At 48.9% G+C, this 144,179-nt stretch overlaps 1 protein-coding gene across 1 annotated transcript; it reads left to right on the top strand.

Moving 5' to 3' along the window:
- The first annotated feature begins 49,051 nt into the window (after positions 1–49,051).
- Positions 49,052–131,276, top strand: DDRGK1 (DDRGK domain containing 1). Its single transcript, XM_075572641.1, has 9 exons — positions 49,052–49,176; positions 54,565–54,720; positions 72,429–72,541; positions 75,494–75,595; positions 106,130–106,252; positions 120,006–120,044; positions 127,663–127,719; positions 128,344–128,392; positions 130,369–131,276. The coding sequence occupies exons 1-9, from the start codon at positions 49,089–49,091 to the stop codon at positions 130,539–130,541; spliced, it is 900 nt and encodes a 299-aa protein (XP_075428756.1). The 5' UTR covers positions 49,052–49,088; the 3' UTR covers positions 130,542–131,276.
- The last annotated feature ends 12,903 nt before the right edge of the window (positions 131,277–144,179 follow it).

The raw sequence follows: 144,179 nt of genomic DNA, 5'->3' as shown, positions 1-144,179 counted from the left end.
TCCCTCCCTACCCAGCCACTGCTCTGATACATTCATCTCCCTCCCTACCCAGCCACTGCTCTGATACATTCATCTCCCTCCCTACCCAGCCACTGCTCTGATACATTCATCTCCCTCCCCACCCAGCCACTGCTCTGATACATTCATCTCCCTCCCTACCCAGCCACTGCTCTGATACATTCATCTCCCTCCCCACCCAGCCACTGCTCTGATACATTCATCTCCCTCCCTACCCAGCCACTGCTCTGATACATTCATCCCCCTCCCTACCCAGCCACTGCTAGGATACATTCATCTCCCTCCCTACCCAGCCACTGCTAGGATACATTCATCTCCCTCCCCACCCAGCCACTGCTCTGATACATTCATCTCCCCACCCTACCCAGCCACTGCTCTGATACATTCATCTCCCTCCCTACCCAGCCACTGCTCTGATACATTCATCTCCCTCCCTACCCAGCCACTGCTCTGATACATTCATCTCCCTCCCTACCCAGCCACTGCTCTGATACATTCATCTCCCTCCCTACCCAGCCACTGCTCTGATACATTCATCTCCCTCCCTACCCAGCCACTGCTCTGATACATTCATCTCCCTCCCCACCCAGCCACTGCTCTGATACATTCATCCCCCTCCCTACCCAGCCACTGCTAGGATACATTCATCTCCCTCCCTACCCAGCCACTGCTCTGATACATTCATCTCCCTCCCCACCCAGCCACTGCTCTGATACATTCATCTCCCTCCCAAGCAACTGCTCTGATACATTCATCTCCCTCCCCACCCAGCCACTGCTCTGATACATTCATCTCCCTCCCTACCCAGCCACTGCTAGGATACATTCATCTCCCTCCCTACCCAGCCACTGCTCTGATACATTCATCTCCCTCCCCACCCAGCCACTGCTCTGATACATTCATCCCCCTCCCTACCCAGCCACTGCTAGGATACATTCATCTCCCTCCCTACCCAGCCACTGCTCTGATACATTCATCTCCCTCCCTACCCAGCCACTGCTCTGATACATTCATCTCCCTCCCTACCCAGCCACTGCTCTGATACATTCATCTCCCTCCCCACCCAGCCACTGCTCTGATACATTCATCTCCCTCCCCACCCAGCCACTGCTAGGATACATTCATCTCCCTCCCTACCCAGCCACTGCTATGATACATTCATCCCCTCCCTACCCAGCCACTGCTCTGATACATTCATCTCCCTCCCTACCCAGCCACTGCTCTGATACATTCATCTCCCTCCCTACCCAGCCACTGCTCTCATACATTCATCCCCTCCCTACCCAGCCACTGCTCTGATGCATTCATCTCCCTCCCTACCCAGCCACTGCTCTGATACATTCATCTCCCTCCCCACCCAGCCACTGCTAGGATACATTCATCTCCCTCCCCACCCAGCCACTGCTAGGATACATTCATCTCCCTCCCCACCCAGCCATTGCTCTGATACATTCATCTCCCTCCCCACCCAGCCACTGCTCTGATACATTCATCTCCCTCCCTACCCAGCCACTGCTCTGATACATTCATCTCCCTCCCTACCCAGCCACTGCTAGGATACATTCATCTCCCTCCCCACCCAGCCACTGCTCTGATACATTCATCTCCCTCCCTACCCAGCCACTGCTAGGATACATTCATCTCCCTCCCTACCCAGCCACTGCTCTGATACATTCATCTCCCTCCCTACCCAGCCACTGCTAGGATACATTCATCTCCCTCCCTACCCAGCCACTGCTCTGATACATTCATCTCCCTCCCTACCCAGCCACTGCTAGGATACATTCATCTCCCTCCCCACCCAGCCACTGCTCTGATACATTCATCTCCCTCCCTACCCAGCCACTGCTCTGATACATTCATCCCCCTCCCTACCCAGCCACTGCTCTGATACATTCATCTCCCTCCCTACCCAGCCACTGCTAGGATACATTCATCTCCCTCCCTACCCAGCCACTGCTCTGATACATTCATCTCCCTCCCTACCCAGCCACTGCTCTGATACATTCATCTCCCTCCCTACCCAGCCACTGCTCTGATACATTCATCTCCCTCCCTACCCAGCCACTGCTCTGATACATTCATCTCCCTCCCTACCCAGCCACTGCTCTGATACATTCATCTCCCTCCCTACCCAGCCACTGCTAGGATACATTCATCTCCCTCCCTACCCAGCCACTGCTAGGATACATTCATCTCCCTCCCTACCCAGCCACTGCTCTGATACATTCATCCCCCTCCCTACCCAGCCACTGCTCTGATACATTCATCTCCCTCCCCACCCAGCCACTGCTAGGATTCATTCATCCCCCTCCCTACCCAGCCACTGCTCTGATACATTCATCTCCCTCCCCACCCAGCCACTGCTCTGATACATTCATCTCCCTCCCTACCCAGCCACTGCTCTGATACATTCATCTCCCTCCCTACCCAGCCACTGCTCTGATACATCCCCCTCCCTACCCAGCCACTGCTCTGATACATTCATCTCCCTCCCTATCCAGCCACTGCTCTGATGTATTCATCTCCCTCCCTACCCAGCCACTGCTATGATGTATTCATCTCCCTCCCTACCCAGCCACTGCTCTGATACATTCATCTCCCTCCCCACACAGCCACTGCTCTGATACATTCATCTCCTCCCTACCCAGCCACTGCTCTGATACATTCATCTCCCTCCCTACCCAGCCACTGCTAGGATACATTCATCTCCCTCCCTACCCAGCCACTGCTCTGATACATTCATCCCCCTCCCTACCCAGCCACTGCTCTGATACATTCATCTCCCTCCCTACCCAGCCACTGCTCTGATACATTAATCTCCCTCCCCACCCAGCCACTGCTCTGATACATTCATCTCCCTCCCCACCCAGCCACTGCTCTGATACATTCATCTCCCTCCCTACCCAGCCACTGCTAGGATACATTCATCTCCCTCCCTACCCAGCCACTGCTAGGATACATTCATCTCCCTCCCTACCCAGCCACTGCTCTGATACATTCATCTCCCTCCCCACCCAGCCACTGCTCTAATACATTCATCTCCCTCCCTACCCAGCCACTGCTAGGATACATTCATCTCCCTCCCTACCCAGCCACTGCTCTGATACATTAATCTCCCTCCCCACCCAGCCACTGCTGTGATACATTCATCTCCCTCCCTACCCAGCCACTGCTGTGATACATTCATCTCCCTCCCCACCCAGCCACTGCTAGGATACATTCATCTCCCTCCCTACCCAGCCACTGCTAGGATACATTCATCTCGCTCCCTACCCAGCCACTGCTCTGATACATTCATCTCCCTCCCCACCCAGCCACTGCTCTGATACATTCATCTCCCTCCCTACCCAGCCACTGCTAGGATACATTCATCTCCCTCCCTACCCAGCCACTGCTCTGATACATTAATCTCCCTCCCCACCCAGCCACTGCTGTGATACATTCATCTCCCTCCCTACCCAGCCACTGCTCTGATACATTCATCTCCCTCCCCACCCAGCCACTGCTCTGATACATTCATCTCCCTCCCTACCCAGCCACTGCTAGGATACATTCATCTCCCTCCCTACCCAGCCACTGCTAGGATACATTCATCTCCCTCCCTACCCAGCCACTGCTCTAATACATTCATCTCCCTCCCCACCCAGCTACTGCTCTGATACATTCATCTCCCTCCCTATCCAGCCACTGCTAGGATACATTCATCTCCCTCCCCACCCAGCCACTGCTCTGATACATTCATCTCCCTCCCTACCCAGCCACTGCTCTGATACATTCATCTCCCTCCCCACCCAGCCACTGCTCTGATACATTCATCTCCCTCCCCACCCAGCCACTGCTCTGATACATTCATCTCCCTCCCCACCCAGCCACTGCTCTGATGCATTCATCTCCCTCCCCACCCAGCCACTGCTCTGATACATTCATCTCCCTCCCTACCCAGCCACTGCTCTGATGCATTCATCTCCCTCCCCACCCAGCCACTGCTCTGATACATTCATCTCCCTCCCTACCCAGCCACTGCTCTGATACATTCATCCCCCTCCCTACCCAGCCACTGCTCTGATACATTCATCTCCCTCCCTACCCAGCCACTGCTCTGATACATTCATCTCCCTCCCTACCCAGCCACTGCTCTGATACATTCATCTCCCTCCCTACCCAGCCACTGCTCTGATACATTCATCTCCCTCCCTACCCAGCCACTGCTCTGATACATTCATCTCCCTCCCCACCCAGCCACTGCTCTGATACATTCATCTCCCTCCCCACCCAGCCACTGCTCTGATACATTCATCTCCCTCCCCACCCAGCCACTGCTCTGATACATTCATCTCCCTCCCTACCCAGCCACTGCTAGGATACATTCATCTCCCTCCCCACCCAGCCACTGCTAGGATACATTCATCTCCCTCCCTACCCAGCCACTGCTCTGATACATTCATCTCCCTCCCCACCCAGCCACTGCTCTGATACATTCATCCCCCTCCCTACCCAGCCACTGCTAGGATACATTCATCTCCCTCCCTACCCAGCCACTGCTCTGATACATTCATCTCCCTCCCCACCCAGCCACTGCTAGGATACATTCATCTCCCTCCCTACCCAGCCACTGCTCTGATACATTCATCTCCCTCCCCACCCAGCCACTGCTCTGATACATTCATCTCCCTCCCCACCCAGCCACTGCTCTGATACATTCATCTCCCTCCCCACCCAGCCACTGCTCTGATACATTCATCTCCCTCCCTACCCAGCCACTGCTCTGATACATTCATCTCCCTCCCTACCCAGCCACTGCTCTGATACATTCATCTCCCCTCCCTACCCAGCAACTGCTCTGATACATTCATCTCCCTCCCCACCCAGCCACTGCTCTGATACATTCATCTCCCTCCCTACCCAGCCACTGCTAGGATACATTCATCCCCTCCCTACCCAGCCACTGCTAGGATACATTCATCTCCCCTCCCTACCCAGCCATTGCTCTGATACATTCATCTCCCTCCCTACCCAGCCACTGCTCTGATGCATTCATCTCCCTCCCTACCCAGCCACTGCTAGGATACATTCATCTCCCTCCCCACCCAGCCACTGCTCTGATACATTCATCTCCCTCCCCACCCAGCCACTGCTCTGATACATTCATCCCCCTCCCTACCCAGCCACTGCTAGGATACATTCATCTCCCTCCCTACCCAGCCACTGCTCTGATACATTCATCTCCCTCCCCACCCAGCCACTGCTCTGATACATTCATCTCCCTCCCTACCCAGCCACTGCTATGATACATTCATCTCCCTCCCTACCCAGCCACTGCTCTCATACATTCATCCCCTCCCTACCCAGCCACTGCTCTGATGCATTCATCTCCCTCCCCACCCAGCCACTGCTAGGATACATTCATCTCCCTCCCTACCCAGCCACTGCTAGGATACATTCATCTCCCTCCCTACCCAGCCACTGCTAGGATACATTCATCTCCCTCCCTACCCAGCCACTGCTCTGATACATTCATCTCCCTCCCCACCCAGCCACTGCTCTAATACATTCATCTCCCTCCCTACCCAGCCACTGCTAGGATACATTCATCTCCCTCCCTACCCAGCCACTGCTCTGATACATTAATCTCCCTCCCCACCCAGCCACTGCTGTGATACATTCATCTCCCTCCCTACCCAGCCACTGCTGTGATACATTCATCTCCCTCCCCACCCAGCCACTGCTAGGATACATTCATCTCCCTCCCTACCCAGCCACTGCTAGGATACATTCATCTCGCTCCCTACCCAGCCACTGCTCTGATACATTCATCTCCCTCCCCACCCAGCCACTGCTCTGATACATTCATCTCCCTCCCTACCCAGCCACTGCTAGGATACATTCATCTCCCTCCCTACCCAGCCACTGCTCTGATACATTAATCTCCCTCCCCACCCAGCCACTGCTGTGATACATTCATCTCCCTCCCTACCCAGCCACTGCTCTGATACATTCATCTCCCTCCCCACCCAGCCACTGCTCTGATACATTCATCTCCCTCCCTACCCAGCCACTGCTAGGATACATTCATCTCCCTCCCTACCCAGCCACTGCTAGGATACATTCATCTCCCTCCCTACCCAGCCACTGCTCTAATACATTCATCTCCCTCCCCACCCAGCCACTGCTCTGATACATTCATCTCCCTCCCTATCCAGCCACTGCTAGGATACATTCATCTCCCTCCCCACCCAGCCACTGCTCTGATACATTCATCTCCCTCCCTACCCAGCCACTGCTCTGATACATTCATCTCCCTCCCCACCCAGCCACTGCTCTGATACATTCATCTCCCTCCCCACCCAGCCACTGCTCTGATACATTCATCTCCCTCCCCACCCAGCCACTGCTCTGATGCATTCATCTCCCTCCCCACCCAGCCACTGCTCTGATACATTCATCTCCCTCCCTACCCAGCCACTGCTCTGATGCATTCATCTCCCTCCCCACCCAGCCACTGCTCTGATACATTCATCTCCCTCCCTACCCAGCCACTGCTCTGATACATTCATCCCCCTCCCTACCCAGCCACTGCTCTGATACATTCATCTCCCTCCCTACCCAGCCACTGCTCTGATACATTCATCTCCCTCCCTACCCAGCCACTGCTCTGATACATTCATCTCCCTCCCTACCCAGCCACTGCTCTGATACATTCATCTCCCTCCCTACCCAGCCACTGCTCTGATACATTCATCTCCCTCCCCACCCAGCCACTGCTCTGATACATTCATCTCCCTCCCCACCCAGCCACTGCTCTGATACATTCATCTCCCTCCCCACCCAGCCACTGCTCTGATACATTCATCTCCCTCCCTACCCAGCCACTGCTAGGATACATTCATCTCCCTCCCCACCCAGCCACTGCTAGGATACATTCATCTCCCTCCCTACCCAGCCACTGCTCTGATACATTCATCTCCCTCCCCACCCAGCCACTGCTCTGATACATTCATCCCCCTCCCTACCCAGCCACTGCTAGGATACATTCATCTCCCTCCCTACCCAGCCACTGCTCTGATACATTCATCTCCCTCCCCACCCAGCCACTGCTAGGATACATTCATCTCCCTCCCTACCCAGCCACTGCTCTGATACATTCATCTCCCTCCCCACCCAGCCACTGCTCTGATACATTCATCTCCCTCCCCACCCAGCCACTGCTCTGATACATTCATCTCCCTCCCCACCCAGCCACTGCTCTGATACATTCATCTCCCTCCCTACCCAGCCACTGCTCTGATACATTCATCTCCCTCCCTACCCAGCCACTGCTCTGATACATTCATCTCCCCTCCCTACCCAGCAACTGCTCTGATACATTCATCTCCCTCCCCACCCAGCCACTGCTCTGATACATTCATCTCCCTCCCTACCCAGCCACTGCTAGGATACATTCATCCCCTCCCTACCCAGCCACTGCTAGGATACATTCATCTCCCCTCCCTACCCAGCCATTGCTCTGATACATTCATCTCCCTCCCTACCCAGCCATTGCTCTGATGCATTCATCTCCCTCCCTACCCAGCCACTGCTAGGATACATTCATCTCCCTCCCCACCCAGCCACTGCTATGATACATTCATCTCCCTCCCTACCCAGCCACTGCTCTCATACATTCATCCCCTCCCTACCCAGCCACTGCTCTGATGCATTCATCTCCCTCCCTACCCAGCCACTGCTCTGATACATTCATCTCCCTCCCCACCCAGCCACTGCTCTGATGCATTCATCTCCCTCCCTACCCAGCCACTGCTCTCATACATTCATCCCCTCCCTACCCAGCCACTGCTCTGATGCATTCATCTCCCTCCCTACCCAGCCACTGCTCTGATGCATTCATCTCCCTCCCTACCCAGCCACTGCTCTGATGCATTCATCTCCCTCCCTACCCAGCCACTGCTCTGATACATTCATCTCCCTCCCCACCCAGCCACTGCTCTGATACATTCATCTCCCTCCCTACCCAGCCACTGCTAGGATACATTCATCTCCCTCCCTACCCAGCCACTGCTCTGATACATTCATCTCCCTCCCTACCCAGCCACTGCTCTGATACATTCATCTCCCTCCCTACCCAGCCACTGCTCTGATACATTCATCTCCCTCCCCACCCAGCCACTGCTCTGATACATTCATCCCCCTCCCTACCCAGCCACAGCTAGGATACATTCATCTCCCTCCCTACCCAGCCACTGCTAGGATACATTCATCTCCCTCCCCACCCAGCCACTGCTCTGATACATTCATCTCCCTCCCCACCCAGCCACTGCTCTGATACATTCATCTCCCTCCCTACCCAGCCACTGCTAGGATACATTCATCTCCCTCCCTACCCAGCCACTGCTAGGATACATTCATCTCCCTCCCCACCCAGCCACTGCTCTGATACATTCATCTCCCTCCCTACCCAGCCACTGCTCTGATACATTCATCTCCCTCCCTACCCAGCCACTGCTCTGATACATTCATCTCCCTCCCTACCCAGCCACTGCTCTGATACATTCATCTCCCTCCCCACCCAGCCACTGCTCTGATACATTCATCTCCCTCCCCACCCAGCCACTGCTAGGATACATTCATCTCCCTCCCTACCCAGCCACTGCTCTGATACATTCATCTCCCTCCCTACCCAGCCACTGCTAGGATACATTCATCTCCCTCCCTACCCAGCCACTGCTAGGATACATTCATCTCCCTCCCCACCCAGCCACTGCTAGGATACATTCATCCCCTCCCTACCCAGCCACTGCTAGGATACATTCATCTCCCTCCCTACCAAGCCACTGCTCTGATACATTAATCTCCCTCCCTACCCAGCCACTGCTAGGATACATTCATCCCCTCCCTACCCAGCCACTGCTCTGATACATTCATCTCCCTCCCTACCCAGCCACTGCTCTGATACATTCATCCCCTCCCTACCCAGCCACTGCTAGGATACATTCATCCAATCCCTACCCAGCCACTGCTCTGATACATTCATCTCCCTCCCTACCCAGCCACTGCTAGGATACATTCATCTCCCTCCCTACCCAGCCACTGCTCTGATACATTAATCTCCCTCCCCACCCAGCCACTGCTGTGATACATTCATCTCCCTCCCTACCCAGCCACTGCTCTGATACATTCATCTCCCTCCCCACCCAGCCACTGCTCTGATACATTCATCTCCCTCCCTACCCAGCCACTGCTAGGATACATTCATCTCCCTCCCTACCCAGCCACTGCTAGGATACATTCATCTCCCTCCCTACCCAGCCACTGCTCTAATACATTCATCTCCCTCCCCACCCAGCCACTGCTAGGATACATTCATCTCCCTCCCTACCCAGCCACTGCTAGGATACATTCATCTCGCTCCCTACCCAGCCACTGCTCTGATACATTCATCTCCCTCCCCACCCAGCCACTGCTCTGATACATTCATCTCCCTCCCCACCCAGCCACTGCTCTGATACATTCATCTCCCTCCCCACCCAGCCACTGCTCTGATGCATTCATCTCCCTCCCCACCCAGCCACTGCTCTGATACATTCATCTCCCTCCCTACCCAGCCACTGCTCTGATGCATTCATCTCCCTCCCCACCCAGCCACTGCTCTGATACATTCATCTCCCTCCCTACCCAGCCACTGCTCTGATACATTCATCCCCCTCCCTACCCAGCCACTGCTCTGATACATTCATCTCCCTCCCTACCCAGCCACTGCTCTGATACATTCATCTCCCTCCCTACCCAGCCACTGCTCTGATACATTCATCTCCCTCCCTACCCAGCCACTGCTCTGATACATTCATCTCCCTCCCTACCCAGCCACTGCTCTGATACATTCATCTCCCTCCCCACCCAGCCACTGCTCTGATACATTCATCTCCCTCCCCACCCAGCCACTGCTCTGATACATTCATCTCCCTCCCCACCCAGCCACTGCTCTGATACATTCATCTCCCTCCCTACCCAGCCACTGCTAGGATACATTCATCTCCCTCCCCACCCAGCCACTGCTAGGATACATTCATCTCCCTCCCTACCCAGCCACTGCTCTGATACATTCATCTCCCTCCCCACCCAGCCACTGCTCTGATACATTCATCCCCCTCCCTACCCAGCCACTGCTAGGATACATTCATCTCCCTCCCTACCCAGCCACTGCTCTGATACATTCATCTCCCTCCCCACCCAGCCACTGCTAGGATACATTCATCTCCCTCCCTACCCAGCCACTGCTCTGATACATTCATCTCCCTCCCCACCCAGCCACTGCTCTGATACATTCATCTCCCTCCCCACCCAGCCACTGCTCTGATACATTCATCTCCCTCCCCACCCAGCCACTGCTCTGATACATTCATCTCCATCCCTACCCAGCCACTGCTCTGATACATTCATCTCCCTCCCTACCCAGCCACTGCTCTGATACATTCATCTCCCCTCCCTACCCAGCAACTGCTCTGATACATTCATCTCCCTCCCCACCCAGCCACTGCTCTGATACATTCATCTCCCTCCCTACCCAGCCACTGCTAGGATACATTCATCCCCTCCCTACCCAGCCACTGCTAGGATACATTCATCTCCCCTCCCTACCCAGCCATTGCTCTGATACATTCATCTCCCTCCCTACCCAGCCACTGCTCTGATGCATTCATCTCCCTCCCTACCCAGCCACTGCTAGGATACATTCATCTCCCTCCCCACCCAGCCACTGCTCTGATACATTCATCTCCCTCCCCACCCAGCCACTGCTCTGATACATTCATCCCCCTCCCTACCCAGCCACTGCTAGGATACATTCATCTCCCTCCCTACCCAGCCACTGCTCTGATACATTCATCTCCCTCCCCACCCAGCCACTGCTCTGATACATTCATCTCCCTCCCTACCCAGCCACTGCTATGATACATTCATCTCCCTCCCTACCCAGCCACTGCTCTCATACATTCATCCCCTCCCTACCCAGCCACTGCTCTGATGCATTCATCTCCCTCCCCACCCAGCCACTGCTAGGATACATTCATCTCCCTCCCTACCCAGCCACTGCTAGGATACATTCATCTCCCTCCCTACCCAGCCACTGCTAGGATACATTCATCTCCCTCCCTACCCAGCCACTGCTCTGATACATTCATCTCCCTCCCCACCCAGCCACTGCTCTAATACATTCATCTCCCTCCCTACCCAGCCACTGCTAGGATACATTCATCTCCCTCCCTACCCAGCCACTGCTCTGATACATTAATCTCCCTCCCCACCCAGCCACTGCTGTGATACATTCATCTCCCTCCCTACCCAGCCACTGCTGTGATACATTCATCTCCCTCCCCACCCAGCCACTGCTAGGATACATTCATCTCCCTCCCTACCCAGCCACTGCTAGGATACATTCATCTCGCTCCCTACCCAGCCACTGCTCTGATACATTCATCTCCCTCCCCACCCAGCCACTGCTCTGATACATTCATCTCCCTCCCTACCCAGCCACTGCTAGGATACATTCATCTCCCTCCCTACCCAGCCACTGCTCTGATACATTCATCTCCCTCCCCACCCAGCCACTGCTGTGATACATTCATCTCCCTCCCTACCCAGCCACTGCTCTGATACATTCATCTCCCTCCCCACCCAGCCACTGCTCTGATACATTCATCTCCCTCCCTACCCAGCCACTGCTAGGATACATTCATCTCCCTCCCTACCCAGCCACTGCTAGGATACATTCATCTCCCTCCCTACCCAGCCACTGCTCTAATACATTCATCTCCCTCCCCACCCAGCCACTGCTCTGATACATTCATCTCCCTCCCTATCCAGCCACTGCTAGGATACATTCATCTCCCTCCCCACCCAGCCACTGCTCTGATACATTCATCTCCCTCCCTACCCAGCCACTGCTCTGATACATTCATCTCCCTCCCCACCCAGCCACTGCTCTGATACATTCATCTCCCTCCCCACCCAGCCACTGCTCTGATACATTCATCTCCCTCCCCACCCAGCCACTGCTCTGATGCATTCATCTCCCTCCCCACCCAGCCACTGCTCTGATACATTCATCTCCCTCCCTACCCAGCCACTGCTCTGATGCATTCATCTCCCTCCCCACCCAGCCACTGCTCTGATACATTCATCTCCCTCCCTACCCAGCCACTGCTCTGATACATTCATCCCCCTCCCTACCCAGCCACTGCTCTGATACATTCATCTCCCTCCCTACCCAGCCACTGCTCTGATACATTCATCTCCCTCCCTACCCAGCCACTGCTCGGATACATTCATCTCCCTCCCTACCCAGCCACTCCTCTGATACATTCATCTCCCTCCCTACCCAGCCACTGCTCTGATACATTCATCTCCCTCCCCACCCAGCCACTGCTCTGATACATTCATCTCCCTCCCCACCCAGCCACTGCTCTGATACATTCATCTCCCTCCCCACCCAGCCACTGCTCTGATACATTCATCTCCCTCCCTACCCAGCCACTGCTAGGATACATTCATCTCCCTCCCCACCCAGCCACTGCTAGGATACATTCATCTCCCTCCCTACCCAGCCACTGCTCTGATACATTCATCTCCCTCCCCACCCAGCCACTGCTCTGATACATTCATCCCCCTCCCTACCCAGCCACTGCTAGGATACATTCATCTCCCTCCCTACCCAGCCACTGCTCTGATACATTCATCTCCCTCCCCACCCAGCCACTGCTAGGATACATTCATCTCCCTCCCTACCCAGCCACTGCTCTGATACATTCATCTCCCTCCCCACCCAGCCACTGCTCTGATACATTCATCTCCCTCCCCACCCAGCCACTGCTCTGATACATTCATCTCCCTCCCCACCCAGCCACTGCTCTGATACATTCATCTCCCTCCCTACCCAGCCACTGCTCTGATACATTCATCTCCCTCCCTACCCAGCCACTGCTCTGATACATTCATCTCCCCTCCCTACCCAGCAACTGCTCTGATACATTCATCTCCCTCCCCACCCAGCCACTGCTCTGATACATTCATCTCCCTCCCTACCCAGCCACTGCTAGGATACATTCATCCCCTCCCTACCCAGCCACTGCTAGGATACATTCATCACCCCTCCCTACCCAGCCATTGCTCTGATACATTCATCTCCCTCCCTACCCAGCCACTGCTCTGATGCATTCATCTCCCTCCCTACCCAGCCACTGCTAGGATACATTCATCTCCCTCCCCACCCAGCCACTGCTATGATACATTCATCTCCCTCCCTACCCAGCCACTGCTCTCATACATTCATCCCCTCCCTACCCAGCCACTGCTCTGATGCATTCATCTCCCTCCCTACCCAGCCACTGCTCTGATACATTCATCTCCCTCCCCACCCAGCCACTGCTCTGATGCATTCATCTCCCTCCCTACCCAGCCACTGCTCTCATACATTCATCCCCTCCCTACCCAGCCACTGCTCTGATGCATTCATCTCCCTCCCTACCCAGCCACTGCTCTGATGCATTCATCTCCCTCCCTACCCAGCCACTGCTCTGATGCATTCATCTCCCTCCCTACCCAGCCACTGCTCTGATACATTCATCTCCCTCCCCACCCAGCCACTGCTCTGATACATTCATCTCCCTCCCTACCCAGCCACTGCTAGGATACATTCATCTCCCTCCCTACCCAGCCACTGCTCTGATACATTCATCTCCCTCCCTACCCAGCCACTGCTCTGATACATTCATCTCCCTCCCTACCCAGCCACTGCTCTGATACATTCATCTCCCTCCCCACCCAGCCACTGCTCTGATACATTCATCCCCCTCCCTACCCAGCCACAGCTAGGATACATTCATCTCCCTCCCTACCCAGCCACTGCTAGGATACATTCATCTCCCTCCCCACCCAGCCACTGCTCTGATACATTCATCTCCCTCCCCACCCAGCCACTGCTCTGATACATTCATCTCCCTCCCTACCCAGCCACTGCTAGGATACATTCATCTCCCTCCCTACCCAGCCACTGCTAGGATACATTCATCTCCCTCCCCACCCAGCCACTGCTCTGATACATTCATCTCCCTCCCTACCCAGCCACTGCTCTGATACATTCATCTCCCTCCCTACCCAGCCACTGCTCTGATACATTCATCTCCCTCCCTACCCAGCCACTGCTCTGATACATTCATCTCCCTCCCCACCCAGCCACTGCTCTGATACATTCATCTCCCTCCCCACCCAGCCACTGCTAGGATACATTCATCTCCCTCCCTACCCAGCCACTGCTCTGATACATTCATCTCCCTCCCTACCCAGCCACTGCTAGGATACATTCATCTCCCTCCCTACCCAGCCACTGCTAGGATACATTCATCTCCCTCCCCACCCAGCCACTGCTAGGATACATTCATCCCCTCCCTACCCAGCCACTGCTAGGATACATTCATCTCCCTCCCTACCCAGCCACTGCTCTGATACATTAATCTCCCTCCCTACCCAGCCACTGCTAGGATACATTCATCCCCTCCCTACCCAGCCACTGCTCTGATACATTCATCTCCCTCCCTACCCAGCCACTGCTCTGATACATTCATCCCCTCCCTACCCAGCCACTGCTAGGATACATTCATCCAATCCCTACCCAGCCACTGCTCTGATACATTCATCTCCCTCCCTACCCAGCCACTGCTCTGATACATTCATCTCCCTCCCCACCCAGCCACTGCTCTGATACATTCATCTCCCTCCCTACCCAGCCACTGCTCTGATACATTCATCTCCCTCCCTACCCAGCCACTGCTCTGATACATTCATCCCCTCCCTACCCAGCCACTGCTAGGATACATTCATCTCCCTCCCCACCCAGCCACTGCTCTGATACATTCATCTCCCTCCCCACCCAGCCACTGCTCTGATACATTCATCTCCCTCCCTACCCAGCCACTGCTAGGATACATTCATCCCCCTCCCTACCCAGCCACTGCTCTGATACATTCATCTCCCTCCCTACCCAGCCACTGCTCTGATACATTCATCTCCCTCCCTACCCAGCCACTGCTAGGATACATTCATCTCCCTCCCTACCCAGCCACTGCTAGGATACATTCATCTCCCTCCCTACCCAGCCACTGCTCTGATACATTCATCCCCCTCCCTACCCAGCCACTGCTCTGATACATTCATCTCCCTCCCCACCCAGCCACTGCTAGGATACATTCATCCCCCTCCCTACCCAGCCACTGCTCTGATACATTCATCTCCCTCCCCACCCAGCCACTGCTCTGATACATTCATCTCCCTCCCTACCCAGCCACTGCTCTGATACATTCATCTCCCTCCCTACCCAGCCACTGCTCTGATACATCCCCCTCCCTACCCAGCCACTGCTCTGATACATTCATCTCCCTCCCTACCCAGCCACTGCTCTGATGTATTCATCTCCCTCCATACCCAGCCACTGCTCTGATGTATTCATCTCCCTCCCTACCCAGCCACTGCTCTGATACATTCATCTCCCTCCCCACCCAGCCACTGCTCTGATACATTCATCTCCTCCCTACCCAGCCACTGCTCTGATACATTCATCTCCCTCCCTACCCAGCCACTGCTAGGATACATTCATCTCCCTCCCTACCCAGCCACTGCTCTGATACATTCATCCCCCTCCCTACCCAGCCACTGCTCTGATACATTCATCTCCCTCCCTACCCAGCCACTGCTCTGATACATTAATCTCCCTCCCCACCCAGCCACTGCTCTGATACATTCATCTCCCTCCCCACCCAGCCACTGCTCTGATACATTCATCTCCCTCCCTACCCAGCCACTGCTAGGATACATTCATCTCCCTCCCTACCCAGCCACTGCTAGGATACATTCATCTCCCTCCCCACCCAGCCACTGCTCTGATACATTCATCTCCCTCCCTACCCAGCCACTGCTAGGATACATTCATCTCCCTCCCTACCCAGCCACTGCTCTGATACATTCATCTCCCTCCCCACCCAGCCACTGCTGTGATACATTCATCTCCCTCCCTACCCAGCCACTGCTGTGATACATTCATCTCCCTCCCCACCCAGCCACTGCTAGGATACATTCATCTCCCTCCCTACCCAGCCACTGCTAGGATACATTCATCTCGCTCCCTACCCAGCCACTGCTCTGATACATTCATCTCCCTCCCCACCCAGCCACTGCTCTGATACATTCATCTCCCTCCCTACCCAGCCACTGCTAGGATACATTCATCTCCCTCCCTACCCAGCCACTGCTCTGATACATTAATCTCCCTCCCCACCCAGCCACTGCTGTGATACATTCATCTCCCTCCCTACCCAGCCACTGCTCTGATACATTCATCTCCCTCCCCACCCAGCCACTGCTCTGATACATTCATCTCCCTCCCAACCCAGCCACTGCTAGGATACATTCATCTCCCTCCCTACCCAGCCACTGCTAGGATACATTCATCTCCCTCCCTACCCAGCCACTGCTCTGATACATTCATCTCCCTCCCCACCCAGCCACTGCTCTGATACATTCATCTCCCTCCCTATCCAGCCACTGCTAGGATACATTCATCTCCCTCCCCACCCAGCCACTGCTCTGATACATTCATCTCCCTCCCTACCCAGCCACTGCTCTGATACATTCATCTCCCTCCCCACCCAGCCACTGCTCTGATACATTCATCTCCCTCCCCACCCAGCCACTGCTCTGATACATTCATCTCCCTCCCCACCCAGCCACTGCTCTGATGCATTCATCTCCCTCCCCACCCAGCCACTGCTCTGATACATTCATCTCCCTCCCTACCCAGCCACTGCTCTGATGCATTCATCCCCCTCCCCACCCAGCCACTGCTCTGATACATTCATCTCCCTCCCTACCCAGCCACTGCTCTGATACATTCATCCCCCTCCCTACCCAGCCACTGCTCTGATACATTCATCTCCCTCCCTACCCAGCCACTGCTCTGATACATTCATCTCCCTCCCTACCCAGCCACTGCTCTGATACATTCATCTCCCTCCCTACCCAGCCACTGCTCTGATACATTCATCTCCCTCCCTACCCAGCCACTGCTCTGATACATTCATCTCCCTCCCCACCCAGCCACTGCTCTGATACATTCATCTCCCTCCCCACCCAGCCACTGCTCTGATACATTCATCTCCCTCCCCACCCAGCCACTGCTCTGATACATTCATCTCCCTCCCTACCCAGCCACTGCTAGGATACATTCATCTCCCTCCCCACCCAGCCACTGCTAGGATACATTTATCTCCCTCCCTACCCAGCCACTGCTCTGATACATTCATCTCCCTCCCCACCCAGCCACTGCTCTGATACATTCATCCCCCTCCCTACCCAGCCACTGCTAGGATACATTCATCTCCCTCCCTACCCAGCCACTGCTCTGATACATTCTTCTCCCTCCCCACCCAGCCACTGCTAGGATACATTCATCTCCCTCCCTACCCAGCCACTGCTCTGATACATTCATCTCCCTCCCCACCCAGCCACTGCTCTGATACATTCATCTCCCTCCCCACCCAGCCACTGCTCTGATACATTCATCTCCCTCCCCACCCAGCCACTGCTCTGATACATTCATCTCCCTCCCTACCCAGCCACTGCTCTGATACATTCATCTCCCTCCCTACCCAGCCACTGCTCTGATACATTCATCTCCCCTCCCTACCCAGCAACTGCTCTGATACATTCATCTCCCTCCCCACCCAGCCACTGCTCTGATACATTCATCTCCCTCCCTACCCAGCCACTGCTAGGATACATTCATCCCCTCCCTACCCAGCCACTGCTAGGATACATTCATCTCCCCTCCCTACCCAGCCATTGCTCTGATACATTCATCTCCCTCCCTACCCAGCCACTGCTCTGATGCATTCATCTCCCTCCCTACCCAGCCACTGCTAGGATACATTCATCTCCCTCCCCACCCAGCCACTGCTATGATACATTCATCTCCCTCCCTACCCAGCCACTGCTCTCATACATTCATCCCCTCCCTACCCAGCCACTGCTCTGATGCATTCATCTCCCTCCCTACCCAGCCACTGCTCTGATACATTCATCTCCCTCCCCACCCAGCCACTGCTCTGATGCATTCATCTCCCTCCCTACCCAGCCACTGCTCTCATACATTCATCCCCTCCCTACCCAGCCACTGCTCTGATGCATTCATCTCCCTCCCTACCCTGCCACTGCTCTGATACATTCATCTCCCTCCCTACCCAGCCACTGCTCTGATACATTCATCTCCCTCCCCACCCAGCCACTGCTCTGATACATTCATCTCCCTCCCTACCCAGCCACTGCTAGGATACATTCATCTCCCTCCCTACCCAGCCACTGCTCTGATACATTCATCTCCCTCCCTACCCAGCCACTGCTCTGATACATTCATCTCCCTCCCTACCCAGCCACTGCTCTGATACATTCATCTCCCTCCCCACCCAGCCACTGCTCTGTTACATTCATCCCCCTCCCTACCCAGCCACTGCTAGGATACATTCATCTCCCTCCCTACCCAGCCACTGCTAGGATACATTCATCTCCCTCCCCACCCAGCCACTGCTCTGATACATTCATCTCCCTCCCCACCCAGCCACTGCTCTGATACATTCATCTCCCTCCCTACCCAGCCACTGCTAGGATACATTCATCTCCCTCCCTACCCAGCCACTGCTAGGATACATTCATCTCCCTCCCCACCCAGCCACTGCTCTGATACATTCATCTCCCTCCCTACCCAGCCACTGCTCTGATACATTCATCTCCCTCCCTACCCAGCCACTGCTCTGATACATTCATCTCCCTCCCTACCCAGCCACTGCTCTGATACATTCATCTCCCTCCCCACCCAGCCACTGCTCTGATACATTCATCTCCCTCCCCACCCAGCCACTGCTAGGATACATTCATCTCCCTCCCTACCCAGCCACTGCTAGGATACATTCATCTCCCTCCCCACCCAGCCACTGCTAGGATACATTCATCTCCCTCCCTACCCAGCCACTGCTCTGATACATTCATCTCCCTCCCTACCCAGCCACTGCTAGGATACATTCATCTCCCTCCCTACCCAGCCACTGCTCTGATACATTCATCTCCCTCCCCACCCAGCCACTGCTCTGATACATTCATCTCCCTCCCTACCCAGCCACTGCTCTGATACATTCATCTCCCTCCCCACCCAGCCACTGCTCTGATACATTCATCTCCCTCCCCACCCAGCCACTGCTAGGATACATTCATCTCCCTCCCTACCCAGCCACTGCTATGATACATTCATCCCCTCCCTACCCAGCCACTGCTCTGATACATTCATCTCCCTCCCTACCCAGCCACTGCTCTGATACATTCATCTCCCTCCCTACCCAGCCACTGCTCTCATACATTCATCCCCTCCCTACCCAGCCACTGCTCTGATGCATTCATCTCCCTCCCTACCCAGCCACTGCTCTGATACATTCATCTCCCTCCCTACCCAGCCACTGCTAGGATACATTCATCTCCCTCCCTACCCAGCCACTGCTCTGATACATTCATCTCCCTCCCTACCCAGCCACTGCTCTGATACATTCATCTCCCTCCCTACCCAGCCACTGCTCTGATACATTCATCTCCCTCCCCACCCAGCCACTGCTCTGTTACATTCATCCCCCTCCCTACCCAGCCACTGCTAGGATACATTCATCTCCCTCCCTACCCAGCCACTGCTAGGATACATTCATCTCCCTCCCCACCCAGCCACTGCTCTGATACATTCATCTCCCTCCCCACCCAGCCACTGCTCTGATACATTCATCTCCCTCCCTACCCAGCCACTGCTAGGATACATTCATCTCCCTCCCTACCCAGCCACTGCTAGGATACATTCATCTCCCTCCCCACCCAGCCACTGCTCTGATACATTCATCTCCCTCCCTACCCAGCCACTGCTCTGATACATTCATCTCCCTCCCTACCCAGCCACTGCTCTGATACATTCATCTCCCTCCCTACCCAGCCACTGCTCTGATACATTCATCTCCCTCCCCACCCAGCCACTGCTCTGATACATTCATCTCCCTCCCCACCCAGCCACTGCTAGGATACATTCATCTCCCTCCCTACCCAGCCACTGCTAGGATACATTCATCTCCCTCCCCACCCAGCCACTGCTCGGATACATTCATCTCCCTCCCTACCCAGCCACTGCTCTGATACATTCATCTCCCTCCCTACCCAGCCACTGCTAGGATACATTCATCTCCCTCCCTACCCAGCCACTGCTCTGATACATTCATCTCCCTCCCCACCCAGCCACTGCTCTGATACATTCATCTCCCTCCCTACCCAGCCACTGCTCTGATACATTCATCTCCCTCCCCACCCAGCCACTGCTCTGATACATTCATCTCCCTCCCCACCCAGCCACTGCTAGGATACATTCATCTCCCTCCCTACCCAGCCACTGCTATGATACATTCATCCCCTCCCTACCCAGCCACTGCTCTGATACATTCATCTCCCTCCCTACCCAGCCACTGCTCTGATACATTCATCTCCCTCCCTACCCAGCCACTGCTCTCATACATTCATCCCCTCCCTACCCAGCCACTGCTCTGATGCATTCATCTCCCTCCCTACCCAGCCACTGCTCTGATACATTCATCTCCCTCCCCACCCAGCCACTGCTAGGATACATTCATCTCCCTCCCCACCCAGCCACTGCTAGGATACATTCATCTCCCTCCCCACCCAGCCATTGCTCTGATACATTCATCTCCCTCCCCACCCAGCCACTGCTCTGATACATTCATCTCCCTCCCCACCCAGCCACTGCTAGGATACATTCATCTCCCTCCCTACCCAGCCACTGCTAGGATACATTCATCTCCCTCCCCACCCAGCCACTGCTAGGATACATTCATCTCCCTCCCTACCCAGCCACTGCTCTGATACATTCATCTCCCTCCCTACCCAGCCACTGCTAGGATACATTCATCTCCCTCCCCACCCAGCCACTGCTAGGATACATTCATCCCCTCCCTACCCAGCCACTGCTAGGATACATTCATCTCCCTCCCTACCCAGCCACTGCTCTGATACATTAATCTCCCTCCCTACCCAGCCACTGCTCTGATACATTCATCCCCTCCCTACCCAGCCACTGCTAGGATACATTCATCCCCTCCCTACCCAGCCACTGCTCTGATACATTCATCTCCCTCCCTACCCAGCCACTGCTCTGATACATTCATCTCCCTCCCCACCCAGCCACTGCTCTGATACATTCATCTCCCTCCCTATCCAGCCACTGCTCTGATACATTCATCTCCCTCCCTACCCAGCCACTGCTCTGATACATTCATCCCCTCCCTACCCAGCCACTGCTAGGATACATTCATCTCCCTCCCCACCCAGCCACTGCTCTGATACATTCATCTCCCTCCCCACCCAGCCACTGCTCTGATACATTCATCTCCCTCCCTACCCAGCCACTGCTAGGATACATTCATCCCCCTCCCTACCCAGCCACTGCTCTGATACATTCATCTCCCTCCCCACCCAGCCACTGCTCTGATACATTCATCTCCCTCCCTACCCAGCCACTGCTCTGATACATTCATCTCCCTCCCTACCCAGCCACTGCTCTGATACATTCATCTCCCTCCCTACCCAGCCACTGCTCTGATACATTCATCTCCCTCCCCACCCAGCCACTGCTCTGATACATTCATCTCCCTCCCCACCCAGCCACTGCTCTGATACATTCATCTCCCTCCCTACCCAGCCACTGCTAGGATACATTCATCTCCCTCCCCACCCAGCCACTGCTCTGATACATTAATCTCCCTCCCCACCCAGCCACTGCTCTGATACATTCATCTCCCTCCCTACCCAGCCACTGCTAGGATACATTCATCTCCCTCCCCACCCAGCCACTGCTCTGATACATTCATCTCCCTCCCCACCCAGCCACTGCTCTGATACATTCATCCCCCTCCCTACCCAGCCACTGCTAGGATACATTCATCTCCCTCCCTACCCAGCCACTGCTCTGATACATTCATCTCCCTCCCCACCCAGCCACTGCTCTGATACATTCATCTCCCTCCCTACCCAGCCACTGCTCTGATACATTCATCTCCCTCCCCACCCAGCCACTGCTCTGATACATTCATCTCCCTCCCCACCCAGCCACTGCTAGGATACATTCATCTCCCTCCCTACCCAGCCACTGCTATGATACATTCATCCCCTCCCTACCCAGCCACTGCTCTGATACATTCATCTCCCTCCCTACCCAGCCACTGCTCTGATACATTCATCTCCCTCCCTACCCAGCCACTGCTCTCATACATTCATCCCCTCCCTACCCAGCCACTGCTCTGATGCATTCATCTCCCTCCCTACCCAGCCACTGCTCTGATACATTCATCTCCCTCCCCACCCAGCCACTGCTAGGATACATTCATCTCCCTCCCCACCCAGCCACTGCTAGGATACATTCATCTCCCTCCCCACCCAGCCATTGCTCTGATACATTCATCTCCCTCCCCACCCAGCCACTGCTCTGATACATTCATCTCCCTCCCTACCCAGCCACTGCTCTGATACATTCATCTCCCTCCCTACCCAGCCACTGCTAGGATACATTCATCTCCCTCCCCACCCAGCCACTGCTCTGATACATTCATCTCCCTCCCTACCCAGCCACTGCTAGGATACATTCATCTCCCTCCCTACCCAGCCACTGCTCTGATACATTCATCTCCCTCCCTACCCAGCCACTGCTAGGATACATTCATCTCCCTCCCTACCCAGCCACTGCTCTAATACATTCATCTCCCTCCCTACCCAGCCACTGCTCTGATACATTCATCTCCCTCCCCACCCAGCCACTGCTAGGATACATTCATCTCCCTCCCTACCCAGCCACTGCTATGATACATTCATCCCCTCCCTACCCAGCCACTGCTCTGATACATTCATCTCCCTCCCTACCCAGCCACTGCTCTGATACATTCATCTCCCTCCCTACCCAGCCACTGCTCTGATACATTCATCTCCCTCCCTACCCAGCCACTGCTAGGATACATTCATCCCCCTCCCTACCCAGCCACTGCTCTGATACATTCATCTCCCTCCCCACCCAGCCACTGCTCTGATACATTCATCTCCCTCCCTACCCAGCCACTGCTCTGATACATTCATCTCCCTCCCTACCCAGCCACTGCTCTGATACATTCATCTCCCTCCCTACCCAGCCACTGCTCTGATACATTCATCTCCCTCCCCACCCAGCCACTGCTCTGATACATTCATCTCCCTCCCCACCCAGCCACTGCTCTGATACATTCATCTCCCTCCCTACCCAGCCACTGCTAGGATACATTCATCTCCCTCCCCACCCAGCCACTGCTCTGATACATTAATCTCCCTCCCCACCCAGCCACTGCTCTGATACATTCATCTCCCTCCCTACCCAGCCACAGCTAGGATACATTCATCTCCCTCCCCACCCAGCCACTGCTCTGATACATTCATCTCCCTCCCCACCCAGCCACTGCTCTGATACATTCATCCCCCTCCCTACCCAGCCACTGCTAGGATACATTCATCTCCCTCCCTACCCAGCCACTGCTCTGATACATTCATCTCCCTCCCCACCCAGCCACTGCTCTGATACATTCATCTCCCTCCCTACCCAGCCACTGCTCTGATACATTCATCTCCCTCCCCACCCAGCCACTGCTCTGATACATTCATCTCCCTCCCCACCCAGCCACTGCTAGGATACATTCATCTCCCTCCCTACCCAGCCACTGCTATGATACATTCATCCCCTCCCTACCCAGCCACTGCTCTGATACATTCATCTCCCTCCCTACCCAGCCACTGCTCTGATACATTCATCTCCCTCCCTACCCAGCCACTGCTCTCATACATTCATCCCCTCCCTACCCAGCCACTGCTCTGATGCATTCATCTCCCTCCCTACCCAGCCACTGCTCTGATACATTCATCTCCCTCCCCACCCAGCCACTGCTAGGATACATTCATCTCCCTCCCCACCCAGCCACTGCTAGGATACATTCATCTCCCTCCCCACCCAGCCATTGCTCTGATACATTCATCTCCCTCCCCACCCAGCCACTGCTCTGATACATTCATCTCCCTCCCTACCCAGCCACTGCTCTGATACATTCATCTCCCTCCCTACCCAGCCACTGCTAGGATACATTCATCTCCCTCCCCACCCAGCCACTGCTCTGATACATTCATCTCCCTCCCTACCCAGCCACTGCTAGGATACATTCATCTCCCTCCCTACCCAGCCACTGCTCTGATACATTCATCTCCCTCCCTACCCAGCCACTGCTAGGATACATTCATCTCCCTCCCTACCCAGCCACTGTTCTAATACATTCATCTCCCTCCCTACCCAGCCACTGCTCTGATACATTCATCTCCCTCCCCACCCAGCCACTGCTAGGATACATTCATCTCCCTCCCTACCCAGCCACTGCTCTGATACATCCCCCTCCCTACCCAGCCACTGCTCTGATACATTCATCTCCCTCCCTACCCAGCCACTGCTCTGATGTATTCATCTCCCTCCCTACCCAGCCACTGCTCTGATGTATTCATCTCCCTCCCTACCCAGCCACTGCTCTGATACATTCATCTCCCTCCCCACCCAGCCACTGCTCTGATACATTCATCTCCTCCCTACCCAGCCACTGCTCTGATACATTCATCTCCCTCCCTACCCAGCCACTGCTAGGATACATTCATCTCCCTCCCTACCCAGCCACTGCTCTGATACATTCATCCCCCTCCCTACCCAGCCACTGCTCTGATACATTCATCTCCCTCCCTACCCAGCCACTGCTCTGATACATTAATCTCCCTCCCCACCCAGCCACTGCTCTGATACATTCATCTCCCTCCCCACCCAGCCACTGCTCTGATACATTCATCTCCCTCCCTACCCAGCCACTGCTAGGATACATTCATCTCCCTCCCTACCCAGCCACTGCTAGGATACATTCATCTCCCTCCCTACCCAGCCACTGCTCTGATACATTCATCTCCCTCCCCACCCAGCCACTGCTCTGATACATTCATCTCCCTCCCTACCCAGCCACTGCTAGGATACATTCATCTCCCTCCCTACCCAGCCACTGCTCTGATACATTCATCTCCCTCCCCACCCAGCCACTGCTGTGATACATTCATCTCCCTCCCTACCCAGCCACTGCTGTGATACATTCATCTCCCTCCCCACCCAGCCACTGCTAGGATACATTCATCTCCCTCCCTACCCAGCCACTGCTAGGATACATTCATCTCGCTCCCTACCCAGCCACTGCTCTGATACATTCATCTCCCTCCCCACCCAGCCACTGCTCTGATACATTCATCTCCCTCCCTAACAAGCCACTGCTAGGATACATTCATCTCCCTCCCCACCCAGCCACTGCTCTGATACATTCATCTCCCTCCCTAACAAGCCACTGCTAGGATACATTCATCTCCCTCCCTACCCAGCCACTGCTCTGATACATTAATCTCCCTCCCCACCCAGCCACTGCTGTGATACATTCATCTCCCTCCCTACCCAGCCACTGCTCTGATACATTAATCTCCCTCCCCACCCAGCCACTGCTGTGATACATTCATCTCCCTCCCTACCCAGCCACTGCTCTGATACATTCATCTCCCTCCCAACCCAGCCACTGCTAGGATACATTCATCTCCCTCCCTACCCAGCCACTGCTAGGATACATTCATCTCCCTCCCTACCCAGCCACTGCTCTGATACATTCATCTCCCTCCCCACCCAGCCACTGCTCTGATACATTCATCTCCCTCCCTATCCAGCCACTGCAAGGATACATTCATCTCCCTCCCCACCCAGCCACTGCTCTGATACATTCATCTCCCTCCCTACCCAGCCACTGCTCTGATACATTCATCTCCCTCCCCACCCAGCCACTGCTCTGATACATTCATCTCCCTCCCCACCCAGCCACTGCTAGGATACATTCATCTCCCTCCCCACCCAGCCATTGCTCTGATACATTCATCTCCCTCCCCACCCAGCCACTGCTCTAATACATTCATCTCCCTCCCTACCCAGCCACTGCTCTGATACATTCATCTCCCTCCCTACCCAGCCACTGCTAGGATACATTCATCTCCCTCCCCACCCAGCCACTGCTCTGATACATTCATCTCCCTCCCTACCCAGCCACTGCTAGGATACATTCATCTCCCTCCCTACCCAGCCACTGCTCTGATACATTCATCTCCCTCCCTACCCAGCCACTGCTAGGATACATTCATCTCCCTCCCTACCCAGCCACTGCTCTAATACATTCATCTCCCTCCCTACCCAGCCACTGCTCTGATACATTCATCTCCCTCCCCACCCAGCCACTGCTAGGATACATTCATCTCCCTCCCTACCCAGCCACTGCTATGATACATTCATCCCCTCCCTACCCAGCCACTGCTCTGATACATTCATCTCCCTCCCTACCCAGCCACTGCTCTGATACATTCATCTCCCTCCCTACCCAGCCACTGCTCTGATACATTCATCTCCCTCCCTACCCAGCCACTGCTAGGATACATTCATCCCCCTCCCTACCCAGCCACTGCTCTGATACATTCATCTCCCTCCCCACCCAGCCACTGCTCTGATACATTCATCTCCCTCCCTACCCAGCCACTGCTCTGATACATTCATCTCCCTCCCTACCCAGCCACTGCTCTGATACATTCATCTCCCTCCCTACCCAGCCACTGCTCTGATACATTCATCTCCCTCCCCACCCAGCCACTGCTCTGATACATTCATCTCCCTCCCCACCCAGCCACTGCTCTGATACATTCATCTCCCTCCCTACCCAGCCACTGCTAGGATACATTCATCTCCCTCCCCACCCAGCCACTGCTCTGATACATTAATCTCCCTCCCCACCCAGCCACTGCTCTGATACATTCATCTCCCTCCCTACCCAGCCACTGCTAGGATACATTCATCTCCCTCCCCACCCAGCCACTGCTCTGATACATTCATCTCCCTCCCCACCCAGCCACTGCTCTGATACATTCATCCCCCTCCCTACCCAGCCACTGCTAGGATACATTCATCTCCCTCCCTACCCAGCCACTGCTCTGATACATTCATCTCCCTCCCCACCCAGCCACTGCTCTGATACATTCATCTCCCTCCCTACCCAGCCACTGCTCTGATACATTCATCTCCCTCCCCACCCAGCCACTGCTCTGATACATTCATCTCCCTCCCCACCCAGCCACTGCTAGGATACATTCATCTCCCTCCCTACCCAGCCACTGCTATGATACATTCATCCCCTCCCTACCCAGCCACTGCTCTGATACATTCATCTCCCTCCCTACCCAGCCACTGCTCTGATACATTCATCTCCCTCCCTACCCAGCCACTGCTCTCATACATTCATCCCCTCCCTACCCAGCCACTGCTCTGATGCATTCATCTCCCTCCCAACCCAGCCACTGCTCTGATACATTCATCTCCCTCCCCACCCAGCCACTGCTAGGATACATTCATCTCCCTCCCCACCCAGCCACTGCTAGGATACATTCATCTCCCTCCCCACCCAGCCATTGCTCTGATACATTCATCTCCCTCCCCACCCAGCCACTGCTCTGATACATTCATCTCCCTCCCTACCCAGCCACTGCTCTGATACATTCATCTCCCTCCCTACCCAGCCACTGCTAGGATACATTCATCTCCCTCCCCACCCAGCCACTGCTCTGATACATTCATCTCCCTCCCTACCCAGCCACTGCTAGGATACATTCATCTCCCTCCCTAACCAGCCACTGCTCTGATACATTCATCTCCCTCCCTACCCAGCCACTGCTAGGATACATTCATCTCCCTCCCTACCCAGCCACTGCTCTAATACATTCATCTCCCTCCCTACCCAGCCACTGCTCTGATACATTCATCTCCCTCCCCACCCAGCCACTGCTAGGATACATTCATCTCCCTCCCTACCCAGCCACTGCTCTGATACATCCCCCTCCCTACCCAGCCACTGCTCTGATACATTCATCTCCCTCCCTACCCAGCCACTGCTCTGATGTATTCATCTCCCTCCCTACCCAGCCACTGCTCTGATGTATTCATCTCCCTCCCTACCCAGCCACTGCTCTGATACATTCATCTCCCTCCCCACCCAGCCACTGCTCTGATACATTCATCTCCTCCCTACCCAGCCACTGCTCTGATACATTCATCTCCCTCCCTACCCAGCCACTGCTAGGATACATTCATCTCCCTCCCTACCCAGCCACTGCTCTGATACATTCATCCCCCTCCCTACCCAGCCACTGCTCTGATACATTCATCTCCCTCCCTACCCAGCCACTGCTCTGATACATTAATCTCCCTCCCCACCCAGCCACTGCTCTGATACATTCATCTCCCTCCCCACCCAGCCACTGCTCTGATACATTCATCTCCCTCCCTACCCAGCCACTGCTAGGATACATTCATCTCCCTCCCTACCCAGCCACTGCTAGGATACATTCATCTCCCTCCCTACCCAGCCACTGCTCTGATACATTCATCTCCCTCCCCACCCAGCCACTGCTCTGATACATTCATCTCCCTCCCTACCCAGCCACTGCTAGGATACATTCATCTCCCTCCCTACCCAGCCACTGCTCTGATACATTCATCTCCCTCCCCACCCAGCCACTGCTATGATACATTCATCTCCCTCCCTACCCAGCCACTGCTGTGATACATTCATCTCCCTCCCCACCCAGCCACTGCTAGGATACATTCATCTCCCTCCCTACCCAGCCACTGCTAGGATACATTCATCTCGCTCCCTACCCAGCCACTGCTCTGATACATTCATCTCCCTCCCCACCCAGCCACTGCTCTGATACATTCATCTCCCTCCCTAACAAGCCACTGCTAGGATACATTCATCTCCCTCCCTACCCAGCCACTGCTCTGATACATTAATCTCCCTCCCCACCCAGCCACTGCTGTGATACATTCATCTCCCTCCCTACCCAGCCACTGCTCTGATACATTAATCTCCCTCCCCACCCAGCCACTGCTGTGATACATTCATCTCCCTCCCTACCCAGCCACTGCTCTGATACATTCATCTCCCTCCCAACCCAGCCACTGCTAGGATACATTCATCTCCCTCCCTACCCAGCCACTGCTAGGATACATTCATCTCCCTCCCTACCCAGCCACTGCTCTGATACATTCATCTCCCTCCCCACCCAGCCACTGCTCTGATACATTCATCTCCCTCCCTATCCAGCCACTGCTAGGATACATTCATCTCCCTCCCCACCCAGCCACTGCTCTGATACATTCATCTCCCTCCCTACCCAGCCACTGCTCTGATACATTCATCTCCCTCCCCACCCAGCCACTGCTCTGATACATTCATCTCCCTCCCCACCCAGCCACTGCTCTGATACATTCATCTCCCTCCCCACCCAGCCACTGCTCTGATGCATTCATCTCCCTCCCCACCCAGCCACTGCTCTGATACATTCATCTCCCTCCCTACCCAGCCACTGCTCTGATGCATTCATCCCCCTCCCCACCCAGCCACTGCTCTGATACATTCATCTCCCTCCCTACCCAGCCACTGCTCTGATACATTCATCCCCCTCCCTACCCAGCCACTGCTCTGATACATTCATCTCCCTCCCTACCCAGCCACTGCTCTGATACATTCATCTCCCTCCCTACCCAGCCACTGCTCTGATACATTCATCTCCCTCCCTACCCAGCCACTGCTCTGATACATTCATCTCCCTCCCTACCCAGCCACTGCTCTGATACATTCATCTCCCTCCCCACCCAGCCACTGCTCTGATACATTCATCTCCCTCCCCACCCAGCCACTGCTCTGATACATTCATCTCCCTCCCCACCCAGCCACTGCTCTGATACATTCATCTCCCTCCCTACCCAGCCACTGCTAGGATACATTCATCTCCCTCCCCACCCAGCCACTGCTAGGATACATTCATCTCCCTCCCTACCCAGCCACTGCTCTGATACATTCATCTCCCTCCCCACCCAGCCACTGCTCTGATACATTCATCCCCCTCCCTACCCAGCCACTGCTAGGATACATTCATCTCCCTCCCTACCCAGCCACTGCTCTGATACATTCATCTCCCTCCCCACCCAGCCACTGCTAGGATACATTCATCTCCCTCCCTACCCAGCCACTGCTCTGATACATTCATCTCCCTCCCCACCCAGCCACTGCTCTGATACATTCATCTCCCTCCCCACCCAGCCACTGCTCTGATACATTCATCTCCCTCCCCACCCAGCCACTGCTCTGATACATTCATCTCCCTCCCTACCCAGCCACTGCTCTGATACATTCATCTCCCTCCCTACCCAGCCACTGCTCTGATACATTCATCTCCCCTCCCTACCCAGCAACTGCTCTGATACATTCATCTCCCTCCCCACCCAGCCACTGCTCTGATACATTCATCTCCCTCCCTACCCAGCCACTGCTAGGATACATTCATCCCCTCCCTACCCAGCCACTGCTAGGATACATTCATCTCCCCTCCCTACCCAGCCATTGCTCTGATACATTCATCTCCCTCCCTACCCAGCCACTGCTCTGATGCATTCATCTCCCTCCCTACCCAGCCACTGCTAGGATACATTCATCTCCCTCCCCACCCAGCCACTGCTATGATACATTCATCTCCCTCCCTACCCAGCCACTGCTCTCATACATTCATCCCCTCCCTACCCAGCCACTGCTCTGATGCATTCATCTCCCTCCCTACCCAGCCACTGCTCTGATACATTCATCTCCCTCCCCACCCAGCCACTGCTCTGATGCATTCATCTCCCTCCCTACCCAGCCACTGCTCTCATACATTCATCCCCTCCCTACCCAGCCACTGCTCTGATGCATTCATCTCCCTCCCTACCCAGCCACTGCTCTGATACATTCATCTCCCTCCCTACCCAGCCACTGCTCTGATACATTCATCTCCGTCCCCACCCAGCCACTGCTCTGATACATTCATCTCCCTCCCTACCCAGCCACTGCTAGGATACATTCATCTCCCTCCCTACCCAGCCACTGCTCTGATACATTCATCTCCCTCCCTACCCAGCCACTGCTCTGATACATTCATCTCCCTCCCTACCCAGCCACTGCTCTGATACATTCATCTCCCTCCCCACCCAGCCACTGCTCTGATACATTCATCCCCCTCCCTACCCAGCCACTGCTAGGATACATTCATCTCCCTCCCTACCCAGCCACTGCTAGGATACATTCATCTCCCTCCCCACCCAGCCACTGCTCTGATACATTCATCTCCCTCCCCACCCAGCCACTGCTCTGATACATTCATCTCCCTCCCTACCCAGCCACTGCTAGGATACATTCATCTCCCTCCCTACCCAGCCACTGCTAGGATACATTCATCTCCCTCCCCACCCAGCCACTGCTCTGATACATTCATCTCCCTCCCTACCCAGCCACTGCTCTGATACATTCATCTCCCTCCCTACCCAGCCACTGCTCTGATACATTCATCTCCCTCCCTACCCAGCCACTGCTCTGATACATTCATCTCCCTCCCCACCCAGCCACTGCTCTGATACATTCATCTCCCTCCCCACCCAGCCACTGCTAGGATACATTCATCTCCCTCCCTACCCAGCCACTGCTCTGATACATTCATCTCCCTCCCTACCCAGCCACTGCTAGGATACATTCATCTCCCTCCCTACCCAGCCACTGCTAGGATACATTCATCTCCCTCCCCACCCAGCCACTGCTAGGATACATTCATCTCCCTCCCTACCCAGCCACTGCTCTGATACATTCATCTCCCTCCCTACCCAGCCACTGCTAGGATACATTCATCTCCCTCCCCACCCAGCCACTGCTAGGATACATTCAACCCTCCCTACCCAGCCACTGCTAGGATACATTCATCTCCCTCCCTACCCAGCCACTGCTCTGATACATTAATCTCCCTCCCTACCCAGCCACTGCTAGGATACATTCATCCCCTCCCTACCCAGCCACTGCTCTGATACATTCATCTCCCTCCCTACCCAGCCACTGCTCTGATACATTCATCCCCTCCCTACCCAGCCACTGCTAGGATACATTCATCCCCTCCGTACCCAGCCACTGCTCTGATACATTCATCTCCCTCCCTACCCAGCCACTGCTCTGATACATTCATCTCCCTCCCCACCCAGCCACTGCTCTGATACATTCATCTCCCTCCCTACCCAGCCACTGCTCTGATACATTCATCTCCCTCCCTACCCAGCCACTGCTCTGATACATTCATCCCCTCCCTACCCAGCCACTGCTAGGATACATTCATCTCCCTCCCCACCCAGCCACTGCTCTGATACATTCATCTCCCTCCCCACCCAGCCACTGCTCTGATACATTCATCTCCCTCCCTACCCAGCCACTGCTAGGATACATTCATCCCCCTCCCTACCCAGCCACTGCTCTGATACATTCATCTCCCTCCCCACCCAGCCACTGCTTTGATACATTCATCTCCCTCCCTACCCAGCCACTGCTCTGATACATTCATCTCCCTCCCTACACAACCACTGCTCTGATACATTCATCTCCCTCCCTACCCAGCCACTGCTCTGATACATTCATCTCCCTCCCCACCCAGCCACTGCTCTGATACATTCATCTCCCTCCCCACCCAGCCACTGCTCTGATACATTCATCTCCCTCCCTACCCAGCCACTGCTAGGATACATTCATCTCCCTCCCCACCCAGCCACTGCTCTGATACATTAATCTCCCTCCCCACCCAGCCACTGCTCTGATACATTCATCTCCCTCCCTACCCAGCCACTGCTAGGATACATTCATCTCCCTCCCCACCCAGCCACTGCTCTGATACATTCATCTCCCTCCCCACCCAGCCACTGCTCTGATACATTCATCCCCCTCCCTACCCAGCCACTGCTAGGATACATTCATCTCCCTCCCTACCCAGCCACTGCTCTGATACATTCATCTCCCTCCCCACCCAGCCACTGCTCTGATACATTCATCTCCCTCCCTACCCAGCCACTGCTCTGATACATTCATCTCCCTCCCCACCCAGCCACTGCTCTGATACATTCATCTCCCTCCCCACCCAGCCACTGCTAGGATACATTCATCTCCCTCCCTACCCAGCCACTGCTATGATACATTCATCCCCTCCCTACCCAGCCACTGCTCTGATACATTCATCTCCCTCCCTACCCAGCCACTGCTCTGATACATTCATCTCCCTCCCTACCCAGCCACTGCTCTCATACATTCATCCCCTCCCTACCCAGCCACTGCTCTGATGCATTCATCTCCCTCCCTACCCAGCTACTGCTCTGATACATTCATCTCCCTCCCCACCCAGCCACTGCTAGGATACATTCATCTCCCTCCCCACCCAGCCACTGCTAGGATACATTCATCTCCCTCCCCACCCAGCCACTGCTAGGATACATTCATCTCCCTCCCCACCCAGCCACTGCTCTGATACATTCATCTCCCTCCCTACCCAGCCACTGCTCTGATACATTCATCTCCCTCCCTACCCAGCCACTGCTAGGATACATTCATCTCCCTCCCCACCCAGCCACTGCTCTGATACATTCATCTCCCTCCCTACCCAGCCACTGCTAGGATACATTCATCTCCCTCCCTACCCAGCCACTGCTCTGATACATTCATCTCCCTCCCTACCCAGCCACTGCTAGGATACATTCATCTCCCTCCCTACCCAGCCACTGCTCTAATACATTCATCTCCCTCCCTACCCAGCCACTGCTCTGATACATTCATCTCCCTCCCCACCGAGCCACTGCTAGGATACATTCATCTCCCTCCCTACCCAGCCACTGCTATGATACATTCATCCCCTCCCTACCCAGCCACTGCTCTGATACATTCATCTCCCTCCCTACCCAGCCACTGCTCTGATACATTCATCTCCCTCCCTACCCAGCCACTGCTCTGATACATTCATCTCCCTCCCTACCCAGCCACTGCTAGGATACATTCATCCCCCTCCCTACCCAGCCACTGCTCTGATACATTCATCTCCCTCCCCACCCAGCCACTGCTCTGATACATTCATCTCCCTCCCTACCCAGCCACTGCTCTGATACATTCATCTCCCTCCCTACCCAGCCACTGCTCTGATACATTCATCTCCCTCCCTACCCAGCCACTGCTCTGATACATTCATCTCCCTCCCCACCCAGCCACTGTTCTGATACATTCATCTCCCTCCCCACCCAGCCACTGCTCTGATACATTCATCTCCCTCCCTACCCAGCCACTGCTAGGATACATTCATCTCCCTCCCCACCCAGCCACTGCTCTGATACATTAATCTCCCTCCCCACCCAGCCACTGCTCTGATACATTCATCTCCCTCCCTACCCAGCCACTGCTAGGATACATTCATCTCCCTCCCCACCCAGCCACTGCTCTGATACATTCATCTCCCTCCCCACCCAGCCACTGCTCTGATACATTCATCCCCCTCCCTACCCAGCCACTGCTAGGATACATTCATCTCCCTCCCTACCCAGCCACTGCTCTGATACATTCATCTCCCTCCCCACCCAGCCACTGCTCTGATACATTCATCTCCCTCCCCACCCAGCCACTGCTCTGATACATTCATCTCCCTCCCCACCCAGCCACTGCTAGGATACATTCATCTCCCTCCCTACCCAGCCACTGCTATGATACATTCATCCCCTCCCTACCCAGCCACTGCTCTGATACATTCATCTCCCTCCCTACCCAGCCACTGCTCTGATACATTCATCTCCCTCCCTACCCAGCCACTGCTCTCATACATTCATCCCCTCCCTACCCAGCCACTGCTCTGATGCATTCATCTCCCTCCCTACCCAGCCACTGCTCTGATACATTCATCTCCCTCCCCACCCAGCCACTGCTAGGATACATTCATCTCCCTCCCCACCCAGCCACTGCTAGGATACATTCATCTCCCTCCCCACCCAGCCATTGCTCTGATACATTCATCTCCCTCCCCACCCAGCCACTGCTCTGATACATTCATCTCCCTCCCTACCCAGCCACTGCTCTGATACATTCATCTCCCTCCCTACCCAGCCACTGCTAGGATACATTCATCTCCCTCCCCACCCAGCCACTGCTCTGATACATTCATCTCCCTCCCTACCCAGCCACTGCTAGGATACATTCATCTCCCTCCCTACCCAGCCACTGCTCTGATACATTCATCTCCCTCCCTACCCAGCCACTGCTAGGATACATTCATCTCCCTCCCTACCCAGCCACTGCTCTAATACATTCATCTCCCTCCCTACCCAGCCACTGCTCTGATACATTCATCTCCCTCCCCACCCAGCCACTGCTAGGATACATTCATCTCCCTCCCTACCCAGCCACTGCTATGATACATTCATCCCCTCCCTACCCAGCCACTGCTCTGATACATTCATCTCCCTCCCTACCCAGCCACTGCTCTGATACATTCATCTCCCTCCCTACCCAGCCACTGCTCTCATACATTCATCCCCTCCCTACCCAGACACTGCTCTGATGCATTCATCTCCCTCCCTACCCAGCCACTGCTCTGATACATTCATCTCCCTCCCCACCCAGCCACTGCTAGGATACATTCATCTCCCTCCCCACCCAGCCACTGCTAGGATACATTCATCTCCCTCCCCACCCAGCCATTGCTCTGATACATTCATCTCCCTCCCCACCCAGCCACTGCTCTGATACATTCATCTCCCTCCCTACCCAGCCACTGCTCTGATACATTCATCTCCCTCCCCACCCAGCCACTGCTCTGATACATTCATCTCCCTCCCTACCCAGCCACTGCTAGGATACATTCATCTCCCTCCCCACCCAGCCACTGCTCTGATACATTAATCTCCCTCCCCACCCAGCCACTGCTCTGATACATTCATCTCCCTCCCTACCCAGCCACTGCTAGGATACATTCATCTCCCTCCCCACCCAGCCACTGCTCTGATACATTCATCTCCCTCCCCACCCAGCCACTGCTCTGATACATTCATCCCCCTCCCTACCCAGCCACTGCTAGGATACATTCATCTCCCTCCCTACCCAGCCACTGCTCTGATACATTCATCTCCCTCCCCACCCAGCCACTGCTCTGATACATTCATCTCCCTCCCTACCCAGCCACTGCTCTGATACATTCATCTCCCTCCCCACCCAGCCACTGCTCTGATACATTCATCTCCCTCCCCACCCAGCCACTGCTAGGATACATTCATCTCCCTCCCTACCCTGCCACTGCTATGATACATTCATCCCCTCCCTACCCAGCCACTGCTCTGATACATTCATCTCCCTCCCTACCCAGCCACTGCTCTGATACATTCATCTCCCTCCCTACCCAGCCACTGCTCTCATACATTCATCCCCTCCCTACCCAGCCACTGCTCTGATGCATTCATCTCCCTCCCTACCCAGCCACTGCTCTGATACATTCATCTCCCTCCCCACCCAGCCACTGCTAGGATACATTCATCTCCCTCCCCACCCAGCCACTGCTAGGATACATTCATCTCCCTCCCCACCCAGCCATTGCTCTGATACATTCATCTCCCTCCCCACCCAGCCACTGCTCTGATACATTCATCTCCCTCCCTACCCAGCCACTGCTCTGATACATTCATCTCCCTCCCTACCCAGCCACTGCTCTGATACATTCATCTCCCTCCCTACCCAGCCACTGCTAGGATACATTCATCTCCCTCCCCACCCAGCCACTGCTCTGATACATTCATCTCCCTCCCTACCCAGCCACTGCTAGGATACATTCATCTCCCTCCCTACCCAGCCACTGCTCTGATACATTCATCTCCCTCCCTACTCAGCCACTGCTAGGATACATTCATCTCCCTCCCTACCCAGCCACTGCTCTAATACATTCATCTCCCTCCCTACCCAGCCACTGCTCTGATACATTCATCTCCCTCCCCACCCAGCCACTGCTAGGATACATTCATCTCCCTCCCTACCCAGCCACTGCTATGATACATTCATCCCCTCCCTACCCAGCCACTGCTCTGATACATTCATCTCCCTCCCTACCCAGCCACTGCTCTGATACATTCATCTCCCTCCCTACCCAGCCACTGCTCTCATACATTCATCCCCTCCCTACCCAGACACTGCTCTGATGCATTCATCTCCCTCCCTACCCAGCCACTGCTCTGATACATTCATCTCCCTCCCCACCCAGCCACTGCTAGGATACATTCATCTCCCTCCCCACCCAGCCACTGCTAGGATACATTCATCTCCCTCCCCACCCAGCCATTGCTCTGATACATTCATCTCCCTCCCCAACCAGCCACTGCTCTGATACATTCATCTCCCTCCCTACCCAGCCACTGCTCTGATACATTCATCTCCCTCCCTACCCAGCCACTGCTAGGATACATTCATCTCCCTCCCCACCCAGCCACTGCTCTGATACATTCATCTCCCTCCCTACCCAGCCACTGCTAGGATACATTCATCTCCCTCCCTACCCAGCCACTGCTCTGATACATTCATCTCCCTCCCTACCCAGCCACTGCTAGGATACATTCATCTCCCTCCCTACCCAGCCACTGCTCTAATACATTCATCTCCCTCCCTACCCAGCCACTGCTCTGATACATTCATCTCCCTCCCCACCCAGCCACTGCTCTGATACATTCATCTCCCTCCCTACCCAGCCACTGCTCTGATACATTCATCTCCCTCCCCACCCAGCCACTGCTCTGATACATTCATCTCCCTCCCCACCCAGCCACTGCTCTGATACATTCATCTCCCTCCCCACCCAGCCACTGCTCTGATGCATTCATCTCCCTCCCCACCCAGCCACTGCTCTGATACATTCATCTCCCTCCCTACCCAGCCACTGCTCTGATGCATTCATCCCCCTCCCCACCCAGCCACTGCTCTGATACATTCATCTCCCTCCCTACCCAGCCACTGCTCTGATACATTCATCCCCCTCCCTACCCAGCCACTGCTCTGATACATTCATCTCCCTCCCTACCCAGCCACTGCTCTGATACATTCATCTCCCTCCCTACCCAGCCACTGCTCTGATACATTCATCTCCCTCCCTACCCAGCCACTGCTCTGATACATTCATCTCCCTCCCTACCCAGCCACTGCTCTGATACATTCATCTCCCTCCCCACCCAGCCACTGCTCTGATACATTCATCTCCCTCCCCACCCAGCCACTGCTCTGATACATTCATCTCCCTTCCCACCCAGCCACTGCTCTGATACATTCATCTCCCTCCCTACCCAGCCACTGCTAGGATACATTCATCTCCCTCCCCACCCAGCCACTGCTAGGATACATTCATCTCCCTCCCTACCCAGCCACTGCTCTGATACATTCATCTCCCTCCCTACCCAGCCACTGCTCTGATACATTCATCCCCCTCCCTACCCAGCCACTGCTAGGATACATTCATCTCCCTCCCTACCCAGCCACTGCTCTGATAAATTCATCTCCCTCCCCACCCAGCCACTGCTAGGATACATTCATCTCCCTCCCTACCCAGCCACTGCTCTGATAAATTCATCTCCCTCCCCACCCAGCCACTGCTAGGATACATTCATCTCCCTCCCTACCCAGCCACTGCTCTGATACATTCATCTCCCTCCCCACCCAGCCACTGCTCTGATACATTCATCTCCCTCCCCACCCAGCCACTGCTCTGATACATTCATCTCCCTCCCCACCCAGCCACTGCTCTGATACATTCATCTCCCTCCCTACCCAGCCACTGCTCTGATACATTCATCTCCCTCCCTACCCAGCCACTGCTCTGATACATTCATCTCCCCTCCCTACCCAGCAACTGCTCTGATACATTCATCTCCCTCCCCACCCAGCCACTGCTCTGATACATTCATCTCCCTCCCTACCCAGCCACTGCTAGGATACATTCATCCCCTCCCTACCCAGCCACTGCTAGGATACATTCATCTCCCCTCCCTACCCAGCCATTGCTCTGATACATTCATCTCCCTCCCTACCCAGCCACTGCTCTGATGCATTCATCTCCCTCCCTACCCAGCCACTGCTAGGATACATTCATCTCCCTCCCCACCCAGCCACTGCTATGATACATTCATCTCCCTCCCTACCCAGCCACTGCTCTCATACATTCATCCCCTCCCTACCCAGCCACTGCTCTGATGCATTCATCTCCCTCCCTACCCAGCCACTGCTCTGATACATTCATCTCCCTCCCCACCCAGCCACTGCTCTGATGCATTCATCTCCCTCCCTACCCAGCCACTGCTCTCATACATTCATCCCCTCCCTACCCAGCCACTGCTCTGATGCATTCATCTCCCTCCCTACCCAGCCACTGCTCTGATACATTCATCTCCCTCCCTACCCAGCCACTGCTCTGATACATTCATCTCCCTCCCCACCCAGCCACTGCTCTGATACATTCATCTCCCTCCCTACCCAGCCACTGCTAGGATACATTCATCTCCCTCCCTACCCAGCCACTGCTCTGATACATTCATCTCCCTCCCTACCCAGCCACTGCTCTGATACATTCATCTCCCTCCCTACCCAGCCACTGCTAGGATACATTCATCTCCCTCCCCACCCAGCCACTGCTCTGATACATTCATCCCCCTCCCTACCCAGCCACTGCTAGGATACATTCATCTCCCTCCCTACCCAGCCACTGCTAGGATACATTCATCTCCCTCCCCACCCAGCCACTGCTCTGATACAATCATCTCCCTCCCCACCCAGCCACTGCTCTGATACATTCATCTCCCTCCCTACCCAGCCACTGCTAGGATACATTCATCTCCCTCCCTACCCAGCCACTGCTAGGATACATTCATCTCCCTCCCCACCCAGCCACTGCTCTGATACATTCATCTCCCTCCCTACCCAGCCACTGCTCTGATACATTCATCTCCCTCCCTACCCAGCCACTGCTCTGATACATTCATCTCCCTCCCTACCCAGCCACTGCTCTGATACATTCATCTCCCTCCCCACCCAGCCACTGCTCTGATACATTCATCTCCCTCCCCACCCAGCCACTGCTAGGATACATTCATCTCCCTCCCTACCCAGCCACTGCTCTGATACATTCATCTCCCTCCCTACCCAGCCACTGCTAGGATACATTCATCTCCCTCCCCACCCAGCCACTGCTAGGATACATTCATCTCCCTCCCTACCCAGCCACTGCTCTGATACATTCATCTCCCTCCCTACCCAGCCACTGCTAGGATACATTCATCTCCCTCCCCACCCAGCCACTGCTAGGATACATTCATCCCCTCCCTACCCAGCCACTGCTAGGATACATTCATCTCCCTCCCTACCCAGCCACTGCTCTGATACATTAATCTCCCTCCCTACCCAGCCACTGCTAGGATACATTCATCCCCTCCCTACCCAGCCACTGCTCTGATACATTCATCTCCCTCCCTACCCAGCCACTGCTCTGATACATTCATCCCCTCCCTACCCAGCCACTGCTAGGATACATTCATCCCCTCCCTACCCAGCCACTGCTCTGATACATTCATCTCCCTCCCTACCCAGCCACTGCTCTGATACATTCATCTCCCTCCCCACCCAGCCACTGCTCTGATACATTCATCTCCCTCCCTACCCAGCCACTGCTCTGATACATTCATCTCCCTCCCTACCCAGCCACTGCTCTGATACATTCATCCCCTCCCTACCCAGCCACTGCTAGGATACATTCATCTCCCTCCCCACCCAGCCACTGCTCTGATACATTCATCTCCCTCCCCACCCAGCCACTGCTCTGATACATTCATCTCCCTCCCTACCCAGCCACTGCTAGGATACATTCATCCCCCTCCCTACCCAGCCACTGCTCTGATACATTCATCTCCCTCCCCACCCAGCCACTGCTCTGATACATTCATCTCCCTCCCTACCCAGCCAATGCTCTGATACATTCATCTCCCTCCCTACCCAGCCACTGCTCTGATACATTCATCTCCCTCCCTACCCAGCCACTGCTCTGATACATTCATCTCCCTCCCCACCCAGCCACTGCTCTGATACATTCATCTCCCTCCCCACCCAGCCACTGCTCTGATACATTCATCTCCCTCCCTACCCAGCCACTGCTAGGATACATTCATCTCCCTCCCCACCCAGCCACTGCTCTGATACATTAATCTCCCTCCCCACCCAGCCACTGCTCTGATACATTCATCTCCCTCCCTACCCAGCCACTGCTAGGATACATTCATCTCCCTCCCCACCCAGCCACTGCTCTGATATATTCATCTCCCTCCCCACCCAGCCACTGCTCTGATACATTCATCCCCCTCCCTACCCAGCCACTGCTAGGATACATTCATCTCCCTCCCTACCCAGCCACTGCTCTGATACATTCATCTCCCTCCCCACCCAGCCACTGCTCTGATACATTCATCTCCCTCCCTACCCAGCCACTGCTCTGATACATTCATCTCCCTCCCCACCCAGCCACTGCTCTGATACATTCATCTCCCTCCCCACCCAGCCACTGCTAGGATACATTCATCTCCCTCCCTACCCAGCCACTGCTATGATACATTCATCCCCTCCCTACCCAGCCACTGCTCTGATACATTCATCTCCCTCCCTACCCAGCCACTGCTCTGATACATTCATCTCCCTCCCTACCCAGCCACTGCTCTCATACATTCATCCCCTCCCTACCCAGCCACTGCTCTGATGCATTCATCTCCCTCCCTACCCAGCCACTGCTCTGATACATTCATCTCCCTCCCCACCCAGCCACTGCTAGGATACATTCATCTCCCTCCCCACCCAGCCACTGCTAGGATACATTCATCTCCCTCCCCACCCAGCCATTGCTCTGATACATTCATCTCCCTCCCCACCCAGCCACTGCTCTGATACATTCATCTCCCTCCCTACCCAGCCACTGCTCTGATACATTCATCTCCCTCCCTACCCAGCCACTGCTAGGATACATTCATCTCCCTCCCCACCCAGCCACTGCTCTGATACATTCATCTCCCTCCCTACCTAGCCACTGCTAGGATACATTCATCTCCCTCCCTACCCAGCCACTGCTCTGATACATTCATCTCCCTCCCTACCCAGCCACTGCTAGGATACATTCATCTCCCTCCCTACCCAGCCACTGCTCTAATACATTCATCTCCCTCCCTACCCAGCCACTGCTCTGATACATTCATCTCCCTCCCCACCCAGCCACTGCTCTGATACATTCATCTCCCTCCCTACCCAGCCACTGCTCTGATACATTCATCCCCCTCCCTACCCAGCCACTGCTCTGATACATTCATCTCCCTCCCTACCCAGCCACTGCTAGGATACATTCATCTCCCTCCCTACCCAGCCACTGCTCTGATACATTCATCTCCCTCCCTACCCAGCCACTGCTCTGATACATTCATCTCCCTCCCTACCCAGCCACTGCTCTGATACATTCATCTCCCTCCCTACCCAGCCACTGCTCTGATACATTCATCTCCCTCCCTACCCAGCCACTGCTCTGATACATTCATCTCCCTCCCTACCCAGCCACTGCTAGGATACATTCATCTCCCTCCCTACCCAGCCACTGCTAGGATACATTCATCTCCCTCCCTACCCAGCCACTGCTCTGATACATTCATCCCCCTCCCTACCCAGCCACTGCTCTGATACATTCATCTCCCTCCCCACCCAGCCACTGCTAGGATACATTCATCCCTCTCCCTACCCAGCCACTGCTCTGATACATTCATCTCCCTCCCCACCCAGCCACTGCTCTGATACATTCATCTCCCTCCCTACCCAGCCACTGCTCTGATACATTCATCTCCCTCCCTACCCAGCCACTGCTCTGATACATTCATCTCCCTCCCTACGCAGCCACTGCTCTGATGTATTCATCTCCCTCCCTACCCAGCCACTGCTCTGATGTATTCATCTCCCTCCCTACCCAGCCACTGCTCTGATACATTCATCTCCCTCCCCACCCAGCCACTGCTCTGATACATTCATCTCCTCCCTACCCAGCCACTGCTCTGATACATTCATCTCCCTCCCTACCCAGCCACTGCTAGGATACATTCATCTCCCTCCCTACCCAGCCACTGCTCTGATACATTCATCCCCCTCCCTACCCAGCCACTGCTCTGATACATTCATCTCCCTCCCTACCCAGCCACTGCTCTGATACATTAATCTCCCTCCCCACCCAGCCACTGCTCTGATACATTCATCTCCCTCCCCACCCAGCCACTGCTCTGATACATTCATCTCCCTCCCTACCCAGCCACTGCTAGGATACATTCATCTCCCTCCCTACCCAGCCACTGCTAGGATACATTCATCTCCCTCCCTACCCAGCCACTGCTCTGATACATTCATCTCCCTCCCCACCCAGCCACTGCTCTGATACATTCATCTCCCTCCCTACCCAGCCACTGCTAGGATACATTCATCTCCCTCCCTACCCAGCCACTGCTCTGATACATTCATCTCCCTCCCCACCCAGCCACTGCTGTGATACATTCATCTCCCTCCCTACCCAGCCACTGCTGTGATACATTCATCTCCCTCCCCACCCAGCCACTGCTAGGATACATTCATCTCCCTCCCTACCCAGCCACTGCTAGGATACATTCATCTCGCTCCCTACCCAGCCACTGCTCTGATACATTCATCTCCCTCCCCACCCAGCCACTGCTCTGATACATTCATCTCCCTCCCTACCCAGCCACTGCTAGGATACATTCATCTCCCTCCCTACCCAGCCACTGCTCTGATACATTAATCTCCCTCCCCACCCAGCCACTGCTGTGATACATTCATCTCCCTCCCTACCCAGCCACTGCTCTGATACATTCATCTCCCTCCCCACCCAGCCACTGCTCTGATACATTCATCTCCCTCCCTACCCAGCCACTGCTAGGATACATTCATCTCCCTCCCTACCCAGCCACTGCTAGGATACATTCATCTCCCTCCCTACCCAGCCACTGCTCTGATACATTCATCTCCCTCCCCACCCAGCCACTGCTCTGATACATTCATCTCCCTCCCTACCCAGCCACTGCTCTGATACATTCATCTCCCTCCCCACCCAGCCACTGCTCTGATACATTCATCTCCCTCCCCACCCAGCCACTGCTCTGATACATTCATCTCCCTCCCCACCCAGCCACTGCTCTGATGCATTCATCTCCCTCCCCACCCAGCCACTGCTCTGATACATTCATCTCCCTCCCTACCCAGCCACTGCTCTGATGCATTCATCTCCCTCCCCACCCAGCCACTGCTCTGATACATTCATCTCCCTCCCTATCCAGCCACTGCTCTGATACATTCATCCCCCTCCCTACCCAGCCACTGCTCTGATACATTCATCTCCCTCCCTACCCAGCCACTGCTCTGATACATTCATCTCCCTCCCTACCCAGCCACTGCTCTGATACATTCATCTCCCTCCCTACCCAGCCACTGCTCTGATACATTCATCTCCCTCCCTACCCAGCCACTGCTCTGATACATTCATCTCCCTCCCCACCCAGCCACTGCTCTGATACATTCATCTCCCTCCCCACCCAGCCACTGCTCTGATACATTCATCTCCCTCCCCACCCAGCCACTGCTCTGATACATTCATCTCCCTCCCTACCCAGCCACTGCTAGGATACATTCATCTCCCTCCCCACCCAGCCACTGCTAGGATACATTCATCTCCCTCCCTACCCAGCCACTGCTCTGATACATTCATCTCCCTCCCCACCCAGCCACTGCTCTGATACATTCATCCCCCTCCCTACCCAGCCACTGCTAGGATACATTCATCTCCCTCCCTACCCAGCCACTGCTCTGATACATTCATCTCCCTCCCCACCCAGCCACTGCTAGGATACATTCATCTCCCTCCCTACCCAGCCACTGCTCTGATACATTCATCTCCCTCCCCACCCAGCCACTGCTCTGATACATTCATCTCCCTCCCCACCCAGCCACTGCTCTGATACATTCATCTCCCTCCCCACCCAGCCACTGCTCTGATACATTCATCTCCCTCCCTACCCAGCCACTGCTCTGATACATTCATCTCCCTCCCTACCCAGCCACTGCTCTGATACATTCATCTCCCCTCCCTACCCAGCCACTGCTCTGATACATTCATCTCCCTCCCCACCCAGCCACTGCTCTGATACATTCATCTCCCTCCCTACCCAGCCACTGCTCTGATACATTCATCTCCCTCCCCACCCAGCCACTGCTCTGATACATTCATCTCCCTCCCCACCCAGCCACTGCTAGGATACATTCATCTCCCTCCCTACCCAGCCACTGCTAGGATACATTCATCCCCTCCCTACCCAGCCACTGCTAGGATACATTCATCTCCCCTCCCTACCCAGCCACTGCTCTGATACATTCATCTCCCTCCCTACCCAGCCACTGCTCTGATGCATTCATCTCCCTCCCTACCCAGCCACTGCTAGGATACATTCATCTCCCTCCCCACCCAGCCACTGCTATGATACATTCATCTCCCTCCCTACCCAGCCACTGCTCTCATACATTCATCCCCTCCCTACCCAGCCACTGCTCTGATGCATTCATCTCCCTCCCTACCCAGCCACTGCTCTGATACATTCATCTCCCTCCCTACCCAGCCACTGCTCTGATACATTCATCTCCCTCCCCACCCAGCCACTGCTCTGATACATTCATCTCCCTCCCTACCCAGCCACTGCTAGGATACATTCATCTCCCTCCCTACCCAGCCACTGCTCTGATACATTCATCTCCCTCCCTACCCAGCCACTGCTCTGATACATTCATCTCCCTCCCTACCCAGCCACTGCTCTGATACATTCATCTCCCTCCCCACCCAGCCACTGCTCTGATACATTCATCCCCCTCCCTACCCAGCCACTGCTAGGATACATTCATCTCCCTCCCTACCCAGCCACTGCTAGGATACATTCATCTCCCTCCCCACCCAGCCACTGCTCTGATACATTCATCTCCCTCCCCACCCAGCCACTGCTCTGATACATTCATCTCCCTCCCTACCCAGCCACTGCTAGGATACATTCATCTCCCTCCCTACCCAGCCACTGCTAGGATACATTCATCTCCCTCCCCACCCAGCCACTGCTCTGATACATTCATCTCCCTCCCTACCCAGCCACTGCTCTGATACATTCATCTCCCTCCCTACCCAGCCACTGCTCTGATACATTCATCTCCCTCCCTACCCAGCCACTGCTCTGATACATTCATCTCCCTCCCCACCCAGCCACTGCTCTGATACATTCATCTCCCTCCCCACGCAGCCACTGCTAGGATACATTCATCTCCCTCCCTACCCAGCCACTGCTCTGATACATTCATCTCCCTCCCTACCCAGCCACTGCTAGGATACATTCATCTCCCTCCCCACCCAGCCACTGCTCTGATACATTCATCTCCCTCCCTACCCAGCCACTGCTCTGATACATTCATCTCCCTCCCTACCCAGCCACTGCTCTGATACATTCATCTCCCTCCCTACCCAGCCACTGCTCTGATACATTCATCTCCCTCCCCACCCAGCCACTGCTCTGATACATTCATCTCCCTCCCCACGCAGCCACTGCTAGGATACATTCATCTCCCTCCCTACCCAGCCACTGCTCTGATACATTCATCTCCCTCCCTACCCAGCCACTGCTAGGATACATTCATCTCCCTCCCTACCCAGCCACTGCTAGGATACATTCATCTCCCTCCCCACCCAGCCACTGCTAGGATACATTCATCTCCCTCCCTACCCAGCCACTGCTCTGATACATTCATCTCCCTCCCTACCCAGCCACTGCTAGGATACATTCATCTCCCTCCCCACCCAGCCACTGCTAGGATACATTCATCCCCTCCCTACCCAGCCACTGCTAGGATACATTCATCTCCCTCCCTACCCAGCCACTGCTCTGATACATTAATCTCCCTCCCTACCCAGCCACTGCTAGGATACATTCATCCCCTCCCTACCCAGCCACTGCTCTGATACATTCATCTCCCTCCCTACCCAGCCACTGCTCTGATACATTCATCCCCTCCCTACCCAGCCACTGCTAGGATACATTCATCCCCTCCCTACCCAGCCACTGCTCTGATACATTCATCTCCCTCCCTACCCAGCCACTGCTCTGATACATTCATCTCCCTCCCCACCCAGCCACTGCTAGGATACATTCATCTCCCTCCCTACCCAGCCACTGTTAGGATACATTCATCCCCCTCCCTACCCAGCCACTGCTCTGATACATTCATCTCCCTCCCTACCCAGCCACTGCTAGGATACATTCATCTCCCTCCCTACCCAGCCACTGCTCTGATACATTCATCTCCCTCCCCACCCAGCCACTGCTCTGATACATTCATCTCCCTCCCTACCCAGCCACTGCTAGGATACATTCATCCCCCTCCCTACCCAGCCACTGCTCTGATACATTCATCTCCCTCCCCACCCAGCCACTGCTCTGATACATTCATCTCCCTCCCTACCCAGCCACTGCTCTGATACATTCATCTCCCTCCCTACCCAGCCACTGCTCTGATACATTCATCTCCCTCCCCACCCAGCCACTGCTCTGATACATTCATCTCCCTCCCCACCCAGCCACTGCTCTGATACATTCATCTCCCTCCCTACCCAGCCACTGCTAGGATACATTCATCTCCCTCCCCACCCAGCCACTGCTCTGATACATTCATCTCCCTCCCCACCCAGCCACTGCTAGGATACATTCATCTCCCCTCCCTACCCAGCCACTGCTAGGATACATTCATCTCCCCTCCCTACTCAGCCACTGCTCTGATACATTCATCTCCCTCCCTACCCAGCCACTGCTCTGATACATTCATCTCCCTCCCTACCCAGCCACTGCTAGGATACATTCATCCCCCTCCCTACCCAGCCACTGCTAGGATACATTCATCTCCCTCCCCACCCAGCCACTGCTCTGATACATTCATCTCCCTCCCTACCCAGCCACTGCTCTGATACATTCATCTCCCTCCCCACCCAGCCACTGCTCTGATACATTCATCCCCCTCCCCACCCAGCCACTGCTAGGATACATTCATCTCCCTCCCTACCCAGCCACTGCTAGGATACATTCATCTCCCTCCCCACCCAGCCACTGCTCTGATACATTCATCTCCCTCCCCACCCAGCCACTGCTAGGATACATTCATCTCCCTCCCTACCCAGCCACTGCTCTGATACATTCATCTCCCTCCCTACCCAGCCACTGCTCTGATACATTCATCTCCCTCCCTACCCAGCCACTGCTCTGATACATTCATCCCCTCCCTACCCAGCCATTGCTAGGATAAATTCATATCCCTCCCTACCCAGCCACTGCTAGGATACATTCATCTCCCTCCCTACCCAGCCACTGCTCTGATACATTCATCCCCCTCCCTACCCAGCCACTGCTAGGATACATTCATCTCCCTTCCTACCCAGCCACTGCTAGGATATATTCATCTCCCTCCCTACCCAGCCACTTATATGAAACAGAGCTCTTTAAAACACAAAACTAATAGGAAGAACCATAGCACCAGTAAGAGGGAGGGGGGATTTATTTCAGAACTAATTTCAGTCCTAAAACCAACAGATAAAATGAGATTTTAAACCTCGGGCAAATTATCCTATGAAATATTTTTTTCTTCTGTGTCAAAAGCCAAGAAAATTAGAAATATTAAGTGGTTACACCCCCCATCTTTCACCCCCCTCCCCACCTTCTGTGTTTGGTTGCTTCCTACCCTGGTCCTGTGAGCTCACAGAGGGGGGCGTGTCCGGGGATTGTGACGTGTACAATGGAACCCGTTCTGTACATTGTAGCTGCCGCGCTACTGGCCGTTCTGCTTCTGTTCGCTGCTAGGATCAGGGGCCGGGCGGAGCAAGGTGAGCCGGGTCTTAATACCCCCTCATATCCAAGGAGGGGGGAGCACGCATATTAATGGGCAGGGGGCACTCTAACACTGAAACCTATGAGAGCAGGGGCTGGCAACTCCAGTCCTCAAGCTCCACCAACAGGTCAGGTTTTCAGGACATCCCTGCTTCAGCACAGGTGGTGCAGTTTTTCGATTGAGCCACCTGTACTGAAGCAGGGATATCCTTCAAACCTGACCTGTTGGTGGCCCTTGAGGACTGGAGCTGGCCGCCCCTGCTGTAGCAGCTACATCCCAGGGTTGTCGAAACCAATGCAGAAAACAATCAAGAAAAGCAACACAAGTCGCACCTTTCCTTCACACACAGGCCTTGGCTAAGATGCAATATATAACCTTTCCCTAACTCCTCCCACTCCATCAATCCCGCCTCTCGTCGCAGGCAGACGCAGAAGTCTCCGGAAATGGCGCAAGCAAAATGAATACGTAGGCGCTGCCTGTCGCAGGTATCGGCGCAAGTTTCCGAAAAAAAATAACGATTTTTTGCTGGGATTTGAAACATAAAGCCCCAATGTCTCCTGCATCTTCCCCTGCATGCCTTTTTAGTGTCAATCAATAGGGTACTTAAGAGTTAATGACCCCCAGAAATGCCTATGTCTCAGGAGTTGTGTTACCATCTGCTGATAATATTCAGACGTGTTCAAATTTCCCAGCCCTGCTGCAGATCTCATGGGGTTGAGTGATCACCACGGTTGCCGTGTACCCCATGCTTGAGAACGAGAGGTAACTCTCAATGTATTACTTCCTGGTAACACATTTTTTTTGTATAAATAAAATGAATCCTGTGGCAGTGATAGGGATTCATTGGTTAAAAGCGGCAATAGTTTTTGATGGGGAAAATGTGTTGGAATCCTCACCCGACGACAAACAGGAGTTTATATGTAAAGTTACAATAAATAAGTCATTTGTAAATAAAGACGTGGTAGAAAAATACCTTTTTATCCCCGTCCAGCCTCAATCCGAGTACACAATAACAATAATAGCCCTGATGTGAGCCTTCGGCTGCGATTATAGTGACGTGACGGTATGTGTGTGATTTCACGCGCTGCGCGAACAACCTGCAGCAGCCGTATCAGGCCGGCCATTGTGCGCGTGGACGCGATGCAGAGTGACCGCGGCAGATTTTTCAAGCTACAAGTGAATTCGTTTTTTTTCCGCGCGGCGGCCGCAGCACGTGAGCGGTTCAGCCAATGAGGGCGAACCAGCCTGGTGACACGTCCGCCACGCCTCCCCAATATAAACATGCTGCTGTTCCTTTTGGGGGAAGAAAGATTAAAGGGTTATTCCCCCTAAGGTCAGCGTGAACGACTCGCAGTGGCATGTTTAATGGGGCAGTCTGTCCTGGGAATAAAGGGTACTAATGTCAGTGACGTTAAGTGATTGCCCCTTGCTAATTTCTTTTTTTTAACCTGAATCTGATACATATAAGTATATTTTATAGTTGGTTTAAAGTAAGCAGGTTGGCTAAGAATAGGAGAGACTAAAAGCCTCGGCCAGGCTCTTCGCTTGCGTGCTGAGGCGCGCTGAGGCTCAGGGAAAGCGGGTGCTTTCCCTGGCCTTGCGGTTGCTTGCCCTGCGCGCCGTCAGGGGGCGGGGGCGGGCCAGTGACGTCGCGGAGCTGGTTCACCCTCATTGGGCAAACCGCTCACGTGACCGGCCATGCGCGCCGGCAAGCGCGTGAATGTAAAAATCTGCTAAGATCTACGCTTGCGGAAGCGCAGGTGAGCCCCTACTAAAGCCGCTCTAATTGCGGCTGTAGCGGCTCAGTGCCAAGCATGAGCGAGCGTCAGCACGCTTCAGCAAGCAAGCGCTTACCATGGACGAGGCCGTAGCTTTCCTCTGGCCAGGCCCTTTGACAGCATTCCCGGAGCCCAGGACTGCGGGGTGCGGGCAGTCTGTTGGGCAGGTGGGGTGATGTGGGCAGGGGGTAGGGTGAGCAGTGGATTACCACGTAGCGGTAGATGCGGTCAGCCTGGTGGGCAGGTGGTAGATGCTGGTAGGCAGGGGGTAGATACGGGCAGCTTTTGTGGGCAGGGGGTACATGCTGGTAGGCAGGGGGTAGATGCGGGCAGCCTTGTGGTCGGGGTAGATGCTGGTAGGCAGGGGGTAGATGCGGGCAGCTTTGTGGGCAGGGGGTAGATGCTGGTAGGCAGGGGGTAGATGCGGGCAGCCTTGTGGGCAGGGGGTAGATGCGGCAGCCTTGTGGGCATAGATGCGAGCAGCCTGGTGGGCAGGGGATAGATGCTGGTGGGCAGGAGGTAGATGCAGGCAGCCAGGCGGACAGGGTAGATTTGGGCAGGGGGGTAGATGCGAGCAGTATGGTGGGCAGGGGGTAGATGCTGGTGGGTAGATTTGGGCATTGGGGTAGATGTGGGCAGGGGATAGATGCTGGTGGGCAGGAGGTAGATGCAGGCAGCCTGGCGGACAGGGGGTAGATTTGGGCAGGGGGGTAGATGCGAGCAGTATGGTTGGCAGGGGGTAGATGCTGGTGGGCAGGTGAGTAGATTTGGCCATTGGGGTAGATGTGGGCAGGGAGGTAGATGCTGGTAGGCAGGGGGTAGATGCGGGCAGCCTGGTGGGCCATAGGGTAGATGCTGGCGGGCAGGAGAGTAGATTTGGGCAGGGGGGTAGATGTGGACAGCCTGGTGGGGGGGGGGGGGGTAGATGCGGGCAGCCTGGTGGGCAGGGAGGTAGATGCTGGTAGGTAGAAGGTAGATGTGGGCAGGGGTGTAGATGCAGGCAGCATGGTGGGCAGGGGGTAGATGCTGGTGGGCAGGGGGGTAGATGCGGGCAGCCTGGTGGGCAGGGGGGTAGATGCAGGCATGGCGGTAGATGCGGGCAGCCTGGTGGGTAGGGGGTAGATGCTGGTGGGCAGGGGGTAGATGCTGGTGGGCAGGGGGGTAGATGCGGGCAGCCTGGTGGGTAGGGGGTAGATGCTGGTGGGCAGGGGGGTAGATGCAGGCAGGGGGGTAGATGCGGGCAGCCTGGTGGGCAGGGGGGTAGATGCAGGCATGGCGGTAGATGCGGGCAGCCTGGTGGGCAGGGGGGTAGATGCAGGCAGGGGGTAGATGTGGGCAGCCTGGTGGGCAGGGGGGTAGATGCAGGCATGGCGGTAGATGCGGGCAGCCTGGTGGGCAGGGGGGTAGATGCAGGCAGGGGGTAGATGTGGGCAGCCTGGTGGGCAGGGGGGTAGATGCGGGCAGGTATAAGACTGTTTCCTAACTGCTTTTATGTACAAGTACATTGTTGAAGTTGATGTCCCCTGTTGTTGCTTTGTCTGGCTGAGGCCGCCCTCCCTATAAACGCAGCCTTAATTGCAGCGCAATTACTGTCGTTTTCAGAGATAAAGAGTAATACCAATAATTGTTAGAAAATATTACAATTACATAGATCCAAAGGAAATAGAAACATGTATTTTTTCACAGGAAGCAAATACTTAAGCATTGCATTTTAAGTCTGATTTAATCTTTGCAGGAAGCTAATTATATGGTGGGCAGGGAGGTAGATGCTGGTAGGTAGAGGGTAGATGTGGGCAGGGGTGTAGATGCAGGCAGCATGGTGGGCAGGGGGTAGATGCTGGTGGGCAGGGGGGTAGATGCGGGCAGCCTGGTGGGCAGGGGGGTAGATGCAGGCATGGCGGTAGATGCGGGCAGCCTGGTGGGTAGGGGGTAGATGCTGGTGGGCAGGGGGTAGATGCTGGTGGGCAGGGGGGTAGATGCGGGCAGCCTGGTGGGTAGGGGGTAGATGCTGGTGGGCAGGGGGGTAGATGCGGGCAGCCTGGTGGGCAGGGGGGGTAGATGCAGGCATGGCGGTAGATGCGGGCAGCCTGGTGGGCAGGGGGGGTAGATGCAGGCATGGCGGTAGATGCGGGCAGCCTGGTGGGCAGGGGGGTAGATGCAGGCAGGGGGTAGATGTGGGCAGCCTGGTGGGCAGGGGGGTAGATGCAGGCATGGCGGTAGATGCGGGCAGCCTGGTGGGCAGGGGGGTAGATGCAGGCAGGGGGTAGATGTGGGCAGCCTGGTGGGCAGGGGGGTAGATGCGGGCAGGTATAAGACTGTTTCCTAACTGCTTTTATGTACAAGTACATTGTTGAAGTTGATGTCCCCTGTTGTTGCTTTGTCTGGCTGAGGCCGCCCTCCCTATAAACGCAGCCTTAATTGAAGCGCAATTACTGTCGTTTTCAGAGATAAAGTGTAATACCAATAATTGTTAGAAAATATTACAATTACATAGATCCAAAGGAAATAGAAACATGTATTTTTTCACAGGAAGCAAATACTTAAGCATTGCATTTTAAGTCTGATTTAATCTTTGCAGGAAGCTAATTATATTGATATTTTTGTAATTTATGTTACTGCTGCGATCTTTTAAAAAAAAAGTCGTTAAAGCAAAAAGTACGTGCTGATCGCCATCTTTTATTGCGATACTTTGAGACTTTGTCTTGCCCTTTCCAGCGCTATTTTTATTTTTTTAAATCTTCTCTGGTCAGGCAGACACATGCGTTTGAAATAGGACGTGTAAAATGGAGCTCTCGCCAAAACCCAGTGCAGTGTAACGATGAGGAAAGAGGACATTAGCAATTAGGATTTTTAACACGGAATATATATATAATCACACACACACCGAGACTAACATTTATACGAGCTATGGCTTCTGCGGTGATTGCTGCTTTAATGATGCAGTTCAAGCTGTTTCCCCCCCCCCCCCCCATTTGAATATGTGCATCAATACAATCTACACACTGACAAGTGATTAGCTAAGTTGCTGATCGATCCGTGCTCCTGTAATCGATCGCTGAAGATTCGGCTCGGGGGTTCACTAAATGCATCTTGCTTGGGTCCTCTTCTGCTGCACTGACAGCCAAAGTTCTGTGAGGGAGATCATGTGACCAGGCAGGCACTAGATTCAATTGGTTCACTGCTAGAGAGGGAGAGAGGGCAGGGTTCAAAAATGTGATGCTGTTTCAGAAGGGGAAGGGGATGTGACTTTATAAATGGTTGCTTCTGGAACACAAATGCTTGCTACATTAGAATACAGGAAAACAATCTTTCAAATTGTTTTATTTTTTATTTTTAGTAAATGGTCCAAGTATTTTCTCATAGTGCAGAACTGATTTATTAAAAAAAAAAACCACATGTAGGATATTGCTTGAATTGCAGCTTTGAAACCAACGCTGTTTGTGTTTCAAAGTATTGTGGGAGCAAAAAATGGCAGCAGATTGATTTCATTGTGCCCTTCATCTTGCAAATATCGCCCCGTCGCTGCCGGAGGAACCGGCGGCTCAGTGCAGGAGCGGGTCACCCGCTGACCGGCCGTTTGCCTAACTTTTTCTCTTTCATTCTAGCGGACCGAGATCACCAGCAGGATGTGGCCGTGGCGGCCGCGGCACGGCTCCGGGTCCAGCCGGAGGAGCGCGGCGAGGGGATGCCGAGGCGCCGGCGGAACGTCAACAGAATGATGGCTCAGAGGAGGGCGCAGCACATGGAGGAGGAGATCGAAGGTACAATGCTGGCGGGGTCACCGCAGTGTTATTCCGTCCCGCGCACCAGGGGGCGGCCGACTCCAGTCCTCAAGGGCCACCAGCAGGTCAGGGTTTCAGGAAATCCCTGCTTCAGCGCAGGTGGCTCAATCAGTTTCTGCTTCAGCGCAGGTGGCTCAATCAGAGGCTCAGTCGAAGACTGAGCCTCTGATTGAGCCACCTGTGCTGAAGCAGGGATATTGTGACAACCTCACCTGTTGGTGAGGTTGTCAGAATATCCCTGCTTCAGCACAGGTGGCTCAGAGGACTGGAGTTGGCCATTCCTACCTTTAGACCATGGGCTTCAAGCCATCTGGAAATGTAAATTTGAACCTAACATGACCTGCAGCACTTTCTGTTCTGGGGACCCCCGACCAGGTGTTTGGGGAGTGAATGGCCAAGGGTCACCCAAGAGGAAGCCCATATAAGGGGTTCCGTTGTCTGCTGACCTCCTGAGCAAGCCTGACCCCGGCAGGGCCCCGAGGGCTCCGGGATGCTGGCATTACTGAGTTTGTAATCGTTTAAAAAAGTTAGAGGGGGTTCCCCCCCCCCCAAACAGGGTGCGTCAAGATAAGATTTCTGCCAATTAAAAGACAAAAGATGATGGAAATCGCCTGACGTCCACAATTAAATGAATAGTTGCGGCGAGAGCTGTGTGGCTTTCTCGATATATAGATATATATCTATATATATATAGATATATATAGATATATATATATATATCTATATATATAGATATATATAGATATATATATATATATATATATCTCGCACACAATTGATGATGTCAGAGGTCAACTACATAAATAAACGATGTGGTCTCGAGGAATATAGTGACTGTGGTTATCAAATATGGGCCGAATGAGCAGCTTGGTGGCAAGAGCCTTAGAAATGAGGCTGTGTCCGGTTTCAATGTCTGTGTCCTCTCTCTTTGACCTTGGGCAGGTCCCCTTTATCTCCCTGTGTCTGAGACCCCTCAGTTAGATTGTTAGCTCTCCGCAGCAGACATTGAGCGCAATGTTATTGTTCTCACGGACGCTCCGATCAGCTCCCAGGAAACCCGGCGCGCTCCGCGCACCGCTGCCGCAGGTGGCTTTTAAAAACGTATATTTATTGTTAATCCTGTTTTAATATTATTCATTTTAACCCCGTCACTGCCAGCAAAGCGTGGCGGAGCCCTCTGGCAGGAGAGCAGTTTTATTCGCCATCTGCACTGCGTCACTTGCTGGCTTAGGCAAAAGTAAACCAAGGAATGTGGCATAGGTTAGATGGCACACGTTTTAAATTTTTTAAAATTATTTCTTCCAAAGATGTATGTATCAGAATAAAAATGGGAGAGAGGGCAGGTATGTTTAACAAGATGTAGATAAGAACATGCCTTTTATATTGCACATCATGTAACAGACAAAGAGTTCCTTTAATCTTCATGAAAATCTACCCACGGAGACAGTCACATGGAACTTTACGAGGTACAATTGGTGCACTGTTAGAGAGAGGGCAGGGCTGAAAAAGGGGTGTGTCAGAGCCTGTTTCAGAAGAGGAAGGGGATGTGACTTTGTAAATGGTTGCTATAGAAACAAAAAAAGGGTGTTTGTGCCGAGCACGCGCATTTTAAGTGAAACTTCTTTGTCTTTTGTCACACATTGTATTTGTGATGGTGATATTTTTCATTAAAAATCAAAACACCAGTTCAGTGACATAACACGAAGTGTGACTTAGAACGCACGTGCTCGGCACTAATATATTTATAGTAACTGTGAATTTCGCGCGTGTGACACTGCGCGCTTGTGTGTGTGACTCTACTTGTGTGTGTTTGTGACTGTGTCAGTGTGTGTGTCAGTACCAGGATCTCGGATGACCCGGCTCTCTCGCTCTCTCCCTGCTCGGTGTTCCCGGCTCCTCTCCTCTCGGTCAGTGACGAGCATGCGCAGAGGTCCGTGGTGCGCATGCGCAGAGGTCCGTGGTGCGCATGCGCAGAGGTCCGTGGTGCGCATGCGCAGGCGCAGAGGTCCGTGGTGCGCATGCGCAGAGGACCGCGGTGCGCATGCGTGCTGGAAGAGGAAGGAGCGCCAATGTACTTGGTGGACAAGGGCAGTACTGCGCATACGTGGTGGGGCCTGCAAGCTGCTCTTCTGCGTATGCGCGCGCCCATTAGCAGCGTGACGTCACTTTTGTTACGGTTTTTCGTTGCAAGGCAATGCATTTTTTCCCATGAAAACCCTGAACGTGCCAGCAAAGAAGTTGCACTTCATAAAGCTTGTTACATTAAAATACATAAAAATGTAATTTAGAGTGTTTTTTTTTTTTTTTTAATGCTACAAGTATTTTCTCATAGTACAGAACTGATATATTAAAAAAACAAAACACACACAAACGTACTGTAGCATATTGCTTGAACTGCAGCTTTACAGTAGGAGTATGTTTTTCCCATTAACATTAGGTCCCAAATGTGCTGGAGTACAGTAAGAAATCCCATTGTGATTCTTAAGAAATTCCAAGGGGGATTGTTTTAAAATCCAGAACAAACCTCAGTTTCTGTGTCACAGACCTCTCACCAATCTGATGTCAGTCTCACTGATTGTTAGCATCAACAGCCTCCTAGATTTCCGTGGTGTCACAGCTATATCTCGGCACCTTTCTATTTAAATCCCCCTTTTTTTGTTGTTGTTGCATTGGACCCCCCCTGATTAGCACTGGTTTCCATCCAAGGAGGTTGGTGTCTGTGGGACCTAACAGTAAAAGAATCAGGCGTGGGGGTGTGTGTGGAATACACACCGCTCAGCTACACGCATGCTTCTTCCGTGCTGTCAAAGAGAGCAAGAGAACCCTGTAAATTACAAAAATATATATATATATATATATATATATATATATATATATATATATATATATATATATATATATATAATCACAATTGTAATTTTTATCGTGAGTGCAAGCATGATCTCATTACACGGTGTAGAGCTGCAAAGAATGGTCAAAAAGAAGCAGAACAAACTCTAGAGGGAAGATAAAGTGGCCGTGCCTGGCTGTTTCTTGAGCCCTTTATTCATTATTTAGTTGCTGCATCCTGATAATGTGTCCTGCACGGCCCAAGGCATTTTATAATAATAATCAGTGTTCGACAAACCTATACATTTGCACGCCCCGGGCGAGTGGATTTAACATCGTGGCGAGCTCCTATTGGCCCAAGCAGCACACGTGTGGTACTAGGTGGCGAGTAGATTTTTTTGTTCGGCGAGTAGATTTTTTGGTGATTTGTCGACCACTGATAATAATATCTCTCTTTCATATAGCGCTTTTGTCCCAATGGGACTCAAAGTGCTTCACAATGACAGTGTAGTGCGCGGTACGCAGCACGTAGCATTGTTACAGGTGCCTGAGGCACAGGGAGTTTAAGTGACTTGCCCAAGGTTACAAGGAGCTGACACCGGGAATTGATGCTCAGTGCCAGTCTGGGTCTTTACTCACTGAGCCACACGCATACACACACACACACACACACACACACACACACACACACACACACACACACACACACACACACACACACACACACACACACACACACGCAGTCCAGAATAAAAAAATCATAGTAAATATGTAGCTATTTACAGCAGTAAAAATTTTTTTAACACAGTTGTGTATACACACCGACGTGTATACTTTACACGCGCACGCGCACACATGCATGTATACACACTAAAAAATCAAACCTTCAGACTGAGTACAACAACAAAGAGAATCCCTTCCACCTCGCAGGATTTATTACAAAGTAGAAAGAAAGAGAGAGGGCCCCCCTGCGGGACTGAGCATGGCGCAGGTTGTAAAGATCTCCTCACAAGTCATGCGCTCGCTCGCACTTTCTGTAGCGCCCCTCGCTCGTGTCCCATCGCTGTGCATGTCACTCAAGAATTCAGGGTTTCCTAGTCCCGTGCGGCAAATAAAACGTTTATTTTTGTTTATTTACGTACAACCTGTGGTGCTTACATAAAAATAATTTATTAAATAATAATTTGATATCCTCTTTAAAACGAGCCATGGTATTTTACCTTTGAGGTAATTTAGTACATTTTAAGGGCTAAGTAATGGTTTTCTGGCAAATACAAATATACACTGTATGATTTTCCAAGCTTTGCCAATAAAACTCTAAAGGCACTCTGCATCTTGGGATTTTGAACTTATTTGTATTGGACAATAATTTCCTGTGGTAGTAATTATCCGCACGCGCGCACTGTCTATCTCAGATGAGCCTTCGATAGTGATCTGGCTGGAAGCAGTAACAATTATTATTAATTGTATGTCTTTGCCTTCCTTGGCTTCTGATATTCATCTTGTCATTAGAACACTCAAAATAACTGGTGTCTGCAAGAATATTTTATCTATATCTGTTGTTTCCAGAATTCTCATGTTTTGAACGGAGCTGTGTGAGAGTGTGAGAGTGTGAGAGTGTGAGAGTGTGAGAGTGTGAGAGTGTGAGAGTGTGAGAGTGTGAGAGTGTGAGAGTGTGAGAGTGTGAGAGTGTGAGAGTGTGAGAGTGTGAGTGAGTGTGTGAGAGAGAGAGTGTGTGAGAGAGAGTGTGTGAGAGAGAGAGTGTGTGAGAGAGAGTGTGTGAGAGAGAGTGTGTGAGAGAGTGTGTGAGAGAGTGTGTGTGTGTCTCGACACATCCAAATCAGTGGGTCTTTCCACGAGGAAATTAGGAGTGATTTGTTCTACAAAAGGAAATATAAGTCCCAGAGACGGAGGGAGCAATTTATTAAGCCCCTATGCCCCTGAGGCATATCTGGCTTATGGTCCCTGGGGAAGAAGGAAGATTTATTTGGTGGTGTAGCCTACTTGTTTCTGTATACAAAATCGTAATTGGTTCCATTGGCTGAAATTAATTGGATCAGAAGGAATATTTTCACAACGTCTGTTGCACACATACAGGCGTAGTTCTAGATCACACATCACCCTTCTAGTAAATCAGCGTGTACCGTGCACATACGTATGAATACACGCATCCATTCATGAGTGTGTGGGCAGTGTTTTTGAAGAATTGATTCACCTTCTAGCCGAGTGATTTATCTGCTGGGACTAGCCGTATGCAGCCTCGTAGGGGTTCCAGTAGTGAGTAGAAGACATGATTCATTAATTCATAACGAGCTGTGGAAAATAGAAACATTTAAGATGTGCAGTAAGTTGTAAGTTGGGCACAGGTCTTCGCTTCCTACATGTACGGTAGATCTGCCATAGCGTAACATCTTGGGGAGAGAAAAAACAGAGGGTGTAGCTGTGACAAGCGGCAAAAGTGAATTCGCCTTCCAGAGAAGATCCGCTTTTGCTAATGTGGGCGATCTCTGTATTTTTTAAGTCCTTGTTCAATTCTGCGTGTTTAGAAAGATGAGCTCATCCTTCCCTGTTTTGTAATAGTGAGATTATGTGCTAAATGTGTGCTTTTCAGTATTATGCGCTTTTTGGAGCCGTGACTTTCTTTTTCCCCTGGTGCATAACTCCTTCCTATACAGCGTACGATAATAGCAGTCATAGGACCGGCCTCCTTTAAAAAAAAGAAAAAGAAATGGCACCCCAAAGCCAACATCATGTAAAGTGGCGTTGAGTCCGTCTGACTTCCATTGGAGGTGTGTGTGTGTGTGTCTCACTCACACCCAAACACACTATGTTCGCATTCTAGGAATCCTGGATTTTCCTTTGGGACCACTGGTCATTAGTCAGCTGGTTATGGATTTTGTTGACTGGCGTCTTCTCTTCTTCTGTTCTGGGTGAGAGAAGTAGAGCAGAGACGCCGTGCTAGAGGCTGCTCTTCCCATTGCTCCTTTCCAGCCGTTAGTTAGGGAATCAGCCGGCCTCTGTCAGTGGTACTTGTGGTGCTGTTTTGGACCATTAGGCATTGGATATACTGGGCGCGCATGACATTGCGTGCCTGTCGGTCAAGCAATCTGTGATTTACTTACAATATGGTGCAGCGCCTCCACCTGGGAGGGATCCCAACAGAGTGGGAGTAGCCCCTCACAGGACACAATCACAATGAATACAGACACTTGTAAAAGGAATTGGCATTTTCTGTACATAGATAACTCTTACCACTCTATTCTCTATAGTGTCTAAAAGTACAACTGCCCATGCACCCTGCAAGGCGTTCACCACCATCATGTGCCCCACACCGTGTCCACAGTACAACCCTTCCCACCCTTGTGCTGTGGTCAGCGCTGCCACTATGTATGTGAACTTTGTTGGTGCACTTATTAACGATACCTGCCCAGTGCTCCCAGCACCTGGGCCCGCAGATGTCTTCACAAAGGATCCGCCGATCCATGATCTCCTCAGCGACGTCCTGGACTCCGCTGCAGCGATTGTCCCTTAAGGGTGGTCCTACCCTGATGACGGTTCCTCTATCTGACTAGGCCTGGTCCCAGATCTCAGTCTCTGTGTCGCTTTCTTCTCTCTTCTCTTTTCTCTCTTTTTTCTCTTCCCTATCCTAGGGCCAGTCCCTAAAGCAGCCACAAGCTTAATCAATGTCTCAGGGCCTAGGGGGTTCTGGCCTAGTACAGAGGCTACTTGTCTCTCTGCACCTCCTTCCCCTATCCTCTCCTGGCACCTACTGCCTAACGTGGTCCCTGTCTGTAGCATCTATATCCTGTAGTGGGGATTCTAGCCACCCTATTGGCTCTCTTCTGGCATGTGACCGCCGCCGAGACTAATATTCGCCCGTAAATGTATGCACTTCCTGCTGGAAGCACTTCCTGCTGGTAGCCACTATTCGCACATTTGAAACCTGCTCTAATGACTCCTATTGGCATATTTCCCAGGTATCTCATGGGTGCCCATCATTTTTGTGTAGAGGTTTCTCTCCACGTGTTGAGGGGATATATATTTATTTGAGTGGTGTGCAGAAGTATTCACCCCCTACCGATAAGGTCGTTGAATTACAAATAATATATGTGCATTTTTTTTTTTAAACTATTTTTATTCTAAGCTGCAAAGCTGTAGTTGTGAAACTGAACACTGTTATATGAGGAGGAGGGTAAATGTCCGCAAAGGAAAGACCAGTGAAAGGTTATGCAGTGTTGGGCTTGCGCCAGACATAACGCTTGGAATTTAGACCAAAAAGTTACATTTTTGTGTGTGCGAAAAAGCATATAGATGGTGTTGTAGATGTGGAAAAAGGGTTTTGTGGTCAGACGAGACAAAAATGTAACTTTTTGGTCTAAATTCCAAACGTTGCGTCTGGCGCAAGCTGAACACTGCACATCACGCAGTCGCCACCATCCCGGCTGTCAAGCATGGCGGTGGCAGCATCATGTAATGGGGATGCTCCTCTTCAGCAGGGACTGGGAAGCTGGTCAGGATAGAGGGGAGAATGGATGGTGCAGAGTACAGGCGAATCCTTGCGGAAAAACCTGTTTGAGTTCAGCCAAGACTCTGACACAGGGGAGGAAATTCACACGTCAGCAGGACAATGACCCGAAGCACAAAGCCACACTGGAGCGAAAGAACAAGAAGAGAATGGATGTTCTCGAGCGGCCCCGTCAAAGTCCTGACTTGAATCCAGTCAAACATTTGTGGCGAGAGTGGAAGCTTACCGTCCATCGATGATCCTTAACAAACTTACCAGAGCTGGATCGATTTCCCCGTGAAGAATGGGCTAAAATGTCCCCATCCTACCGCGCAAAGCTAGGAGAGACCGGTCCAAAAAGACTCATAGGAGTAATGTCTGCAAAAGGTGTTTCTACCAAGTACTGACCTAAGGGGCTGAATACTTCTGCATCCAGTAAATCTCGCTGTTGGTTTCCTTTACTGACATTTAACCTCCTCCTCATATAACAGTGTTCAGCTTAATCACTACAGCTTTGTAGCTTCAATTAAAAATAGTTCTTAAAAAGTGTGTGTGTTTTACTGTCCTGTTACTAAAAGGGAAACTGAGCACCGTGGCAAGCCGAGGGCCCTACGTGTTTAAGAGTGTGTGTGTGTGTGTGTGTGTGTGTGTGTGTGTGTGTGTGTGTGTGTGTGTGTGTGTGTGTGTGTGTGTGTGTGTGTATGTGTATATATATATATATATATATATATATATATTCTCAAGCAGGGCGCCATTTCACGTCGTGTCTCAGACCGAACTAAATGCGGCCACTAAAATAACACTTCAGTTGTAAGTACCATAATAACAAAAAAATGAGAAAAGAAAATATAGGACCCTTTCAGTGTGAGATGGGTAGGCAGATTATTGGAGATAAGGAAAAAGCTGAGGTATTAAACAAATTCTTTGCCTCTGTGTTTACCCGGGAAGAATCAAGTTCAATACTAGTGCCGCAGGAGGAAGCCACAACCTCCATATTAATGAACAATTGGTTAACTGAGGAAGAAGTTCATAAGCGACTTGAAAAAATTAAAGTAAATAAGGCAAAACCATTATATTTAATATTCAAGGACTCAATTTCCACAGGCTCAGTACCACAAGATTGGCGTAAAGCAGATGTGGTGCCTATATTTAAAGAGGGAGCTAGATCACAACCGGGAAATTACAGACCTGTAAGCCTGACTTCAATAGTAGGGAAACTACTTGAAGGTTTAATACGGGATAATATTCAGGAATACCTAATGGAAAACAAAATTATCAGTAATAGTCAGCATGGATTTATGAAGGATAGATTTTGCCAAACTAACCTTATTTGTTTCTTTGAGGAGGTAAGTAGGAATTTAGACCAGGGTAATGCAGTTGACGTGGTCTACTTAGATTTTGCAAAGGCTTTTGATACAGTTTCACACAAGTGGTTGGTGTACAAAATAAAGAAAGTTGGACTCAGTAATAATATATGCACCTGGATTGAAAACTGGTTAAAGGACAGACAACAGAGGGTTGTCATAAATAGAACTTTTTCAGGTTGGGCTAAAGTCGTGAGTGGAGTACCTCAGGGATCGGTACTGGGACCCCTGCTTTTTAACTTGTTTATTAATGACCTTGAGGTTGGGATCGAGAGCAAAGTCTCCATCTTTGCTGATGATACTAAATTGTGTAAGGTAATAGAATCAGAGCAGGATGTAATTTCTCTTCAGAAGGACTTGGAGAGACTGGAAACGTGGGCGGGTAAATGGCAGATGAGGTTTAATACAGATAAATGTAAGGTTATGCATTTGGGATACAAGAATAAAAAGGTGACTTGCAAATTAAATGGAGATATATTGGGGGAATCCTTGATGGAGAAGGATTTAGGAGTGCTTGTAGACAGCAGGCTTAGCAATAGTGCCCAATGTCATGCAGTAGCTGCAAAGGCAAACAAGATCTTATCTTGCATCAAACGGGCAATGGATGGAAGGGAAGTAAACATAATTATGCCCCTTTACAAAGCATTAGTAAGACCACACCTTGAATATGGAATACAATTTTGGGCACCAATCCAAAGAAAAGACATTATGGAACTAGAGAGAGTGCAGAGAAGAGCCACCAAATTAATAAAGGGGATGGACATTCTAACTTATGAGGAGAGGCTAGTTAAATTAGATTTATTTACATTAGAAAAGAGGCGTCTAAGAGGGGATATGATAACTATATACAAATATATTCAGGGACAATACAAGGAGCTTTCAAAAGAACTATTCATCCCACGGGCAGTACAAAGGACTTGGGGCCATCCCTTAAGGTTGGAGGAAAGGAAATTTCACCAGCAACAAAGGAAAGGGTTCTTTACAGTAAGGGCAGTTAAAATGTGGAATTCATTACCCATAGAGACTGTGATGGCAGATACAAAAGATTTGTTCAAAAAAAGGTCGGACATCTTTTTAGATGGGAAAGGTATACAGGGATATACCAAATAAGTATACATGGGAAGGATGTTGATCCAGGGATTAATCCGATTGCCAATTCTTGGAGTCAGGAAGGAATTAATTTTTCCCCTTAATGGGGTTTTTTGTTTGCCTTCCTCGGGATAAAAAAGTAAGTATAGATATAGGATAAAGTATCTTTTGTCTAAATTTAGCATAGGTTGAACTTGATGGACCTATGTCTTTTTTCAACCTCATCTACTAAGTAACTATGTAACTATGTAAGTGCAACGTTAAATTTAGCAGTACTTAGATTTTCAATGTATTATAGTTTTATGGGAACCTTAAAGCAGCAATACTGGGTATTTTTCTTTATGGCTTTCGAAGCCGGTAGGTCCTCCCAAGCTATATAGTGCTGTGCTATGTACTGACTCCCCCCTCTCTCGTTCCCAAGAAACTTACCGGGGGGGGGGGGGGGGTTAGCTGTGTTCTCCTTGGGACTTGTGCTGGCTATTTGATTTCCCTATAGGGAGCAGGAACACCAGTATCTGAGAACCACATGGTCCCTGGAGCTAAACATAGCGCTGCGTATCTTCTAAGCAGGGCCGCCAACAGAAATCATGGGGCCCCGGACAAATGAAAGGAGCATTTCCCACCCCCCCCCCCCCCCCCCTCGCGTCTATTTAGCAGGGTTCCAAAGTTACTGGAGACCCCAAAAACGTACCCGGGATTCAGGTTAGATTCCCGACTACATTGAAGCGCAGTGCTCCGGTCAAACCCCTACCATGAAAAGCGTTCTTGCAGCTTGCCCCTAGGTCCTGCTTCAGCACAGGCCAGGATAGGTAAAATGAGGCACAGGGAGGAAAAGGGTAACTGAAACAGTCAAGGGGTTCCTAATATAAACAGGAGGGGCTGCCCAGTTCTTACCCAGGTCACCCTCGCTTGGGGATAAGGGGTTGAGGGTTTACTCCAGCCCAAAAATAAAACCGAGAGGGTTTTATTAAGATAAGGCTGAGCAGGTTTTTATTAAAATGAGAAGTTTATTTATTGACTGTCGGAGATATGACTAGTGGGAGAACAACGTTACAGGTTTCACTCTAACACCCCAAATAAACTTAGCACATGTTAATAAAGAAGAATAGAAAAGTATAGGTTATTAAAGCGCGTATGTTTTAAAATGTTGTAAAGTGTGCCCATGAAACAAAGCAGGGTCTTCCCTCTCCTGGGTTTGACTGGGTGGGTGGGTGACTGAGTGACTGCCAGGGTGGGTGGGTGCGTGACTGCCTGGGTGGGTGAGTGGCTGGGTGGGTGACTGAGTGAATGCCAGGGTGGATCTTCAAATCCACCGCTGGGGGCAATAACTTTGGCTTCATGTGTACATTTATTCTCTTTGTATCCAGGCAAAAGTGATGCAATTCTGAGTCAAAACAATTGCACCAAAAAATATCAAGAGACAGGGGGTGCCCAATGCTACATCCAATTGACAAAACATATATGATGAAAAGTATAAAGTAAAATACTTCAATAATAATATTAAATACTTGGTTATTTAGTTAACCCTTTGGCCAAAGGCGTCATAAGCCTGCATACCAACGTCAAGGTATAACCAAATTAATGGTCCTACACTACACTACACTGTGAACCCTTCCTTTTACCTCTGTAAGAGGGGAAGAACCATTATAGGTCTTGTTCCTGCATCATTGTACTTTATACTTTTCATCATACAGGCAGTCCTCGGTTATCCAACACAATGCGTTACTCAAAATGGCGTTGGATAGCGAAACATCTTAAAGCGAAACACCTTTTCCCATAGGAACACTGTTTAAATGAAAGATTCCGTTCCTGAAGGCATTTTTAACACTAAAATACACCAAATATTTTACTCAGGCAATAAGATATGCAGCACACACATACATTATATAGTGTATACACTGTATTATATATATAATATAGCATAATATCTCATGTAATTTAATAATATAATATATTATATAGTATAATATAATATTATATGATATATTATATACACACAAACAACTTTGCAAAGCATCGAAAGAGCTTGGATAAGCCGTTTTGGCGTTGTAAAAATGAACATAGGTATGCATTGCATAGCGTTGGATAAGCCATTCGTTGTAAAGCGAAACGTTGTAAAACGAGGGCTGCCTTTATATGTTTTGTCAATTGGATGTAGCATTGGGCACCCCCCTGTCTCTTGTTGTATACCATTGCCACGCTCAGTAGCTCTCTGGTTGACATAAATATATGTTCATCATGTGGTGGGTGTGGGAGTTTGAGCTAACAAAAAATATCATAAGAGAAAACTGATCTCAATAGTTTTTTTTCTTTGATACACGTGGTGCAGTTTTTTGCTCCACTTTGGCCTTAATACAAAAACCCCGTGGTGGCGGGGGGGGGCAAAGTGCTGAACTCCAGTCCTCAAGCTCCCACAACAGCTCAAGTTGTCAGCATATCCTGCTTCGACATAGGTGGCTCAATCAGTCCCTGCTTCAGCACAGGTGGCTCAATCAGAGGCTCAGTCAAAGACTGAGCCTCTGATTGAGCCACCTGTGCTGAAGCTGGGATATCCTGAAAACCTGACCTGTTGGCGGAGGGGCTTGAGGCCTGGAGTTGAGCCCCCTGCCGCAGGGTATTCATCTTGGGGTGTGAATGATTCCTGTTGTGCAATGACATGTGGACTTCTTTTGTTATCGGGGATTCTAGGTTTTCTTTTGTCGACTGATACAATTTTCCAAATGTAACACATTCAGCAATTACTTCCTTATTGCTATATTCCATTTCTGCTCTGACGAGTATAGTTTGTTATAAGAAACTCTTTAAAACATCATGGATCTGCTCGAATGAAGTTTCTATTGCCAGATATTTGGTTTATCCACCTGTAAACCAGGCCGCTACTTGTTTTCCTGGGCCCTACCAGTGTAAGTCCTGTTGGGTGCAGGCAGTGGATTGGTTAATTCCTTCAGAAAGGCCTTGTGTGCTATTGCAGCTTTAGATACATTTGATGTATCCAAGGGTGGGCCTAGCAATAGCCAGAAAGTGTCAGCCTGAGGGGTGGATACTGGTTGTGTCATATGCTTGATGTGATGGCCTGTCAGAATCCAGACCTGTTCTGTTATGGGTCAGGGTTACAAACACAATCCAAGGGTATAAATACTGGCACTTTCCCAAAAGTGGGCGTGTCACTTTTCTCCCTCTGTGGAGTGAGTACCAGCTACCCTGGGTCTCACTAGGAGGCCTAAGGAGGAGCACCATGCAGAAGGCCTGGTATGGGACTCAAGCCCCATCAGTAATACCTTCATTAGGGGAAGCCAGGAAAGATATGCACTGCTGTAAGATCCTGAACATACAATAAATACCATGGAAACATCTATCCGAGTGATTCACTGTCTTGGGCTAAAGAAACGTGTCAGTCTGGGCCATCCTACTATCCAGAGGATCCAAGCTGACTGGAGGCGCTGCAACCAATGAACAAAGGTACCCTGTGAACCTGTCCTGATGATTCCACACACCACCGCGGAAGTGCTCAGCCCTCCTGTTACCTCACAGGTACGCACCACACCAGAGCAAAAACAGTTTTCACGAGATGATGGTGATGGCAGACGATAAAGCATTGTATAAACTCTTGAGTTTGCTGTTCTGCATACAGTAAATAAAAATACTACTTGTGGTACATTTGCATGTCTCGGACAGCTCTGCAACCCTGTTCTTCCCCATTATCGGTTAGCAAACAGTGCTGCCACGGCAGCCAGGGCTTCTGGGTAATAACATGCAAATGAGCAGTGGGTCTCGCTTTACTTCTCATCCATTTTAACATGAGCTTATGCCTGGCGTATTGCACCAGGTTTCAGTACAGCCTGTTTATCATATGGAACTTACCAGTTGCTCTCTTTGGACTATACCCGCAGCGTGACCGTGAGGTAATGCACATGTACCATGTAGGAACGTCCCCACATTTCATTTTTTCTGTTGGGGCCTCATGTCCGTGCAGAAGAGCTGTATTTAATAACATGTTTATCTTTACAAATGAGTCCTGTGTTCATTTGCCAATACGTCCCCTAGAAGCCTTTGTGAGTTTAGTCTCCTAAAATGTGAGTATCTTGTCCCCACGCACTCCCTTTTCTAGATATTTTTTGTGTGTGTTAAAATCATGATTAATCTTCTGTGGTTACCATGATCACCTTAAGGCCTCGGACATGGTGAAAAGAAGAGCGCTGAGCCGCGCTGACGCTGGTGCTCTCCTGCTCAAGCAGGAGCTTTTTTGTGTCCCTGCATGAGCGTCGGCGTGTGCGCTTGTGTATGCCGTGCGGCTTCCCTCAGCGGAAAACCTGTCTGTCTCCTGCAATTACACACGCCTCCGCACGCATGCGGCCTACGGCACTATGTCCCAGGACTTAGCCTGCACCGGGCTCTGAGGAGAGCTCCATTTTAGCCTTTTCGGACACTTGGTATTTGAAATGCTTTTTTCCTGAGCATAGTATTGGATTTAAAAAAAGAAAAGCAGCATTGGAAAGGATGAGAAGAAATCTCTTAAAGTAAGAAAATGCAAATCCCCGTTTTCTCCTCTCTCCGTGCAATATACTGTACGGACCAGTTTTTTTGTTTTTATAATGTCAGTGGCTGCAGTGAACCTCCAAACATGTGAATAGCAGACACGGCGTGGGAGGGGGAGGCGAATGTTTTCTCAGTTCTACCACAAATGTGTGTCGGTTACTAGGCCCCCGTGCTTAACTCTTTCACTTCCAAAACGTATAAAGCAATACCGAAATATTGCTACTTTCTTACAATTGTCTAATGGCTGTGTTTCTCAAGCAGGGTGCCCGGTCACCCTGAGGTGCCTCGGACAAACACACTAAAAGCACACACACTGTAATTTATCACACCGTATGCTGCAATGTTGTATGAATTTGTTGCTGATTGAAATATTTTACATTTAATATAACAGAAACTGAACTTTGTCATTATATTTATAGTCCATTATGGCAAATGGAAAAAATACCACTTGTTAGCACGTTCACATGTCTCAAACCCTGCCTTTCCCCTTTATCTCTTGGCATATAGTGCTTCCACTGCAGCCAGGGATTCTGGGTAATGACATGCAAATGAGCCCCTTTTGCTTGTCCATTTTAACATGGACCCCTATAAGTTCATGCCAGCCGTGATATGGTGATAACTAAATTCCGATAACCCTAATTGTGAGTGTAAAATGAGATTGTAATTAGATACCTGTTTTCAGTTTCCATCCAGTTTTATTTGATCTTCAAATAATGGGACCTTTAATAAAATGGTGGTGTACCCCAGTAACTGGATCATCTCAAAAAGGGAGCCCTCTGCAAAAAAAAAAAAAAAAAGTGAAGAGAAACACTGGTCTAATGCAATGGGTGTCAGCTGTCTTTTCGAACTATGGAACAATTATTCTACGATGGTAGAAGTTTCCTCCGACTGTTGCTACTTTGGGTTCTGAGGGCAAATGTATGGTGACCATATTTTGTCCCGGCAAAAACTGTGACAAATGTCAAGCAGTTGGCACGCATGCGCGATGGGCACTTGCCGGCTGCTCTAGCGCATGTGCCACCGGCAGTTGCCGACCGCATGATCGGCATTTGCGGTCGCTCGGGTGCATGCGCGATCGGCACTTTTTTGGGGTGCTGTCCTGATGATTTTTTTTTTTTTTTTAATCCATTTGGTCACACGTGCGCGACCAACGGGATTAAAGAACTGGGACAGAGCCTTAAAACCGAGACTGTCCCGGCTAAACCAGGACATCTGGTCACCCTAGGCAAATATCCAAAATCGGACAAATTTGCAAGTGGTCCCAAGATTCCACAATTTGGGAGCGGGACCAGGCAGGAGGTAATTATGGCATTTTTGATCCGACTTCTTATACCGTCTAAAACTAAAATGAACTGGTAGTGAGGTGTATTTTAAAATATAGTGTTAAACAGTTGATGTTTTTATGGTAACCAAACAATTTAGAATATTTCTTTACAATCTGTATCTAGTGTCACAATAAAAAAAACTGTTTATGTGAATCTTAGACTCTGCCGGAAAATTGTACGTTTTCAATGTCATCCTGTTTTGTGAGTAACACCATCATTAGCCAGACAGATAAAAGGAATAAGTATCTGATGAGATTAGAATTACCCCGGCCCAGTGACAGAAAACTGACAAGCAAGAGTTAAACTTGGAGGCGAAATCTCTCTTGGGTAACCAATTACACTGATAATTTGTGTAAAGCAGCAATCCTGTCTGAAAACTATTTTAAGTATTATTATTAGTAGAAGTATTATTATTTTTAGTATTATTATTTGTAATATTAGGATTATTTATAATAATAATAATCCTATTAATATTATTATTAAGTATATTATTACGATTATAATCCTGATATTATTATTATTATTATTATTATTATCATCCTCATCTTAGAGCCAGTCCCCTGGAGTTGATCAGTGGTCTCCTGACTGCCGGAGACCCTAAGTTTCAAAGAGATTTGTACTTTATGCGCTAGTTTTGACACGCAAAGTACAATAATGGCGGGGGACTATAAACATGGCTGCCAGTGTCGCCAATGGAAGCTTTTCTATTGGCTCGCAACTCTTGGACCATGGAGTCCTCTGATGTCGGGGGAGCACTGAGAGACTCTGCGGGTCCCACCCAAGGTTAGGTAGACTGGGTAAGAAAATGTGGGAGGTTTCTTCATTTACTGTAACATTGACTTGCATTGGGCGGCAGGAATTAAATATGGGGGAGCCGGTCATTCTGTACCTGGCACGTTTTATATCCCTTTTAAAACCAGAGACAGAACATAAAACACAGACAAAGCTCAGTTTTTAGCACATCCATTTTATATCCCCTCTGCACACTTACACACAATCCCACACGCTGATGCACACACACTATCACACTCATACATGCAAACACACACCTTAAATACAGACCCCATGATGTATGCATCGTTTTATTTATAGAACGCCAATCATGTACGCAGTGCTTTACAACATTACAATACAAGGTACATGGCAAACTGGGGACAGGCGTGATGGGTAAATAGCTGCATACTCCAAAGGAAGACCCTGCCCCGAAGAACTCACAATCTAAGTGGTAAACATCCTCACACATGTACACAGATACCTGCACACATGTACACGGATACCTACACACGTACACAGATACCTGCATACCTACACATATGTACACGGATACGTGCATACTCACACACATGTACACAGATATCTTCACACACACACGTACACAGATATCTGCACGTACACAGATACCTGCACACACACGCACACAGATACCTGCACACTCGCGCGCACACACGTACACAGATACCTGCACACTTGTGCGCACATGTACACAGATACCTGCACACATGTACACAGATACCTGCATACCTACACATATGTACAAAGATACCTGCATACCTACACACATGTACACGGATACGTGCATATTCACACACATGTACACAGATACCTGCACACACACGTACATAGATACCTGAACACTCGCACACGTATACAGATACCTACACGCACACAGATACCTGCACACTCGCACACGTACACAGATACCTGCACACTCGCACACGTACACACATACCTGCACACTCGCACACGCACACAGATACCTGCACACTCGCACACGTACACAGATACCTGCATGCACACAGATACCTGCACACTCGCGCGCACACGTACACAGATACCTGCACACACACACACATTCTTAATGCCAAATTGTAATTCTTTTGTTTTTTATTTGATGCTGTATGGGTGCTGCATCTTTGAAAGTTTAAGGCCTTATTACACACACACACACTCACACTCACACTTACACACTTACACACTCTTCCCTCGTCCTCTGACTCCCTAAATATGTGATCGGAAAAAGTGGATCTATCTGTTTTTCAGCGGCAGAAGATGATGACGACGACGAGTCGGCCGAGGCGCAGGCGTCAGGGAAAATCGGAGCGAAGAAGCAGAAGAAACTGGAAGAGAAACAGGCGCGGAAAGCCCAGCGGGAGGTAGGAGTGCTCGCGGGACCCGTGCGCAGCGCCGTGTATACCTACTGTCTGACTTTGCTGCGCTTATTATATTCTTAGCATTCCCTGTATTGTCTTTGTGTAGCGCTGAGTACACGGTCGGCACTATATAAATACATACATAGTGATAACTTGCACACAGACACCAGAATGATGTACCCCCCCCCCCCCGACGTGTGCTAAAGTACAATGTGTCCTGTGTTGTAACTACTCTTCCGTCCTTATCAGCTCCGCGTACACCGTAGAAAATGGCGAGCATCATTACAAAACATGTTTGTCTGTTTATTAATCCTTTTTTATAAAGCAAATACAAAATCCATGAGAACAGCTGCTAGTTTTGTCACTTTGGGGAAGCCGTTTATTGTACAAATTCAAGGCGTGACAGACGCAGATGACTAGAAGATACATTGACGTTAAATGATCTTGCTAGCAGACTGGATCCATCTAACCCAGGGGGGCTGAAGTCGGGTCCTCAAGCCCCCCCCCCCCCCCCCCCTCAACGGGTCAAGGTTTTCAGGATATCCTAGCTTCAGCACAGGTGGCTCAATCCGTCCTTGCTTCAGCACAGGTGGCTCGATCAGAGGCTCACTGAACCTCTGCTCGAGCCGCCTTTGCTGAAGCAGGGATATCCTGAAAACCTGACCTGTTGGGGAGGCTTGAGGGCTGGACTTGAGCAGCCCTGCTCTAACCTTACCTAACACCAGTGATCCATTACTGCTAAAGAAGCATAAACCCTTTATTCTATACTGATAGGGTGACCAGATGTCCCGGTTTAGCTGGGACAGTCCCGGTTTTTGGGGTGCTGTCCCCGGTTTTTCAGTCCGTTGGTCGCGCAAGCGCGATCGGCACTTGCCGACTGCGCATGCGTAACATTTGTTTCTGGTTTTGCCGGGACCAATCTAGTCACCCTATCTATACAGCGCTTCTGCACATCGGGCCTCGCTGGAATCCATGAGGCTTTCCGTGCGATAGGGCCAGATCAGCTCTGTTGCAGTATTATAGAATAAGGGCTTTAGTCTCAGATACTTTATACTAATTGGCAGCTCTCACCTCAGGTTTGTTATTTAACGTTTTCTTCACCCTAGTGTCCAATACGGTGTCTTTTTTTTTCACCTCGATTTTGTTTTTTCTCTGCCTCTTATATTTTACGCCTAAAAAATGAGCCTTAATGTATGTGGCTTTTAATCCCCTCTAACTTGCTGCCATTTAGTAGACCTCAAAGAACATTATTAGGATAATAAAAAAATTTCATATGGTCTGTTAGTCTGCATGGAAACAGCTGTGTGCTGCCTGGTGATGTGGGGAAAGTGGAACCACACAGCAGGAGTTACCATGTGAACACTCTACTGCAGGCTTCGGGCCTTTCAAAATAAAATATCAAAGAAAATTAAAACCGCTAGTAAAATAAATAAAAGTACGGTCGTTATTCTGGCTTAAAGGACATCACACGGAGTTCGCTTTCACAATAGGGTATATCGGGGGGAAATGCACTGTTATTTGCGCCATTCAGACACCGGTAGAGCTATAAATGAGGTGACACGTGACAGCTGGAAAGCAGAGACTCAAAACTCAGAACATGGCGGCACACGGGGAAAACCACAAAGTCCATTACTTGATGTGATTTTAGATGCGATTGTCCTACTGATACCAAGTCCTTTCTCGTTCTATTAACTACACCGTTATTACCTCACATAAAAACATTCAGATTACAGTTTGTTTTTTTCTTTTCATTGTGGTTTAGCCTTTTAAATGTTTAACATGGAGACTACAAAGCTTTTGTAATGCCTTTTCACAGCTCTACCCCTCCTCCCCCCGCTCCCCCACATATCGTTCAGCTGTATCTGATTTACAAAGCTACCAAACGTCCTCGTTTACACGGGACAGCCCCACTTTGCACAGGTCTGAACAAAAGCAGACATTTTAGCTCCGTCTGTATCTCTAATACACGGCTGGCTTACATAGGGTCCTGCCGCATATTTAAATATGAGGTTAAAGTATATGGGACTCGAGTATTACTAACCGATATTCAAAAGGTATATAAAAAAAAAGAGTCCGATTGTAATCAGAAAAATCGCAGCTTTTCCCACGTCCACACAGGGTGTAATACAATACAAATACTGTATATAGAAAAGTGAATACTCAAACAATTCAATATCCTTTCAAAGGTCAGACCCTTGACAGGGGGCGATTTTTACCCGAAACGATGGGTCTCTATGCCTAGGTGTCAGCCATGTTTATATAAACCATTTCCTATTAACTATTTCTTTGAATGGTGTGTTGTGTGTGTGTGTGTGTGTTATACAGCTGTACAGTCCCCCATCCCTAAACCTCACCTTCCTTATCTCTGTTTTAACACCCTTCCAGTGCCTTCCCCGCCCCACCTCATATACATCTCTCTGTTCTTTATTCTTCCTTTTTTTTTCAATCCCTGTCTAAGTCACAGAAACCTTTGTATATCAGTATCGCTGACCTGAGGAAGAGAGGAAAACTCTCGAAAGCGTGTCCTTTGACATAAATTGTTAGTCCAAATAAAAAAGGTATCGCTTAATACTGTAGAACTCATTTATTCTGCACTATCGCAACTGGACTGACACGGCTATTTCCGAGATATATATACACATACACATATACACACATATACACACACTTAATATATCACTGACATACGGACCATGAAGTAGAGAAGGTAGCAGAGGTGTAAATACGGCTCTTTTGATTTGTGTTCTAGAAAGACTTAAGGGATATGTGTTTGCAGATGGAGCCGTGAAATCCTGACCAAAATTGGGCTAAACCTGTGTGCTTTACGGCTGGGTTTCACTCTCGTCGCAGGATTTGGTGGCTCTCTGGGATTAAACAATAATATAAATGTGCCGTTTTGCAGTGTGTTTCAGTACAACAAGATGGAATACCATTTCTCATTTGTTTCTCCGACAGGCCGAAGAGGCGGAGAGAGGGGAGCGGAAAAAGTTGGAAGTAAAACGAGAGGAAGAAAGGCGTAAAGAAGAGGAGCAAGTTCGTCTTGAAGAGGAAAGAAAGGTAGAACCGCCTTTTGCTTTTGGTTGTGGTATTGTTGCAGCATAGCATGTGTCTTATGCGAACACACCCAGGTAAACCTCTATCTGGCTGTCACTTAAAGTGCCACGGTCTTGGTGTTACACACAGCCACGGCCTGTGGCGAAAACTTCTCTAGTGAGCGGGATCAGTATTGGCTCTAATACGTACAGAAGCGAGACCAAGTAATACATAAGTAGAGCTTGTTGAGTTTCCAAAATCAAAAAGTATCTACAAGTTCTCAAATACTGTACATCCATTGAAGCCTTTGTCAGTATCAATCTGGTATCGTGAGTATCTTCACGCGGGCCTTTCCGAATGCCGACCGGGCTATGGGTTGGCCACCCCTGCTCTAAACTATCTGTTGTTCCAGTAAAAGTTTTTATACAAACAGAATACTACATTGATCATGTCTGCGGAACAGGTCCCCAACCTTTTCTCTCTTCCCACCACCGTTTCCTGACCGTCCAGTTCTCCATGGAGGCCCACCGCCTTCTCCATAACAGCCGTACCTGATGTTTGCTTTCTTGTGCTTTGCCTGTGCTTGTGTATGTATGATGAATAGTCCAGGTTTGTGTGGCTTTAACCCCTTGGATGCCAGGGGGGGGGGGGGCTCCTGTTCTAGAGGTTTCCTGTGGAAGAGTTTGAGAGAGCGTTTCTAATTGATGTGATGTATGGTTTTGAGGGGTCTGTAATTCACACTCTCCTCCTACACTCAGCAGAAGACGGCTGTAAACACAGAGTAAAGGTCATACGGGCAGCAGTGAGTCACTGGTACTCAGGCAGCAGAGGCCCCGCTTTCATCTCTCCATCATGTGTAGGCTGTAATGTAAGAGCAGGAGAGACACGAGGAGAGGTGTCTGTGAGAGGGTCTGAAACCGTCTCGGGCAGTTAACATGCAGTGTGCCGAGGGAGAGGTGCAGTGAGGAGCGGGTAGGCTGGGTTACCATAACCAGTTCATCTGGATTGTAAGGACAGAATGAGCCAGTCCTGTCTTCTTTTCTAGATCTTATAATTAGTGCAATATCGCTGCAGGAAAATCAGTTGGCAGAGAGACCTAATGAGGGCTGGCTATGTAGACAGTATATGAACTGTATAGTGAATATAATATACACACTATACAGGATGTGTATTGCGCTTCTATCTATAGTATGACACAAAATAATTATGGTGAGTAGAAAAGGGACAAAAAGCCTCCAGTGTACAGCAAATATGCCACGTGTGAGCACATTCACATCTCAAGACAGGGCTGCAACTCTGTCTTTCCCCATTATCTCTTAGCATACAGCGCTTCCACTGCAGCCAGGGATTCTGGGTAATGAGCACTCGGTATGCTCACTGATAAGACCCAAAAGGTGGAAACAGCTGTCTGTGAGTAGGGTTACTGGCTGTGCACTTCTTTAACCCAGGCTGTGCTGAAAAGCTGTTTAATACAGCAGGCATACAGTATGTTTATAGGGATCCATGTTATAATGGGTAAGAAGCAACAAGTGACACTGTGCTCATTTGCCTGTCATTACCCAGAATCCCTGGCTGCAGTGCAAACGCTGTCTGCTAAGAGATAATGTGGATAGGACAGGTGTGCAGACCAGCCTGAGACTTGTGAATGTGCTCACAAGTGCAATGTTTATTTGCTGTATCAAATACAAACATAACATATGTGTATGTGTCGCCCTCCCTGCTCGGCTTGTAGGGAGATGGCATGGGAGTGCTGTGTGTGGCTCCTCAGCAGGGATTACTTTGCCGCTGGGTGCAGGCGGCTGGGCGATGAGATAGCCGGGATGGGAAATAACAGGCACCAGGAACGTGTGTAGTACAACATCCGTCTTCTGTTCATGTCCCCAGGCACAGGACACATCATTCACATCCAAAAACGTTGCACTGCATTAGTCTTTCTTCACAAACCTTGTACTCCTGTAAGTGCCCACTCTTAACACTCAGTGGGAGGTTTGTATACTTTGTTGCTCTACTGTTATGGGACCTAGCCCCTCCCCACCCCCCCATTGTTTCGGGATACCCATCTGTAATACCCTATTTAAGCTGGTCCCATTACGGGAATCCTGGTTGGTCCTCTGTAATGGACAAACGATACTGGCCTGTATGGGAACTTCCACTTCCATACAGACTGAAGCAAAATACTAGTGCGTATCTGCGGGTAGAACCGATCCGCTGACACCCATGGGTGCCCTCTTTCCTGAGGCCCTCTGTGCCGTTCCTCTTTCCCACTTTTTGGGACATGCTGGACTGCCATAGCAGTCTTCATGGATCCGAGCTTAAAGGGCACTGTCCCTATCTATAACACAACAAATAAAGGTGTGGTCTGGTGTTTTTATTACTTTATGAATACATCCCTCTACCTTCTCCCCGAGGCTCTTCTCCTCTTGTCTTCCTGGAACCTAACCTTTCTAGAATCTTCGTCCTATACTAAATACTCTCCCGTAATGTCAGCATCCCTATGGGAAACACTAACCTGCTAGTAACCCCTTAGAAGGGGAATTACACATATATGTATGTATGTGTGTGTATGTGTGTATATATATATATATATATATATATATATATATATATATATATATATATATATATATATATATATATATATATATATATATGTGTATATATATATATATATATGTATGTATGTGTATATATGTATGTATGTATATATATATATATAGATATCTATATATATATATATATATATAGATATCTATATATATATATATATATGTAGAGGTATCAGTACCGTGTTAGCCGAGCTTCAATAATCAAAAAATAAATAGATGATACCGTTCTGTGGCTAACGAAATGCTTTTATTTGTGCGAGCTTTCGAGATACACTGATCTCTTCTTCCGGCGATGTTACAATGAATGAAGCAAGCAAAAGGTATACTTAACAACAGTGTCTCTTGGAATGTTATCTGTGCTGGAAGGAACAGCACAGATAACATTCCAATAGACACTGTTTACAGTATAGCTTTTGCTTGCTTCATTCATTGTAACATCGCCGGAAGAAGAGATCAGTGTATCTCGAAAGCTCGCACAATTAAAAGCATTTCGTTAGCCACAGAACGGTATCATCTATTTATTTTTTGTATATTTTTTATATATATATATATATATATATAGCTACTTTAGCAGCATTTACGTTTGTATGGGGAAATAGTGCCCTTTGTTCAGTGTGACTATGTTCATGAATATTAAGTGGGATTTGATGCTGATATTCTGTCGCCTGGTTGCAGGTTTAAATTTAGAAAGGGTGGGGGCGGGGGGAGGGGAGGAGAGGAGAGAAACAGCCTTGAATTCTGAAACTGTTATTTAAGTGACAAAGACGCGAGTCCTTTCAATCTATTGCAGCTGCAATGCACACTTCTAAAAAGTGTACATAAAGGCGTGTGTATACTGTATACTGTATATTATTATTTTTCATTAATACAATGAGTAGAAGGTTAGTTTTGCAGCCCAGATCTGCGGCCCCAGATGTGCGACCCCTGATGCCCGCCACACGTCCTCAGCTGAAGCCGTTGTGCATTTTCACGCTGCATATCCTTTTGTGGCACTATTTTAGTAGCGCGACGCCCTTATTTTAACAGAAGAAGAATAAAAAGCCACCGTCTGTCCTCCCACTCAGAAACCCGGGCTGCTGCTTCTGACCTTTTGTTATAATCATCATTTTCTTTCCTGTGAGATGAGTGAAATCGTAGCGTTGTGTGTGTGACGTTTTCACGTTAAGTGCTCTGTAACGGGACATGAATCCCGCCTGATGCAGCTGATACACTGTGTGAAAATGTCTGGGACATGCTGTGGGAATGGCTTATAAATATGTAGCACCCTGCTAAAGTTAGGGCTGCTAGGCGGCTTTAAAAAAAAATACTGGACACAATGGTGACAGGTGCGACGCGCTGAAGACACACACTCACACCCCTTTCACCTCTCTATGTTCCATGCTGTTTCCTCCTCTCCTTGGCCCCACCCCCAAGCTCCTGAAACTTCCCCCTGATTGGCTGCATTACCCAGCAGCAGTCAATTAGGATGGAGAAAGCTGCCGAGCCACCTAACAGCCCTGCTCTCTCCCTGCTCAGGGAAATCCTATGCCCCCCTCCTAAGCCGGTCTGGTCACTATGTTCAGAGGGGTAATACAGGGATACACATCCATGTCCAGTATTACCTAAAAAAAAAAAATTACTGGACAGTGTGTCCATATACAAGACAGTCCGGTTCAATACTGGACACCTAGCAACCCTAGCTAAAGTTAGAAATCCCTGCATGTCAGTCCTGGTAGCTGCAGGCAGTGTAGGGGTTAATCCCCCACAAAGCCTCGGTATCTTCTACACTGTTTCTAGAATGTTTCACTTTAAATCTGCAGTTCAAGCTGTCCTTTAAAAAAAAAAAAAAATTTGCATTCAATATGTGCATTAATACAATCTACACACTGATAAGTGATTAGCTAAGTTGCTGATCGATCCGGTCTCATGTGATCGATCGGCGACGATTCAGCTCGGGGGTTCACTAAATGCATCTTGTGTCCTCTTCTGCTGCACTGACAGTCAAAGTTCTGTGGGGAAGATCATGTGACCAGGCAGGCACTAAATTCAATTGGTTCACTGCTGGAGAGAGGAGAGGGCTCAAAAAGGTGATGCTGTTTAAGAAGGGGAAGGGGATGTGACGTTGTGAATGGTCGCTATAGGAAGAAAAATGCTTGTTACATTAGAATACATAAAAATGGCTTTAAAATTGTTTTTCATTTAAATGCTACGAGTACTTTCTCATAGTAAAGAACTGATTTATTAAAAAAAAACAACACATGTAGGATATTGCTTGAACTGCAGCTTTTAATGTCAGAGTTAGCCACGCGTTATTTCTAGCAGCTGCTAGAAAGGGTCACCTGACATGGTGTGACCATGTTGCAACAGTTAATCTGCCCAGTTACTGGGATGGGTTGTTGTCCGCACATGCGGAGTATAAAAGGTTGGGATCAGCCATTTTGTGGTTAGACCTCAAAAACGTCAGGGGAGACCCCAATTAACATCAAGAAGATCCTTTTCCGTCTAGGAGGACTTTGGGAGGTCTCCAGGCTCTCATTGCCTGTAATGCAAGCAACAGGGTTTTAAGCTTCAAGCTAAACACACGTATGTAGGGGCCAGGTACAAGCACAACACTGTGTGTTCCTAAACACACGTATGTAGGGGCCAGGTACAAGGACGACACTGTGTATTCCTAAACACACGTATGTAGGGGCCAGGTACAAGCACAACACTGTATTCCTAAACACACGTATGTAGGGGCCAGGTACAAGCACAGCACTGTGTTCCTAAACACACGTATGTAGGGGCCAGGTACAAGCACCACACTGTGTATTCCTAAACACACGTATGTAGGGGCCAGGTACAAGCACAACACTGTGTTCCTAAACACACGTATGTATGGGCCAGGTACAAGCACAACACTGTGTTCCTAAACACACGTATGTAGGGGCCAGGTACAAGGACGACACTGTGTATTCCTAAACACACGTATGTAGGGGCCAGGTACAAGCACCACACTGTGTGTTCCTAAACACACGTATGTAGGGGCCAGGTACAAGGACGACACTGTGTATTCCTAAACACACGTATGTAGGGGCCAGGTACAAGGACGACACTGTGTATTCCAAAACACACGTATGTAGGGGCCAGGTACAAGGACGACACTGTGTATTCCTAAACACACGTATGTAGGGGCCAGGTACAAGGACGACACTGTGTATTCCTAAACACACGTATGTAGGGGCCAGGTACAAGCACAACACTGTATTCCTAAACACACGTATGTAGGGGCCAGGTACAAGCACAAAACTGTGTGTTCCTAAACACACGTATGTAGGGGCCAGGTACAAGGACGACACTGTGTATTCCTAAACACACGTATGTAGGGGACAGGTACAAGCACAACACTGTGTGTTCCTAAACACACGTATGTAGGGGCCAGGTACAAGGACGACACTGTGTATTTCTAAACACACGTATGTAGGGGACAGGTACAAGCACAGCACTGTGTTCCTAAACACACGTATGTAGGAGCCAGTTACAAGCACCACACTGTGTATTCCTAAACACACGTATGTAGGGGCCAGGTACAAGCACAACACTGTGTTCCTAAACACACGTATGTAGGAGCCAGTTACAAGCATCACACTGTGTGTTCCTAAACACACGTATGTAGGGGCCAGGTACAAGCACAACACTGTGTGTTCCTAAACACACGTATGTAGGGGCCAGGTACAAGCACCACACTGTGTGTTCCTAAACACACATATGTAGGGGCCAGGTACAAGCACCACACTGTGTGTTCCTAAACACACGTATGTAGGAGCCAGGTACAAGCACAACACTGTGTGTTCCTAAACACACGTATGTAGGGGCCAGGTACAAGCACAACACTGTGTGTTCCTAAACACACGTATGTAGGGGCCAGGTACAAGGACGACACTGTGTATTCCTAAACACACGTATGTAGGGGACAGGTACAAGCACAGCACTGTGTGTTCCTAAACACACGTATGTAGGGGCCAGGTACAAGGGCTACAATGTGTGTTCCTTAACACACGTATGTAGGGGCCAGGTACAAGCACAACACTGTGTATTCCTAAACACACGTATGTAGGAGCCAGGTACAAGGACGACACTCTGTGTTCCTAAACACACGTATGTAGGGGACAGGTACACGGACAACACTGTGTTCCTAAACACACGTATGTAGGGGCCAGGTACAAGCACAACACTGTGTGTTCCTAAACACGTATGTAGGGGCCAGGTACAAGCACAACACTGTGTGTTCCTAAACACATGTATGTAGGGGCCAGGTACAAGCACCACACTGTGTGTTCCTAAACACACGTATGTAGGGGCCAGGTACAAGCACAACACTGTGTATTCCTAAACACACGTATGTAGGGGCCAGGTACAAGGACGACACTGTGTATTCCTAAACACACGTATGTAGGGGACAGGTACAAGCACAGCACTGTGTTCCTAAACACACGTATGTAGGGGCCAGGTACAAGGGCTACAATGTGTGTTCCTAAACACACGTATGTAGGGGCCAGGTACAAGCACAACACTGTGTGTTCCTAAACACACGTATGTAGGGGCCAGGTACAAGCACCACACTGTGTGTTCCTAAACACACGTATGTAGGGGCCAGGTACAAGCACCAGGATTCAGAACAATACATGTTTTAGCGCTGTGTGACAGTCTATGGACTGCCATTTCCATCCCACAATCCCCTGTGTGTCCGTCTCGATGTGTTTTATTCCAGTCAAGTGATATCATCACACACAGGTAAAAGGGACACTAACCGCTTTAAAGCAGCAGTTCCCTGTCTGTTTTTTTTTTCTTTTTATAGGTTGAGAACAAGGGGTCCCCTGGGTTTAAAACTATTTTTAGCTTCAGGCACCCCCTGGTTTCTGCGATACTTATCGTTAAAGGTATTCAGTCCCACTCAGGGGAAACAAAATGGCGGCCTAAATCTCCCACGTCAGGTGGCCCAATAGCAATCCACCACGTCGCCCACTAAAGCTTCTTATCGGGTGGCCATTTCCAACCAAGCACGAAACCAGGAAGTCATGAGAGTACCTTTACCGGTAAGTATGTGGAGCACTGAGGGGGCTTAGCTCTGGGTACCCCTGGTGTTCCCACCCCCAAAAATGGCGGGATTGCTGCTTTAGCTTTTGTACCTACAATCACTTAACCTTGTAACACCTTCCTCAACATGTTACATTCTGTTCTCCTATAACAGTCCCTGCTCATCTCCTCCATAGTAATCCCTCTCCTGGCTTCCCAGTAAATTCTGTCTCGCAAAAGTTCTCCTCCTCACCTTGAAGGCTCTGACCTCCGGGAGCCACGAGCGCTCCCCACTCCCCCAGAGACACTTTCCAGGAGCGGCTCAGTGAGTAAAGGCACTGACTGAGTTTCAAGCAGGGCAATCTGGTTCAGATCCCCGTGTCGGCTCCTTGTGACCTTGGGCAGGTCACTTTATCTCTATAACAAAGGTCCATGCAATAGGTACAATGCTGCTTACTGCTCCCTGTACTGTAATTGTGAGAAAAGCGCTATATGAAATAAAGTTATTATTGTGGCCAAGCGCTGCCATCCACCGCACTTACACCTTCTCCCGCTGTCTCTTAGTTTGCCAACATGCCACTTAGATTGTAAGCTCTCTGGCACAGGGATATCTTTCCCTGTTATGTGATTTGTACTCCCTTATTAGCATTTGAATACCCTGTATTATATCTATTTTATGAAGCACTGCATACATTGTTGGCACTACACAAATAAAATGATATGTGCATATAAACATACAGAATAAGTTTAGGCCACAAATCCTGGCAAGCCCGATATAGTATTGCAGAATGTTCCACATACAGCAACCCGCTTATAAACCAACTGCAGCGGAGTCACAAAAATGATAGAGGAGTCGTTAAACCGTTTTATTAAATCACCATGATGTTCATTTTTATGTGTTTCACTAAAGAAAAGAACATTGTGCATGAGTTAACTAGATCATCTCATGTATGTGTACACACCCTTTAATAAATGTGCATGTGTATATACCGTATACATAAATGCGTGCTTGTATAATATATACGTAGCCAGGCCACCTATGGCTACTATTCTGCCATTGTGCTGGCAGTAAGCCCTGGTACAATCAGGTTGCCAGTAGTTGATATGGGGTTTTCCCCTTCTAGGAGCTGCACTTGTGTGACAGCGGGAGGGGGTGACAGGCTGAGCATGACCAATCATGAGCCAGATCTGGTGCCCTCCTCTTGGCTGTATTTAAGGGCAGTGCCACCCCAAATTCGGGAGTTCCTTCACCCACTTGAGGAAGGCAGGTCAGCCAGTGGAGAGGCTGAGATTGGGCCTTCTCCAGTCCTCTTCCCTCTGGGGGAGAGTGAGTGTAGACCATACCTCTGCCTCTGCTAGGGAGGTGGGGAAGAACTAGGACGGCTGCGGGTGACCTTGGCCTGTAGAGACGGTCTAGGGGCCATCTTCAGTGGTAGCTAAGAATTGCTGCATCGGGCAGAAGCCTGCTTGTTACTATGCTGTACAGAAGAGATAATAAACCGTTCCTGTTTGCATATACCTAGTGCCTGGTGCGTGACCTTACTGGGGGGAGAGGTAATTGTTCCACCTTCAGTTCCTGAAGCCTATGGGCGATGGAGGCGCTGCACTGCTAAAGAGATATGTAGGGTATGAACCCCAGATGACCAGTCCTGTGTCCCCACTACCACCGGCGGATGACTCAGCACTCCTGTTACCAGCAAGTTTCATGCACCACACGATCCTTAATGGCCAAATCTCCCACTAGGTGAGGGGACCACTGTTACATATACATTGTGTGTGTGTGTGTGTGTGTGTGTGTGTGTGTGTGTGTGTGTGTGTGTATATATATATATGTGTATGTGTGTGTGTGTGTGTGTGTGTGTGTGTATGTATGTATGTATGTATATATATATATATATACACATACATACATACAGTTAGGTCTGTAAATAATTGGACACTGATACAAGTTTTGTTATTTCGGCTGTATACCAAAATAAATTCAAGTTACAGTTAAATAATGAATATGGGCTTAAAGTGCAGTCTATCCGCTTTAATTTGAGGGTATTCACATACAAATTGGAGAAAGGGTTTAGGAATTACATTTCTTTAATATGTAGCCCTCTCTTTTTCAAGGGACCAAAAGTAATTGGACATTTGACTCAAAAGCTGTTTCATGGACAGGTGTGGGCTACTCCTTCGTTATTTCATCATCAATTAAGCAGGTAAAAGGTCTGATGTTGATTCCAGGTGTGGCATTCGCATTTGGAAGCTGTTGCTGTGAACCCACAACATGCGGTCAAAGTAGCTCTCAATGCAAGTGAAACAGGGCATTCTTAGGCTGGGAAAAAAAAGAAAATCCATCAGAGAGTTAGCAGGAACATTAGAAGTGGCCAAATCAACAGTTTGGTACATTCTGGGGAAAAAAAGAACGCACTGGTGAGCTCTGCAACACAAAAAGGCCTGGACGTCCACGGAAGACAACAGTGGTGGATGATCGTAGGATCCTTTCCATGGTAAAGAAAAACCCCTTCACAACAGCCTGCCAAGTGAAGAACACTCTCCAGGAGGTAGGCATATCATTATCTAAGTCTACCATAAAGAGAAGACTTCACAAGAGCAAATAGAGAGGGATCACCATAAGGTGCAAACCATTCATAAGCCTCAAGAATAGAAAGGCCAGATTAGACTTTGCCAAACAATATCTAAAAAAGCCAGCCCAGTTCTGGAACAGCATTCTTTGGACAGATGAAACTAAGATCAACCTGTACCAGAATGATGGGAATAAAAAGTATGGAGAAGGCTTGGAACGGCTCATGATCCGAAGCATACCACATCATCTGTAAAACTCGGGGGTGGCAGTGTGATGGCATGGGCATGCATGGCTTACAATGGCACTGGGTCACTAGTGTTTATTGCTGATGTGACAGAAGACAGAAGCAGCCGGATGAATTCTGAAGTGTATAGGGATATATTCTCTGCTCAGATTCAGCCAAATTCAGCGAAGTTGATTGGACAGTGCTTCATTTTACAGATGGACAATGACCCAAAACATACTGCGAAAGCAACCCTGGAGTTTTTTTTAAGGCAAAGTGGAATATTCTGCAATGGCCGAGTCAATCACCTGACCTCCACCCGATCGAGCATGCATTTCACTTGCTGAAGACAAAACTTAAGGCAGAAAGACCCACGAACAAACAACTGAAGGCAGCTGCATTAAAGGCCTGGCAAAGCACCACAAAGGAGGAAACCCAGCGTTTGGTGATGTCCATGCGTTCCAGACTTAAAGCTGTCATTGCCTGCAAAGGATTCTCAACAAAGTATTAAAAATGAACATTTTATTTATGATTGTGTTAATTTGTCCAATTACATTTGAGCCCCTGAAATAAGGGGACTGTGTATGAAAATGGTTGCAATTCCTAAACGTTTCATACAATATTTTTGTTTAACCCATTAAATTAAAGCTGAAAGTCGGCACTTCTATTGCATCTCGGCTATTTAATTTCAAATTTATTGTGGTGGTGTACACAGCCAAAATTATGAAAATTGTGTCAGTGTCCAATTATTTACGGACCTAACTGTGTGTGTATATATATATATATATATATATATATATATATATATATATATATATATATATATATGAGCATGAGCATACAGCTATATTTATATATATGTATATATATATATATAGATATATAGATATATAGATGTATGTATATAATTGTCAAAAGGAGTGCTACTGAGCGTGGCTACAAAAAACAAAACACAAAGGGAGCCCAGAGCTACTTCACACACGTACAACATATATATTATGCATATTTAAATAAATGTATATGCGTGGGTGTGTGTATGTGTATGTGTGTATATATATATATATATATATATATATATATATATATATATATATATATATAATTACACAAAATGCAGACACCGCAATCAACACTGAAATGAATAACATCTATAGCCAAATAAGTACCTGTAAAAAAAATACCCAGGTTTGGCGGTGCTATGGGAAAATAATATTAATCACACACAGAAAACCGAACCCACACACACACTCCCTCTCCATATATATATCATAATGTCGATGAGGAGAGGGAGTGTGTGTGTGTGTGTGTGTGTGTGTGTGTGTGTGTGTGTGTATATATACACACACACACACACTCCCTCTCCTCCTTATCGACATTATGATTTCACAAAGAACTTACCCCTGCTCTACACCATGAGAACCTCCGGCAACATTTTCTGATTATGAGCGTGCCAGAACTATATGCAGCCAACCAGGCTCACTTACCATTTCTCATATAGTGTTGTGCTTTGTATTTGTGTTGCCAGTATATGACTTTTCCCATGCTTTATGGTACATGCAGTGGTATAGTTCATTTATGATACATACAGTACAGTAAGATCATTGCTCAGGTTCACTGCAATTTGCAATATGTTTAGATGACCGGCGGGTCTTGAGCTAATTGGGCACTTTTGTTCCCAAAAAGTTCTCAGCTACATTGTGCCTGATTTACATGGTTCTTTATTGTGTATCTGTATATTGTGTCCTTATTTAATTCAGGAGGTGTAGGAGTAGTGTGTTAATTGGTTGCATTATTTGTTTACAGTGTGTGTGTGTGTGTGTGTGTGTGTGTGTGTGTGTGTGTGTGTGTGTGTGTGTGTGTGTGTGTGTGTGTGTGTGTGTCCTATGTAGATGTATTCTCATGAAACATTATTTTTGATATTTTCTATTACATGTTTGCTTTATCATTATTAATATCTGAGTGCTTTTTGGGGGCTCTGTTTTCTTTGTGTGATTAATATATATATGTGTATATATACATATATATACATAAACGTGTGTACACACGCACACAAATATTTTTATCCTGGACTGCGAGTGCATTGCGCGCCCGTCTGTCGGAGAAAGGGAGGGGTCCATCTGCATTTCTTCTGGATTGAGCTGAAGCTGCTCTGCTCTGCACGTGTTCACTTCAGCACAGCACCCTCTCGGGGAATTCCCTTTCACCCTTGGAGTTTTTCTGGTGAGGAAATGGTTTACCAACCGACACCTTATCACCGAGCGAGAACTTCCTCCCCTGTTGCAAAACAGAGTCCTTCTACATGAGCGCAAGAGCGGTCTGGTTTACCCTGCGTGGCTGCGCCTTCCTGTGCCGACGACAGGCAGGATTCCAGCTCGTCAGTTTTCCCACCGCTGCTCTTTTAATGAGGCGTCTTTTTACATTTTTATTTATTTATTATTATTTTTCACATTAATACTAATTGATACACTTCTCATTGCCGCTGTACGTTAAAAAAAAGGGGGTAGGGGGGGAAATCGCAAGTTTTGCATGTTAAATAGAAGAAGTGTCGCCTTTGTACCATGTGGCTCTGATGAGGTAAATGCGCCAACATGGCGGATTTAATCAACGCAAGATGGAAAGAAAATGGCGTGCAACATCCGTATATTTTATAGCGCGCCATTTAAGTGCTTGGGTATTAACCGCTTTCAAATGACCTGTTGACGCCTGGATGTGCCACACTCTGTGCTCATGTGCATTATATGCTCAGGGATAATGGGGTAGGACAGGGTTACAGAACTGCCTGAGTGTGAATCTGCGCACACGTGGTATTTTTATAGTGCGCACACTGAAGCATGGCAATGTGACTTGCGTGCCTTCGTGTCCAGTTGTTTTTCAACACTTGAAATGCTTGTCACTAGTGTAGATATTGGGTCTGTGAGACCCGGTGTGAACTCCCAGAATTCCCTGGTGTCTGCTTTTTCCTGGAACTTATAAATCTCTTTATGGCAGCAACTCTGGTGGTGCCGCTTACTTTGGGGCAGTTGATCAGATCAGGTGTAGTTTCAGGGCTATCCTCACCTGGAGTTGATATGGGGAGGGTCCCCTCTTTCCATTTTTTGGGTTTGCCCTCCGATCATTTTACAGGCTCTCTCTTGAGTACAGATGAAGCAAAAAAAGGTAAAAATAAAAAAGCAGAGCACTGCATGCAACCACAGTGAGAAAGCTGGACAGAAGATCCGTAAAATAAAAACGAATTTATCGAAGAGAAACATCCCTGCAGTCACTGACGCGTTTCGTACCTCACGGTACTTTGTCAAAGTGCCGTGAGGTATGAAATGCGTCAGTGACTGCAGGGATGTGTTTCTCTTCAATAAATTATTTTTTTATGGATCTCCTGTCCAGCTTCCTCACTGTAGCTGCGCGCATTGCTCCGCATTGTTTTACTTTTTTGCTTCATCTTTAATCAACTGCTTGGCTGCAGCACGCACCTGACGGGGGTCTCTTCTAAGGCTGCAATCGAAGGTCATCCTGAACGTGAGTTCTTCCCGTTTTCCTCCATCCCAGTGTCCGTGAGACAGCGGGATCAGTTTGATGACGGTCAGTGGTGTGGGGGTGGTGTCATCCTGCTAGTGCGGGGTCTTGTTGTGGGATCACGCTGGGGGGATCCCTCCCTGCATTTTTCCGTCTTCTACCTGCTTTTCTAGTCTCTAACACGGCTACCCTAATTGCATTATCATTGCCTTTAACTCCCGTCACATCTACATCTGGACTTGCATAGGACTTAATTACAGATATTACATTTATCATATAGCTAGAGCATCGGCTTGGGGGGCACAGTCTTACCCCATTTTTTTCTACGCTCTCTTGGGTACAGTGTTTCTCGCCCCCCTGGACATTTAATGACTGCCGCTGGGGGCGGAGCCTATCTGGTCCTACAAAATGTTATAACCTCGAAGATAGGTCAATGCCACTTCAATGAGAGTCTAATTAACCTTAGTCCTACAAAACATATGCATTACTAAAATATATTTTAGTACATTTTTATGCCATGCAGGAAGTCTTATTGGCCTTTTTTACTGTTGGTTGTTGTGCGGCACACGTTTGAGCATGTGACCTGCATATGGGACAAGGGTTAATACGCAGCTCTCTAGCTGGCCCACTTTTCACCTTCTGCAAAGGTCCCTCAAATTAGTAATATCTCCCCTCAATCCGTCTCCATATACCATCTGTCACACAAGTGAGCACATGACTTGCATATGCAACTAGGGTTAATACATACGGCTGCTTTAGCCAACGCGCCTTTCTCCTCCGCGAGGCGCTTTCAATGAGTTAACAGTGCTTAGATTACTGAAGGAGTGAGTACATTACAGTGAGTTAAGACTGACTGGTACTGAGTGTGAAGCAGGGGAGCCTGGTTCAATTCCCGGTGTCGGCTCCTTGTTACCTTGGGCAAGTCACTTTATCTCCCTGTGCTTCAGGCACCAAAAACATAGATTGTAAGCTCTACAGGGCAGGGACTGTGTCTGCAAAATGTCTCTGTAAAGCGCTACGTAAAACTAGCAGCGCTATACAAGAACAAACTATTATTATTTATTATTATTATTACAGAAATAGATTATTACAAGAACATACAGTTACAATAAATGCAGAACAGTTTCTTAAAATAAAGGGATAAAACATTAGTAGAAATTCCTATACTTTACCTGATGTCCTAGAGAGGTTACTGGCGTAGGAAATAGAAGAATTCACGTCTGATCCCAAAACACACCACTGTTGAATTGCAACTCATAATAACGTCTTACACCTCCCAGTATTACCTCTCATTATTTACTGGACAGTGTTCAAATACAGGACAGTCCGGCTTAATACTGAACACCTGTCAACCCTAGGAGTCAGGTCCATGTACATCTTTCATGTTTTTGAAGGGTAGGGTTAGTCTGTAGAACCCTTCCAGGAAAGCTTTAAAAGTACCTTTTACCGTGCACTGTTTACTTAAGTATCAAAAGAGCCATCATTTAATCCCATCTCTGGCAAAACAGATGTTCTTATCTTATGATTTTATCAGTCCTGTAAACCCCCTGGTCAAGGGTTTAGCAGGCCATATGTTTAAGTGAAACTGTAACTACATTAACCCCTGAAGTACCTCGAATGATTAAATTACTTTTAATATTCAGCGCCATTTTTATTACAGCTGTGTACTGTTAAAGCACTCCTATACAAATAATATTCTTAGATATTCAGGAGGCATAAACCATCTATAAATTAGTAAATTTATTAGTATATATTAGTATATAAATTAGTATATTAGTATATAAATTAGTGTATATTAGTATATAAATTAGTATAAATTAGTGTGAAATTGAGTAGAGGATTTATACAGAGGATTATAAATTCACATTCAATTATTTAAAAAAAAAAGTTTTTTGGTTGGAGTTTTTAGCGTTTGAGCAACAATTTCTGTAATATGTGGGGAAACTGCATTCAATCATAGATGGCATTATAATGTATAGTTTTTGCAAAAGCATATGTGACTGACTTGTCTGTTTTATATTACGAATATTATCATTATTGTGGCTTTTAAATTGCTAGCACCAACACCTCCACAATTACTTCAGCGCACAGAGTTAAAATGTGTATATATATATTTTTTTTTACCTACTGCATTAGGCTGAGATTACGCCTGTCGCCCGAGCGATGGGTGCCTTAAAGCTCGAGGCGATGGGGAGGCGTAGGGGACGTGTCAACAGAGTGGTTCGCCCTCTTTGGGTGAACCGCACACCTGACGCGTGAAAATACAAATTCATTTGTCTTTTGAAAAATCTGCCGCGCGGCCTCTCTTCATCGCGCCCGCGCTCGCTCGCAGTATGGCCGGCCCGATAGAGCTTCTGCACTTTGCTCGCTAATCGCACGCACCGTCGCGCTTGCTATAATCGAGGCCTGAGACTGTTACTTGAACTACGTGAGTGCACCAGCCCTGATATCCCCGAGTTATAGTGAATCTGTCATTTAGGCAAATATTTACTGAGCTGTGCTACTCCGTGAGACCCCGTCCAGTCCAGGGAATAAGTTGTTTGTTGTCTTACAGAGTAGCGCTGCTTATTTAAATGTAACGCCCCGTTCATACTGTGAGCGTCCACGCGCGTGCCAGCAACAGGCCGCACCTCCATGAGGCAGGCCATAGAGCGTGACCGCACGGCAGAATTGTGAGCCGACAAAAAAATGTGTCTGTCATGCGACGGCCGGGTCACGTGAGCTGTTCGGCCAATGAGGGCGAACCAGCCTCGTGATGTCACGGCCACGCCTCACCGTCGTGCGCACCATCGAAAAACTCAAAGGCCACGGATCACTCCAGCGACAGGCACACGCGACTACTATAATCTCAGCCTTGGTGTGCGTTTGTAATGCTCTGTATAGTGTTAAATAGCATTCAGGGCAACCTGGTTCAATTCCCGGTGTCAGCTCCTTGTGACCTTGGGCAACTCATTTTATCTGCGTGTTCCTCAGGCGCCAAAAATTGATTGCAAGCTCTCGGGGCAGGGATTGTGTCTGCAAAATTTCTGTGTACAGCGTTGCGTACACTGTCAGCGCTATACAAGAAACCAGAACAAGAATCATTGCAACTTTTGCAAAGAGAACGGCAATAGATTTGCACATCATAAAAACACACAAATAACGCAGTTTATCCTATTACTTATGTATGGAGCACGCCGAATAAAGTACTATTGAGCTTTACAGCTACAAATAGATATCATTTATTCTCGTATTTTTCATTATCCCCCTTCACGCTGCTCCTCGTGGGTTCAGCACAACGGCTCAGGTCGGGTGGCCGGTCCTGTTTTAGGCCGTCGCCTCCCCGTCCAGAAATATTTAATTTTCCGAAGCGCCGACATATTCTGGAGCACAACTTTATATATTGTATCTCTTCATATAACCATCCAGGCGCTCCGGGGGGTGAAACCAAAAAACGTCTGTGTAGAAATGGTTCCTCCGGGACGCTAACCCCCAGGCTCCCGCACCTCCTCGTCCGGCCGGGCATGTGTCCATCAGAACGTGGGGCTGGAAGGAGCCTTTCAGTCTTACCCCTAGTAACCTAGGTTGAAGAAAAAAAAAAACGCCTATGTCCATCAAGTTCAACCTTTGGTCACTTGTAATTGGACAGGATACTCCTCTTTTTTATATTTAATTTTTTTATAGGGGTAAATGAAAAACCCAAGTGAAACATTAGCCATAAGTGGGGGTGGGGGGGGGGGGATGCCTTCCTGACGCCAGTTATTGGATTTCTCCCTGGATTAGTTCCCTTCCTACGTTTGCACGGATTCGGCATACTGTATACTTCTCCTTTCTATACAGAGAAATGTATTAAAGCAGCAATCCCACTGACATGATTTTAATGTTAGAATTGGACCCCGGGCGGGCCCTCTGAAGCATAACAGAGCTGTTTTTAATTCAGTCTGCCTCCTGGTTATACTTACCAGTGAATTAACCGTGTCGCTGCCGCCTTCACGTGAAGCAAAAATAGCTGTTCAAATGTTGCGGGACCTGTGAGCCAATAGGAAGCCGCAATGTCATCCATTGGGCAGTTAAAGCTCCCCTGAGGACACCTTTTCTTGGCATATTTACTACTCGCAGAGACTGGCGGGTACCTTCCTCTGTGTCACCTTCCTCTGTGTCACCTTCCTCTGTGTCACGGCTCTTGCTGTAAATAACCCTTTCCTTGGCTGCTGGTGAAATCTAAACTCGGTAACGGTTGTGAAAACCCTGAAGTATTCGGTTGCCACGGGAAAGCAAAAACAATGTCAAAACCTATTTTTTTAACAGGCGCCTGACATGACTTGATTTTTGATTGTGTAGGCGACGGCCTATTACAGCAGGAACTCTATATTGTGCATTTCTAAGGGAGGGCCGTCTTTTCCTTACACATCAAAGCTGTAAGAAAAAAAGACATATATTTTACGTCTCGGGCGCAAGGAAGCCTGGAAGAGCCCGATGCGCAGGGGCCCTCCCCGGGCTGTCTTTATTTCTGGGTTTTCTGGATCCCAAAACTAAACTAGGTGCCATTTATAATGCTCCGTGCTCCTGTCCGTCCTTTTTATTGTCCCTACGGCTGTCTTTTAGGTGCTACGTTGCTGGCACACACACGGGAGGCTGAACATTTATACGCTGTGGCATATGCTGTTTTCTAAAAACGACATTTCCATTTGCGTGTCTAAGTATTTGCTCAATATCCTGCTAATTTGTTGCTTTTTTAATTTATTTTATTAAAGCTAAAATGAAGCATTTTTTTGTGACACATTTTCATGAACTGTAAATATAACTATGGACCAACGTGAGAGTCTAGGGCAGGGGTGCTCAACTCCAGTCCTCAAGACCCCCCAAACCGGTCAGGTTTTCAGGATATCCCTGCTTCAGCACAGTTGGCTCAAGCAGGGCCATAGTCTTCGACTCGCTTGGTTTTCATTCGAAGTATTACAAGTTTATTATTTAATTATTTTTTATCTTCAGCGACATAAATTTTTCTAGCTGCTATTTTAATTAATTCCATTTTCAAATATTCAAAACTTTGCAGTCGAGCGTTCACAAGGCAAACCCCTGCTGTCTATTCTCGCCGGCTCCACCACACGAGGCAGCACAGAGCGGCTTTCCATGCAGGGGTCAGATTCATCGGAGAAGCTGTCCTACCCTGAGCCTCTCCGATGGGACTCTTTGAAGTCCAGGGGTTTCACAAAGTGGGAAGGCCTCAGCAGCCGTGTTAAAAAGGACCTCCCCAGTGCAGTATGGAGAATAAATGCCACGGTCATTCAGTTTGATGCTAGGAGGGACTGCCCCATACGTAACCGCCTGTACACAGACACTACCGTGCTCCATCTGCTCCTCTGTACCAAGTCCCGCAGTAAATATTGGGGTCTATGTATTCTTCAGACTTGTTATTGTTAGATGAGTACTGACCACCTCCCCATCGTCTTCTCCGTGTCTGCACAGCGCTTTCTGCCCCGTCATGTTCAGATGCGGTAGATGGTATTATCCCAATTAACCGGAAATAAACTCGCACTTTGGAACTGTCCTATGCACAGATCTGTGCCACCGTACCTCGTAACCCCTCCCACTAACCCCATTTACCGTCTTCGGAAGCCAGCGCCGCTGTGGCACAAGACGCTGCGCTGAACACACAAACAATAAGGATACTATCATGCTTCATAAATAGACACAGTTTTGTGTGGATTGCATGTCCAGTTCTCCCGCAGTTCGGAAAGATAAGTGGACCCCAGAGTGTTGGATTAGTTGAGATGCAGACGGACGGTCCCTGATTACCTTGACAATTGGGTCATTTAACACAACTTTTATATATGCTGTAAGTGGAATGTGTTCTTACAGTAGGAATTGTGATGAGCTCTGATCTTAAACCGGAGGCCTTTTCTGTATGATATTTTGTGTGTTTTTTTTGTTTTTTTTAATCCTTGTTTTTATTCTCTGCTAATAATTTAATTACGTTTATATTAGAGTACGGTTCTGTCAAAGCAAGATACAAAATACTATAGGAGGTACAGTACTGGAGGGGCAGTCAGTCTTTTGTGTTTTAATTGGTGTGAGGTTCTATAAAATATATATTTTATATATGTAATAATTATATATGTAATAATTGTCCCATGGACTAGTGATAATATGTGACAAAGCCCTGAAGGGGTTAAATAAAGCATATGCTATGTGAGTAGTGGTACAGGGACCGCCTGGTTCCCATCAAGCTACAGGGACCGCCTGGTTCCCATCAGGCTACAGGGACCGCCTGGTTCCCGTCAAGCTACAGAGACCGCCTGGTTCCCATCAAGCTACAGGAACCGCCTGGTTCCCATCAAGCTACAGGAACCGCCTGGTTCCCGTCAAGCTACAGGAACCGCCTGGTTCCCATCAAGCTACAGGGACCGCCTGGTTCCCGTCAAGCTACAGGGACCGCCTGGTTCCCATCAAGCTACAGGGACCGCCTGGTTCCCGTCAAGCTACAGGGACCGCCTGGTTCCCGTCAAGCTACAGGGACCGCCTGGTTCCCGTCAAGTTACAGGGACCGCCTGGTTCCCGTCAAGCTACAGGGACCGCCTGGTTCCCATCAAGCTACAGGGACCGCCTGGTTCCCGTCACGCTACAGGGACCGCCTGGTTCCCGTCAAGCTACAGGGACCGCCTGGTTCCCATCAAGCTACAGGGACCGCCTGGTTCCCGTCAAGCTACAGGAACCGCCTGGTTCCCGTCAAGCTACAGGGACCGCCTGGTTCCCGTCAAGCTACAGGGACCGCCTGGTTCCCGTCAAGCTACAGGAACCGCCTGGTTCCCATCAAGCTACAGGGACCGCCTGGTTCCCATCAAGCTACAGGGACCGCCTGGTTCCCATCAAGCTACAGGGACCGCCTGTTTCCCATCAAGCTACAGGAACCGCCTGGTTCCCATCAAGCTACAGGGACCGCCTGGTTCCCATCAAGCTACAGGGACCGCCTGGTTCCCATCAAGCTACAGGGACCGCCTGGTTCCCATCAAGCTACAGGGACCGCCTGGTTCCCATCAAGCTACAGGGACCGCCTGGTTCCCGTCAAGCTAAAGGGACCGCCTGGTTCCCATCAAGCTACAGGGACCGCCTGGTTCCCGTCAAGCTACAGGGACCGCCTGGTTCCCGTCAAGCTACAGGGACCGCCTGGTTCCCGTCAAGCTACAGGGACCGCCTGGTTCCCGTCAAGCTACAGGGACCGCCTGGTTCCCGTCAAGCTACAGGGACCGCCTGGTTCCCGTCAAGCTACAGGGACCGCCTGGTTCCCGTCAAGCTACAGGGACCGCCTGGTTCCCGTCAAGCTACAGGAACCGCCTGGTTCCCATCAAGCTACAGGGACCGCCTGGTTCCCATCAAGCTACAGGGACCGCCTGGTTCCCGTCAAGCTACAGGGACCGCCTGGTTCCCGTCAAGCTACAGGGACCGCCTGGTTCCCGTCAAGCTACAGGGACCGCCTGGTTCCCGTCAAGCTACAGGGACCGCCTGGTTCCCGTCAAGCTACAAGGACCGCCTGGTTCCCATCAAGCTACAGGGACCGCCTGGTTCCCGTCAAGCTACAGGGACGCCTGGTTCCCATCAAGCTACAGGAACTGAGTGACAAAAGAGGGTGGTCACTCCCCTACTTTTTGAGAAACTAAGCTACAGGGACCGCCTGGCTCCCATCCTGGTAAAAAAAAGGGGGGAGGGAAAAGGGGGAATATATATATTATTCTTAACTACTGAATTGGGGTCCCTCTGAGCTTCTCCCCTGGCCTTTGGCCCTGACCTCTGGGGGAACACTGGTTCCCGATCTATATCTGGTTCAGGTATTCTTGCCCACTGGACACGTGACCCCCGGGGTCCGGCTTGTTTTGGCAGCCAAAATAAAACAGCAATGTCATTGGGCAATCACGTTCTGACTTTATGTTGGTGATACATAGCCATATACAGGCATACCCCGGTTTAAGGACACTCACTTTAAATACACTCGCAAGTAAGTACATATCGCCCAATAGGCAAACTGCAGCTCACGCATGCGCCTGTCAGCACGTCCTGAACAGCAATACCGGCTCCCTACCTGTACCGAAGCTGTGCGCAAGCGGGGAGACAATAGAGCCTGTTACAAAAGCGTTATTTACATCAGTTATGCACGTATATGACGATTGCCGTACAGTACATGCATCGATAAGTGGGGAAAAGGTCGTGCTTCACTTTAAGTACATTTACGCTTTATATACATGCTCCGGTCCCATTGCGTACGTTAATGTGGGGTATGTCTGTATGTAGAGGGGGGAGGGGGGGGTGTTATCACCCACTGGCACAACATTTTTAAAATGACTGACAAATATCTCAAACCAGGGAGAGGGGCGTGGGGGTTGGGAGGGGGGGGTGCAGGGGTCAGGGGATCAGCACTAAAAATAATAAATAAGAAAAGGGGGAAGTACGCAGAAGTTTATAACGCAGAACGCATCCTCACCTGACATATGGGGGGAACATTTGCTCAAAGCACCTTAATACATTGGCACAAGACGAAAATGCGCCTCTTGCGTTCGTTTTTGCTCCATGATTGCTCTCGCATGCCGGCCCCCTTCACCTGCCGCAGAACTGCTAATTAAAAGTGGAAGGTGCAGTCCATCCGAAAAATACCGCTCGTAATACTCAAATAAGCATTGAAGTCTATATCCTTCATTCCTAAGCAACGGCAACTATTCTGCAAGTGATCAAAAACCTGCCAAGTGCTGCGGCCTAGAAAAGAGAGTAGCTGCAACGGTAACATAAACATAAGGTGTATTATTATCGAATCGGTGGGCGTGAGCGGCGTGGTTGTACTAAGGGACATTTTTGCTTCTCATGCATTGCAGGTATCTCTGACAGGAAGTTCCTGACACATTATACTGAAGTCCAGCAAACCGTTAATAAATTAGTACGGTAGTGCTAATTTATTTAACTCTGTGTTTTATACCATGTGGACTTATCAGTTAAACTATCTGTATTCATAATACACACTAAACTATAATCATTTTTTTTTTTCAATACCCATAATTTTTTTCTCTGATGTACACTTGAACCTTTGTGTTAATTTCTTGCCAGGCAAAAAAATAAATAAATAGACTTGAATAAAGATTTGTGTTATTCATTCCTCCAAATACAATAAAACAAAAAAAATCTTTTTATTGGAAGATTTTACAAAGTGTATATTTTACATAGGGAGAGGGCAATGAATCATATTCATTTTTTTTTTTTGTTTTGTTTTTTTAATGAAAATGTTTTTCCGTGTATATTTACTTATTTGTAATATAAAGCGTTCACAAAAATGAGAGAAAGTGAATAAAAAACGAAGGTAAAGTGTGTGTGTGTGTGTGTGTGTGTGTGTGTGTGTGTGTGTGTGTGTGTGTGTGTGTGTGTGTGTGTGTGTGTATATATATATATATATATATATATATATCTATAGAAAAAGTACCACCCTGAGGAAGATCCCCCTGTGGGATCGAAACGTTGGAGTTATGTGCTGTATTTAATACATTCATTTTCATTCACCTGATTGCTGTCTCCTTTTTGCTGCTATGCGGTAATGTATACTTTTATTATTTATATGGGACATGCATTATTGAATTTCTTTTGGAGTGCCAGTGATTTTTTTATCACATATATATATATATATATATCTCTATTATTATATAATCTCAGACAATATAATTGGCAATATGTTATGGTAACCGCTTTAACTAGAAAGGAAAAATATATAGAAGTGAAGTAGTACGAAAAGTGAAAAAATATACAGTATAATCTTTTAATTAGATTTCTCAAATCCCTAGGCTGATGTTTATATATCCTTGAGCAGATAATGATGGAGGTGTCCTTCCATCTTGTATGGAGCTGCTATATATTTCGGGTGGCCGTTATGGGTCTCAGTTGTTTATTTTGGGATGTGGAGGGGGGGGGGGTTGTGGGGAAATCTTCTGGAAATCATGAGTCAAAAAAGTATCAAGTTTCCGCCCTGAGAAAGACCATCTGTTACGTTTGAAACGCGTAGGCAATTTTCAAAGTTTATATTTTTAGTTTTACTTTATTTTTAGTAAAACATTTTTTTTAAATATCACTTTGATTAAATGCCTTTTTTCTTTTTTTTTTTCTGTGTTTTGAGTTTATATATAAAGTGTGTATAATATGAATATGCGTTTCTTCAACATTTTGACGTAATGCATTTAAAATGGTTGAAGTGTAGACAGAATGGAATGCTTATTAGTGGTCTAGGAATCCTATGCTTCGTGGTAGATTGTATTTATTATTCTGAGAAACCACTTCACGTGCGACATTGTGTTGTTCCCACTGCAGAATCCCCCTTGTTCTCTAGGCTGGCCATCGACCAATTAGTATCTTCATCAACATCTTGTCATTGAAAGTAGACTGATTTGGTCGGTAGATTTCGAGGTCTTCCTCGTCTCTCTTTTCTTATGGATGAGGAGGACTGTGGCTCTGCTCCACTGTCCTAGAAGGTTTCTGTTCTGTAAGCGACATGTAAAGAGCTCTTTAAGAGTAGTAACTACTACTTCCCCAGCTTCCTTCAAGATTTCAGTCGTTCCATCTTCCCCAGTGGCCCCTCCATTCTTCCTAATTGTGTTGCCTTTGCTCCTTTTTGTTGGAAGGGCGCATGCATGGTACTGTACATTAGTGGTGGTTTCTTCATGCTCCTCTTCTTCTTGATTATATCCTGTGCTGTGTGTTCTTACACAATTTCTCCTAGAAGTCCTTAACTCGCTTTCCGAGTGCACAGTCTTTTTTATTGTTGACCCATCATCTTGATTAAATGTGACGGTTTTGCTTCTTCCCAATCCTTGGAATCTCTGTAAATCAGTATTGCCGACCTGAGGGAGAGAGAGAACTTTCAAAAGCGTGTCCTATAGCCGCGGTGCGCAAACTGGGAGTGCTAAATTTTCGGGGGGGTAGGGGGGCGGCAGTTATAGAGGTCCCGCGCTCTCCCCCTAGGCATTTAAATTAAATGCCAGGGGACCATGCAAGGCCTCTATAACCCACTTACCGTCCCGCAACGTGTTTTCCTGGTAACCCGGCGTCATTTGGGTAACGTGATGTCACGTTACCGTGGCGATACATGATTCTGTGCGTCATTTGATGCCGGGGTCGAACAGGGGGGTTGCGAGGCACCGAGAAGAGGCAGGGGTGCGCACGAGGAAAAGTTTGCGCACCCCTGTCCTATAGTATCAATTGTTAGTCCAAAAAAAAAAAATATTGCCTAATACTGAAGCACTCATTTACTCTGCACTATCGCTACTGGACTAGCATGGCTATTTCTACTTAATTCTTCCCAATCATGTCACTGCTTTGTAGTCTTCAATAGTCTTCTTCACCATTTCGTCGTTCCATGTTCATACACCCTCCGTTATAAGCTTGCACAGCTCTATAGTCCATCTGTGTACATGCATCTTGGGGTGGTTTTATTCCCGAAACCCTTATCTCAGAACAAAATCGCCAAGCTCAAGAATTACAGCAGAGAATTCCAACGACTGTAGTGCAGAGAAACCGTTTCAGTTTGCTCAGGAGATACTTTGACAAACAATTATCAAAAACGTCTGGAGATTATGATTGAATGCACAGAGAAAACTGGAAGAATCGCTGACAAATACTGTATAGGGGAAGAAAATAAGCAGATGAGACAAAGCAGTTATTGAGGAAATCAAGCAATCCCAATGCACAAGTACATTTAAATATATGTACAGTGTATATATATGTATGTACAGTGTGTATATATATATAGGCAGTCCTCGTTTTACAACGAATGGCTTATCCAACGCTATGCAATGCATACCTATGTTCATTTTTACAACGCCAAATCGGCTTATCCAACGCTCTTACGGCGCTTTGCAAAGTTGTTTGTGTATATAATATATATATATATATATTATACTATATAATATATTATAATATTATATATTATGTTATATTATATATATAATACAGTATAGACACTATATAATTTATGTGTGTGCTGCATATCTTATTGCCTGCGTAAAATATTTGGTGTATTTTAGTGTTAAAAATGCCTTCAGGAACGGAACCTTTCATTTAAACAGTGTTCCTATGGGGAAACGTGTTTCGCTATCCAACGCCATTTTGAGTAACGCATTGTGTCGGATAACCGAGGACTGCCTGTGTGTATATATATATATATATATATATATATATATATATATATATATAGCCACACATATCGGTGGTCAGTGTGATGGTACGAGGAGTACCACTGAGTTTGTGTGTATATATATAACATACATGCTAAAGCATCTAAAATGGTTTTCAGTGATTTTTCTGATTATGTATGTTGTTCCGCACATGTATTTATACCCACACATAGACATACACCAGATACCACAATTACGGGCTTGCTTAGCTCTGTAGAAAAGCACAAATAGGTCATGAATAACCGTAGGCAGCTTAAGTCTCGTTAAAAGCACTGACGTTTTCTGTTACATAACGTGCCACAGGTTCCATTTCCTTACACTGGCTCCAGCATATTGCTGAGCTCCCTAAACCTGTCCTGGGCAAGCCTGCCACACATGTGGTGACTTTATCATATACAGTATGTGTGCATACATATATAGCTGTATATGTATGATGCGTCATTATATATCTTACATGTGTGCATACATATACAATTATATATCATACATATACAATTATATATCGTACATGTGTGCATACATATACAATTATATATCATACATATACAATTATATATCGTACACGTGAGCATACATATACAATGATATAGCATATATGTGTGCATACATATACAATGATATAGCATACATGTGTGCATACATATACAATGATATAGCATACATGTGTGCATACATATACAATGATATAGCATACATGTGTGCATACATATACAATGATATAGCATACATGTGTGCATACATATACAATGATATAGCATACATGTGTGCATACATATACAATTATATAGCAGACATGTGTGCATACATATACAATGATATAGCATACATGTGTGCATACATATACAATGATATAGCATACATGTGTGCATACATATACAATGATATAGCATACATGTGTGCATACATATACAATGATATATCATACATGTGTGCATACATATGCAATTATATATCATACCTGTGTACATACATATACAATGATATATCATACATGTGTGCATACATATACAATGATATATCATACATGTGTGCATACATTTGCAATTATCATACATATACAATTATATATCGTACTGTACATGTGTGCATATATATGCAATTATATATCATACATATACAATTATATATCGTACTGTACTGTACATGTGTGCATACATTTGCAATTATATATCATACATATGCAATTATATATCATACCTGTGTACATACATATACAATGATATATAGTACATGTGTGCATACATATACTGTACAATGATATGTTATACATATACTGTACAATTATATATTGTACATGTGTGCATACATATACAATTATATATCATACATATACAATTATATATTGTACATGTTTGCATACATATGCAATTATATATCATAGATATGCACTTATATATCATACATGTGTGCATACATATGCAATTATATATCGTACATGTGTACATACATATGCAATTATATCTCGTACATGTGTGCAGGCATATGCAATTTATATATATATATATATATATATATATATATGTGAATATATATATATATATGTGAATATATATTACGTGTGCATACATATACACACACACACACACACACACATATATTGTTGGGTATGTATGTCTTTATTTATATAGCACCATTAATGTACATAGCGCTGCACAGCAGTAATACACGTGACAATAATCATATTAATAACAAATAATATAAATAACACACAAAGGGGAGAAGTGCTTCCGTCATAAAAGTAACATTTAGGAAAAGGAGTCCCCACAATCTAATTGTAATCCCTAATTGTTATCCCTACAGTCCAGATGCAATATACATTTTCCTGTCAAATGTTCAAGTCCAATTATCTGGTTCTGAGGTTCGGTAAGAAAGCGGCCGCCCTTCCTTCTCTTAATGGGCACCTCACTTCTTAAGCAATTTACATGAGTCTCTCAGCCCTTCTGCTGTTTCATACTTTAAACATGTTTAACTGGAATGTACCCAGGGTTATAAGCAAAAGGTAACGCAATATGTTTTTTTTTCTCCTGGTAAAAATAAATAAATATATATGTGTAACGGGTATTCCCCCCCCCAATCGCAGATCTGATGTGAGTGCAAGGAACATACGGTGTTACCATAGGTGTGGTGCATTACCTGTTGGCTCGCAGGAGGGCTGAGCTTCCGCCACGGGGAACCTGGGGCAATTATACTAGGGGTAACCACTTACTCAATTCAGCGCCTCCACCTGCGATGGCTCCCACCAGAGGGGGAGTGGTTCCTCGCAGGACAATACAATAATCACATACACGGGAATATATATATTAACGAGTGACTTTACTAACAAGCAATATAACATATCACGCAATACCTTTATATAACCTGTGTCCCTCTCTAGAGGAGACACCTACGGCGTCGCGCAGGACGCTTCCCCAACACCAGGTGATCCCACCCAGTGTCCCGAGAATCCCACCCAATGTCCCGCACTCTTGGAGAGAACGTGGGTGACTGCGCAGTCACAGTTACACTAAGGGGCCCGTTGGTGCACTTATGACTGTATGGTACCTGCCGAGCACTCCGGTACTCGGATCAGCAACTGGCTTCGCAAAGGGTCAGACGTGTGATGAATCCTTCTGATCCTCCAACCGAACTCCTTTGTACGCAGACCGCCAGGGCGGTCTCCCTCTGGAATAATCTCTGCGGACCCCAACGTGGGTCCGAACCGCTTTACAGGAACCGCAGCGTCCGCTGAGTCCCTAACTAACACTTGGCACTAACGTGACAGGAACCCTAACCTAGGGCCTGTCCCTGTGGTACCGCAACCTAAAGTGTCTTTGGGGAAAACTCCTAGAGGCCTACCGGGGTTAATAACCTGCCCCACTCCCCTAACTCTTCCCAGCCTTGACTGTACTTACTAAGACCTAACGAGTCCCAGCGCCTACAGCAGCAAGCTGTAGCTCACTGGATGCTGCAGCCAACGTGCTGCGCAACAAGGTGCCTGCCTGTCAGACCTCACAGCACTAACAGCCGTGACTCTGACAAGGCAGCACTCTACACTAAGGGCAGCGTCCCTATCTTGGGCCTCCCTAAGCATTTACCCACTAAACTAGTGGGGAGTTGGGGCCTACCTGGGGTGTAGGTACCTATATGGGGCAGGAGCTGCACTCGCTCCCCGCACCCTTCCTTCCCTCACAGCTCCCTGACTCCAACTCTCTGTAACCTTTCTTTCCCAGCTCCCACTAATGTAAGTGGCAGGGTCCCTAACCTGAGGGCTGCCCCTGGCAACACTCACCTTACTGGGGAGCTGAGCTATCTCGGGCCCTGGGGGTGCTGGCCTAGTACAGGGAGTCCCTGACTCCTGTACCCTACCTCCTTCCCTGGGCTGCTCCGGTCTCTGACTGACAAAAACCCTGTCTGTCTGCACACAACATTGTTGCAACTCTGCAGCATGAGAATCTGCCAGCTCTATTGGCTTCAATGCTGCCTGTGACAAGGGTGAAAGTGCATTCCCCAGAGGCTGCTGGGAATTGTAGTTCTTGGTACAGCTCTTTTCTATGGGGTCCGCGTGCGCGATCTTTACTGCGCATGGGCGAAGCTCGCGCCACAACCAAGAGGGCGGTGCCCGCCGGGAGCAGTTGCCGTCCCCTTCCCCCACTGCCACAGGGGTAAGGCAGGGGGCAAAGGAAGATCAGGGGAACCGGGGGTGACCCCCTTACATATGTATATATACACAGTATATAAACAAACACATACATCCAGTGTCAGGGTACTCGTACAATATGTAGTTCATGTCTTCTAGGCTCTTGAAAAAGGCTCCATTGGGAGCCGAAACGTTGAGTATTAAACATCACCTTTTTGAATTTGGGATTGCCTGTCCTGGTGTGTGTGTGTGTACCGTTATAATTTCCAAGCACGCACACTGTGTATTATCTATGTTCAGTATGTATGTGTGTGTGTGTATGTATATATATATATATATATATATATATATATATATATATATATATATATATATATGTGTGTGTGTGTGTATATGTATGGTGTGTGTATGTATATATGTATGGTGTGTATGTATATATGTATGGTGTGTGTATGTATGTGTGTATTTATATATATATATATATATATATATATATGTGTGTGTATTCTCTCTCTCTCTCTCTCTCTCTCTCTCTCTCTCTCTCTCTCGTGTGCACGAAAGGAACTTCCCACAGCTAATGCTAGGTGTGTGTATGCAAATCAAGTAGTCTGTGTACTATTTAAAAGGCTCTGTGAGGTTCAGTGGCTGTGAGCCTCTGTAAGCTGAGGGTCTCCTGTAATATCGGCCTCACTGGATCATATTTAGATGACTGATGCTCACAATGTGGAGAGCGTTGGGGAGCAGCAGGCTGCTCATACAGCCTTACATGCAGCATTGCCTCATCTCCGTGCCTTACAAACCTGTCCTGTTCCCCCCCATAGGAGGAAGAAGAGAGGAAAGCTAAGGAGGAAGAGGAGAAGCGCGACCATGACGAGTATCTGAAGCTGAAGCAGGGTTTCGTGGTGGAGGAAGAAGGTCTCCAGGAATCCATGAGTGAGGAACAGGTGAGTCCATCTGCATCTCGTACCTGTTTGTGATGCAACCCCATGTTTATTTTTATTCCCTGTTCTGATCAAATCACGTTAGAGGGCATTATCCAGAATAGTGCAACCAATTACCCAATAATATACAGTATCACCCAGGTACACACAGTATCCAACTATTCCCACTGATGAGGCCTTTGAAGTGATGTCCATTCTGTGTGACCTTGGACAAATCCCGATGCCCGTTCTGTGTGACCTTGGACAAATCCCGATGTCCGTTCTGTGTGACCTTGGACAAATCCCGATGTCCGTTCTGTGTGACCTTGGACAAATCCCGATGTCCATTCTGTGTGACCTTGGACAAGTCCCGATGTCCGTTCTGTGTGACCTTGGACAAGTCCCAATGTCCATTCTGTGTGACCTTGGACAAATCCCGATGTCCGTTCTGTGTGACCTTGGACAAATCCCGATATCCGTTCTGTGTGACCTTGGACAAATCCCGATGCCCGTTCTGTGTGACCTTGGACAAATCCCGATGTCCGTTCTGTGTGACGTTGGACAAGTCCCGTTATCAGCCTGTGCATCAGGCAGCATAATCTGGATTGTGCGTGAAATAATATATATGTTCAGCTTTGCGCAGTCTGCAAATATTCCCAATATCCATCAAAACGGATTTCTTTTATGCAATATTATATACTGTAGGTAAAAAGGCAAACTCTCCTAAATGCCTTTTCATCTGTTAAAAAGATGATGTTTTGTCACTGCATTTATTTCAAAATGTTGCCACTTTTTGTGCTTTTGCTTTAAACAAATGTTCCTCTCCTTCTTTTTTTTTTTTTTTTTTTTTTACATTATTTGTTACATGCAGCGCAACCTGAAAAGATTACTTTCCCCCCTGACTTTAAAACCGCTAAAAATGTCTAATTGCACCCCCAAAAAAACTCCACTTTAATTGGTCTGTGACTTCACAATCAAATCGGTAGTTTTCTGTATCAAAGTAAAAAATGCAGCGAGCGGAATAAGTAGTGTGTTTCCCATGTTTGTTGATAAACAGGAGCAGTCGGTATATACCTGTATGCATATGTAGCTAGTTTTATTTAGTCTTTTAGTCTGTGATTTGAAAAATAAATGACGTATACAGCTGCAGCGGCCGTTATTCCAACATTTCACAGAGCCGTTTTCGTGTGCGCTGCTGTATTCCACGTGGCATTCACGCGGCCATTCGCCCCAGGCACACGTGTTTATCGCGGTTGCTTTGTTTGAATTTCATGGATTCTGTTTTGTATCCGTGGCAGAAATGAATGAATTGTAATGTGTACCGTACTGTGCTACTGTGTCAATTTCAGGTGTTTTATAAGCCAGAACACTAACATGCCATTTTCTGCACTCGCGTCTTGGGGCGGGAAGGTTGGAAGAAATCCCGCGCCATGACATGGGTATTCCAAGGTATACAACGCGTGGAGTGTTGGAATAACGGCCGCTGCATCTGTAGCCTACAAATATACTTATTAATAGGCTTAATTAATTTTCTGCACATTTCTTACATTAAAATATTTACCTGGCAGCCGGCCCTGTAACCTCCGCTCCCTTTATTTAGCCGGCCATGATTTTCTACCAGATTATTAGGTATATTGGGGTAAAGGTTAGGCTGGCATGATGAGATAAGGGTACGGGTGGCATTAAGGTAAGGGTTAGGCGGCTGGTGTTAGGCTGGTACTATTAGGGTTAAGGTGACATTAGGGTAAGGGTTAGACTGGCATATTAGGTTTATGGTTACATTATTAGGGTATGGGTGAGACTGGCATTATTAGGGTAAGAGTTAGGCTGGCATTATTTGGGTAAGAGTTAGGCTGGCATTATTTGGGTAAGAGTTAGGCTGGCATTATTTGGGTAAGAGTTAGGCTGGCATTATTTGGGTAAGAGTTAGGGTGGCATTATTTGGGTAAGGGTTAGGCTGGCATTATTTGGGTAAGAGTTAGGCTGGCATTATTTGGGTAAGAGTTAGGCTGGCATTATTTGGGTAAGAGTTAGGCTGGCATTATTAGGGTAAGGGTTAGGCTGGCATTATTTGGGTAAGAGTTAGGCTGGCATTATTAGGGTAAGGGTTAGGCTGGCATTATTTGGGTAAGAGTTAGGCAGGCATTATTTGGGTGAGGTTTACATGATTAGGATAACATTTAGGCTAGCATTACTAGGGTAAGGCTGGCATTACTAGGGTAAGTCTAGTATTATTAGGTTAAGGGTTACATTAGGGTAAGGGTTGGGCTGGCATTGTTAAGGTGAGGTTTTTACATGATTAGGGTAACAGGCTGAATAAAATATTTGATTTATTCTGGTGCTGGCTATAGAATTCTGCACAGATCCCCTTATTTATCCGCATGCTGGTTAAATAAACTGAACAAGTGCCCCTATATACAGTACCCGACTCGCCAGGTAAATAGTCTCTAAAATAATAATAAAATAATACATTCCTTAAAAAAACCATTATTCTTTCAAAAGCTTAAATACATGCAGGCGTTCTTAACACGCTACTTTGTTACATAGAACTGCTGAAAACTGAGCCGTTCATGTATTTAGCATTTATATAAACACGCAGGGCCTCATTCAGCAAGCTGCGGACAGCAGTCAGCGTGGCCGAAATAAGGAGTGGTACTGGGCCTTCCAAATGTTTTATATTGGTGCAAACCTTTTTGAAGTGTATCTTAGATATGAATTATACTTCGGCTATCTACAAACACAGGGAAATCATTGGATTTTAAAGAGACCTTTCTTGTGACAGAAAGTGGGATTGTACGTACTGTAAATGTTTCGACCGTAATGGGTCTCATCAGTGTGAGGTTGGTTGTACCATTGCAAAGCCAGCAGTACAACCAACCTCACACTGATGATACCCATTAAGGTTGAAACATGTCTGTGAAGGATTTCTCTTGCTTTGCATCTGATTCCCATGCTGTGCTTAAAAGCTGTGTTAACAGCGAGCACTAGCTTATAAGGGTTCCATGTAAACATGGATTTGGGGCAAAAGGTGACACGGTGTGCTCATTTGCATGTCATTTCCCAGAATCCCTTGCTGCAGTGGAAGCACTGTATGCTAGCTGATAATGGTGAAAGGCAGGGTTGCAGACTTGTCTAAGACATGTGAATGTGCTCACAAGTGATCTTTTTATTTGAGTGTGTGTGTGTGTGTGTGTGTGTGTATATACACACACACATGCACACACACACACACCAGAGGTGCCAGTCTGCATTGGTTCCTTATTTGGGGAGTGTAAATTGGGAAAGTGTTTTGTATGTTTTTTCACATAAATCTTTCTCCACGTCCCAGTGGGAGCGGCGTGGTGAAAAATGTGAGCATTAAATGTGCTGGTACACGTGGGGGAGAGTAACGCGGGACTTGCGAAATGAGTACTTCTTGGCCACGTTTCATAGACTTAATGTGCCTTGTTCTGCTCTTCTAATCCAGGGGTCTTTACACTATCCCGGAATATCTTACTGTATATACATATATACATACACATACTGTAGGTCAGAAAAGACAGGGTAAAAGCCAACACAGGTCGCGTAATGGTTCCAAAAATAATTAATTCTACACTGGATTAATTATACACTGGATTATTAAAAATGTTTAAAAGAAAAAATAAGTCAAATGATATTAAATGAAAGACATAGTGTACATCAGGCACTCCTATAATACACAGAGCCAAGGAGTTACGGGAGTAAGGCTATGTAGCATACTCTCCCAATAAGTGCAGTTTATTTAGACTGTGATCACCTTCTAAATAAATTCCATTTATTGAGAAAGTCCACGTGTGCAAACTAAGGAGCGTGCCCTGCTCCACTGCAATATCACACGAACGGGAATACGTAGAGGAGGGGTGCAGCGATTGTATGGTAACTGCATACACAGACGGAGAACAGGTCCCGCTATCGTGCACCCGGAAACCTCCTGTTGTCATTTGCAAAAATAATAATAACCTGTTATGGAAATCCAAAAACTCACACGTTAAAAAAAACCTGAACTGAGCACGAACTCCGTTCCCTGTCCTACGAGATAAGCCTAGATCTCGATATAGTGATGGTCCTATTAGTATAAGCACCTTAATATCTTAGTACAGTATTAGTATACAGTGTTAGTTGCCACCTGTTCTGCTCCTAAGGCAGTGTTTTCCAACCAGGGTTCCTTCGAACCCTTGGGTTCCCCGGGCCTCCCTAAAGGGTTGCCTGCAATTTTCTAGTCATTTGAAAATTGTACCAAATACAGAAGAATTTACTGTAGTGCCGACGAGTATTCTTAAACAAATCTGGGGAAATCACTAACAAGACCCAGGTACATGCTGGGTACATCCTGCAACATTTCAGTGACATTTCTGCAGACAGACTAATGGCCCATCGGATTAACAGCGGGGGTCCCTGGCAGTTCAAACTGAATGGGACTGCCAGGGACCCCTGTTGTGTTCATCCGATGGGCCTTTAGTCTCTGCAGAAATGTCACTGAAATGTTGCAGCATGTACCCAGCATGTACCTGAGTCTTGCTGGTGATAGCCCCAGATTTTCCAAGGCAAGTTTAAGGCAAGTTTTAGAATACTCGTCCGCGCACCTGTACAATTCATTTGATCTCAGACGCGCTATTAGAGAGGGTTGGGGTTCCTTACAATGCATTTGATCTCAGACGTGCTGTTAGAGAGGGTTGGGGTTCCTTACAATGCATCTGATCTCAGACGCGCTATTAGAGAGGGTTGGGGTTCCTTACAATGCATTTGATCTCAGACGTGCTGTTAGAGAGGGTTGGGGTTCCTTACAATGCATCTGATCTCAGACACACTATTAGTGAAAGTTGGGGTTCATCAGAATTTCACATACTGGAGGGTTCCTTAACCAAAAAAAAGGTTGGAAACCACTATCCTCAGTAGTGAGTGAGATCAAGTAGAGCTATGGTATAGTTGTATCAACGTTTATACTCAATTAAAAGTAACCACGTAGCCAGCCACCCAGTAATACATCTGCTATGTATCCCGGCATCTGTATCAGGAGTGTATATAGACTCAATGCGATGGATCTGCACTGTCTAAACTGATCTAAACTGTAAATATATAAGCTAGCATCTGATCTAAGACTATCTAGGCCCTAAATAACTCAGAACTCATTATAAATCATTATAATATATGTCCGCGTATTCAGAAGATCAGTGTCAGTGAGTTCTGTTCTCTTTCTGTGTATGAAAGTCCAAGTTTGCTGGATCTATTTTGCTCTTATGCTCTCTAAATAAATTATTATATATAACACACACAGTGTGAAAATATAGATTAATAGACCATAATATATTTATGATACAGGTACACACCGTTGGATACATATAGGTATGAACTGAGTTATAAGGAGTGGTTCTCCACATTAGTAACTTGAAGTGGTCCAAACTGTTTAAAAATTAAAAAAAAAAAAAACAATTTCCATGAAAATGTTGCACTTCAAAAAATTATGTAGAGCATTACTATTATTATTTATTTTTAAAGGGTTAATCATGTTCCTAAGCACAGTAAGTACGTATGTGAAACATCATAGCATCCCAGCTGGCCCTGTTCCAGTAAGATTTACAATCTTTATACAAGTGTGTAGGCCCATTGTTACATTGTAATATAATTTAAACCCCTGGTTCCACATAAATAGTTTACATTTGTTTAATTTTTACAAATCGCCTTTCATTTGACCTTTTTATCCTAATCACACACACTTCACCCCCCTTCCCACGGTAACATAATTTCTACCATTGAGTATTTCCTGTAAAACGTTTACCTGCCAGATGGGCCACGACAGAAGGAGTCCTTCTCTTGTGTTCCAGTTGTGGCCAGATCGCGTTTCGCGCTGCACAGGAGGCGTCCTCTTGTGTTCCAGTTGTGGCCAGAACAAGTTTTACACTGCACAGGAGGCGTCCTCTTTGTGTTCCAGTTGTGGCCAGATCGCGTTTCGCGCTGCACAGGATTCCTCCTGTGTTCCAGTTGTGGCCAGATCGCGTTTCGCGCTGCACAGGAGGAGTCCTCTTGTGTTCCAGTTTTTGCCAGATCGCGTTTCGCGCTGCACAGGAGGCGTCCTCTTGTGTTCCAGTTGTGGCCAGAACAAGTTTTACACTGCACAGGAGGCGTCCTCTTTGTGTTCCAGTTGTGGCCAGATCGCGTTTCGCGCTGCACAGGATTCCTCCTGTGTTCCAGTTGTGGCCAGATCGCGTTTCGCGCTGCACAGGAGGAGTCCTCTTGTGTTCCAGTTGTGGCCAGATCGTGTTTCGCGCTGCACAGGAGGAGTCCTCTTGTGTTCCAGTTGTGGCCAGATCGCGTTTCGCGCTGCACAGGAGGAGTCCTCCTGTGTTCCAGTTGTGGCCAGATCGTGTTTCGCGCTGCACAGGAGGAGTCCTCTTGTGTTCCAGTTGTGGCCAGATCGCGTTTCGCGCTGAACAGGAGGCGTCCTCTTGTGTTCCAGTTGTGGCCAGATCGCATTTCGCGCTGCACAGGAGGAGTCCTCCTGTGTTCCAGTTGTGGCCAGATCGCGTTTCGCGCTGCACAGGAGGAGTCCTCCTGTGTTCCAGTTGTGGCCAGATCAAGTTTAGCAGCAGAACACAATTTCCCCTAGAAAAACAAGCTGAAAACCTGACTTAGCCATTACGTCAAGGAGTGCCTGACCCTATTACGTAGTGGCTAAATCATTGGATTTCCAAATGGTTAAGCACTGACAGTGTGGATTCTCCGCAGCTTGTTATACTTATTTGAATTTTTGACTTGAGGAATAGACGAGACTTGAAGAGACCTGTGAGGTTTTGAACGCTCTGTACACTCTCATTCCAGCTACTGTACGAAGAACTCACATTGGTCCCTTAGATGGTATTACAACCCGCGGCAGATCCCCACATCGCAACGATCAATACCACAGCTAGAACTTTGAACTACCAAAAATATTTAACCCTTTAGCTGCCATTGCTGGCCACTAGCAGCGGAGGGGTTAAAAACTGGTGTCGTTTTGCACATTTACCATTTGCTCAGGGTGGTCCTGAATGGGTACACACAAAGAAGGGGTTTGTGAGTGTCCAAAAGCTTTGCACACTGCAATGTCACTTATGAAGATCTATGGGAAACTATGAAACTGTACTTGAAATAATACTAAATATAGTAGGTACAGTGTTTCATGCTTGAGTGCTTTCACTTTCAGAGCAGTCCAAATGGCGATGCTTGGCAGGACTAAAATAGTCTCCATGAGCCATGTTTTGTTACCCCCGCTGCAGCTGGCTTCTGTGCTTTCTATGAGTCAGGCACAGCGGCTGAAATGCCTTATAAATAGTCACTGTAATGGGGTCTGGTTTCAAGGAGTTGTAAACATCTCAAAAATGGGCTAGAGACCTTTGCTCATTTTAGGAGATACCCTGGAAATAATGCACTGGCGGCCTCTCTGCAGTGAAAGTGTGACGGAGAAAGTGACGCTATGTTTGGGAAATGAAAAGTACGTGAGATTTGTACATTAAAAGAAAGTAGCGCTCCTAATGCCCCACCCCCACCCCCACACTATCTGAACACCAGAGGATTTCCTTTAGTGATTAAAGGGGTTAGAGTAAGGCTCAGACTGGACTTTTTGGGGTTCCTGGGGAAATCCCCGGTGTGCTTTGCGTGGGCCCTGAAGGTTCAGGCTGCCCAAGTGTCCCAGAATGACCGGGAGACTCCCAAGGTCTTGGGTAGGCTCGGCAGTGTGTGTGTGTGTGTGTGTGTGTGTGTTTTATATATAGATATATATATATATATTACATACATACATGCATGCATGCATGCATGCATGCATGCATGCATGCATACATACATACATACGCCTAGTGCATGCAAAAGAGAAAAAATACTCCGCTAGGAATGGGGTGCAAGCAGGAGGACAGGGATCACCAGCAAATCCAGTTAATATATTTGTTTGTGTCAATTGGAGCGCTACTGTGAGAGTGACCTCAAGTATACAACAATAGACAAAGGAAGCCCCAAGTGCTACATCCAATATGACCAATTATTTCCTTACTTTCTATCTCTTTTTTCTCTGTTCTCATAATTATGGGTCATTCAGTTCAACCCGTTGGCCAAAACATCTCAAGCCGACAGCCACGTCAAGGTAAACCCTACTGTATGTAGACGTAGTGTAGGACCTGGTCATTCTATAGGCCCTGAAGTGGCCTTTCGGGCTTCTTGGACATTCGTGGGGATTTCCAGCCAAAGACGTCCCGAGCGACTGACTTGGAAAATATAGAGTTGACCCCCCCTTAGACTATTTAAATGTATACAGTGTCATACTCTGGATATTGGAAACTTAAACCATTTATTTACATACATAATACAGGGAGAATAACATTATACAGCAAGTAAACACATTATAAAAGCACAAAACAGGGTAGGCCAACGCCAGTCCTCAAGGGCCACCAACAGATCAGGTTTTCAGGATATCCCTGCTTCAGCACAGGTGGCTCGGTCTTCAACCACCTGTGCAGACGCAAGGATATCCTTATAACCTGACCTGTCGGCGGCCTTTGAGGACAGGCGTTGGCCGCCCCTGGCATAAACCTTTGCAAGTGTCCTGTAGGGAACGGGAGACAGTACTCGGTACTGATTGCCGAGCTTAATAACTTTTTGCACGAGCAGAAGTTGTTATTTCTTTTTCTGCTGCCGCTTTTTTTTTTTTTTACGCTGTGACTTTTTGTTCACTTGTGGGTGACTCGCTCGGTACACGTGTGACTGCCACGTGGAGCAGATCAAGAGTGAAACGGGATTCTTGGTAGGTTGTGAAACTGTTTTTCATGCATAGATTTAGGTGCTTGTGAAACTACATAGGTTATTTATTTTTGATCATCGTTTTGACCTTCAGTGTTGATGCATAACATTATGTTGTACACAAAACCACATCGAATCTGTGTATTTTATTCACTGCCGCCTGCTAAAGATGTGACCACATTAGCAAAAGGACCTATATAGCCACATCTAAAAGGGGACCTATGTAACCACATCTGAGCAAAGGACCTGGGTAATAGTTTATCCCCCTTTGCAGCCGAGCACCGTACCACACATTGCTGCACTCAGCAGCTCGTTGCGTGGCGATCCGTCCGCAAAGGGGGATAAACCATATCGTTTTTATGCATAACTTTAGGGGGAAATGCGAGGGTGTACTTTGTTACTACAGGAGTAGTGGTTGCATGGCACGGCTTCCTAGCAGGAGTGGTATTGGCCACTCTGGTCAAAAAGATTGTTTGATGGAATGTTTCACATAACAAGGTGCTCTATATTTTTGAGCCTGAAAAGGGCCCTCCCTCCCTCCAGAGGACAGCAGGGCCATGGCTTCAGCATCACTATGGCTTCCTTTTAATGGATTTTTTCACATTTAAGCATATCCATTAAAGGGGGCAGTCTATGTGGCTGGGGGGGGGGGAAGTAAAGAACGCAGAAATATAATGGGGTTCCGCACATTTCCCTTACCCTTAAAATAAGAGAGGTGTCCTGTGGGAATACATTGATATGTCCAGAAGTTATTCTCTACTGGGCCCTGCATCATTTTCATCCTGTCCGATACTTATTGTGTTACAGTTGTTCCTGTTTGGCTAAAGATGGAATTGTCGTTCTTTTACAGACACAGAACAATGCAAAAAAATGGGGCACATTTTACGTGGTGATTTTAAGAGCAATGGAAAGCATTTGCCCAACATGGAAATATTACAACAAAAAACTTTAAGATACTTCTACTAATACTTGCGTTATAATATTCAGTACTTTGTATCTATCTATATATTTTTCAAACCGTGTATGTATATCTCCCTGTCTGTCTGTTCTGTCCCTAGGGGCAATCACATTCGACCTTTGGCCCGCCCGTCACTCTGCCTCAGGCCAATGAGATGGCTCCCTTGGCCTGCCCGCCCCCGCACACCTCTCATTGGCCTGAGGCAGAGTGACGACACACACACACACACACACTCTGTCCCCCCGTCCCGTCCCCCATCACGTGCGCCGCCCTGCACCGTCTCCCGGACGGAGGGGAAGCGCGGCCCTCCTGCCCCTGCCACCAACTTCAGGCTCCTCCCCCCTCGTTCTCAACCGGCTCCCGGAAAGACGGAGGGGAAGCGCGGCACGGCCCTCCTACCCTAGCCGCCAACGCTCACTTACCTCCCCGGCGCTCCCTTACCTCCCCGGCGCTCCCTTACCTCCCCGCCGCTCCCTTAACTCCCCGGCGCTCCCTTAACTCCCCGGCGCTCCCTTACATCACCAGCGCTCCCTTACATCACCAGCGCTCCCTTAACTCCCCGGCGCTCCCTTAACTCACCGGCGCTCCCTTACCTCCCCGGCGCTCCCTTAATTCCCCGGTGCTCCCTTACCTCCCCAGCGCTCCCTTACATCACCGGCGCTCCCTTACCTCCCCGGCGCTCCCTTACATCACCGGCGCTCCCTTAACTCCCCGGCGCTCCCTTACATCACCGGCGCTCCCTTAACTCCCCGGCGCTCCCTTACATCACCGGCGCTCCCTTACATCACCGGCGCTCCCTTAACTCCCTGGCGCTCCCTTACATCACCGGCGCTCCCTTACATCACCATCGCTCCCTTAACTCCCCGGCGCTCCCTTACATCACCTTTACTCCCCTACCCCTGCCCTTCACTACCCTTCACCCCCCTACCCCTGCCCTTCACCCCCCCCTCCCCTGCCCTTCACCCCCCTACCCCTGCCCTTCACCCCCCTACCCTTGCCCTTCACCCCCACCCTTGCCCTTCACCCCCCCTACCCTTGCCCTTCACCCCCCCTACTACCCTTGCCCTTCACCCCCCCTACCCTTGCCCTTCACCCCCCCTACCCTTGCCCTTCACCCCCCTAACCCTGCCCTTTAACCCCCCTGCCCTTCACCCCCCCTACCCTTCACCCCCCCTACCCCTGCCCTTCACCCCCCCTACCCCTGCCCTTCACTCCCCCGCCCCTGCCCTTCACCCCCCCTGCCCTTCACCCCCCCTGCCCTTCACCCGCCCTGCCCCTGCCCTTCACCCCCCGCCCCTGCCCTTCACCCCCCCCCCGCCCCTGCCCTTCACCCCCCCCTGCCCCTGCCCTTCACCCCCCCCCGCCCTTCACCCCCCCTGCCCCTGCCCTTCACCCCCCACCCCCCTACCCTTGCCCTTCACCCCCCCTACTATCCTTGCCCTTCACCCCCCCTACCTTTGCCCTTCACCCCCCTACCCTTCACCCCCCCTGCCCTTCACCCCCCCCCCCGCCCTTCACCCCCCCTGCCCTTCACCCCCCCTGCCCCTGCCCTTCACCCCCCCTACCCTTCACCCCCCCTACCATTCACCCCCCCTACCCCTGCCCTTCACCCCCCCCGCCCTTCACCCCCCCTGCCCTTCACCCCCCCTGCCCTTCACCCCCCTGCCCCTGCCCTTCATCCCCCCTGCCCTTCACCCCCCCTGCCCCTGCCCTTCACCCCCCCCTGCCCCTGCCCTTCACCCCCCCCTGCCCCTGCCCTTCACCCCCCCGCCCCTGCCCTTCACCCCCCCGCCCCTGCCCTTCACCCCCCCGCCCCTGCCCTTCACCCCTCCCCTGCCCTACACCCCTGCCCCTGCCCTTCACCCCGCCCTGCCCCTGCCCTTCACCCCCCCTGCCCTTCACCACCCACAGCCCCTGCCCTTCACCTGCCCATCACCTGCCCCTGCCCATCACCCCCCCTGCCCTTCACACACCCCCCCGCCCTTCACACCCGCCCCTGCCCTTCACCCCCCCCCGCCCCTGCCCTTCACCCCCCCGCCCCTGCCCTTTCCCCCCCCCCGCCCTGCCCTTCACCCCCCCGCCCTGCCCTTCACCCCTCCTGCCCTTCACCTGCCCCTGCCCTTCACCACCCCTGCCCTTCACCCCCCCCCGCCCTGCCCTTCACCCCCCCTGCCCTTCACCTGCCCCTGCCCTTCACCCCCCCTGCCCCTGCCCTTCACACCCCCCCGCCCTTCACACACACCACCCCCGCCCTTCACCCCCCCCCCCGCCCTTCACCCCCCCCGCCCCTGCCCTTCACACCCCCCCGCCCTTCACACACACCACCCCCGCCCTTCACCCCCTCCCCGCCCTTCACCCCCCACCCCCTCCCCGCCCTTCGCCCCCACCCCCTCCCCGCCCTTCGCCCCCCCACCCCCTCCCCGCCCTTCACCCCCCCACCCCCTCCCCGCCCTTCACCCCCCCGCCCTTCGCCCCCCCGCCCTTCGCCCCCCCTCCCCGCCCTTCGTCCCCCGCCCTTCGACCCCTCCCCGCCCTTCGCCCCCCACCCCCTCCCCGCCCTTCGCCCCCCTCCCCGCCCTTCACCCCCCACCCCCTCCCCGCCCTTCAACCCCCCTTCCCACCACGCCCTTCACGCACCCCGCCCCTGCAATCCCGGGCAACGCCGGGGATATCAGCTAGTCTTCTATATTACACTGCCATTAGTAGTACCGTAGTACAGTACCGACAATTTTTTACCATTATGTCCTACAGTGCCGTTGAAAGGTGACCCCCAAAAAAAAGCTACGAGCAAAAAAAAAAAAATCATGATCAACACACATCTAAAAATAAACTAAAACCCCCAAAAAGTTATGATTCTTAACCTTTCCTTATACCTTAGATCCGTGGGGCTAAACTCCAGTCCTCAATCCCCCCCAACAGGTCAGGTTATCAGAATATCCCTGCTTCAGCACAGGTGGCTCAATCGGAGGCTTAGTCTTGGACTGAGCCTCGGAGCCACCTGTGCTGAAGCAGGGACTGATTGAGCAACCTGTGCTGAAGCAGGGACTGATTGAGCAACCTGTGCTGAAGCAGGCATATCCTGAAAACCTGACCTGTTAAGGGGGCTTGAGGACTGGAGATGAGCCCCCCTGACTTAACATCATACTGCATCCAAGTCTGCACATCTTCAACGCTTTGTAATAGTTTATTTAAATTGGGGTTTGCGTTCCACATTTTGCCCAATGTTTGGGTTTGTCCACCGGGCCAAGGTAACCCCAGATCACGTTCCCACGTCTAACGTCCTTCATTATTTATCCCCGTGTCGCCGTAGCTATCTGCCCCTTTCTGCGTGCAGTGAAAGTGACCGTCCTGTTGTAATGTCCTTTCAATATACCTGAGAGATGATCATTGCGCTCGCAGTTGCAGTATAACGAATCGATTGCAAAAAGTTCTTGAAAATTAATTGCTGCTCTTCTGTGGGTTTGATGAACGTTGTATCAAACTGCTGATAAGACTCTTAAAAGGTGCAGTCCCCCATATAGTCGTCCAGTTCAATTTCTTAGGGGGCCTCTGAACATGGAAGTATTTGTCAATCAATTGTTTTCTGTACCATTATTCCCCCCATCAGAGAGCCGAGAGGGGGGGGGGGGGGCTCTGGCTGTACAAATGCTCGCTGATCACACAAGGGAGCCGCCAGAGGAAATCACACCCCTTCCAAGTCTCACTTTACAAAATAATTGAAAAATACTTGTACAGTAAGTGTCACTTTGGGGTTAAAAAAAAAGTATCACTTACCCAGACATGGCCCCTTAAACATGTCACGGGAATGAGTTCACTTTGATACTAGTTGGGATTGCCCGTTTAAGTTATATGTACTGAATACTGTGTGACTTTTACCCCGCCAGGTAACACAACAGATACCCCTACAATGCAACAGAGGGGACAATGATTCTGGTTACCTCTACAGAGGCAAATGTTATACCCCCCCCCCCAACTTTACGCCATGTATTCCATTGCTATTCTTCATCTAATCGTATTATTTCTGTTTTTAATTTTCAGTCCCGCAGCTTTCTGTCGGAATTTATTAACTTCGTCAAGGTAAGAAGCAGGTCTCCTCTTTTCCTCGTATGTGCTGATCCCCCCTATACAAGACTGTTACCGTGTCCTCTGCCAGCAGCAGGGCTAATGAAGAATGCTCAGGTCCTATGTATAAAGTCACTGGCACGGGTCTCCCTTTACCTGCCGCCCCTTCGTCTCCCCTGTGTGCAGAGCGTCCTACTAGCCGTGCAGACCCTGGGCAGGTGTAGGTGTGTCTGACTTTTTGATGCCCCGGCATATTTCCTGCATATGTGCTTCTCTCTCTGTGCGGCTGAGGTGTGCATGGAGAGGTGTGTGGGGATCAGGCTCTGTACCGTATCGTGTTATCTGTAAAGATGTTGTCCATTACAAGCCATCCCAGTCTGCGTGTCCCTCTGACCTCCAAACCCATCTAAGAACTTGCGTGTTCCACAAAGCGCTTTAATAGTCCTGGGTGACCGCTACACATTCTACTACAGCAGAGGGCGTGCTCAAATCCAGTCCTCACGCCTGAACTCCCCCCAACCCCCACCAAGCGGGCAGGTTTTCAGGATATCCCAGCTTCAGCACAGGTGGCTCAGATTGAGCTGTGCTGAATCAGAGACTGATTGAGCCATCTGTGCTGAAGCAGGGATATCATGAAAACCTGGCTTGTTTTGGGGGGGGGGGGCTTGAGGACTGGAGTTGAGCACCCCCTGCTCTACAGTATGGGGACTGACGTATGTGGTGTCTACATGGTTAACATTTAGAAGCGCTATATGGGAGCTACACACTATGTGTGTTATATGGGAGCTACACACTATATGTGCTATATGAGAGCTACACACTATATGTGCTATATGAGAGCTACAGGGCAGTTAAAACTGTTTTTAAAAAAAAAATGAAAAATAATAATAATAATAAAAAAATGTTAAACCGAAGTGCCCTACGAAATGGTGAGGAAACACAGAGAGAAAAGTGCAAAAAAAAGCTATAAACACATCCCAACACATTGCTGCTTCTCCACCTTTCTCCTGGGCGAGAAATCTCTCCGTGACTACTGCAGTGACGTGTGTACTTGGGTCGGCTGATTAAGGGGGTGGGAGGTCTGCATTTTAACAACCCGGCTCCTTAATATTGGTGTCGGTAAGTTGGAGATGTGGTGTACGACCGGTTGCTGTTATGGGTTAGAGCTGTACGGGTCCCAGAAAGTGTAAGATACTTGGCACCTTTTTTAATGGAACAACATATCGATGGTACAAGGGGGATGTACGACCAGATCATAACTGAGCAAGACACACAAGGCAACCGTGTGCGATTTGTATGCGGGTCTGTCCGCTTCCTAGGCTGGGAAACCTTTTTATGTTCCGGTTATGGGTGAAACGCTCCTCTCCCATAAAGGCGCCTGTTGTGTGCGGTTAAGACAGGACGCACTTCATACGCAACATAAAAGGATTTCTGCTTGTTCACATTCACCGGAACATTTCCTTTTGATATATTTCTCTATGGTTTAACCACACATGTAAGAGCTACGTATACGCGCCGGTTATTCTAGTCACTAGATTGGTGAAGGCGGCTGTTCTGCGCTGGGTTAGTGAGGCTCATGTCACCGTTGCGTGCTGGATTTGTTGCAGGCTGTGCTAGTTTTGTGCAAAGCTTTCTTTCTGAAAACTCTGTACACACCATTACATATATGATGTTCGCACCATTACATATATGATGTACGCACCATTACATATATGATGTACGCACCATTACATATATGATGTACGCACCATTACATATATGATGTATGCACCATTACATATATGATGTACGCACCATTACATATATGATGTTCGCACCATTACATATATGATGTTCGCACCATTACATATATGATGTACGCACCATTACATATATGATGTACGCACCATTACATGTATGATGTACGCACCATTACATGTATGATGTACGCACCATTACATATATGATGTACGCACCATTACATATATGATGTACGCACCATTACATATATGATGTTCGCACCATTACATATATGATGTTCGCACCATTACATATATGATGTACGCACCATTACATATATGATGTACGCACCATTACATATATGATGTACGCACCATTACATATATGATGTTCGCACCATTACATATATGATGTTCGCACCATTACATATATGATGTACGCACCATTACATATATGATGTACGCACCATTACATTTAGCCATTTACTGTATGATGTACTGTACACACCATTACATATATGATGTACGCACCATTACATATATGTCGGACTCTTCTGTTGGTCCATTAAAAGGGATCCCACCCTACGATTAATCTGCACATGGGGTAGTCAAGTCCAGTTCTCAAGAGCTACGAACAGGTCTGGTTTGCAGGATATCCCTGATTCAGCATACGGGGCTCAGTCAAAGGCTGCACTACCTGATATCCTGAAAACCTGACCTGTTGGGGGCCCTTGAGTACTGGAGTCGACTACCCCATAATCTGCACTTATCCAGAACCAATGCAGCAACTAAAACTGCTATATGGACCTCCTTCTTCTTTATAGTCCGAGGTCCGATCTGTTTTAGAATAGAAGTGAGATGAAAGTGTTTTTTAACATTTGACGACAACTACACATTGTAACTTTCTCTTTCATTTAATGACCCATTATCTGTAGCCAAGAGCAAAGTTAACAAATGCACATCATGATTGCAATGTTTGTTGGGTCGGATCGATACCGACCTTACAAAGTCAGACGTATCTAGGTATGTCAGTTTATTTCTAGAAGTTATTTAAATGTCTCGTTGTAACATTATGACAGGGGCAGCAGAGTGTCATCTTTTCTCCCTGTCCCAGTGATAACACAATCACAGTTGTGCACCTCCTCTGTTAGAGAAGCAGGTGGCAATATATTTAAAGTCTGTGCGGCTTGTTCCTGGGGTATTAAAGATGCCGTTCCATGTAGGACCAAATTGAAGTACAGTAGTTGAAAAAATTAGAAAGACGTCAATATTTGGAAATGGAAATAATTGTATGCTCTTTAAGCAGCTGTTGGAGTTGGGTTGTGACGACCCCTATCTCTGACTCATCTTCCTTCTTTACGAGTTGGCCATATGCTAAGGGACCTGCGTTATATGTCATTGGTGTAGAGAAAACAAGATTGCCAATCGCACCCATCAGACCACTTTCAGTGTCCAGGAGCACGTGGCACTTTCACACCATAGTATTTCAGGCTTAGACCACAAAAAGTACATCATGAATCTGGATTATAAAATAATAAGGAACATGCCATGGATACTGCTTTTGGCTTGAGATGAAGGGAGTTCTTACAATGCAACCCTAAGTTCTATTACACCTGATTTTTCTTTGTATATTTGAATAAGAAAACCCCATTGGAAGTGAGTATGTGATGAGGGCTTTTTATTATGTGGAGTATTTTGTTTTCACAGTTTTGGAGTTAAAACAGCAATCCCACCTGAACCCCCCCCCCCCCCTGTTTTATTTGATTGACATAGTGCCCACCAGAGAGTGCCCAGGAGCTACGCCGTGCTATATTCCGTTCCCGGGGTAACGTCTGGTGTATGTGCCGGTTCTTCCCTCTGGGGAACAATGTAGCCACCAAATCATGTCAATCCGAGGGCCAATAGGAAGCTGCACCTGATGACGTTGCAGCTTTCTATTGGCCCAATAGTGGCAGCCATGTTGAAATGTCCATGGAAAACACTGGCACCGAAAAACGCTCATTATTTTGTGTGCGGAGGTATCCCCGGAGCTGAATGTAAAGCAGTGTAGGTCCAGAGGACCTCCCAGTTACAATTGTGTAAAAATAAAACAATTGCCTTTTTTTGTGTGATTGCTGCTGTAAACATTTGGTTTAATCTATGCCAGGAGTGGCCAACTCCAGTGCTTAAGGACCACCAACAGGTCAGATTTTAAGGTTATCCCCACTTCAGCACAGGTGGCTCAATCAGAGGCTCAGTCGGAGATTCGAAAATGAGGTGTTCCCCCGAACCTGAACTGCTACACCCTAAGCTGCGGCGAGAGTGTCCTGAGATGTTTCACGTTGAAATTCCCTTCCATGTAAATCTTTTCCAGTAGAAACAATGTGACCGCAGGAAGCAGCCTCACTCTGGCAGCCAATAAGAAGCTGACATTGAAGCTTCCGATTGGGTGACCCCGCAGCCGTTAACATGGTATATCTCGGATGTCGGGGCATCTGATGCTTTTGAGTTCCACAGCTTCAAGTCCGGCGGTCCCCTCAGTTCTTACACAGATTTATACATGTACAAAGATATATACACACACACACAGAGCCACACAAGCTGATATACTCTTGTGTACTGTTAACATTGCAAGCCTGTGCTTTTTTGCTTATTGGTCAGGAAACGCTGCCGTCTTGTTTCACTGTAAACCTCTCCTGTGAGAATTCCCCCGTTTTTCCCCACCTACTGTAAGAAGATGGAGATTATTAATGGCAGGTCCCAGCTGTGAGAACTGAATTCCATGGACTGGTTACAGTACAACATTCTCCGTCCATAGTGGTCAGTTCTCCAGCTTGGCTGTTGCTGACTTCACCGCTAATACATTGGGCAGTGCTGCTTCTGCCTGGTCCTCCTTCACAACCAATGTCACATGCCTTTGCTATTATAAGTGCCGGCCTCCGGTAGCCGATTTCATCCCAGGAGCAAAGTTACAGTAGATCCATTGTAGATTGACAGACATTTTTATTGGGGCCATGCTGTAAATAACACACCCATACCAACTGTACATAGAGGCCAACGTGTAAACACGCTCCCTCTTAGTCGCGATTTGGGATGACAATGCAGGAGATTCTCTAAAACTTTCATTGACCTGTATTGGCATACGGGGAATATTATCAGGGAGGTGGTAGAAATATTTTCTGCTTAAAAATAAGGTAAACTCCTTAAAAAAAAAATGTGAGCCCGTTGCCCAGTATGGTATTGTAATGCTGGGGCGTTGTATATTTACTTTTCATTAATAAACATGCTGGACATCATTTTCATAACGAACCATTTTAACAGAAATCAGTCCAAATGTGTTTTACTGCGTTTCTCCATTTTGGTATCTTCCTTCTCGTACTGATTCCCCCGTCACTGCTGGAACAAGTTACCCGAATCCCTCACACCCCCCTCCCGTCTAAGTTCCTTCAAGACCTGGGCTGTTTCCTACTTTAATGAACATGTTTGTAGCTGTAACTTGCAATGTTGTCAACGTTACTCTGTGCCCAGGACATACCTGAAGACGAGAGGTAACTCCAATGTATTTTTCTTGGTAAAATATCTTAGAAAGTAATTAACACATGCAAGAACCCTGATGTATAAAGATGAGACACATTGAGGCAAAATTGGGCATTTTCATCTTTGTGTGCCAGTTTTGTATTTGGGGAGTATCAGTAGGAGGAGTTACCCAGCACACAATCGAGTGGCATTATTATTAGTTCTGCACCAATATTTTAGTTTTTCTTGAGTAAATCCCTGCCAGATGTAAGAAAAAAGAAAAAAAAATTGACTGGTGAGCTTCTTACATTACACGGAGCCAAAGAGGGAAAAATGTAGCATTGCACCAAAACGCGTTGTCCCAGGTTTCTGTATAACTCCTGTAGACTCATTGAGCAGCTCTCTGATTTCCTCCTTTTGGTCCTTCTCTCGCTGCTGTTTTGTGTAACAGCGCCACCTGCTGCCAGCACTGGTAGAGCAGTCACAGCAGCTGATAGGAGCCCACTCTATCTGGTCAGCTGTTTCCGTGAGTGTTTTGGGGAATAGATCTTTTATGGTCTGGAACGCTCGTGCTTTAGAACAGGCAGTGGTAGATTTCAAATGTTGCCACCCGTAGGCACTTAACTTTTTTGCCTCCTCCTGCAGCGTCGCCCACCTCCTTCTGCGGCGCCAAATGACACAGTGACAACACGTTTCTATGACAACGCGACACAACGTCTTTTGACGCCACGATGCCATAGGAGAAGGAGGGCAGCACAAAGGAGAAAGAAAGAGTCCTTTCCAGAGGCCCCACGCTCTCCCCCAGAAATCAGTGGGGAAGAGAGCGGGGTGAAAGTGTATGTGGTGCTCAGTAATCAGACACGGTTCCGTTTGCACAATATATGCAGCATAATTTCCAGATAAGAATGGAGTGTCCACAAAGTAATGCGTCAATGAAACCGGGATGGATATGTGTCTAGTGGTGTCCACGTGACAATCACACCAAATGACACATTAATAAACGCCCAACCAGTATGAATACATGTAATAATGTCCAGTGTATACAGGAAATATAATAAGGCACAGCGGCCCTTTACCTGTATACTCCCAGGGACACTCCAGATATCTGCGGCGAGCAGTCCATCCAGGTGAGTAATCCAGAGAGCAGCAGGTGTCGATAGAGCACAGCCAAGGGAAACCAACCTCTAATTTCAGAAGGAAAAAGTAGCCAGGCAATCTCCAAAAGTAGATTAATTGATCAGATTTATTGCAGGCTAATAGACGATACAAATGGACAAGATGAACGCACCCACAGTACGCGTTTCATGCAACAGCACTTTGTCAAGGAAGAGAGCGGGGCCTTTGTATATGGGGGGAAAAAATGAACATTTGCTGCCGCTGAGGACAGGGGCGGCCAACTTCAGTCCTTAAGGGCCACCAACTGATCAGGTTTTAAGGCTATCCCTGCCTCAGCACAGGTGGCTCAGTCATTCTGAAGCAGGGATATCCCGAATACGTGGCCAGTTGGTGGCCCTTGTGGACTGGTATTGGCCACCCCTGCTGTAGAACATGTATGTTTTGGTCCCGCCCCCCCCCCCCCCCCCCCCCAAATGGTTTGAGCGCGACTTCCTTATAAGTCCTCCCCCGACACGGCACCGTTGGAATCTCTGCAGCATTCTAACATGATATTACACTTTATTGCACATTCAATCGAAGGAGTGAGGCTCTGTTTGTAATAGTGCGAGTGTCTGTTCCACTTAGATTGTAAGCTCTTTGGAGTAGGGACTCCTATCCCCCAGTGTGCGATATAAATGAAAATGATACAACAGAGAGTTCTTCAAAAAGAAGTCCTCTGCTCCCAACCCAGGTCATAGTACAATGCGAGCAACGGACAAGTGGAGGCGCTCTGTGCTATTAATGCAAAAACAAATTGCTGTGTATTTAATCTAAAGTCAGGTATTTTATTTATTTATTTTTCAATAAAGTGAAGTTGAAAAGTACATACCTGCCTTATAAATCGGACCCGCCCACTTTGCGAGCCAATCCGCTGTCTGAAGTATGAGGTAGGAGGGTAAAACGGAGGAAGCTCCGCCTTGGGAGCCCGAGGCAGCCATGTTGCTTGTGGCAGGAAGTTCAAACCGAGATAGATAGTGTGTGTGTGTGTGTGTGTGTGTGTGTGTGTGTGTGTGTGTGTGTGTGTGTGTGTGTGTGTGTGTGTGTGTGTGTGTGTGTGTGTGTGTGTGTGTGTACTTTTTCTTCCCTGCTACTAATGAAATTAGGGGGTCCCTTTATATTCAGGGTTGCTTTATAATCTGGCACATACAGTATTTTATGCAATAATACCACTGTGTGCCTGCGTTTTTCCTCTGCTTTGCTAATACAGAGTTCTTACGTGAAAAGCTTTTTTTATTGACACATGCACGTTTGTTTTTACTGTATAGACATCTAAAGTGGTTATCTTGGAAGACCTGGGTGCCAATTTTGGCCTGCGAGCTCAGGTAAGAATTAAAACCTACAAATGCATCTACACTATCCAGACTGGTACGTTAGTCGCACTTGAATACCTGCTGGTATTGCAGGCGCTGGCTTTATCGGTCTACCGAGACGCCGCTGGCAAGAAAGGGGGGAACCTGTATATACTGGTAGCCACTTATTTAGAATAATACAGAGGTAATCCACTGACCCCATCTTATTGTTGGGGAGCTGGGTAAGTAAATGCCTCACTCCCAAACTGGGCTTAGCATTGAAGCCAGGCATGTGGAACACATCAGTGTGTCCTAAGGATCCCGATAATGACAATAATTCTATGCGCGGTTGAATGTTCGTAGGGGAGAAAGTGGTGTTATTTGCTTTTTCTCCTTCTACCCCAGTGTCATCCTTGTACATATGAATCTCATACCACAGTGGCATAAGAAAGAGATCATCGCAAGCAAGTGAACGGCTTACATGACCATATCTACTAAGCAGTCTGCGGTCCTCATGGGACACCTTCCAATGCTGGAATATACCATACTGCAGGTGTCTTCCAGCACCAGAAGGTGTCTCGTGGCAGAAGACTTCTCAGTAAGACCTTAGCAGTTTAGTTTTTATCATGCTGTTTTTTTCCCCTTTTCTCTAAACAGGAGGCAATCAGCAGGATACAAGACTTGCTGGCTGATGGCTCTATAACAGGTGAGCATATTCGTACTTGGATAATGCTGTGTGTAATGTGCAATTAAAAGGCACAGAGAGATGCAATGAAATGGTTGCGAAGGGAAGAATGCATCTATGAAATGAACAAACCCCTAGAGAGGACGTGCCTTCAGGAGAGCGACATCGGGAGTGGGAGTTGTCTGGATCAGACATACGGCTCATGTCAGTAGAACACGATTTTCCCCCCTTTCTCTGCAGAACACAACGTTTCCCACGTACTGTAGCATCTGATACCGATGTAGTAAAGCCCTTCCCAGTATATATTGAGGGCTGTTGTATCCGATCACTCCTTGTGGCCTTGGGAATGTCACTGTATAGAGATATGGGAGATATGGATGTAGACCACCTAGTCTGCCCACTTTCCCAACCTGCTGTGACGCCTTTGACCTGATGTCATCCTTATTTTGCTAGCTGTATTTTAGCCAGCATGGATTTGCAAACTTCTGCCTTTGACTCGGCTGTGATCACTACGGTTCGATATATAACGATATGAGCCTGTGCCCGGCCAATGCTGCATTTTGTCATACTCTTGTTATTCCGCTGGGGTTTTTATGGTATAAAATATGCCGGAACCCAAATCCAAGAACAATTCATTCATACCGTAGCTAAACTACAATAACAATGTCAGCGTTAAAGCAGCAAAATGCTATGTTTAAAAAAATAATACTTTTTAAACTAATCTGTTCTGTAGTATTCAATTATACTGTCTGCATTTTTTTTTTTTTTCACCTCCTATTACCATTTTAAATTATTCGTTTTAATGCACTGATAATCCTTTGGTTGCTACAGCAACCATTTAGAAAGACATCCACTTCCTCTTTTGAAACAGGTTCTGACAGACACCCTTTTCAGCTCTGCCCTTTTGGCAACAAAGTATCACAAACAGTTCTGTTGCTGTGTTCCAAACAGCAGTCTATCTTATTAGTTTCAAAGCTGTAACAATAATGTGTTACACTTAGTAATAAAATGTTACATACAGTATCAGCTGCAGCATTTCACAGACTGCAACACAGCATCAGCCGGCGGCCATTTAGATAGGCACACAAGCAGGATATTGGCCGATCGATTGGCATGTTAGGTAATTATTTCTCAAACCTACACACATGCTGCATATAGTAAAAAAAAAGTGAAACTGGGACTGTTGCTTGCTTATCGTAAATAAATGTGGTATAAAAGGCATTTATCTACTTCAAGATAGTATCCAGGCCCATGATTAATCATTTCATAATTACTATATGGAGTTTCTCCCTACAAAAAAAAATAATAATTGTTGGAACTCAGTTCTCGGAAGATTTCCCACGACAATAGCCATGTTTGTTGAGGTTTTTTTTGTCCTGGTTTGTAAATGTTCTGTTCCCGTTTAAAATAATACAATAAAATATAATACGCAATAAATAAAAATCAGACCGGTATAATCTCCTGTCACGAACGATCGTTCAGAAATGTGAGAAAATACAACTTTAAAAGTTTGTTGCATTTGACACAAGCAGCTGAAATCCCGGAAACATATACTCCCTTTATTTCTAGGTGTGCACCAGGAGAGGGCAACTCCAGTCCTCAAGGGCCACAAAAAAGATCAGGTTTTAAGGATATCCCTGCTTCAGCACAGGTGGCTCAATCAGTGGCTCAGTCGAATATTGAGCCACCTGTGCTGAAGCAGGGATATCCTCAAAACCTGACCTTTTGATGGCCTTTGAGTACTGGAGTTGCCCTCCTGTACACTGTACTTGGATGCAAGGAGGTCTATGACACAAGTAATGTAGCATGGTAGATTCCCAGTTTTGTACCCCAAGAGCTTCCAGTACTGGACACTGCAGGGCTCCATGAACCATTCCTGGCAAGCCTAGCGCTCCGAGGGTCCAGTTCTTCTTTACATGTGCTACAATATCCTCTGCCAGCGCGTCTGTAGCCCCCCCCCCCCCCCCCCCCCCGAGTCCTGACTGTCTGTTCTTCAGGTGTGATCGACGACCGAGGGAAGTTTATCTACATCACCCCGGAGGAGTTGGCTTCGGTCGCCCAGTTCGTCAGACAGAGGGGGCGGGTGTCCATCTCTGACCTGGCCCATGCAAGCAACTCCCTGATCAACCTCAACCCCGACACCAGCGCTGTGCCACTTGAAGTCTCGTGAAGATGCACAGTACAGGGAATAGGAGAAAGTTTGTTGAAATGAAATGCAGAGAACAGTGATGAGTGACACATATATACATATATATATACATACACACATTTTTTAAATGCAGACCCTATATTGCACATGTATAACAGCATTGCAGGTTGCATCAAACAGCCTCTTTTCCAGCCAGCAAAGAGCTTAAAGCTATCTGAGTTGAGTGTTGTGTGTCTATTGCAAACATATACATTTACTTCTTTGTACTTACCATAGGAACATATTTTGTACAAATATAAAACTTTGGAGTTTGTGCCCATTTTACATTTGTCTGGAGTCAGGTCTTAAGGATATCCCTGCTCCAGCACAGGTGGGTCAATCAGCGGCTCCGTCATTGTGACTGAGCCACCTGTGCTGGAGCAGGGATCTCCTTAAGACCTGACCTGTTGGGGTTCCCCGAGGACTGGAGTTGGGAAACACTGGGTTAGAGAATCTTTGCCAATTGGCTGCCTGCAACTCCTCCTTACACTCCCTTACCCAATGATAGAGGTTACACCTAATGCCTTGCCTCACAAACGGGGCAATGGTTAAGAAGGGTTGATGTACATCATAATACATATGGAATAGGTACGTTTAAATATGTCTATTATTGTGTACCCATCTTCCACCCAATTGTTTATGGGAAAGAACATGAATACTGTTCATGATGGTATTTTACTGTTTCTATTGCTATTTTATTAAACTTCATGTTCTCTACTCTCTTGGAGCGCATAAAAATGTTGTTTTTGTGTTTATTTTTGGTTCAATCTGCTATAAAAATGTACTTCGTTTGCTTTGAGAGTATGATCAGAACACCAAGACATGGATAACACACAATCAAGACCAAATAGGATATGTATCCAAGACTTCCTGCTGCAAATCTGGGGGGTTGGTGGGGGGGAGGCAGCTCTAGCATTTAGCAAAAGGAAAAACCTTTTGCTTCCACTAAGCTTTTTTTCCTTGATAAATACGGGCTGAGTGTTTAAATATTTTTACATGGTCTCACCGTTATATTGGGCTAAAGCCCCCTGCTACCCCCAATCCCATATCTACCTGTAATGCCAATATCTTATATACAGTATGAGATGGGCAGGCAAATTATTGGAGATAAGGAAAAAGCAGAGGTATTAAACACATTCTTTGCCTCTATTTACCAGGGAAGAATCAATTGTAATAGTAGTGCTGCAGGAGAAAGTCACAACCTCTATATTAACGGACAACTGGTTAACTGAGGAAGAAGTTCGTAGGCGGCTTGATAAAATGAAAGAAAATAAGGCACCTGGCCCCGATGGCATACTGTACATCCACGAGCTCTTCAGGAGTTAAGTTCAGTAATAGCCAAACCATCGCATTTAATATTCAAGGACTCCATTTCCACAGGCTCAGTACCACAAGACTGGCGTAAAGCAGACATGGTGCTTATATTTAAAAAGGGAGCTCGATCACAACTGGGGAATTACAGACCTGTAAGCCTGACATCAATAGCGGGGAAGTGTTAAATAATAATATTCCACTTATTATTTCTTGTTCAGAAAGATGCAATACTTCAGAAGATGGGTTTCCAGCACACAAAGTCAATGTATTCTTACAGTATTACTTACAGATGTAAATTCAATCAATGATGACAGACATGTGCTCTGCTAGTACAGCTCAACCCCGTTATAGCGCGGTCCTCGGGGGCCACCTGATCCGACCGCGCTAGAACTGGGGTCGCGCTAATTTTTAAAAAAATGGCCGCCGCGCGCCCGATCGGGAGGGACGGAGTAAGGAGGGAAGGAAGAGGTGTCCGGAAGCCCTACACGTCCCCCAGCAGCGGCCCTCCGTGTCCAGCCGCAACCTGCTCCTTACCTCCCACCACCGGCATCCATCCCCCTCCACCAGCATCCACTTCCTCCCCCCCCCCCCCCCCCGAGGCCCCCACACCTGCCGGCCCTCCGCGGCATAATCAGTTTTGGGCCTAGCCCACGCGGCCCTCCGAGTCTCAGCCTGATCCTCACTCACCCCCCCTACCGGCATCCACACCACCCCTCCCGACACCCCCCCCCCCCCTCCTCCTGATGCCAGCTCCGCTCCGATCTCAGCAGCCGACACCAAAGGTAGGGAGTGGGAGGTGTGGTGTGAGTGTGGTGTGCTGTGCAGTGTAGTGTGCTGAGTGTGCTGTGAGCAGTGTGCAGTGAGTGCTGGTAGTGTGTGCAGTGAGAGTGTGTGCAGTGAGTGCTGGGAGTGTGTGCAGTGTGCAGTGAGAGAGTGCAGTGTGCAGTGAGAGTGTGCTGGGAGTGTGTGCAGTGTAAAAACAAATTAAATTGTATTTTTTTTTTTTAAACGGGAGCCACATGAAAACCGCGTTATAACGGGTCACGCTATATCGGGGTTAAGCTGTAATTATAGAACACAGGAACCCTTGTCTCTCACATGCTGCTACTTAGGCCTCGGCCATGTTCCCTGCTTGCTGGAGGAAGCACGCTGCCGCTCAGCACTGAGCCCCTACAGCCGCAATTAGAGCTCACCTATGCTTCTGCAAGCGCGCGGAAGTGTAGGTCTTAGGGGAATTTAAAATTCCCCCGCTTGCCGGCGCGACAGGCCGGTCACATGAGCGGTTCGCCCAATGAGGGCGAACCATCTCCGTGACGTCACTGGCCCGCCCCCGGCCAGAGACGTGCCCGCCTCCTGATGGCCCCCTGACAGCGCGTGCGGTAAGCAATCGCAAGGCCAGGGAAAGCACCCGCTTTCCCTGAGCCTCAGCACGCCAGCAGGGAACCTGGCCGAGGCCTAAGATGGTATATGCAATGTGTGTCCTTGAAGGGGATCCAGGGAAAAAGAAAATAGAAACGCAACTTGTAGTTATAGATCACTAACTCCGCCCCCTTTCTCTACTCGTGGCTTTCTTTGGACAAAGAACTTCTAAACTTCTTCAGGCTCAGATTTCCTACCAGGCCTGTACTCAAGCCAGCCGCGAACATCTGCTATGCATCAGACCTCACTTAGGATTCAGTTCCCTGTGTTACATATGAATTCAAAATCCTACAACATATTCTCATGCAATTGTCTTGATATAAGTTCTCATTCATACATTTTAATATAATAAATGGATTTATACTGTAACGGGAAGCTACTTGAAGATTTGGTACAGGATAATATTCAGGAATATCTCATGGAAAACCAAATTGTTGGTAATAGTCAGCATGGATTTATGAAGGATAGGTCATGCAAAAATAACTATTAGTTTCTTTGAGGAGATAAGTAGGAATTTAGACCAGGGTAATACAGTTGATGTGGTCAACTTAGATTTTTGATACGGTTCCACACGAGGTTAGTGTACAAAATAAAGCAGCTTGGACTCAGTAAACATATTTACACCTGGATTGACTTTTCTCGACTCCATCAAGGAACTTCAGTCCTTAATTTCATTTTTTTTTTTTTTCATAAAAAACTTCCAACGATGACAACCACACAAACAATATATGCAAAACAGGGACGGTTGGGTGGGTTTTGCTGGCAGGGCGCAGACTGACGATGCACCCTGCCAGCTGCCCTAAAATAATCTCCCCTACCCCACCCCTTGATGCCGTCACCCGAATGCGGGGGTCGGGGGGGAGAGAGGCCCGGGAGCAAAAAGAGGTAAGAGGGTAGCCTGGCCCCCCGTCATGGTGCCCCTTCACATAGAGGTCAATGCAGCTAAATTGTGTAAGGTAGAATCAGAGCAGGATGTAATTTCTCTCCAGAAGGACTTGGACAGACTGGAAACTTGGGCAGGTAAATAGAAGATGAGGTTTAATACAGATACATTATGCATTTGGGAAACAAGAATAAACAGGTGACTTACAAATTAAATGTGGATAAATTAAGGGATTCATTGATGGAGAAGGATTTAGGAGTGCTTGTAGACAGCAGGCTTAGCAGTAGTGCCCAAAGTCAGGCAGTAGCTGCAAAGGCAAACAAGATCTTATCTTACATAAAACAGGCAATGGATGGAAAGGAAGTAAACATAATTATGCCCCTTTATAAAGCATTAATAAGATCGCATATTGAATATGGAGTACAATTTTGGGCACCACTCATAAAAAAATACATTATGGAACTACAGAGTGCAGAGAAAAGCCACCAAATTAATAAAGGGGATAGATAATCTGATTTATAAGGAGAGGCTACGTAAATTAATTTGTTTACATTAGAAAAGAGGCGTACAAATATATTCGGGGACAATACAAGGAGCTTTCAAAATAACTATCCCAAGGGCAGTACAAAGGACTCGGGCCATCCCTTAAGGTTGGAGGAAAGGACATTTCACCAGCAACAAAGGAAAGGGTTCTTTACAGTAAGGGCAGTTAAAATGTGGAATTCATTACCCATGGAGGCTGTGACAGATACAATAGATATCTTCAAAAAAAGGTTGGACATGTTTTTAGAACGGAAAGATACACAGCGATATAACAAATAAGTAAACATGGGAAGGATGTTGATCCAGGGAGAAATCCGATTACCATTATTTGGAGTCGGGAAGGAATTTATTTTCCCCCTTATGAGACATTATTGGATAATGTGTCACTGGGGTTTTTTTGTTTGCCTTCCTGTGGATCAATATACTGTAAGTACAAATATAGGATAAAGTATCCGTTGTCTAAATTTAGCATAGGTTAAACTTGATGGGTGTATGTCTTTCTTCAACCTCCTGCACTATGTAACCTGTATATCCTGCATTTATTTGTGAAATTACTCTGTTTTGCCAACCATTGCATTAATGAAAAGTAGGGGGGAAATAATAATTCAGTTTTGAATAAGGAAATGTGGCAGAAACCAAGCATGGAGACTCTTCCAGTCAGAATTTCATCACTATTCCTAATATTTACTATATGGCGTTTCCATTTTAATGAAAGGCAAAGAAAAAGCTACAGAGCTCTGCAAGTGACCCCATAACTAGTCCTGTTCAGACTTTGCTCCTTTCATCCCTACCTGCTTTCTTCATTCTCCTCTTACCTCTCTGTGCGCTACACACCTGTAACCAACCAGTGACCACTCTGCATAGGTCATATGAAAAACATAGGAACTTCTGCACACTGTTCTAGAAATAACCTCATGATCCAAAAAGAAGCAAGACATATAGGTTCAATGCAATGTGCCAATGATGGTCCCTCCGGGTACATGCTTATTGATACTGTTGGTGGGTTACCTTATTTTTATCACACACTGTGCTGGCTTTTCACTGTAGCCTTTTCTGTTGCCTCTGAGAGCTAATTTGGAAACTCGGACGACACGAGTCCCAATTCAACGTGCTGTGAATTTCTCTTCCCCTTGTTCATTTTATTGGAGCTGAAATCTTCCTGGACAAACGGAAGACATTCACAGCATACTGTATGAGATGGGGTCAGTATGAATTCAACAGATCGTGCTCCCTTAGCATTGTCTGATATGTAAAGCAGAAAAACCATGTCATGCACACCTCCAATAACGCTTCCATTTTGCAGATTTATGCTGGTCAATTCTAGACCCTTTTACCAAAGTTTAAAGAACCCATTCATTCTGCTGTGGAGTCCCCATTCATTCTGCTGTGGAGTCCCCATTCATTCTGCTGTGGAGTCCCCATTCATTCTGCTGTGGAGTCCCCATTCATTCTGCTGTGGAGTCCCCATTCATTCTGCTGTGGAGTCCCCATTCATTCTGCTGTGGAGTCCCCATTCATTCTGCTGTGGAGTCCCCATTCATTCTGCTGTGGAGTCCCCATTCATTCTGCTGTGCAGTCCCCATTCATTCTGCTGTGGAGTCCCCATTCATTCTGCTGTGGAGTCCCCATTCATTCTGCTGTGGAGTCCCCATTCATTCTGATGTGGAGTCCCCATTCATTCTGCTGTGGAGTCCCCATTCATTCTGATGTGGAGTCTCCATTCATTGTTGTGCCAAACCAGACACATCTAGAATTCCAAACATTCCCAATGACTTCGATGGAGCTGTCTTACCAGGCGGATTCCCCTTAGTTTGATCAAAAATGCATAGAAATCCACAATGTTTGGGGACCTGGCACTTGGAGATATGTTCACCTAGGTCAGGGGTGGCCAACTCCAGTCCGCAAGAGCTACCAACAGGTTAGGTTTTCAAGATCTCCCTGCTTCAGCGCAGGTGGCTCAGTCACTGGTTTGAGGACTGGTGTTGGCCACCCCAGACCTAGGTAAACCTTGAGGAAACTTGCTCCACATGAATTTGTATGGTTTGTGAAAGCTTGAAAAGACCGAGCATCAGGTGGAGCAGCGGCGTTAACCTTTTTGAGAACTGGACTGTGCTGTGTGAACCTCAAGCCCATTTATCTTCTATACAATGACTACTATTACTGTGAGGGCACTCACAGAGAACTACCGGCTTTCTATACCATATAAAACTTCTAACATTGCAGTATGACCTTGTCTGTTTTATTATTGCGTGAAAAATATGGCAACATACAGCACTGTAGCTATTTAAAATAGGTAATTGCAAATGACAGAATAGATGTAAAGTGTTTTTTTTTTTTAATTTTATGATGGTATGATAAGCAAAGAGTGAATAATGTATGTATGTCTTTATTTATAAAGTGCCATTAATGTACATAGCGCTGCACAGCAGTAATATATGTGACAATTATATAAATAACAAATAATATAAATAACACATAAAGGGGAGAAGTGCTTCAGACATAAAAGTAACATTTAGGAAAAGGAGTCCCTGGTCTGAAGAGCTTACAATCGAATTGGTAAGTAGGCAGATCGTACAGAGACAGTAGGAGGGTGTTCTGGTAAGTGCGTCTGCAAAGGGCCAAAGTTAATGAATGAGGTGTTAATTATCATCCATGGGGCTACTCATCTGCTTCCGTGTGTTTTGCGGTGGGTCTTAAGTGTGGATAGAGAGGGTGCTAGTCGGGTATTGAGGGGAAGGGCATTCCAGAGGTGTGGGGCAGTCAGTGAGAAGGGTGTAAGGCGGGAGAGGGCTTTAGATACAAAAGGGGAAGAGAGAAGACATCCTTGAGCAGAACGCAAGAGTCGGGATGGTGCATAGCGAGAAATTAGGGCTGAGATGTACGGAGGAGCAGAAGAGTGTAAAGCTTTAAAAGGGAGGAGAATTGAGTGTATCATATGGGATTTAATAGGAAGCCAGGAGAGGATTTCAGCAGGGGAGACGCAGAGACAGATTTCGGAAAGAATAGAGTGATTCTGGCAGCAGCATTTAGGATAGATTGTATGGGAGACGGGTGAGAGGCAGGAAGGCCAGACAGCAGGTTACAGTAATCGAGACGGGAGAGAATAAGGGTCGGTGTCAGAGATTTTGCAGTCGAGAAACAGGGAAGGGCGAATGTTGGTAATATTGCTGAGGAAGAACAACAGTTTTTTGCTACCTTTTGAATGTGAGAAGAGAAAGAGAGGAGTCGTGTGTGACCCCTAGACAGTGTGCTTGGGCTACTGGGTGAATAATAGTACTTCCAACAGTAATGTGGAAAGAGGTAGTAGGGTCAGGTTTGGGAGGAAGTATGAGGAGCTCTGTTTTTGCCATGTTACAGTAAGTTTAAGTCGGCGGAGAGCCATGCAGGATGATATAGAAGAGAGACATACAGTACAGAAACTTTAGTCTGTACAGCAGGTGTGTCATCAGCATACAGGTGATATTTGAACACAAGAGATGAGATTAGGTCACCTAGAGAGAGTGTGTACAGTAAAGAGAAGAGGTCCCAGGACAGAATAAGTCACTTTTTAAAGGTGCATGAAACTCACACCACGCTGTGAGTCACTTCTATAATTTCCACCCACATCATAATCGCACAGTCTTTTTTTGGTTACTCACTTGGTCTGTACTAAATTAAGATTTTAACAATATCTCTCTACAGCGGCAATTTTTGCCGCTTGTCTATTTTTTTGGTCATTGTTTTCTTTTATTTGACAAATGACTGCTAAGAAATACAGATGTGTGATTCTCCCCCACGATGCGTCATAAAAATTCCCTCTAATCTTTTTATAGCCATTCTGTTTTTATTATTTATATTTAACAGCTTTAAAAATACAGAAAAATAGCTTTTTATTTTCTACTATTATTCATAACATCTGGTCCAAATATTACATATTTCTTAAATATATTTCAACAAAGCCATGTTAGGGGGGAAAAAAGAGGAAAAAGAACACTGGATATGAAATAATTTCTTTGGAAAAAAAATATTTAAAAAAAAATTGGTACAAATTTCACATCTCAAAACAAAAACAGAAAAACTTTGTAATGTTACAGGCAAAAATACAAACAGCGGTCCAGCTATTAACCCTTAGGCTGCTGGCAGGGGATCAAATAATTAGCTATTCCTTCCAGCAAACCAGAGGTTTAAAAAAATCATCTTCATTGGTTGAAGACAATTGCTTTTGAACACAATATATAGTATAATTTAAGTCTTATTTAAACTAGCTATATCACCATAATGCAAAAAATATATATATATATAATATATATGTAGCCAGGTCATCTTTTTCCCCCTGCGACCCCCCCGGGCGCCTCCGTGGTCACGGACGCTGTCGGGTACTGCCAGCGGCAAGCGGCAGACCCGACGGCCATTCAGGAGGGTGGGGGCCGAGGAGGGAGCTCGCCGGAGTGCAGGAGATCTCCGGCGGCTCTTGCACAGGGCGCCGCCATGTTGCGCCGGTTCGCGCATGCGCAGAGAGTCCCCGGCGGCCCGAGATAGTCGCGCATGCGCAGAAGATCGCGCGAGTGTAGGAGCCAGCCAGGAGAGTAGCGCGAGAGGTAGGGAGAGATTGCGGCGGCCATTAGGGGTTAGTGTAAGCACAGGGAAGGCGCGCACGCGGCCCCAATGTTACAGTAAGGGCCTTGGGACTACAATTCCCAGGAGGCATAGGGAGACAGGCACCAGGTGCCTCATAGGAGCCAATAGGGCTGCAGGACTGCCAGGAGAGCAAGTGGATACATTTGGCGGGCTTGCAGCTACGTTGTCAGTCAGAGGAAGGAGCAGTCAAGGGAAGGAGGTAGGGTACAGGAGCGAGGAACTCCCTGTACTAGGCCAGCACCCCCTTGGCCCAATATAGCCCTGAGTCCCCAGTAGTGTGAGTGTTGCCAGGGACAGCCCTCAGGATAGGGAACCTGTCACTTACTTTAGTTGGCACTGGGGAACAGCAGGGAAGATAAGGACAACTGGGGAGGTTTCATAGCGGTAACCAATCCGGGGAGCCATAGCCCAGGGTCCTGTTGTAAGTTAGTGGCACGAGACAGCTGGGGGGTTTCATAGCGGTAACCAGTCCGGGGAGCCATAGCCCAGGGTCCGTGTTGCGAGTGGCGAGGCCACTGGGGGGGTTTCATAGCGGTAACCAATCCGGGGAGCTATAGCCCAGGGCGGCGTTGCGCGTAGTACGAGGCAACTGGGGGGGGTTCATAGCGGTAACCAGTCCGGGGATCCATGGCCCAGGGCCCGTATTATGAGTAGGGAGGGTACAAGACCTACCTATATAGGATAGGCAACCCCGAAGGCCCTAGGAGATTGACCCTTAAGCCACTTAAGGATGCTGTGTTATAGGGACGCCTATAGTGTAGTATGTGTCATGTTGCTATTGTGTTAGTGAGGGACTCAGCAGATGCTGCGGTTCCAGTGAAGGAGTTCGGACCCACGTTGGGGGTCACAGAGAATATCGCCAGGATAGGATCAGACGGATTCATCACGCGTCTGACCCTTTGTGAAGCGTTGCTGATCCGAGCACTGGAGTGCTCGGCAGGTATCTACAGTTCTAAGTGCACCACCGGGCCCTTAGCTTAATGGTGACTGCGCAGTCACCCATTGATTCTCTGCAAGAGTGCGGGACATTGGGTGGGGTTCTTTGGACACTGGGTGGGATCACCTAGTGTTGGGGAATCGTCCTGCGAGACGTCATGGTTAGTGTCTCCTCCTGAGAGGGACACAGGTTATATTATGAATGTGATGTGTCGTATTACATGTTAGTAAAGTCCTTAGTTATTATACCCCATTGTGTATGTGATCATTGAGTTTGTCCTGCGAGGATCCACTCCCTCTCTGGTGGGAGCCATCGCAGGTGGAGGCGCTGCACCTATTGAGTAAGTGGTTACCCCTAGTATAATTGCCCCAGGTTCCCCGTGGCGGAAGCTCAGCCCTCCTGCGAGCCAACAGGTAATGCACCACACCGGTAACACTGCATGTTCTACTCACCCACACTATATATGCGATTGGGTGGGGTGGAATACCCGTTACATTTGGAGGCGCTGCTGAGATAGACCTGGGGTGCCCTGTTCCATTTTTTTCTAAATTGTCCAAGTCCTAATTTTTTCCACCATGGTTGTCAAGTCCGGACACGAGGTCCTCGCCTGGGCCTTGAGGATAAAAAATCTTAGTCCCCGCCGTGTGGTGGCCTTAGAAGGCGTTCCCGCCAATATATCTGAAGATGAGATCTATGAGCATATGCGTAAAATCCCTGGATGGCAGCACGCTCTTCTTATAGACTTAGAGCCAGCTTCCACGTCCCCGTGGAGATCGCGACTTTTTGTTGTGTCATCCTCAAGGGATATATGCCCGTCCGAGTCACCGTCCATGTTATTTATGCCCGGGTGTCCCCCTGAGGGTTACCCTTTAGTATACGCTGACCCCACGCCATGGCAACTTCCTCCAAGTGAGATGCGTGCACGTGATACCGCCCCCAAGGCGCAGAATGATTTTGCAGAAAACCATCCGGGACTGGCGGGAAAACCAGAGCCCCGCCCCCGTAATGTGAGTGACTCAGTGCAGAGCCAGAGCCATCCAGTGATAGAGCACACCCCTCCTTTAAACTCCACCAGGGGGAGTGAGCACAGTGAACAGCCATTAGACCCTTCTATTCACCAGGAGGAAGAGGAGGAGGAAGGCATTGTCGTAGACATGGAATATTTTCTTTCTGAACAGGAAACCGAGATAGACTGTCAGGACATACACCCCAATATGTATGTGGCCTGGCGTGCGCCAGGAGTAGATTCTCTTCTCTTCATATGCTCCTGCCTGCAAGAAGCCCACGCTCAGGGAGCCAAAGTGTCTCGGTTATCCCTCGACTACAGGACCATCGAAGTGGAAGGAGAAATGGGCATACAGTGTTTTAGCCCCACTTGTAACTGTTCTAGAGAGACATTGACATGGTGGTCCTACTGTGAGTGTTGCGGTGTGCGGTTATTGAAGTCTATTGTTCCCCAGCATGCCGAACCAGCAGAGGAGACAGAGGAATCACAGCATACAGAGCCTGCTGTGGGCCCGTGTGCCCTACCACGGCCAGTCCGGCCTACAGAGGTACCATCGGTCCCAGGCTTGGGATCAGTACCTGTTGACGACGACAGGGGTGAGTTGACTGCCCCAGGGGTGTTGGGTGTGAGCCTCCAGGTGACCGCGGAGCACGATAGCTTCTTAAGTCTGGACACCTGGGCGAATGGTTCCACTCGACATCGCGTCCTGGCGGAGGTGTCCCCCCTAGAAGATAGCTGTCCTGCAGTGCGAGTGGACCAGTACCCACTGCCTATCGTCCCAGAAGAAGAGAAACCCATCGCAAGCCAGCAGAGTGGTAAGGAACCCCCTTGCTCCCCACAGGCTCCGATGGAGGTGGCCGTGCAACAGGCCAGAGTTACGGTTCCTGATCTGAGTGAGAGCCCGTGCGCTCCAACCCAAATGGTCCCAGGACTGGGATCCAACGCTCCCGAGTTTAAGGACAGCAAGTGGACTGCCCCAGAAGTACAGGAGGCAGGTCCCGAGACAGCCGAGGTGGGAACTGACAGCGTCCCCGAGGACCTGTTGGCCACCGAGAATCACCGCAGGGGTAAGGTGTCTACTCTTTACCCCCTGCCAGGTGAAGCAGAGACTTTGAGTAAAGAGACAGTGTCCAGTTCTCGCTTCTCAGTGGAAGCTGAGCACGTATGTAGGGACAAGGACTATGTGGCAAAGGAGCTGGTAGAAGTTGCCTCCTTTGCGCCCAAGAAGAAGCGGCCCATTCGTCACGTAGTGGACCGAGGGAAAGGTCCTAGCCGCCTGGCCTGCTGCTTCCAGGCCATGGATGATCAAGTAAAGGTTGGTGTGAGGGACACTGCGCTATTCCTTCCACTAGGGGGAGGAAGTAGCACTGAAGCAGTGACTGTTACGCCAGAGTGTGCTTTCCGAGAGATTCACCCCGGGGAGGCTCACGGACGCAAAAGTGAGGTACCCCCATCTGATCAGTTAGGGGCACCCCACAAATGGTCTCAGCAAGCAGCTGATACTCAGCTGGCCTCGGGTAATAGTGGGTGTGATATGCCATGTAATTTTGCATTGTGTGAAATTGTACCATGTTATGTCGTTCCCCAAGCGAGGGCGTTGGGTTTTTCACCAGGGGGAGAGTGTAGCCAGGTCATCTTTTTCCCCCTGCGACCCCCCCGGGCGCCTCCGTGGTCACGGACGCTGTCGGGTACTGCCAGCGGCAAGCGGCAGACCCGACGGCCATTCAGGAGGGTGGGGGCCGAGGAGGGAGCTCGCCGGAGTGCAGGAGATCTCCGGCGGCTCTTGCACAGGGCGCCGCCATGTTGCGCCGGTTCGCGCATGCGCAGAGAGTCCCCGGCGGCCCGAGATAGTCGCGCATGCGCAGAAGATCGCGCGAGTGTAGGAGCCAGCCAGGAGAGTAGCGCGAGAGGTAGGGAGAGATTGCGGCGGCCATTAGGGGTTAGTGTAAGCACAGGGAAGGCGCGCACGCGGCCCCAATGTTACAGTAAGGGCCTTGGGACTACAATTCCCAGGAGGCATAGGGAGACAGGCACCAGGTGCCTCATAGGAGCCAATAGGGCTGCAGGACTGCCAGGAGAGCAAGTGGATACATTTGGCGGGCTTGCAGCTACGTTGTCAGTCAGAGGAAGGAGCAGTCAAGGGAAGGAGGTAGGGTACAGGAGCGAGGAACTCCCTGTACTAGGCCAGCACCCCCTTGGCCCAATATAGCCCTGAGTCCCCAGTAGTGTGAGTGTTGCCAGGGACAGCCCTCAGGATAGGGAACCTGTCACTTACTTTAGTTGGCACTGGGGAACAGCAGGGAAGATAAGGACAACTGGGGAGGTTTCATAGCGGTAACCAATCCGGGGAGCCATAGCCCAGGGTCCTGTTGTAAGTTAGTGGCACGAGACAGCTGGGGGGTTTCATAGCGGTAACCAGTCCGGGGAGCCATAGCCCAGGGTCCGTGTTGCGAGTGGCGAGGCCACTGGGGGGGTTTCATAGCGGTAACCAATCCGGGGAGCTATAGCCCAGGGCGGCGTTGCGCGTAGTACGAGGCAACTGGGGGGGGTTCATAGCGGTAACCAGTCCGGGGATCCATGGCCCAGGGCCCGTATTATGAGTAGGGAGGGTACAAGACCTACCTATATAGGATAGGCAACCCCGAAGGCCCTAGGAGATTGACCCTTAAGCCACTTAAGGATGCTGTGTTATAGGGACGCCTATAGTGTAGTATGTGTCATGTTGCTATTGTGTTAGTGAGGGACTCAGCAGATGCTGCGGTTCCAGTGAAGGAGTTCGGACCCACGTTGGGGGTCACAGAGAATATCGCCAGGATAGGATCAGACGGATTCATCACGCGTCTGACCCTTTGTGAAGCGTTGCTGATCCGAGCACTGGAGTGCTCGGCAGGTATCTACAGT

This window comes from Ascaphus truei, chromosome 1, assembly GCF_040206685.1.
Source record: "Ascaphus truei isolate aAscTru1 chromosome 1, aAscTru1.hap1, whole genome shotgun sequence".
NCBI lineage: Eukaryota > Metazoa > Chordata > Amphibia > Anura > Ascaphidae > Ascaphus > Ascaphus truei.
This window is presented reverse-complemented; position numbering and strand designations above follow the sequence as displayed.

Coding starts and splice junctions, on each gene's coding strand:
- DDRGK1 (XM_075572641.1), top strand. CDS start 49,089: ATGGAACCCGTTCTGTACATTGTAGCTGCCGCGCTACTGGCCGTTCTG. Junction 120,045..127,662: donor AATTTATTAACTTCGTCAAG/GTAAGAAGCAGG, acceptor TTTACTGTATAG/ACATCTAAAGTGGTTATCTT. Junction 127,720..128,343: donor ATTTTGGCCTGCGAGCTCAG/GTAAGAATTAAA, acceptor TTCTCTAAACAG/GAGGCAATCAGCAGGATACA.